General features: G+C 45.7%; 7 protein-coding genes and 1 pseudogene across 9 annotated transcripts; 5 read left to right on the top strand and 3 right to left on the bottom strand.

The window, feature by feature from the left end:
- Positions 1-299: 299 nt before the first annotated feature.
- ZG16 (zymogen granule protein 16) lies at positions 300-4,796 on the top strand. The gene is made up of 4 exons (XM_066631209.1): positions 300-346; positions 2,869-2,924; positions 3,038-3,176; positions 4,475-4,796. The coding sequence occupies exons 2-4, from the start codon at positions 2,870-2,872 to the stop codon at positions 4,794-4,796; spliced, it is 516 nt and encodes a 171-aa protein (XP_066487306.1). The 5' UTR covers positions 300-346; position 2,869.
- A 35,003-nt stretch (positions 4,797-39,799) lies between these two features.
- DOC2A (double C2 domain alpha) lies at positions 39,800-54,717 on the top strand. The gene is made up of 10 exons (XM_066628884.1): positions 39,800-40,031; positions 44,338-44,417; positions 47,020-47,094; positions 49,551-49,660; positions 49,770-49,896; positions 52,142-52,201; positions 53,253-53,410; positions 53,922-54,003; positions 54,118-54,214; positions 54,578-54,717. The coding sequence occupies exons 1-10, from the start codon at positions 39,800-39,802 to the stop codon at positions 54,715-54,717; spliced, it is 1,161 nt and encodes a 386-aa protein (XP_066484981.1).
- A 3,261-nt stretch (positions 54,718-57,978) lies between these two features.
- INO80E (INO80 complex subunit E) lies at positions 57,979-69,036 on the bottom strand. The gene is made up of 7 exons (XM_066628215.1): positions 68,900-69,036; positions 67,043-67,113; positions 66,370-66,422; positions 64,439-64,514; positions 62,745-62,862; positions 60,066-60,194; positions 57,979-58,322 (listed from the first exon to the last, which is right to left on the bottom strand). The coding sequence occupies exons 1-7, from the start codon at positions 68,987-68,989 to the stop codon at positions 58,119-58,121; spliced, it is 741 nt and encodes a 246-aa protein (XP_066484312.1). The 5' UTR covers positions 68,990-69,036; the 3' UTR covers positions 57,979-58,118.
- Positions 69,037-69,631: 595 nt separating this feature from the next.
- HIRIP3 (HIRA interacting protein 3) lies at positions 69,632-84,590 on the top strand. Its single transcript, XM_066628672.1, has 7 exons — positions 69,632-69,725; positions 70,923-71,043; positions 71,203-71,359; positions 76,887-78,358; positions 79,836-80,007; positions 82,749-82,847; positions 83,813-84,590. The coding sequence occupies exons 1-7, from the start codon at positions 69,649-69,651 to the stop codon at positions 83,956-83,958; spliced, it is 2,244 nt and encodes a 747-aa protein (XP_066484769.1). The 5' UTR covers positions 69,632-69,648; the 3' UTR covers positions 83,959-84,590.
- An 893-nt stretch (positions 84,591-85,483) lies between these two features.
- LOC136654580 (5S ribosomal RNA) lies at positions 85,484-85,600 on the top strand (annotated as a pseudogene).
- A 178-nt stretch (positions 85,601-85,778) lies between these two features.
- Positions 85,779-94,165, bottom strand: LOC136651541 (dual specificity protein phosphatase 14-like). 3 transcript variants are annotated; one of them, XM_066628044.1, is made up of 2 exons: positions 93,902-94,165; positions 85,779-89,112 (listed from the first exon to the last, which is right to left on the bottom strand). In XM_066628044.1, the coding sequence occupies exon 2, from the start codon at positions 89,105-89,107 to the stop codon at positions 88,466-88,468; it is 642 nt and encodes a 213-aa protein (XP_066484141.1). In that variant the 5' UTR covers positions 89,108-89,112; positions 93,902-94,165; the 3' UTR covers positions 85,779-88,465. The 3 variants fall into 3 exon arrangements, with proteins under 3 accessions (XP_066484141.1, XP_066484143.1, XP_066484142.1); XM_066628046.1 differs by lacking the exon at positions 93,902-94,165 and adding an exon at positions 92,588-92,834; XM_066628045.1 differs by lacking the exon at positions 93,902-94,165 and adding an exon at positions 89,512-89,601.
- Positions 94,166-102,890: 8,725 nt separating this feature from the next.
- On the bottom strand, positions 102,891-126,964 carry SEZ6L2 (seizure related 6 homolog like 2). Its single transcript, XM_066627747.1, has 18 exons — positions 126,892-126,964; positions 122,718-122,945; positions 121,880-122,197; positions 121,618-121,751; positions 120,642-120,834; positions 119,061-119,246; positions 117,418-117,589; positions 116,820-116,983; positions 114,660-114,854; positions 111,957-112,095; positions 110,300-110,496; positions 107,690-107,884; positions 106,582-106,773; positions 105,180-105,371; positions 105,017-105,055; positions 104,775-104,892; positions 103,651-103,753; positions 102,891-102,920 (listed from the first exon to the last, which is right to left on the bottom strand). Exons 1-18 carry the CDS (start codon positions 126,962-126,964, stop codon positions 102,891-102,893), a joined length of 2,868 nt encoding a protein of 955 aa, XP_066483844.1.
- Positions 126,965-135,169: 8,205 nt separating this feature from the next.
- Positions 135,170-138,899, top strand: ASPHD1 (aspartate beta-hydroxylase domain containing 1). The gene is made up of 3 exons (XM_066629069.1): positions 135,170-135,926; positions 137,268-137,381; positions 138,790-138,899. Exons 1-3 carry the CDS (start codon positions 135,170-135,172, stop codon positions 138,897-138,899), a joined length of 981 nt encoding a protein of 326 aa, XP_066485166.1.
- Positions 138,900-142,067: the final 3,168 nt, after the last annotated feature.

Here is a 142,067-nt window from a genome sequence, read left to right as displayed (position 1 = left end):
TGCAGATAAAATCACTTGAATTTATCATGACTTGGATGCCACAATGATGTCCCCTTGGTGCCTGTTAGTCCAGTGTTGTGGGATTCTTTTCAGTTTGTACAGCCAGATGATATGGACAGATTCCTTTGGATTGTGGGGCCATCTGCCTGCCTACTTGATCCTTGCCCAGCTTGGCTTATCAGATCTGCACATGAGGGGCTAGAAGGGGAGGGTGTCTAATTCTTGATAGAGGAGGTGCTGCTGCTTGGTTTGAAGTGGGCAGTAGTTCAACCCCTACTGAATAAGTCCTCTCTGGACATTACTGTGTTGGATTACTATGGACCAGCCTCTAACCTCCTATTTCTGGGTAAGATGATCAAGCAGGTTTCAACTCCAGAAGGATGAAGCGAATTAATCTGGCTGGACTTTTGGATGGTCACTTTGGTCCAAAAGCCTTGGTCACCTTGGTGGATGACTTGTGCTGGGGACTGGACAGGGGGAGTGTACCTCTGTTGGTCCTGCTGGACCTCTCAGTGGCTTTTGACACTATTGACCATGGTTGTCCTTCTGGGTCGATTGGCCAAGCTGGGGGTTGGGGGCAACATGCTGCAGTGGTTCTACTCCTAATTGGCAGATAGGGCCCAGATGGTGGTACTGGGGCATGCTTGTTCTATACTCTTACGGTGTGGGCTGCCACAGTGTTCCATCATGTGTTCCCGTCCCCATCCCCCCCCCTATTTAACATCTATGTGATACTGCTGGGACAGGTCAACCAGGGATTCGGAGTGGGGTGCCATCAGTATGCTGATGACACCCAACTCTATCTCTCCACCAGATTCCAAAGTGGCTGTTGAGGCCCTGGAGTGCAACCTGGAGGTGGTTGGATAGGGACTAACAAACTGAGATTAAATCCGAACAAGATAGAGGTTCTCCTAGTTCAGAAATCCAAAATGCAGGTGCTTGAGTATCGTCCTGCGCTGAACCCCAACCCAAAACAGGCCCCCGCAGCAGGTGGCTGCCATGGACTGGCCATGCTTTGTTTGGATAGCTTCCAGGAAGACGCCAATTAAGAGTTTTATAACATATTAATGGTGTTTGCCCAGCAGGCGGGTTCCCAAGATAAGAGGGCACCATTTCATCTCATGGACAGTATAAAATGTGAGACTATCTTTCAAGAGATTTTGCAAAACAGGCACAGAACCTGCCAGGACTGCAGGTAAGTCTAAGATGAGATGATTGGTTCTTTCACAAGGATAGCAAAGAAAGATGGAACGTTTCATCCTCCCAAATGGGGGCAGGACTGTCCCTGTCCAAAGGGGTATCTGTGGGCCTCTCAGCAGCTTTGGGATGCCCTGTATTCTAGGAGTATGAGATTCTGTTTCTGCAGGATTCTGGGGTGTCTCTTAAAGTGTGTGTGGAGCTGGACGTCTGAAATATGGAGCCACAGGCCTAAAGAGGGCTGAGTTCCTTCTTCAGAATTCTAGAGGGAACTCTGAAGAATTGGGGGGCACCTGAAGAATTGGGCAGACAACTTGTCTGCTTTCCAACTACAACCTTGGCCCCTCCCTCTTCCAGAAGTTATTCTATGACCCTGGATTCTGGACACTGAACAAGCCCAGTTTCCAAAATAGCTCCAAGGAATAAGAACATAAGAACATAAGAACAGCCCCACTGGATCAGGCCATAGGCCCATCTAGTCCAGCTTCCTGTATCTCACAGCGGCCCACCAAATGCCCCAGGGAGCACACCAGATAACAAGAGACCTCATCCTGGTGCCCTCCCCTGCATCTGGCATTCTGACATAACCCATTTCTAAAATCAGGAGGTTGCGCATACACATCATGGCTTGTACCCCATAATGGATTTTTCCTCCAGAAACTTGTCCAATCCCCTTTTAAAGGCGTCTAGGCTAGACGCCAGCACCACATCCTGTGGCAAGGAGTTCCACAGACCGACCACATGCTGAGTAAAGAAATATTTTCTTTTGTCTGTCCTAACCCGCCCAACACTCAATTTTAGTGGATGTCCCCTGGTTCTGGTATTATGTGAGAATAGAATCATTAGATTTGAGCAAGGGCACCCCAAGTCTGAACCTCAGTCCAGAAAGTGTTCTCAAAGCTGTGGAACTTGTTTTCAGATGTGGAACTTGAGATGAGGAGGGTGTGTCTGAGAATATGTAGAGAATATACTCTGGCATAAATAAATCAACCCCGTACACCAGAACTTCTGAACCAGAGTGTTGCAATTCTTAATGTTTAGAATGAGAGGTGAAGGGGTTCAATTCTGCTCTGAATTCCAGTTCTGCATATGCCCAAAACTTATCCGTTTTTACATCCCATATTGAACTATGGCCTACAAAAGAGGTTCTGATGCTAAGCCTCAGTGAAAACGGATTCAGGTTATGCTCTGATCTGATTTCCAAGTAGAACTTCAATTTTCAACAAATGGATAAACCCCATGAGGGTCCTAAAAAAATCAGAACTGTCTTAAAAATCAGAACAGCTGATGCTAAAGTAAGTATCCCAGGAAAGTGGCTCTGCCAGGCAAGTCTTGGCCTTCTTCATTTGAATCATTGTATCATTTTAGCCCTTGGTAACGTAGCCCAGCACTGCAGGTAGTCAGTGTGACATAGCGGACAGATTATTGGACTTTGAACCTGACAGTCTGGGTTCAAATCCTCCTTCAGACACAAAGCTCAGTGAGATGCCTTGGGCCCGTCACCATCTCTCACCTTACCCTGAGCTGAGCTGCTGTGAAGAAGAAGATGGCAGGTGGGAGTGGAACTGTGTGCGCTACCTTGTGCTCCTTGGCAGGAAGGAAAGAAACATTTTGAAATTAAAAGTACAATCAAAACTAATGAGACCTTTTTCTACCAAACTCTCTTTCTAGGATGTTTTGCCTCACTCTCCTCGCTTTACTCTGCTGCTGCATCGCAACCAATGCAGGTAACTGACAGCAGTGGGTGGCTCTCCCACAGGAAGCGTGTGGTGGGGGAGTGCAGGTGGAGCTTGCTCTGCCACAGCTCCTCATCTTTTATCCCCTCCGAATCTTACCCCAGGGGCCATTCAGCCACGCTCTTCTTCCTATTCCGGCGAGTATGGTGGAGGTGGAGGAAAACGCTTCTCACAGTCTGGAAACCAGCTGGAAGGGCCCATAACTGCTATTAGGATTCGGATCAATCGGTGGTACATTGTGGGGTAAGTTCATGAAGGCTCCAGGGCAAAGACTGCAATTTGGGGCTGGGCACCTGCTAGTCATAAAAAGAAATAATCGATCGGCCGACAGATTGAATGCAAAATAAAGTGCGCCTTTTCTTGTGGTGAGCAGAAAATTTAGGACAGCATCCCAAACACCAGACCTGGCCTACGTATACAGCAGGAATAAGAGGAGGGAAGCACTGCCATTCCCTGAAAGTAGAATGCTAGCACTGCTGGGGAAAATGTTCTAGCCCAACTCACTCCTCGCAGGGCTAGTTTTCTACTTGCAGGAAATTTTTTAATGCAAGGAAACAGTCATAGTATATTCTGCTAGCAGTCTAGTGCATTCTTCCACCTTATTCTATTGCATTTTCCTTCAGAGGAGTGTGTGTGTGTACACATGCAGTTAAGGGTGGGGTGGGATATTGTAGTATGCAAGTACAGCTGCCAACTGAGCCAATGCTAGTTCTGTGGCAGAATCAGAGCAGATTCCAGAGACCAACAAGTTCAGAACTTCCCTGTGCAATTTGCTACAAGTGTATCCTAGCCGCGTCCCGTTGTAGGATACTCCTAAAAACTGATTCAGTGGTGAGACTTCAAAGCATGCAGTCTTCATTTGATGGCTGATGGGGGACTTTGCATGGGGGTTGCAATTTTCCCACCACCACACTTTTTAAGAGGGCAAGTGAAAATATGCATTCTTTTCCAGCACCGTATCACTGTTTATATAATCTTATATTCTCCTCCAGGTAGCTTAATCAGTAGAAATATGATTGTTGTGTAAGATTGTGGTTGTGTGACTGTCACTGACACCTATTACATGGTTACATTGTGAGGGACACAGCTCTCGCCCTGCCCTGCTCTCTCCCAGGTGCCATGTTGTGCCACTTCTTCCATTTTCTTTCTCCCTCCCATCTTTTGTTGAATTAATTATTTGGAGGCTGCCTACTCCCACATTAATGCCAGATGAGATGAAATCGTCAAAGTTCTTTACCTGGAACATTTTCACTCAAGTGGCTCATGCCACATGGCACAGCCAACAGTCCAAAAATGTGGACTGCACATGGGAAATGAGCATTTGTGGTGCAAAAAAAGGTCCCCCCAAAAGGTTAGAATGGACAATTAACTGATAATATCTAGGTATGCTACTAAGATTGAAGGCTGTACAGTCCTCAGTCTGACGTAAACCTAGGCACATTTAAACTCATCCATTTCAATGGTATGCACTGAATCATGGCCTATAGGGACAAATGGTGGAAGAGAACTGTGGCATACCCTAACTAATCCTTTTTTTCCAGGCTCCAGGTCCGTTACGGGAAGGAGTGGAGCAACTATGTGGGAGGCTCAAGTGGAGACCTGGAGGAAATTTTCCTGTTCCCGGGCGAGTCCATCATCCAAGTCTCTGGAAAGTACAAGCGCTACGTCAAAAGACTTGTCTTTGTCACCGACAAGGGACGCTACTTCGCTTATGGGGAGGACAAAGGCACCAGCTTCAGCGCAGCTCCGCTCTACCCAAACACCGTCCTGCGATTCTTTAGTGGGAGCTCCGGTTCTGTCATCGATGCCATTGGTTTCCACTGGGACAGTTACCCCAGCAATTGCCCCAGCTGTGGAAAGTGAGGGGACAGAACAACACAGACAAGCTGTTTGATGGGATGGGGAGGAAGGCAACTCAGGCTGGTTTTCACTCAGTTTATGGGCTAAAATTTGTTCTTAATCAGTTCAGTCAACCAAGATATGCCTTAACCCTGCCCCATTTTTTCACAGCTTCCCTCCTGACAAATTTTTCAGTTTCTACTCCTGCTTGCCATGAGTGTTAACACTGTTGAGCAATAAAAAGCAAACTTGAAAGAAGTGTCTATTCACTGACAACCTTTCATAAAGACAGTCATACCAGTGCTCCAGGTCTGGGACTTGGGTGCCATGATGATAACTCTTACAACCCGCTGTTTAACATACCTCCTTGGGGCATGCTTGGAGCTGAACAGGCCTGCCAGAGGAGCTGGTTTAGTGGTTAAAAGCATGAGTTATGAGCTGGAACCCAGGTGCATGTCTTTCTTCAGCCATGAACTCATTGTGTGGTCATCGACGAGCTGCTGTCTCTCAGCCTCAGTCTGACCCCTCTGCAATATGGTAAGAGCATTTGCCAACCTTAGAGGGCTGTTGTTAGAACTTTTCTCTTCTTTTTTTATGTGTTGTGTTTATTGGAAAGGCAGATATAGGAGCTTCCTTACTGTAGCTCCCTGCGAATGTGTCAGGACTGCATATGCTTTTTAGAATTCTTTCTCCTTTTTATAAGACCCATGAAAGGGTTGTGCAGTCTGAAAGTTAACCTTCACTTGCAATGCACAGATTCAGGCTGTAGATGGAGACATTTGGCCACAAGAAGCCAACTGCATTGCAGGGAGTCAACATCAACCCAATTCTTCTGAGACAAAGGGCCCAATCCTATCCACTTTCCAGCACTAATGCAGCCATGCCACTGCAGCCTATAGTGGAGGGGCAGTCATGGAGGCCTCATCAAGGTAAGGGAACATTTGATCCTTTACCTGCACTGTGACTCCATCAGTGCTGGAAAGTTGGATAGGTTTGGGCCCAGAATTGGGTGGGAGTAGAAATTCCTGGCTAATCTAAAAGGGGGTAACAGAATGGAAGCAGAACAAGGAGGACTAGGAGCTCTGATTTTTGGATTCTCTCCAAGGGAATGGTAGCTTACTGAGTATAAAACAGGAGGCAAAGATACAGAACTGCTGGGTTGTCTGGAGATTTCTGCAGAATCTCCAATAAAAAAGATTTCTTTGGAGTGAGCTGAGAGGCAGGTCTTTAGGGCTTCTAGGAGGAGAGTGAGGTCCAGTGGGTGGAAGGGAGGGACTGGAAGCCAACAGTCCTGGCATTTTAGTGAAGACTACAGTCCCTGCAACAGTAATACTAAAACCGAAGGAGGCAGAGTTTTATGACGCAAATCCATTTTTAATTACGGCAAGGTGCCTCTCACGAGAACACAGAATATTACAACTGTTTCATTTAGTGTGCGGGTCAGAACCCTACCCCTTATCATAAATCTCTGTAATCGCTCAGTAATAAGCAATTGACACACAAAGTGCAGAAAAACGACACACTGGGGTGGAGCATGTTAACCAGCAGGGCTGCGTATTTGTCACTTTTCCAACTGAGTAATTTGGCTCAGGGAAGGGGGGGAGACTCAGAGCGCAGAAAGAATGGTTATACCCACACCAAAATCAGGTATTAAGCATGAAAACTCAGTTTAACACTTTATTCATTTTAAATATTTGAATTTCTTTTTTCTGTTCAATCAAACTATTAAGACAGCTAACAGCATTTCATAAAACAATTATTCAGTAAGCTGCCAATAAAAGGGAAAACGGAGATTAAAAACAGGGAAAGTATTGCAATTAAAAATTCAGCACAAAATAACCATAAAAACAACAGAAAATATAGCAGGTGGCTGAAAAAACAGGTGGAAAAAATAACGTCTTACTACAGTGGCACAGCTAAGACATCTGCTAACCAGAGTCAAAGAAGATTTTGTAGCCTGCCCCCTACAATGAAATCAAATTTAATTTATTAAGGGCGCAATCCTATCCTGCACTGGAACAGGCAAGCCAGGAGGCTTGCGCTGAATCCAGTGCAGCATAGTGGCTTAGCCAGAAGTGGCTTAGGCAGAGGCAAAGGGAAACTTTTCCCCTTACCCCTGGGTAAGGGCTGCTAGCCCCTATGGGTCTCCTCGGACTTGCGCCACCTCTGGAGGTGGCGCAAGTCCGAGGAATGCAGAGCAGCTTGAAGACGCTTCATTCTCCCCGGGAACGGGGGTCGGGATCCGGCAGTTATGCCGGATCCCAGCCCCGCCTCCTGCTGCCTGCCCACCCCCAGGGCCGCCCACCACTCCCCCTCCACCCACCCAGGAATGCCTCCCTCCCCATCTCCCCTACACCTACCTTTTCCTCTTGCATTGGCCCAGCTGGGCCGATGCAAGACTCGGCAGGGAAGCCGCCATGTGTCTCCCTCCATGTGTCTGCACATCTGGATGCGCCGACGCAGCTTCCTTGTAAGGAGGCGCAAATGTGTCTTATGGCACGTTTGCAACGCTCCCGGGCATTGCATTGGCCCAAGGCGCAGTTTGGATTGCACCCTAAGTAAATAAATAAATAAAAGTTTTCTGGTTAATTGGCATACCTTTTGATAGAATTCAGATATTCCAACATAATTTGTTTCATTGTATTCAGCATTAAATTACCTTTCCAGTGATATATACCATGATGGTATAATTTGTAAATACCAAGGTTTTCACTAGAGGGTAGAGCCTCCGTTAGCCCGAAGATAACATCAGAAGGTCGCCAGTTCGAGGACACCGGCAGCTCCCTGAACGGCTGAGAATGGCAAGACCTTGAAGCAGCTGACAAGCCCAGCTGAGTGATTCCACCTGCTCTTAGTGTGAGCAAGAAGCGTCTTGGCTGCCCTCCATGTGAGAGATGGAGCTGCTTGCCAGCCTGTGTGGAAGAACTAGAGGCCAGAAGTGAGACCAAACCAGGAAGTTCCATTCTGAAATGTTGTTGGTTCTTGAAAGAGAGAACCTCTATGATTGTAAAAATCCCCTTGAGGGATTTAGAAACGCCTGCCTATGTAAACCGCCTTGAATAAAGTCAGAGGAGTAATCCGATGACCAGAAAGGCGGTACATAAATACCAAGTTGTTATTATTGTTGTTGTTGTTGTTGTTGTTGCCCCCCCAACCAAAGCTTGTTGCCCAAGCTTGTTGTAGCTTGTTACTACCTCCTGCACCTACTTAGCTACACTACTGTTTTACTACCTGCTTAAAAACAAGCAGTGAAGGGGCCACTCAGGCCTCATGAAGACGGAGTTCCGTGGAGTAAGCCCCATCTTGCATCCACAACAACTGAGTCTCCAAAGAAGAGCAGGACCTTCGATGATGAGCAGGACCAGCCTTAAGGCAATGTGGCCTATGTTGTGACATTGGGCCCCACTCTCTGGGAGGGCCTGCAGTGGGGCGGCAGGCAGATCTCCCACTGCTGCAGCCAACATCTGGCAGCCTGGAAAGGCAGAGTGGCTTTGGGTGCAGCACCACAAGCGTCTGGCTTGCTGCAGCCTATGCTGTCTGGTGAGTGGGGGGCCCAGCATGAGTGCCCCGCATTAGGCCTGCTGGTCTTGAGGCCAGCCCTGACGATGAGCACAGTAAGTGAGTAGGTTCATGTGGGAGAGTTTGAGTTGCCGACCAGTTGCTTTCCCTAAGACTGTTCTGCATATTAATCAGTCCAGTGAAACCTAATTCATGTGAGGCCCAGCCTGTTGGGGTGCCCATTCTGGAAGCTCTTGCAGTTGTTTGCCGGCAAATAAGCACACATGGGACAGCAGATGCGATGTCCGCTGTCTCTGCCCCAATTATGTCACTGCCCACACAGTCTCTGCCAGTTCATGTCCAACATCCCAAGGTCACTTTGGAGCAGAAAGAATCCCACTGGAGGGCCAAAGTGTGTGTGTGCAGTGTGTGAAGGGAAGCTGGGCAGTTCTGTGGACCTGTGTTGTGTCACAGGTCAGGACAGCGCACAGACGGGACCTTCCAGGGCATGTGCCAGGGGCCGTGTTCGTGCCTGGCCAACTCCTGTCCCTTGAGGCAGTGATGATGGTCCGCTAATGCTGCTCCTTCTCAAGCCAGCACCCATCAGGATGCTTATTGAGTTACAGTGGGGAGCAGCAGACCTTTGCCCGGTGCCATTAACAATTTCTGACTGTCTGACATGCATCCCAAAAGCAGATGCATTCAAAGGACAGGAGGCCTGCATGCCACTGAGGGCCTGCACAGGACTTTAGCCAAAGAGCTGACATCACCACTGTCATAGGTCAATGGAAAGGTGTCAGAAGAGTAGACATTTCTCTTAACAACAGTGAATGTAACTGACTCCATTATGTTGTACTACCTCAGAGATGTCTTGGCTGGCCACTGTTGGAGACAGAATGCTCAGCAGCTAGATGTCTGGATTTATACAAAGCAGCTCTTAAGGATCCTTGTACATAGAGGTTTACTCTGATTTTAAAGAGCAACAATAATAATTTTGGCAGAACCCTTTATTTCTGCTAAAGCCCTCGTGCCCAACAGCAGCACAATTCTTGACACAAAAAGCTCTTACCAAACATCAGTGCTGCTGTTGAGAATGGGCAGATGAATATTTGCTTTGCGAGAAACAGATGGGGAAGGGGTTTTAGAGAAGCGCCACCTCTCAGCCAATATTTGGGGCAAGACAAGGGCACATTCAGCATCCCATGGGTTCTTTGTTTACAGCAGTAGTATCAGCTAGAGGTCAGGCAGAGAGCCAAAGGATGTGAGCGATATGGGGAGGGGGAAGGCAGCAGGAATTGCATTGCATTGTGGAACAATGCTGGTAGGGATAGATTTATTCCAACTCACCGGGCACAGGGGAATTGTATTTTTAAAAATCCAAACATGCCACTGTTAGCACTCTGACACCGGCAAAGATTTGGAGGAAAGATCAGGGACAGTTGGGAACCATGGAGCAGGTAGCAAGGGCCCACTGACCTGTCTGTACACCAGAGCCCTAGAGATACTCATTGATCATTTCTACAGTTCCTGCTGTACGTGAAACTAAAAGATGCAGAGCCTGCCTTCAGGCTCACAATTTGAGAGCAAAAAATAAGACACTTGCGGTCTGAGGCAAGACAAAAAAAAAAGACATTTTTTTCACAACACATCCCCTGCATTTAAAAAATCCACTTATGCTGATGAAGATGTTGAATCTGCTCCATCTCCAGGCAGAGGGGCAAGTCTCTTGGGCAGACAATCTCTGCTTGCCAAAACAAGCCTGCCATGCCTTCAAAGCATCCTTCTCTTTTTAAGGGGTACCTGGGACTGGGTCTCAGCTTTTCTCATTGGCTAGTTTGGGTGCAGGGCTGGCTGCAGACCCCCTGCTGCTTGAGGTGAAATGCTGCTCCTCTTTCCTGGTGATGTTCCAGTCTCTCATCCTCCCACTCCCTGGACTGGAAAAGAAGAGGGGGTGGAGTGTAAGAGGAAGTGTGAAGGAGAGGAGAGTGCTGGGCTAGAGCACCTCTGACACCACTAGCCTCTGCTCCAGCATTCCCTTTCCATTCCATTCCCTTCTTCCTGTTCTGATCCAGGGAGCGGGAGGAGGAGAAGCAGTAGTGGTGGTGGGTGGGTGGACAGAGGTGGATGCCCCCCATCAAACTGCTGATGTGATCACCTTATTCAAGATCAGGATGAGCCAGCCTTGTTCTGGGGAGGGAAAACAAACCCAACCTCTGAGTCTTCTCTTAAGTTGATCAGATGCCAGGACTCAGCCAATGGTGTGCCAGAACCAGTAGGACGACATTCCTTGCCCTTTGTTCTCACAAGGCCCAGATGTTAACCAGGAGGATGGTGTGAATGGACCTCTAGAGGTATCACCAGGCTCTCTGGCATGGGTAGGGAGACTTGGGGGTAACAAGTCCATAATGGAGGAACTGAACTATCCATGGCTGAACCAGGTCACTTTTAATCATAGGCTATGACTTCAATGAACGTTGAAGACTTCCCATTCGTCATATCTGCACTTAGAATGTGAGTGCCTTTGCGAGTCTTCCGTTCCAAACCATATGGATTTAGCCCTGGAGAACCCAGAGAAGGGACTGACCATCCCAGAAACACAACTTTGAGTCCAAGGTTATAGCAAGGGATAAACAAATACCTTGAGGTACTTAGTTTACTTTGCAGCTGGGTAATCATTGAATCGATAATCTTTTATATGCTCAGGCCATTAATCAGGCAGATGTACTGTGTCTCAGCTATTGCTCCGGATGTGACTAAAAGGGAGTGACAGTAAAATCATAAAACACTGTGCAAACTGAGAAGCATTCAGTTGGCAACTGCCAATGCTAACACTTCTATGGTAGGTCACAGGCCTTACCTATGGAAACAGGGGCATGGTCCTAAACATTGGGTAGGCCTAACCATGTCCTGAAGATGGCCCACTGTCTGCTGCCATCCCAAAAATGCAAGGTGAATCATTTTTGAGCATTAATTTTGAGTCAGCCTTAGCATTTTGGAAATTTGCTGTCTGTGAGTGGAAAAAAAAATGAACTGCAAATCTTACTGATGCAACCCTAATTTGTTTTAAGTTTCTAAGCCAAAACCCAAGGCCGAATCAATCAGATTTATCAATCGCATATTCCATTTCCTGTAGGCCAGCTTTCCAGGGGCTTACCAGAAAGTGATAAGGGATGGCACGTAGTATGAAGCTTTCTACAAATAATGAAGCAAAAATACAATTAAATTATTGTATTTGCATTTATACAGGACTATTAGTCTTTCTGCAAGACAACCCCCATATAGATTCAATTGTTACTTATTTAGACAGAGGGATATTTAGACACAGGGGTATTTTTTCCCAAATCAAGAGAAACAGGATATCTATCCCTTGATTTGGAAAAAATACCCCTCTGTCTAAATAAGTAACAATTGAACAGCAATTTAATTTTCCAGCACAGATAACTCATACATATCTAGCAGGATTTTTGCCTTCTCTTTTCCCAGAATCCAGCTGCACGTCAATATGATCTAGAGCAGGGGCAGAAACTTTTTAATTTTCTGGGCTCCAGGCAAATTGAAGAAAGGAGTGTGACCAACCTAGGAAGGGGTGGGTCAAAGCCTGAAAGAGGGCAGGGTTTTAACAATGTTTTGTACCTGTTGAGACAATTTAATAGTCCACATTACTACAATCTATGTGCAGATTGTGAAAGGATGCACACGTTCCTATGTAGAGAGGAAAAGAATATGGGAAAACTGACCAGAAACCAGTTGGCCTTCTCACTGTGGCCTAGACATTCATCTCTTTTCCTGGAGAATCTGCATAGTAGTCCGTCTTTAGGGAAAAAAGGAAAAAAGAGGTGAGCCTCCTACACCAGCAGAACAGAACTAAAGAGCCTTCAATCAATGACGTTTCTCTGCTATCAGCCTTTTTATTGATCTTACCTCTTTCTCACTCTGGACGCTTCTGGCCAAATCTGAACCAGAAACCTCTGGCAAGAATTTGCCATCAGTTATCTATTGTCTGACTTGTAGGTTGGGAAAAGACAAAGACCATTGCATTAACAGGAGAACATTCTTTCAGTCAGTGGCGTAGCTAGAGGGGGTGCAAAGTACTAAGTTTTGCAAGGAGCTTCACCGCGGGAGCAATATGGAGATGTACGTTCTCATTGCCCAGAATGGTTTAGTGCTTTGCCCACTAGCTATGCTGCTGCTGCTTCCAGTCTATGCTTTTGGCACCTGGTTAATCTGCCATCTTTCTAAACTTGACAACTAGTGTTAGGGGAAGAAAATGAAGGGACTGTAGCCCCAGAGCACAGACAGAGTGCAAACTAAAAAGTTACAGAGAACAGGAAGGATTTTTTTCCCAGCCTTCCTGTGAGATTAAATCTATTTTGTCATAAACATGGCACACTCCAGCAAATTATTGCAAAGGATAGTACTGTGGCCTAGTCGGACATTCCACTCAGGACTGCTGCTTGTTCCCACTTACAGCCTCAGCCTAGAAGCAATTCGGCTCCCTTGTTGGAATAGGTAGCTCGTAGTAATAATGCTCTTAGGCTGCAGGGGTGATGTTGGGATCTAGCCATCCCTCAATAGAGGTAGTTTGCATTTTGGAATCCTGTTTAAACCTCTGCAAGCCAAGACATGACCTGATCACAAACTATGAACAGTTGACATGGTTCAAGAATAAAAACTGGTAATTGGTATTCTAATTGGTAAAATTCCACCTTTTACTCTTGTCATTTGTTCTTTATTTATACAGCTGGGGGGGGGTCTTCACTTCGGGGCTAAAGAGTGAGCCTGGGGGACCCAGCCCCTCTGTTTACTATGTTTAATAAGCCCTGTGTAAGCAAATGCTGTGGCAGCATTTAACTTCAGTTTGCTGGGCTTTATGGGTAAGAATCACAGAGTTGGAACTGGAACCTACAAGATCACTGAATCCAAGGCAGGCTGTCCACAGCTACAGCATCCCTGATAGATAGCTTTCCAGTCTCTGATTAAAGGCCTCCAACAAAGTCCAAAAACAACAACAACAATAAAAACAAAAGAAAATATTGCTTTACCCAGCGTGTGCTTAGTCTGTGGAACTCCTTGCCACAGGATATGGTGATGGCCTTGTGGTCTAGATGCCTTTAAAAGGGGACTGGACAAATTTCTAGAAAAAAAGTCAATCACAGGTTACAAGCCATGATAGGTATATGCACCCTCCTGGTTTTAGAAATAGGCTACCTCAGAATGCCAGGTGCAAGGGAGCAGAGAAAGGATGCAAGTGTCATGTTATCTTGTGCAGGGCCTCTGAAACGAATTTTATCAGGGGGTACAAAGTTTCTTTTGGGCCCTTTTGCAAAGGGGGAGAGATGAAACAGGGCGGGGCAGGGTGGTGACGGGTGAGCAGAATGGGAAGGAGGGGCGAAGCAAGGGTTGGGGAGGGTAGACACAGCTGGAAATGTCTTTGCAGCCCAGGTCTAGCCACCCATGTGGCATCAGTAGTGTTCCCAGCATCCCCGGTCATGGTAGTGTCCCCAGCATCCCGTATGGGCAACAAGTCTGATGGGTAAATGTCAGATCCCAGGAAGATCCCAGATGCCAGATCCCAGATCCCCTCCATTGGTTCCTGGGCCCCCCTTTTAACCCTGGGCCTGGTTACAAATTACCCCCTTTACCCCACTCACCTAGGCCCTGATCTTGTGTGATCCCTGAGGCATCTGGTGGGCCACTGAGAGATACAGGAAGCTGGACTATAGGCAAGCCTTTGGGCTGATCCAGCAGGGCTCTTCTTCTGTTCTTAAGTCTACCTTGGAAGGAGGAAAGGAGTTGGGGTACATGAAAACTATTCTCTTGGCAGGTGCAGCCTGTCAGGCAACAGTGTTTGAAGAGCATGAAGAAGCTTTACCAGCTGTAATGTCCTCATCTTTATTGTTCTTGATAAGAAGTAAGAGTGCCATCTTCTGGGCCACCTAAGAAAGCCACAAAGAAAGTGGCTGGTTATCCTGCCACTCATGGGAATCTCAAGGCCGGAGGAAAGAGAGGTAGACTGGGCCCATCATTTTGTGATCCCTGCCACCACTCCCAGTAATTTCCACACATGAACTGGAGCAATACTTATGGCAACGACAGGTCAAACGTGCAGGAGGTCTTCCTCTTTCTGGACAGCACCTCACACAGGTCTCTCACAAAGCCCGTACCTACATCAACCAGCCAATTATTGTGACCTCCATGGAGTGCATCTTCTTGATCAACCCCAGAGCCATAACTCAGTGCTTGCCCCGTGCATAAGAGGAACATCTTGCTGTTCATTAGAATCACAAGGATTGGCTTTCACTGGGTTGGGTCCAAGTTGGAAGGTTACTGTGGACATGTATCAGATTAGTTCCACTAGCCACTGGAACTTCACAGCCATCTATTCTCCAACAATAAACCAATCAACCAAAGAAAAAACCACAATGATCTTTACTCTAAATTAGTATTCTAAGGGTCCAATCCTATCCCCCTCCCCCCAGCACCGGCAGTGCACTCACACCGCCAGCGCTGGGTGCTGTAAGGCATAAGGCACTTATGTAAGTGCATAAGGCACTTTCCCACCAGTGGGGGACACTCAGCTCTGGTGGAGAGGCCACGCTAGTTGGCATTGAACCTCAGCACTGGGATGACATGAGACTGGAGCACTGGGTGGGGAGTATCCCCACTGACCAGTGGGGGAAGGGGTAGGTGGGAGTTGGGCAGAACTGGGTGGAAGGAGGGCAGGCTGGTGGGTTGATTGGGCCTGGGGAGGGGGGTGGCAGAAGATGCTGCCGAATCCTATTCCCCCTCCCAAGCCAAGCTGCCTGATACGGGCCTCCTTGGTTTTGCACCCGCAGATCCAAGGAGACCCATTGGTGCCAGCGAGGCTCTACCCAGGTTAATGGAACAAATTTGTCTCTGACTCTGGAATAGGACATTTTATTGGCTTCCTTCTCCATCCATCCCCCAATGTGCCTACACGATCCTGAAGGATGAAATAGGAACACAGCTCCCCCCTCTTGCAAAAGCCATGCTAAAAGCTACAGAATTAAGGACAGAGAAAGCGACGAAATTAAAAATGCAATCATGGTTACAAAGAGCAAAGAATCACAAAAGAATCCTCAAGGTTAAGTGAGCACGTAAGAGCAAGAGAATCTGAAAAGGGGCGAACAAGCTAGAAAGCTCATCTGCTGCTGCGTCATCCTCTGAAACCAAAACCGAGCATGGATTTTGCTGTCAGGTCCCTAAAAGATATTAATGAAAAAAATGTGTTTAAAAGCAAAAAGGGAGAGCAGAGTGTGAGGGTGAGAGTTAGATTCTTCTCTGCAATCACTGGATGTGTAGCAAAGGAGCTCAAGGATGGGGGGCAGGGGGAATTAGTGGCAGCCCTGGTGATATTCAGGAAACCTAATCTTGACTTGCTTTCAGTCTATAATTTCGAAGATTCTGAATTCCGGGATTTGGGCCATGTCCTAAGCTCAAGGCAACTTTGTTTGCAACAGAAAACCTGCCTCCTAGGAACCCTCTGGTGTGTACAATGTGACCAGGGCATATTCCAAAACAAAGGCAATTGCCCTGAACTGGGCCAGTTTTCTTGCTACAGGTTGACAAGAACCCAAGTGAATCCAGGAAGGAGAAAGGGATCAGAATCCAGCCCCAACACTGGAGCAGGTCTTGAATTTCCCACAATTATTTTCTGACCCATTGTACACCACAAAATAAATAAACGGGCACCTGTGGGTTGCACCCATTTTAAAACACACACAATTCCTGTTTGGATTCCTGGAATGAAAAAGAGAGCTGTAATTTTTTGTCTGGAGTTGGTGACTTCTCTGATTCAGTCCTTATACAGATGAAAGGGGGAGCAGGACAAAGACAGCATCAGAGAATGCCCATCTGCTGAAATCAGAGAGAGAAACACAGCATTTGCAGGTAAGATTATCTGGCCTCAGTTCAAGCTTTTTAAGAAAGAAACAAAGAGTGACATTAAGAGCTTAAGAATTGCAGGCTCCATTGGGCCCAAAAGGCACAGCAAGAGGAACATCAAGAAGGCGATGATCTTCTCCTGTATTTTAACCCCAGCAACTGGTACGTACCAGTACACTGTGCAAAATTAACTTATGGAATTCATTGCCGCATGATATGTGGACCACCACGGGCTTAGATGACTTTAAAAGGGAATAAGCCAAATCCATGGAGGACAATTCTACAGCCAGTAGTCACGAATGACAGCTGTACAGAACCTGTGCAGAGGCAGTTATAGGACAAGCAACAGGGGAGGTCTGTTGCCTTCAGGCTGTGCGCGTGGGACTTCCCAGGAGCATCCACTTGACCCTCTCTGAGCCCAAGCTATGTATGCCTACTCAGAACCAAGTCCCATTATAGTCAATTGGGCTTACTCCCAGTTAAGTGTGGATAGGACTGTAATGTCAAGGAATCAAGATGCTGAACTAAATGGACCTGTGGTGTCTAGAAGATGGAGCAGTGTGTGCTTTGGCCTTTTTCTTTATAGACTACAATTCTGCATGCGAGGAATCCAATTTGCACACCAAGAAATGCTCTCAGCATATAAAACGGAGTATATATATTTTCATGTATTTGACCTTTTTGCATAATTTATTCTGACAGCGGGAGGTGCAAAGAGCTGTTCATTTATTCCTTTTCCTCCAAGGAGCTTCAGGTGGTGAACATGCTGAAACAGGGCACTCCGCTCATGCTCAAGGACACTACCTGCTTTATTAAGCTTCACACAAACAAGCCCTGCTGAGTCTTTGTTGCTGGAAATCCTGTTGTGTCACTCTCTCTCTCTCTCTGGGATTTTGAATTGTTTTTAAATCAATTTGCTTCAACTTATTATTTTTTAAAATGTTTAATAGTTGTAAGCTGCCTTGGGCACTGCCCTCTAGAAAGGGGAAAATGAGTTTAAAATATTTTAAAATAAATGAATCCTATCACACCTACTAGGAAGTAAGCCCCACTGAAGACAGTGGGACTTACTCCTGCGTAAACATGCATAGAATTGCAGGCTTACCTCAGGCTTTGCCACATATTTTGAAACCTGTCCCTTTCCTGAGAAACTTGCTTTGAAAATTAGAAAATGAAGGTAGAGTCTTTAAGGATTTCTGAATGTGGGATTTTTTCGGTCACGTCTCAGAATGTTACTCCACAGCCCTGCCTCTCTCCAGTGATAACTGCAAAAGGACCAGCAGAGGTATCTGTTTCTTCTCCCTCCTACTCTTTGCCAGCAGTTGTTGCCCTTCGCCATCTGCTACCAATGAAAACACTGATGTCTGCGCATCCCTGGCTGTGTTATATTTTGCATTTCGTGACATCATGCAGAAACCGATCTCCTCTGCTCCCTCCCACACCACGTTGCCACGGGGCACACAACTAGCTGAGAGTTATCAGCTGTGTGCTGCCCCTGCCAAACACATGTCCTTTGCTACCCTCTAAAGAAGCCTGTCAGGGACAAGGGAAGGCCCTAAAGCAGCAGTGACCCTCCAGCTTCAACCCCAGCCCTAAGAGGTGGGACTCATGGGTGCAGCTTGGCCTTCTGTGCATGCTGGCTTGGAAGCAAGCCCCACCCACTGTGTCAAATGGCCTTTACACTTGGGTAAGCATGCACAGGATTGCAGCGCCAGTAAGCCTGACCTTCCCCTCTTGTGTGTGTATTTTAATACTGTCTTTTTCTACCTTTTTGGTGTATCTTTCTCCACTTTAAGAAAAGTCTTAGAACCACCATGGCGCAACTGGTGGGTTCCACCTTAGACCAGGCCTCACTTGAGGATCCCAATCCATCAGTAGAAGACCTGCACTCTAAAGAAAGGGAATCTTAGTATCTCTCCGCCCCCCCTCCCCAGGAAAGCCACTTGTGGGCAGAGCCATTGGAGCAGACAGAAGTTGGCAGGGAAAGGGTTAATGCAGGGTGACCAGATATCATAACAGCAAAAGAGGGCAAAAAACCCCAAAATGTAGGACTTCTGAGAATAATGTAGGACATGACAAAATAAAAGCTAAAGATACTCATTAATTGATTGTATTAATGCGCCTAATGAGGCAATTTAACATCCCACCAAGGAGATTGTGCATCTGCCCATCTCTAGCCCATGGAAGACAGTAAGATAACTCCATGGACAAGGTGTAGTATCTGACCCTCTAAAATCAAACAGGGAAGATTCCCAAAATAAAGGGTCACTGTGTAACGCTTCGTATTACAGGTTGTTCCTTAACTTCAGCTATGAAATGCTACGTGAAAAGGAAAGAAGGGAGTACCGCAGACCTTATGCAGAGTGCATTTCCTCATCACCACGTAAGCAAAACCCGCTTGGCGCCATACATACATGCATGGGGTTAGAAGTGGGGTACAGCACAAGCTTTCTCTCTTTCCCACCTGCCTACTTCATAATCCTCTTACCCTCCCCAACTCCGAAAAAAACACACTCCCCCTCCAAACCGTTTCTCTCCCAGAATCCCCCAGGGACTCTAGTTGCTGGCCTTCTGCTTCGCAACAGCATAAAACACATTGCTCTGCAGCCTTTGGTTGCTTAGAAGCTTTCATCGTTGTTTGTGCGCATGCAGAATCCTTTATTCTGCCAATATCTGCTCTGCCAAAAATCCTCCCTTGCCCCTGGATATCTCGACTACTATATTTATACAAGCACCCCTTGGACGAGATCAATATGGTGTTGTTGGTAGGCAGAAGGGTGGGGGTGGGAGGGACATGGACACACACACACACACACACACACACACACACACTTTATGTCCAGGCTTACTATGATAAAGGGGGATTAGACAAATGTAAGAACTTGGGTAGTTCTATTGATGGCTATTAGTCATGATAGCTCAATAGAACTTCCATGTTCAAGACCATAAGCCATTGGATAGTATTTGCCGGGGAACGACTGCTGGGAAGGATTGTTGCCTTCCTGCCCTGGCTGCGGACTTCTGGGAAGCAGGAAGCAGGATGCTGGTCCTTTAGTCAGACTCAGCAGGGGCCTTCCTGGGTCCTTATATCCACACAATTGTCTCCAGTGGTTGCTTAGTGCTGACTGATGGCAGGAACTGGTTCTAGACAAGCCGGCATTGTTGTGGAGTTCACTCATTTGCCCAGTGGTGCTTGGCATTAAATTACTGCTGGCAGGTTCAGCAATACTATTGTTCCCCTGCAGGCAGGACCTAGGAAGCTACTTTATATTATTGATCCAACTAACTGAGTATTGTCTGCCCTGACAGTCATCAGATTCTCCAGGATTCCAGGCAGTGATAATAAGAAAAGCCCTGCAGGATCAGGCCAAAGGCCCATCTGCTTCCCTCAGGGGCCCCCTCTCCAGCCGCCTCTGGGAGTCCCATAAGCAGGATTGAAAGGCAGGCTTTTCTCCCAGCTTTACTCCTGTGCAACTGGCAATCAGAGGCATACTGCTGTTGAACCTGGAAGTATTATAGAACATAACGATCCTGACTAGTAGCCATTGATAGATTGCTGGCTCTCCTTGAATTTGTTCAGTGCTCTGGTAAAGCCATCCAAGTTAGTGGCTTTCACCTCATCTTGTGGCAATGAATACCATAGCCTAATCACTGTGTGATGAAGTACCTCCTTTTGCCTGTCTAAGGGTGCAATCCTAACCCCTTAAGTCAGTGCTTTCCAGCACTGGTATAGTGGTACCAATGGGATATGTGCTGCATCCTGCAGTTGGGTGTCACACACAGAGGCCTCCTCAAAGTAAGGGAATGTTTGTTCCCTTACCTTGGAGCTTCATTGCCCTTATGTCAGTGCTTATGTCAGGGGTTAGGATTGCACCCTAAATCTCCTGTCAATCAGTTTAATTGGGTGACATTTGCTTCTAGGGCATGCTTAAGAACATAAGAACAGCCCCACTGGATCAGGCCATAGGCCCATCTAGTCCAGCTTCCTGTATCTCACAGCGGCCCACCAAATGCCCCAGGGAGCACACCAGATAACAAGAGACCTCATCCTGGTGCCCTCCCTTGCATTGGCATTCTGACAAAACCCATTTCTAAAATCAGGAGGTTGCGCATACACATCATGGCTTGTACCCCGTAATGGATTTTTCCTCCGGAAACTTGTCCAATCCCCTTTTAAAGGCGGCCAGGCCAGTCGCCATCACCACATCCTGTGGCAAAGAGTTCCACAGACCAACCACACGCTGAGTAAAGAAATATTTTCTTTTGTCTGTTCTAACTCTCCCAACACTCAATTTTAGTGGATGTGCACACAGAGGAAATCTGTTATGCATTCAGGGGCCAAGTGCAGGGGCTTGTGGCCTCCATAGCAAAAATAATTTTAGTACTTCTCCATAGTAAAAATATTTTTACCTACCTCTCTGTAGACTGTGTGGCCATCAGTACATCTCCTTGGACCTACACTATCTCTATCCATCCATATCTGCAAAGGCAAACTGGTTACACTGCAGCAATCCTGGGACGAGGCTGCCCAGGCATCACAGTTGCAGAGAAAGTCCAAAAAGGGCTTGAACACCAGGAGGGCTCAGCAATAGCCTTAGCTGGTTCCGGGGAGAGAAACAAGGCAAGGGAGTCAAGGCTGCCTTCCTAGAGGATGGGTGCTTTGAAAGATGGCTGAGCTGGCACTGGAGCAGCAGTTTGTGGTAGTGCTCAGGGCAGCGACTTTCAATCAGTGTGCTGCAGCACATTGGTGTAATGCAAAAGGCCTGCAGGTGTGCTGCAGGAGCTAGGAGCACAGTGGTTGAAAATAACTGAAAACTCTTTCGGGTTCTTTGACTCTGTTTGTAAGGCAACTGACTGTAGTAACAAATTGCCCCACTTCTTCCACCAGCTCTGTCTCCCTTGTCTGTCCCTCGTCCTCCACTGGCTCTTCTGGCAGAACAAGAGGGACAGATAATTCATTGTTACAGACAGTTGCCCTAGAAAACAGAACTGCAGAGCCGGGAAGAGTCTCCCGGAAGCTGGAAGTGACATCACAAGCGGCAAAGACCATAGAGGTCAGTGTGCCATGAGAAGAAAAACATTGAACATCATCATAAAGAGAAGGGATGCAAAAGAGAAGGAAAGAGATTGGCCTGATACCTGTCTTCAATGCCAGCTGGCACAGTGGTTCTTGGATAGTGAGGAAAGGGGGGGTGGGTGCTTGATTCTGCACCAGCAAGTCATGACCAGCAGTAACAGCAGCAAGATTAGGAAAAGACAAATGATGATGATACAGGGGTTTGGAACCTGATTTTTATATCCAAAATTCCCAAAGAGAAGTGTAGAGACTGTTGTGGGGTGAGTTCCTGAAGGAGCTTTCTTTTGTTGCTTGATGGCCTATCAGTAGCTCTGAACAGATGTCTCTGTTGTGTGCTCTGCCACAAATGCAGCAGTGGTCTTCTTGATAGCTCTAGAAGCCCAGACCCGCATTTAGCAGGTAACTCCTGCTTGGAGTTGGTGAGGAAAGCTGAGGCTGGAGGTGCTTGTTTTGCGTCGCTGATGACTGTTTTACTCCAAGTCAGGGAGCTCTGAGAATGTGGCTTGTTTAGAGGTTCAAATGTGCTGACCAAAGCAAGCTGTGGAGGTAATTGAATTTTCCAAACAAGAAAGAAAGGCAAAGCTTCTCCTAAGCCAGCAAGCAGAGGCCTGAATATGAATTTATCCAGTCTGTGTGAGGGTAATTGAAGTCACCCATTGCTGCAACGCTTTCTCCTTTGGATGTCTCCCTGATTTCTTTCTCCAGGCCAAACACCCTCAGCAGAGGGTTGATCAGAGGGTTGGAGTGCTCCAGGCTTGAGGCTAACTGAAACAACAACCCTGAGCAGCAGGTTGGGGGAGGCAGTGCACTGATGGAGGGGTGCCCCATAACCTGCACTCACCTGTCATCTTCCACAGGCTACCACCTGTCCAACTGCTCCATCCTCTTCTCATATGCTCAGAGGACTTGCGGGGGGGGGGGGATACCACCCTTCCTTTGCCAGTTCTGCCACCATGATCCGTTTTTCCAAGTGCTTGGGAAAAGGGGCCATTTCCTTTCCTCCCACGCTGTTTCTTGTACAGTAGCAGAGTAGGGAGGAATAGGATCCTCCCAGCCCAGCACTTTTCAAGAAGCTATTGAAGAGATGGAGGAGGAGGAAGCACTGAGTGTTGGCTGATATGAGGTGTGCGGATTGATGTGTGAGGAGATGGAGGAACAGCAGATCAGTCACTGTTTGGGGCTGGATCAGCCTGGGCTGCCCCTGAGTAGGGCAACAGCATGTACTAACTCACCCCCAGTACTAACTGCTTATTTGGGCTTGTTGTTTTCACCCACAATGATTCTGGTGACATTAGAAACTGAATCTGGGGCCTTCTGCTTGCAGTGCATCTGCTGCACCGCTGAGCTGCAGTCCCATCACCGCTGAAAAGGGGATGGTGCTAAGAGCTCTTGCGTGCAGTATAACTCCAGTCAAAGGCACCATCAGGGCTGGCCCAAGTCTACCTGAGGTGGCATACCAAATGCTGCCCCCCCCGTTATCTGACGTTGTGCCAACCACTGCTCTTCCCACTCTCTAGTGTTCTAGCTCAGCGCTCTCCTCATCTCCACATTTTCTCTTCCTCTCCGTTCCCCTCTTCCTTTTCCATTCCAGGAAGTGGAAGGAGAAGAAGGAGCAATGGAGGCAAGTAGGAGGACAGAGCTGGGTGTCCCCCAGGGCCAGCTTCAGGTCAGTTTGACAAATCTGGGACCCACTTCTAAGGGGCCCTATGCTAGGTCAGCAGATAATGGCATTTGCCTGAGTCTGACCGATCATTCCAGGCAGCACCACTCCAAGCTGGTGGAAGAAACACTGCCGGGACTGACTAAACACTTGCAAAGCACAAGTGTCTTATCCAGCCCCAGAGCCAGGACCAATATGGCTGAATTGGGCCCTGTGCCTGGAGGGGAATCTGCAGTTGCAGTTGGTACCTCACTCCATGGCTTACACTCTGGTATGGTATCTTCCATGCCGAGGCGTTGTGAGAGGAGCACAGCAAATGGAGCATTGCTGCTGGACAGTCCTCCTACCCACCTCTAGGCCTTATTGGTTTGAAATCAGCCCCCCCCCCCCGAAAGAAGTTGGCAGTGACATCATCACATCACTGCCACCTACTTCCGAGTGCTGCCTGTGCTTCAGGTGGGATGCCATCGGCCCCAGGCTCACAGCTGCTGCTTATTCTGCTGGGTAGTGGTCCCCCGCAAAAAAGTGTTTTGCATTGGGTCCCACAGCTCTTATGGCCCACCCTGGGCACCTCCCCCCCAATTTGCTGCCTGAGGTAACTGCCTCAGGGCCCAATCCTATTCAATTTTTCAGCACCAGTGCAGCCACAACGCAACCCCAAGGTAAGGGAACAAATGTTCCCATACCTTAAGGAGGCCTCTGTGACTGCCTCCTCACCACAGGATGCAGGGCAAGCCCCATTGGCATGGCTGCACCAGTACTGGAAAATTGGATAGGATTGGGCCCCCAGTTGGCCTAATAGGTGGGCCAGCCCCAAGCATCCTCCAAACTCAAGACAAGAGATTAAGGATGTAGCCATCACCCTTTTCCCCTCTTGAGGGGTCAAAACAAAGAACAACAATAGCTTAAAGTGCAGTTCCATAACTGGGCGTTCTATAATTACATATATATTCACTATTTTCAATGCAAATATTTTACATAAAGAAATATACAGCTGCATACAGCACTCTTAAAAGGAGGCTCCTGACTACACACAGTCCCACACACACAACACAGCCACTTTGTCACAAAATAAGATGGTCCCATGAGTTAAGATGCCTCATAAGTCCTCTGTCTTATTCTCAATGTGTGGGAGATTGTTGTGGCTAATAATGAGAATACAGCACTCTGCAGGTGCCCAGAGGCTCACTCACCTTTATTATTGGATTACATACTCTCAGGCTGAGTTCTGGCACTGAAAGCAAGTTCTAGGGATAAGCCATGGATTGAAGTTTTGGGAAACAATAATTCAGGCCGAAATGAATTGAATGGCCTAGAACAGGGGTGTCCAAAGTTTTTGGCAGGAGGGCCACATCAGCTCTCTGACACTGTGTCGGGGGCCGGGGGAAAAAAGGAATTAATTTACATTTAAAATTTGAATAGATTTGCATAAGTTTACATAAATGAATATATTAAAGATGAACTTATATGAATGAATGAAGGTCTTGCAATAGCTCAAGGCCTATAAAAGGCCTTGCACAAAGCAAGGCCAGCCTTTCCTTCACTGCCACTGCTGCATCACTGATGTGTAAGAGCAAGCAGTGGAGGGAGCTCTCATCTCACAGCTCACATGAGAGATCAAACAATCGCCCTCACACTGAGAGAAGTTGCGTTGGACCAGTGCGGGCTTCAACAAATCTCCAGAGGGCCAGAGGCTCATTGCAGACTGGGGACTCCCTGAGGGCCGCATTGAGAGGCCTTGAGGGCCGCAAGTGGCCCCCGGGCCGGGGTTTGGGCACCCCTGGCCTAGAACAAGCCACTTTTCTGACCTCAATTTTCATGTCTGTAAAATGGCAACTTTCCTCAAAGGACTGTTTTAACTACTGATCAATATCACACTGCGCATTTAAGAAGTGCTATAAAATGATAAAAACCTCACAGTGAAATTCCATTCTTACTTAAATCCAAGCACATCATCTTATTACCACATGCGTACTGATTCCTTGGTTCTCCGGGGAGGAAAGTCATACTCACGCATAAAGAAATAATTAAAATATTCACAGGCACACTATGAAATCATCCCCACACAAAGAAGCACATCAAATAATGCTCATCACCACATACACAATGATGCAACAAAGATGCTGCCATCAATGTTCACACACCCTAAAGCAGAAACTGTCACCAAGCATAGACCCCCACACAGACACGCGCCCCGCAGACCACAAGAAATTACATTGTACCTAAAATGCTAATGACTCACACAAACACATCTAGAAATGGTCGTCAAAGGTGCAGGCAATACTAATTGCATTCAGATACATTCACATCTTTAAACAAAAAGGAGTACAAAGGTGGAATGCGCACAGAGGGATAAACCACCGGATAAAAAGAAAGGCATTATATAGCACGTGCAGCACTCACCACACATAATAAATCATCACACATATACATAAATGCTCCCGGATGCAGGCATATTAAAAAACTGTCATCACACATAAAAAACACACAGAAAGGGGAAACAATATTTACGCTGAGAAATAATGCGTTCAAAAAGCGCATAGGCGCTCTGAAATAACCAGCCACAAACTTCATACACACTCAAGTAAGTATCCTCACAAAAATATATAAACAAGAATGCAGTTGGGGGGGCTCATGTGGAGATTAGATAGATAGATAGATAGATAGATAGATAGATAGATAGATAGATAGATAGATAGATAGATAGATAGATAGATAGATAGATAGATAGATAGATAGATAGATAGATAGAGCAAAAACAAGATTGGCTGAATGAATGTGGGAGTGTGAAGGCCGCGGGGGAGACACAGACAGAGCTGACTTATAATTAAAGTCAGAGAATAAAAGGCATCTCAGGTAGAGACTGCAGCAGGCAGACAAAGAATTGGTAAAGGTTAGAGACGGAGGTGTCTGCAGCTTGGCGCTGACTGAGGGATTCCTGTACAAAGCATCACCTCCACCCCCAGCTGCGGCTATCTTGCAGCACCAGGTGGGGGCATCTCCGTGGTCATACGGACCTGTGGCTGGCTGCCCTTCGGCCCCAGGTGAAGATTAATATATGTAGATGTGGCTGCATATGCTCCCTGTATATACAGCCTACCCCAAACCCAGAAATATCACATTCTGGAGTAGTAATTCCTCACATAAACACACCCCAGCAGCAGGCAAGGGATCCATCCCCGTCCAGAAAATGCCCATGAAAGTTCCCTAGGGAAGCCACAGTCACCTGTAACAACAAAGGAATCATGAGGCCCCTTGAAGGCTCATAGATGTATTACTGATTTGTTGTATTTGGAGATACATTAGGTGCATAATGTTCCATGGAGCTGGTGAGCAAACTCTCTTTTGCCAGGCAAACTGGTGGTTTAACAGTGGCGCAAGCTTTCAGATCTCACAACACTCCTCATCAGTCAAAATGAGTATTTTGAGTGCAGATGGCAGAATAAGGTCCTACTTGTCCATTTTGTGTTTTACACACACCTCCTGTAAAGAAGTGGAGGGTTTTAAGAACATAAGAAGAGCCCTGCTGCATCAGGCCAGAGACCCATCTAGTCCAGCTTCCTGTATCTCACAGTGGCCCACCAAATGCCCCAGGGAGCACACAAGCCAACAGACACAACCTGCGTCCTGGTGCCCTCCCCTGCATCTGGCAATCAGAGGCAGCCTGCCTCTAAAACCAAGAGCTTGGACATACCTACTATGACTTGTGACCCGTAATGAACTATTCCTCCAGAAATTTGTCCAATCCCCTCTTAAAGGCATCCAGGCAAGATGCCATCACTACTTCCTGTGGCAAAGAGTTCCACTAAAGTGGAGGGTTTTATCAGCAGACTGGTAATTGTTATAACAAAGGGGTTTGGGAAGCTGGGGTTTAGGCAAGTAGTCATTGACTGAAGAACAGATTGAGAAAGGAAAGGAAACAAAAGGTGAGAAAGAGTTGGGAGAGGGAAAGAAAGACTAATTGGACCAGTGTGAAGCCAGAAAACAAGACTATGGATTTAAAGGTTAGAGAATCTCCTGAGCTCCCAATAAAATCCCCCCACTGCCTGTCAAATGGCCATCCCCGTTGGGATGTAATTAAGAAGCAGGGCCCAGCTGGCGAGGTGAGACAAAAATGACGGACGTCACTCCAAAGAGTAAGGCCTCCAGTGGAAAAGGATGAAGAGAACCGGCTAGGGAAAAAGGAGGAAAAAAGGAAGACAGCATCTGAGAATATTGGGGAAGGTCACTCTCATTCTGGGAGGACCCTGGTGCCCGTCCAGAAAAAGCTGGCATAGGGCAGGGAGTGGCAGGCGGGGACAAAGGGAAATGCATCAGCCCTGGAGGAGGAGAGAGAGTTAACAAGCACCTCATTAGCACAGTGTGATTTGCTGTCTCACCATGGAATCTGCCACTTAATTAGGTCTCTGCTGGGACACAGTCAAGCACATGCGTCACTCATTGTGCCCTGGTCTTAGCCTTACGACAGGACTCCTGGGTTCCGAGGGAGGAGTACAGGGTCTAATGGGACACAGCCAGAAAGGGACAGGAGTACAATTCCTGAGCTCCCCGGGGAAAATATGAGGCTAGTGATTAGAAATAGAGGGCACCAGGAGTCAGGCGTATGTTTGGCAAGCGTTGAGGGCCTGATGGGCAGAGTGAGGGAGGGGTCACCTAAGAGACCTGATTTCTTTTTCAGCCATCACATAGCCACAGGATCAGCCTCAGTCACTCCCATCTGGAAAATGGGTCTCTCTCATGCTCTAAGAATGAATTCTGTGAACTTCGGAACCTGATCTGAAAAGAAGCCTTGAGAACAGGGGTCGGCAACCTACAGCCCACAGGCAGGATTCAGTCCCACTACTGGCCCATGTGGAACTCCACTTGGGAAGCAGCTTGTCCAGTGCACAGCTGCTGCTTTTGCCTTGCTTGTAGACACCTTCCAACTATGTTTCCATGTATCTGCTGAACTGACATCCGGAACTGACCAGACATAAACTTGCCTAAGCTGCTTTCATACTTGGTGTGTTTCCTAGACAACATTTAGCCTTTTTTTTTTCTTCTTTCTTCTTTCCTGGATCCACCTTCAGACACTCTCTCCCAAATGTTTTAGCACAGTCTCTAGATCAGGGATACTTAGCCAGGGTATCCATACCGCTTGGCCGTATGGTGGGGGTATGGGGCTCAATCACTGAACAATTAAAAAAAACACCATTGTTGTTTGATTAGATTAACCATCATCATTATGAACACAGATTGAGGTGTTCTCTTCCTAGCTACCCATATGTGATGTAAAACCAAGTGATTGACATCTTTTGAAGTCATACTGGTACTGGACCAGTATTGGATGATGATGATTTTGACAGGCTGGCAAAGGGGGTATGAGGACATATTGGAAAATCCATTGGGGGTCTGTAATCGTACAATGGTTAAGAACCTCTTTTCTAGATTCTCTCTGGACACAATCCTCAATTTCATCCCAAACCAGCTTCTGACTGCTTCTCAGATCTCATTTCAGTTGTGTTCCTGCCTTCCCCCAAAGACCTTTCCAGACCTTTCCCCAACTCTGGCTGTCTCTTGCAGCTTGTCTACATTCCTGTCTCTTGCAGCTTATGTGGCTTCCCCCGATAATAGATGCAAAACAATGCCAAGGATTTATTTTCTAAACTGCAAGAGGATAAAACGTCCAGACTTGGCAATGGAAATCTTCCCTTATGTTGTCCTGTCATAAAAGCAGCTCAGTTGCCTTATAAATCAAACCTTGACTCTGAAGCTGTCTGTTCCAAAGAAGGTGGCGTATGAGCAACAAGACCAGATTAAGGATGAGGGAGAGTTATGTAGTAAACCCCAATCTAGGAGCCCTCCTAAATCTTTTCTTCTGCCAACATTCACACTCTTTGGTTGGACCAATCAAATGCACACACACACACACACACACACACACAAACGAGAGGGGAGTTTCATACATTCCAACTATTACCTGACACTAATAAATTACAGTCTTTGCCCATATTTTGGCCTCAGGAGAGAACACCCTTTTAAAAATGTTGTTACCCTGGCTTGCTGGAATGACTCTGTTTCAGAGTTCAGATCCCTAGAAGTTATATCTTTTTTTTAGGGGGGGGGGGGTGAGGAGAAATAGGTTCACCTTGTATCTGTTGCACACGTCTACAAATATACGCACATGAATGTGAAGATGCTTTGAAATTTAGCATCTGCCATTTCACACTGCAGGTGCTGAGGGATATTTTGACCTGCTGATAGCATGTACTACAGTACATCTGACCATTATACTTTTCTAATAGGTCTTTAACCAAAAGAATAAACCCCAACTTGGAGGACAGTCTCTTGTGGAGTCAATGGATGCAACACGCAGAAGTGCACATAAAGCCAGGAGAGGTCTAAGACATTCTGCCGCCTAAAGCTGGGCACCAAATGCCACTCTTTTCATCTCACCCCAGGCCACTGCCTCCTTACCTGGCATGCATTAGTGTGCATGCTGGACCTGGCCAGCAGGCAAAGGAGTCACTGCTGCTGCTTCTCTTCCTCCTACCATAGCGAATTTGAAAAGGAGGAGTGAGAAGCAACAGAAGAGGAAGTGTAGGAGAGGAGAGTGCTGGGCTAGAAAGTCTCTTCTTTCCTTCCATAGCAATGGTGGCAGCACTGTGCAAAAGGAAAGCCCTGCTGGATCAGGCCAAAGTGGTGAAATACTCCACCCAACACAGTCCCCTTCACATGGGCCCTGCCCACCCTGATAATTCACCACCTGAGGTGGCCACCTCCAGTTTCCTCATAATGAGGTTAATTCCGGCTGCAGTGCAGAGTGTGTGTGTGTGTGTGTGTGTGTGTGTGTGTGTCTGTGGGGGGGGGGGTGTCAGGAAGAGCTTGAGCAGTGATCTTTGGTGTGAGAGCAGGGGTGTTTTTAAGCACTTCCCTAGTTTCAGTTGTGAAATGTTGGAGGGTACACGGGTCCTCCCCTGTCTGCTCGTAAGGACAGCCAGGCTACAGGGGGACCTGTCAGAATGAGAAGGGTCCTGCACAAGGAGTGGGATAGCCTGAGAGATGGCGCACAGCAACCGCAAGTCAGGACTGGCAGACTCTGGCTAAGCAGACCACTGGGACTGGCTCCAAACAAGGCAGCTCCTTCAACTGTACATGTTCCTTCAGCTGGGAATGCAGCCATCAAGCACCCAGTGGCGAGACGCAGTGCGCTGCAGAGAGGCGTGTGGAGCTTGGACATGAGAGACAAGAGGGAGCCAGGTTCCCTCCTGCTTTGCTGGGAAGCTCATTGGGGCAGCACGTCACAGTGCCTGAGGGCCACATCACCTGCCCCCCCCCCACCTCAGACACAGACATGAAGGAATTAATGGGAACACTGTGTGTAGCTTCTCAGGTGGAATCATTTGGCAGTTTCTCTGGCAAGCGAGCAGGCGCTGCACAGCTTCATTGGCTAAAGCTCCACAGTGCTTGTACAGAGAGCTGTGATCCTGGCACACAGGAACCTTAGCATCGCTAGTATTCCAGCTCAAAAAGCAAGAATCCTGGAGACAGGGGGGACAGTAAGGCCACCCAAGACAATCTCTTGCTGCAGAACAGGGGCACTCCTGATCCCATTTACAAATCAATCCGCAGAAGAAAGAAGCATTCCCCAAGATTGATTATTGATTACATGTTTATCCTGCCCTTCCTCCAATGAGCTCAGGATTCCCCCCCCTTTTCTTTTTACAACAACCTTCTGAGGTAGGTTGGACTAAGAGACAGTGACCAGCCCCTTAGTAAGAACATAAGAACATAAGAACAGCCCCACTTGATCAGGCCATAGGCCCATCTAGTCCAGCTTCCTGTATCTCACAGCAGCCCACCAAATGCCCCAGGGAGCACACCAGATAACAAGAGACCTCATCCTGGTGCCCTCCCTTGCATCTGGCATTCTGACATAACCCATTTCTAAAATCAGGAGGTTGCGCATACACATCATGGCTTGTACCCTGTAATGGATTTTTCCTCCAGAAACTTGTCCAATCCCCTTTTAAGCTTTGTGGGGAGCCAAACCCAGGTCTCTGGTTATAGTCTGAGACACAGCCAGACACCATGCTGGCAGGGCTGGTCCAAGACCTCCTGGCTCCTGAGGCAGTGTGCCAAATGCTGCCCCTATACCTGGTGATGTGCCAGCATCTACTTCACTGACACTCCAGCCCACTGCTCATTTCTCCTCCACACTTCCACTCTGTCCCCCTCTTCCTTTTCCATTCCAGGAAGTGGGAGGAGGAAGATCAGTGGAGGCCTGGGTGGATAGAGGTGGGAGCTCCCCACCAATCCATTGCCTGCGGCAAAAACTTCAGTTGGCCTAAGGAATGAGCCAGCCCTGCACACTGAATCTCAAATACGGAATCAAAGTGTTAGGAATAAGAATCCTAAGCAAGGACCTTCAGGATATAGGGCACATTCAGCTGGCTTCAATTGCTGGAGGTGCAGCTGTGATCAGAGTTGGGGGATTTAGGAAGAGGTGTTGGCAGAGACTAAACTTCAAGCTCTTCCCTTTGTTCAGTTCCCTCCACGCCTCCAGAGACAGGTGTCAGCACCCAGATCCTCAAACCAAAATATCACACGCAAACACACACACAAGCTTCTGTACAAGATGCTCCCCACCAACACCGACACCACCCTGTCTCCTCCCCCCCAGACAAAAAGCCCTGGAGGCGGGTGAGAAAAGGGTTCCAGGAATAGCAGCTGAAGACTGAAACGTGCCAAGCAAAATCTGGACAGGCTGTGCTAGGATTATCAGGGGCCTCAGAGGGAGGGGGGCAGGGTGGAGGAATCAGCAATTTTGAGAGGTACGCACACGCCCCACTCCTTCCTTCCAAATGCCAGGTATGTCAAGTACAATGACTGGGACAGGAACAAAATGTCAGCCGCCACTTGGGCTGCAACTGCATTCTAATCAGGCAGTCAATTAATAAGAAAAAAGAGAGATGTGACAAAACTATTATAAATCCTTTCCCCTCCCAACCCAGACTCACAGAAGGGCATCTGGGGCTATGCTTCAGAGGATGAGGGGGAGGAAGTTGGGGTCTAGGACGAGAGGCAAAACTGGTTCATCCCATCCCCCTGCTGTTATCTGCTTAATTAAACTCTGTCTTTCCCAGCCCTCACCCCCTCTTGCTTCAGAACTTGACAGATAGCGGAGAAAATTAATGGCTGGAAAGGGAATTAAATTGATCCTTCTTCTCTCTGCGGCTCAGAGAAAAATAAACCCACAGAGGCCAGGCCCCAGTGCCTGCGATGTTAATTCCACCGCCTCTGCCACCCAAAAAAAGTCCAGGAATAAGATCCAGTGCCCCCTAGAGGGGGAAGACCCCCATGTCCTAGATTCAAATGGCACTTTCACAAATTAATTATTATTATTATTAATATTATTATTATTAACAACAGTATTTATATACCGCTTTTCAACTAAAAGTTCACAAAGCGGTTTACAGAGAAAAATGCAAAAAACCAAATGGCTCCCTGTCCCAAAAGGGCTCACAATCTAAAAACATGATGTACACACTTTTTCTGCCTGTTTGTATGCTTGTGTGAATGGGGTTAATAGGGAGTGCTGGGCAGATGGCACAGTATAGTGACGAAAAAAATAATAATGGCTCCAAAAATGTGGAAACAAGGAGGCCCAAGCTATGGGGCAGGGCCTCCAGGCAACCGCTTAGTTTTTACTGATTAAATCCATGGAGTGGATCACTGAAATTGATTGATTAAAGTGCAGGATCAGTTCAACCTACATACATTTACGTAACACAGCGTCTCGCTGAAAGAACTTCCCAAAGGAAGGTGGCAGCTTTTCAATATGACTTCATATTTAAAAAAAGAAAAAAGAAAACACACGATCACTCACTCTTGGGAAGAGAAAGTCATCTCTATTGTTTTTGACAGGTTTGCAAAGGCAGTTACTATTCTGACCTTCTTTGAAATATGTATCAAATGGGTGAGTTACAAGATAACAAAAACTGACACTTCTATATTCTCCCAATCAGCCAGGGGGGTTCACCTGTGATTTTTTAAACAGTGACAAAATCAACTGATATGTGTAGCTGTTGCTCACAATGTCAGCAATGCTGAACACCTGTCATACGTATTGATGTGGCTGTGATCCACAGATAATGATAATAATAATAATAATAATTTATATACCACCTTTCTTGGTCTTTATTCAAGACTTTATTCAAGGCGGTTTACATAGGCAGGCTTATTTAAATCCCCGTAGGGATTTTTACAAATGAAAGAAGGTTCTTTCTTTCAAGAACCACAACATTCGGGTGTTTCATTCTAATCTGGCTTCACATTCTGGCCTCCATCCTCCCACGCTCAGAGCAGATGGAATAGCTCGGCTTCAGCTTGTCAGCTGCTTCAAAGTCGCACGGTGCCGGTGGCCTCGAACTGGCGAACTTGTGGATGTTATCTTCAGGCAAATGGAGGCTCTACCCTCTAGACCAGACCTCCTGCCCAGATCTTTCTCTGCCTGCTCTTCACTGCCCAAGCCAAACTACAGGCCAAAGCGCCGCTTTACAACCGTTCACTTAACGACAGGCCGCATATATGACGGTGGTCAAAGCACAATAAACATGCTCTTAATGAAGCAATATGTCTCCCATGGCCATCAGCAAAGTGTCTGTTTCACAACGGAGAGGCTTTTAATGCAAAGAAGAGGCAGTCTATCTCCAGTAGCCTGTGCAGTCAGCTAGTGTCTGGCAGGGAGTGTCTGTTTACACAACAAAGGCAATAGATTGAACTGAATGTTCACTTAATGACCTAATCGCATAACAATGGGGATTGGAGAACATATTTCCATTGTTAAGTGACACACACCTGTACTGTAGTTGCTAAAGCACAAGTAAAGGATTTTGTTTATTCTTCAAAATTAGTTCATTTGGTGAACAGGTATGCTTATGACTGTTGCTTCAGTTGATTAATATTCCCAGTCAATTGATAAAAGGCCACATAGCCCTATCCTGAACAATGAGGTCCAGAATTGTTTTACTTCAGGCACCTCTGTCCCTCTCAGAAAACCCAGGAATTTAAGTTCCCTATTGTCCTATATTCCACTGCTCTAAACCAGGGGTGCCCAAACCCCGGCCCGGAGGCCACTTGCGACCCTTGAGGCCTCTCAATGCGGCCCTCAGCGAGCCCCTAGTCTCCAGTGAGCCTCTGGCCCTCCGGAGATTTGTTGAAGTCTGCACTGGCCCAACATAACTTCTCTCAGCGTGAGGGCGACTGTTTGATCTCTCTTGTGAGCTGTGGGATGAGAGCTCCCTCCACTGCTTGCTCTTTCACATCTGTGATGCAGCAGCAGCAGCAAAGGAAAGGCCAGCCTTGCTTTGTGCAAGGCCTTTTATAGGCATTGAGCTATTGCAAGACCTTCATTCATTCATATAAGTTCATCTTTAATATATTCATTTATGTAAATTTATTCAAATTTTAAATGTAAATTAATTCTTTTTTCCCCCCCGGTCCCCCCGACACAGTGTCAGAGAGCTGATGTGGCCCTCCTGACAAAAACTTTGGACACCCCTGCTCTAAACCTATCAGATCCAGGAATTATGATTCACCCTCCCCCCATCTCATGTGTGTGGAAAAGGCATCATGCACAACACTGTAGTGTGGTGGCTAAGAGACTAACAGCCCAATCCTATTGTTGGGCAGTGCCAACAATTGTTGGCACTGGGTGTCGTAAAAGTGCTGTAAAGTGCTTTCCAACACCCAATGAGTAAGCAGTGTTGGTGGGAAGGCCTGCGCATCCTGCCCAATGGCCACCAGGGCAGGTAGGTGATGCGCCAGGTGGTGGAAGAGCGGGGGAGAGTGGTAGGGGGCATTCCAGAGGCGGGGAAGGATGGTTCAGAGAAAGGGTGCAGTTCGGGACGGGGATAGGCCGCAGAGCAGGACTCTGCTGCATCCTAACCCCTGGCCCAGCCCTGCTGGTGTTACACAGGGCTGCTCATTTCTGCAACTAGTAAATGGCTGGTGCAGATCCAAGTAGCCCCACTGCACAATCAGTGCTGCACAAAGTAAGGGAACAAATGTTCCCTTACCCCGAGACCTCCCGTCTGCTCAAATCCAATGCTGGATACAGTATGGGTCTAGCAGCCCCACTGCACAAGCATTAGATAGGATTGGGCCGCCTGTTGCAAATCAGGACATCCCTGGTTCAAATCTCTGCCATAAACTCCCTATGTAGACTTGGGCAAGCTGTTCCCTCTTGACCTCAGCTGCAACATGGGGATGGTGATAATCATACCTTACAGGGTTGTTGTAAAGATAAAAAGAAGACAATTAAGGTAAGATCACTAAAAAATCACTATATGACTATTGTGTTCCACGTATTCCAGAGTTGACATCAAAGACTAGTTTGGGGGCCAAAACTCTTGGGAGCCATCATTTGTATTAAGCCTCACTTACCCAGGAACTTAAGAGTCCCCAGCTCCCAGCTCCCCTGCCTGGTCCAAACCTAGGTTTATCTGTTTGACTAACACTTAAAATGTCATTCAACAGCATATGCAGCATCACAAATATTTCCTGGTCTGGAGTGGGTCCAGGACAGGGTTGCCATAGTAACTGGGAGGGGGGAAGAGCGAAAAACTTCAATCCCCCAAACTCAAGGAATAGAATCTCGCCTCGAAGCATCAGATGTGTCAGCAGTCCTTGGGGCCATGCTCTGAACCTCAATACCGAGCCAGAAGTTGACTCAGTCCCTCTTTTTCCAAAAATTAAGCAATGAGTTTTCATCCATTTGCTTCCCTCCAAACCTCTTTGTCCATTTCCATTCAAATGCTCCTCTGCACATGTTCTAAATCTCCTCACATCCACCAAACATACTTGTTTTTCTGCGCCGCTCCCCATCCAGCCCTTATTGGGGTTTAATTTGCTGCTTCATCCAATTTGCACACCATTGCAATTCCCCTCCTGTTTTCCCATTCACGTACACTCACTCATTCCGTTCACTCCCATTTCATCTGCCACTACATCAGACCTCTTTTCCTATCTATAGTTCATTCCTCCTCCTCCCTGTGCAACTCATTGTATTTGTAGCTGTCTATTTTGGTCTATCTTTCCCCCCCCCCTGTGTATTTTCACAGTTTTGCAGTTCAAAAGCCATCATCACCCATCCAGAGCCCAAGAGATTGGGCAGTTTCTTCAAACTTTAAAACCTGTCATTTGTCACTCTGCTGTCCTTATTCCTTCCTCTTGCACTAGGTACAGGGAGAGATCAAGATGAAGCTGTACATTCCATCCAACCCTTTGCAATCTAATTAAGAACTGCAGATCAGATTTCTCATGCCCCTCACTACACATTCTATCTATCCTCAATCTTCGTTATCAACTGCAGCATCAAATCACTTCTGTGTATATTTGCATACCCACACACACTCACATGCATTAAATTCCCTTCTTTACTGTCTATCTATTCTAATCTATGTGATACATATCAGATCTCTGCACCCTCCACCTCCTTTTTGCCTTTCTCTATTGTCTCCACCTCCCAGCCTGCAAACCCCCCCTCCTTTCCTGCTCTCTCTCTCTCTCTCTCTCTCTCTCTCTCTCTCTCTCTCTCTCTGCCTCTCCAAGTCTGTGGGATCCCCCAATCGACTGTCTCTCATTCCCCTCCCCATCATTACCTGTTGACAGGAACAGCACTCAGGTAGGATGGGGCAGGGGGTTGGGGTCCCAGGGGTATCAGCAGGAGGGGGATAGTGGTGGAGGCAGCACTTTTGGGAGCTTGGGAATATATGAAGACAGCTCTGGGGAGCAAGTTTGTGGGTGAGAGAGAACAAAAATGTGAAGCCAGTTTTTGGCAGAGTTTCTGAAGAAGAGGGGCTGTTGGAGGAGTTGCTGGGCAGGTATCTTTCAGGGGAAAGGCTGGAGCAATGTGGGGGGATGATGGTTGAGGAGGGTGGGACAGATAGTTTTGGAGACAGAATGTGGGGCTAATAGGAGCAAATCCAAGCTAATAAAAGTAGAATAGAGCAATTCAGTCCTGCTGCTTGGAACGAGAGGGGCTAAATGATGGGGGTGTGTGTGTGTGTGATGGGATCAATTACTGGAAGGTGGATTGTCCAGAGGGAGAAGTCTGGTGGGGTGGGGGGAGCTAGCAGGTGTTAGGAGATTTCCTACATGTATTCACATGGAGGAGTATAAACTGGGTAGGGGGCAACATCTAGAATCAAGGGGGTTATTCTGGGGGATGAAATCAGTTGAGGATTGACTGACTAAAGTAACATTTTTTTTTTAAAGCCTTCACATAGACTTATAAAATTTTAAAAAGTCAACTCATTCTAGGAAATTCATTATATTATTATCTGTTAATAATCTAATAGTAATTCATTAAAAATAGTCCTCTCCGGAACATTGGGCACTAAAGATACCAATCAAAATGCCATTATGCTCCCGGCAATGAAATTCCTTATTCAGTTATAATTGTCTCCTTCCAAAAAGCCAGTGCAGTCAATGATTTTGCTACATGTTCTGCCTGCATGTGGAGTTGGAAATCTTGCTGCTTGGCCCATCTACGTTCCATTAGAACAGGAAATCAATTTGTTAATGCTTCATTTAATGTTGTTTCGCTACTAATAACTAACACATTTTTTAATTTAAGTTAGTCAGTGCATTAAGCATCTGCCAATGAGCTTAATTCCAAAAAAAAAAAAAACCTGTCAGCTTTTGCCCATTGTGCTGTTGTTCACAACTTTTGCCCAGTAACAAATTGATGGAAAGCACAATTTTAAAAATTGACACAATGTGTCTGGATGATAGACAGATTCCCTGGGCAACTTGTACAGATGCAACGGAAAGCTCTTCCTTGAGATTTTCCACAAAAAGAAAATCAGGAAAAATCCACCTTAAAAATAAAACTATTTCACTTTAATTTGTTTCAGTGACAAAAGTTTCCTTATTGTGTATAGGGAAGCAGGCAGAAAATGGCTACCAGTGCAAACCTTTGTGGGTTTCCTCAACACCTGTAATGTATGAAGATGTGTCTGTATACATGCACTGGACTAAAAGCTGCAGCCAACTGTGGCTCTACATCACAGCTATGAAGTGTTGGAGAATCTTCCCTGTGAGGAAAGGCTAAAACATTTGGGTCAATTTAAAAAATATATTACTAAAAGGAGGTGCATGGTGTAGGGGTTTATAAGAGGTTTATAAAAAGATGAATGGAGAAAGTGAACAAAGATGTAAATTCTGAAGTTAGAATCATCTTCTGATGGGCAGGAGATTCTGGACAGTCCTTGGCACAACATGTAATTAATGTAAGGAACTGGCTGCCACAAGGTGTGGTGATGGCCACTGTCTCAGCTTTAAACTTGAACAAAAAGATGAGACCCTAGAGACACACAGAGAATGATTTATCCACCCAACATGTTTCAAGAACAGGACCATTCCTCGGGGGCGACTGATTTAGTTCTGAGATGATGTGGAAGACAGCTCTGGGTATCCTTTGAAAGAATTAAGTCAGTTCCCCCTGAGGAAGAATCAGAAGACTTAAAAGGCGTTGGGTTAATAAATCATTCTCTGTGCACCTCTGAGTTTTCGTCTCGTCATTCCTTTAAAAGTGGATTGGACAAATTTATGGAGGATCAGTCTGTCAATTGCTATTACCACGATGTCTAAATGAAACCTCCAGACTCAGTGGCACTATACCATTAAAGAAGCAGGGGGACGTCCAATGTCTTTATGGGCTTTCTGAAAGCATCTGTTTGCTCACTGTGGGAATCACATGCCAGACTAAATGGGCGTTTGTTCTGATTCTTAGGTTCTCACACCTCTACTGCATAGCCTGTGGCCAGCTGCAGAGGGTGGTAAAGGGCCCAAAGGCCCCAGGTCAGCCAAAGAATCCACATCCTCGACATTTATGAGCCCCCACTGATGATGCTGTGCTGAAAGGCTTCCAAAAGCATAGAGCTACCACCAGTGTACTTCTGCCTTGACTGTGTGTGCATGTGTGAAGGAGAGACTTCTCTCCTTCACACATAGATAAATAGTAAACAAGTGGAAAATTTGCATACCACAGATATGAACATGTGACATTACATTATACTGAGCCAGACCATCGATGCCAGTATCATCTATTCTGATTGGCTGTGGCTTGCCAGTATCCCAGGTAAACATCTTTCCTGGCTTTGTCACCTAAGACTCTTTAACCAGAGATACCAGGAATTGAACCTGGAACCTTTGGTATGCAAATTGCATGCTCTACCACAGAGCTATGAGCCTCCACAAAGCATGAACATGATGTGTGATCTCTCAGGCATGCTTCTTGGCCTTTGGATACTGACTGTGATGACATATCATGGCAGCCATCTTCTGTGCGCATGTCTCTGAATCCAAACAGATAACATCAGAGTGGCCAATACTCTTATAACTCCTATAAACTGGGTTATCTAAATTGACCACCACCTCATAACTTATACTACCAAGCTATTTCTAGTTCAAGGTAGTTGTGCTCAAGTGGAGAATATTTTCTGCTAAGTAAAGATGAATTTTTCTGCCAATACAGTGATAATATTCTTCACAAAATCTGAAATCTGGACATGATTTTCTGCCAAGAAAATAATGAAATTTTCAACTAGGTTTCTTATTTTTCCTCCCACCAGAAATAGCTATATATACTCAATATATTCCACTTTAACATGTCGCATATTCTGCCAAAGAAGAAATTTCTTCTAGAAATTAGGAAAAATTCAGGCCAAAAGCAAGCTGAGATTTCTATTTGCTTTAATTAAAGGAAGGGAATTGCCAATCTTGTAGTTCAGATTTTTCAACCAAAGCCATCAAAATCAACCTACAATTGGGCAAAAACATGAATCACAATAAATGTCTCTTTCTTTTTCCACAGTGCAAATTTACATCCCTACACGTCCAATGACAGTCCGCCGTGGAGAGCGTGCTCCAGTCCCTATCCGGGAGCACATGGCCATTGATGTGTCTCCAGGGCCAATCCGACCCATTGCCCAGATCTCTGCTTACTTTCCACATCCTGGGCTGGAGGAAGCACTGACCACTCGGGATAAAATGAGGAGTCAGGGGGCAACCAATGTGCCCCCTGGAAGTGGAGAAGGGGAATCAACGGATGGCTATGATTCTGATGAGAACAGTGAGTGTGATCTCTGCCACCCCACATCCCACACAGTGAAGGGAACCCCAGCATTCTGGATCAAGCAATCTGTTCTACAAACAGAGAGCTCACTGGCCCACAACCCACATTTCAGGCATACATATTACACATGCAAAATCTCTCTCACTGATCACCATTTCACATGCAGATTTTCATGTACACATTTTTACACATTTGTGGGATGTTTTCACACATACACCTATAGACAGATGCACAAAGTACACACAATCTTACCTTCACACTCTTATGTACTCTCTCTCTCTCTCTCTCTCTCTCTCTCTCTCTCTCTCTCACACACACACACTAAAACACACTCTCAAACATTCTTCATTTCTCACACACACATAAAGCACATTGCTGTCACATGTTTATCATGCAATGGCTCAAATCAGAAAGCCTGGTCCCCTCCCAGAGGCTTACATATGTACACATATTTACTTACACATATATTCACACTCCCTTGAGAACTTTCTGTCACATGCTTGTGCATATAGTTCTTTGTTTAGCTATTCTCTGATATATGGGCACACAGAACCCAATCCTGTCCAACTTTCCAGTGCTGATGCAGCCATGCCAATGGGACATACACTGCATCCTGCATTGTGTGGGGCAGGGGCAACCACTGAAACCTCCTCAAGGACATTTGTTCCCTTATCTTGGGGTTGCATTGGTGCTGGAAAGTTGAACAGCATTGGGCCCTCCCTTGTTACAGGCAGGTTTCCCATCCTCTCTCACAAACAGACATTTATACATGCTTTAAATATACACTCTCACTCAGAGACATTCAGTCGTGTGGAGACTTTTACAGACTGTCATGACACACAAAGTTCACACAATTGCATTGGCTTACATCAGGGGTGCCCAAACCCCAGCCCGGGGGCCACTTGAGGCCCTCAGGGGCCCCCAATCCGGCCCGCGGGGTGCCCCCAGTCTCCAATGAGCCTCTGGCCCTCCAGAGACTTGCTGGAGCCCATGCTGGCTGACACAACTGCTCTCAGTGTGAGGATGACTGTTCAACCTCTCACCTGAGCTGTGGGACTAGGGCTCCCTAGGGCTCCCTCGACTAGGGCTCCCTCGACTACTTGCTATTTCACTTCTGTGATGCAGCAGTGGCAGCAAACAAAAGGCCGGCCTTGCTTTGTGCAAGGCCTTTTATAGGCCTCGAGCTACTGCAAGACCTTCATTCATTCATATGTTGCATCTCTAATATATTCATTTATGTAAATTTATTCAAATTTTAAATGTAATTTAATTCTTTTTTTCCCGGCCCCCGACACAGTGTCAGAAAGATTATGTGGCCCTCCTGCCAAAATGTTTGGACACCCCTGGCTTACATGAAAGCAAGCTCTCGTTTTCTGCCCTACTCACAGACACAGAGACACACATGCATGCAGAGAGAGAGAGAGAGAGAGAGAGAGAGAGAGAGAGAGAGATTTTCTTTCCCTCCTTCACTCTGTACACACACCAGACCGCACACAAATTGCACACCAAGGCAGCATTCTTAAGTATACTTACTTGGAAGTAACTCCCACTTAATGGGGCTTCTTCAGAGTTGTTTCAGTCATAGTTTCTTTGTTACCTTTATTCACGGGGATACCCAAGCCCTCTCTTGCCACTTTTCTCACACACAGACATTCTCTCTCTCCTATGCGCATAGAGAGCACATGCACACACACCCCAACCGTTTCTCCCACACAATTCTTCTTATGTGCTGGTTCACACTCAAAGGTTTCGAACACAGAACCTTGTTTTGTGAAATGCTGCCAGTGACCCCTGTGCCACAACTCACAGTACAGCAGTCTTTTTTCTAACACTGCCACCCACCTACAGTGCTGTCAATATCTAGGGGATGCGCATGTACATGCAGATAGCAAGCCGCCCACATTGGCACAGACAAAACACAACTGGGGCTTCACAACCCTTGCACAAGCCCGTACTCATCAGAGCGAAGTCTTGACATACATCTGGCAAACCTGCAACAGACCAAAACTGAATCAGTGACAACAGACTCAGGCCAATCTAACCAACTGCCCTGGGTTTCCACACACAAGAATTGCATATGCTGTACACTTTACTGGCAACCACATTCACACTTTATGCACAAATGCAGAGTTACACTCACCGAAACACCAGCCACCACCAAGAAACACACTGGTACTGAGAACATAAGATTTCCCTCACATATGGAACCAATTCACACAGAGAGAGAGACAGAGAGAGACAGAATGGAGAGGCAGAATGGAACTTACACTTCTGGGGACAAACTCACGCATTCAAATGCTCACTCAGCCACCTCCCCTAACAAAAACAAACCCACACAAACTCACAGCCTCACTCACACAACAGCTTGTCACAAAAGACACAAATCCATATGCTCTCCTACATACACTTGCTCACACACAAACTCATAGATGCACAGAGACCCACAGAAGAATAGATGAATGGATGGGGAGAGGAAAGAAAGAATGAGGCAGAGGGAGAAAGACAGAGAGAATCAGAGGTGTGGATTGATGGATGGATGAGCAGCTAGAGACAGATGGTGCAGGTGGACAGGTGAATGGGGATAGAAAGATAGTAATTTAGAAACCAATTTGTGTATCCAGCTGGACAGAAGCATAGACAGATCAAGCAAGAGTAGGTGGACCAAGAGAGAATACCCTTACACATGGTCTTTCAACCTATAAACTGAACACATGGAGAGGGAGGAGGACTGCACCACCACTCACCCCCCAATCTCTATGCATTGACTGTGCCTTTGTGCACAGAGCACATGCAACCCTGCACATATGCAGACTCTCTCCATATGACCCTGTTTCTCCAAATTGCATGGAGGAAGCCCAGGTGTGTAAAAGTTGCATGAACGCAAATTCTGTGCCCACAGTTCTGCTGAACAAGTGAAGGGCCAGAGTAGGGGCAGTGGTGCAGTTTTCCTCCCTATCCCAATGTTCAGCTGTTAAGCATTTATGGTGGCACCAATGGGAGTTTCCCTTCTAAGACAAATAGCAGGTACAGCATAGGCTCTCCCCCCCCCATTCAGATCAAGGTGGGGGCAAAGTACTGGTGTTTCCCTCCTCTCACACCACAGTTCCAACCTGGCTGCTATTTAGTTAGAGCACGTGCTTGATGTTTAATTTGACCATTATAGATAGATGTGCACAGCAGTGCATGTAAACAGACTTTCCAGGACTGATGCCATACCAGGGCCCTGTCTTAGAATGTATGAAGTAGTAAGAAAGGTCAGGTTTGTAGGCTGCAGACAGAATTAGCTGTAGGGCCTCTTAAACCAACCATGCCCTGAGACAGGCATAAGTTACAAGTTAATGTAGATAGGGATCGGGAGAATTGATCTCTGGTGGTGTCACCCTTTTAGAATACCTGAAACCGGCTGGTTCTCCAGCAATAGAGATACAGTGCTTTGTGAGTTCTGCCATTCTGCACAGATATGGAAGGGGGAACCCCTCAGAACTGTGGGTTGCATACCAATTTCAGCATTCATCTGAGTACTTCAGCTTTTATCAAACCTCATCAAGTTTCTAGTCCTTATGACCATAAAGATAGAAGCAGAAGCGTATAGGTGATGCCTGAAAAAGGGCTGAATTAGACATTATGTTAAGCCTGTTATTAGAGCTGACAAAATTCTTTTTTAATCAGTAAATAGCAGCCATTTGGGAAGGGATAAATGATCCAGATTGGGACCATAACATGGGAACAGGGAGACTTTCACCCTGTGTCCCCACCATGGTCCTGATCCATAGCCTCCCCCCTCCCCCGCAGAGCTGTTATGGTATTTGCTCCAGGAGGAAAACACTCAAACTAGAAATCAGATTAATAAGATTATTCAATAAAATTTCCAGGGGTCAGTATTCAGGTTGCAGATGCATTGTTCAGCCCTGCTCCATGACAAAGCAGAAGCACAATACATTATGCAACATAAACATCTACAAGCAGATTTGTCTCATTTGCAAAGGTTTATGTCTGCCACAAAATCAAATGTTACTGGTGCCAAATTTGAGCTAATCCTGGGAGAGGAGGGGTCAGAATTTTGATTGGTCTTTTGTGAAGCTCAGAGTACATAGCCCTTGCTTTACACCAAATTATGTACAAATACATGTTGGGCAAGAAATATATACAGGAATGGGGGGGTACAGACAGGTATGTAGGCAGTGGATGGAACTCAGTCTGCAGGCTGATTGTGAGTATTGTTAGGAAGAGAGAAGGGCATATGGTTGTAATTGAATGATTGATTCCTTTCTTCATTCTGCTTGACACCTGGCCCTTTTCCTAGCGGCACTTGGGACCCTTGAATTTGACGTTCTTTATGATCCGGAGAGCTGCACCCTTGACTGCACCATCCTACGAGCCAAGGTAATTATCCCCCTCGTTCCTGAAAAGCTCCTTATACACACGTCAGCGCTCTCTTGCTGTCCCAGCACAGTTGAGGCCTTTTGATCCAGACCTGCTGCCTTTCTGCAGCATATGTGTGGCTTCCACAATAAAGGGACATGCTTTAATAGAAGAGACCACACAGGGATAGAAAATCTCATTATGGAACGAGCACTGCTCATTTCGGGCTGGTTCTTTCTCTGCCTTCTGCATTCAGCTGATCGTTTCCTCCTGGCCCTTTCTTCGCCAAATCCCCGGAAGACAGCTAGCCTCACTCCAAAGACCCACCTGCACACTAAACCCAAAGCCTTCAGCAGGCGATGTTTGCGCAACCCCTACCCTTGCAAACACACCAACATACACAAACCCCGTCTTCCTTCCCAGCTGGTGGGCTTGCGGCATCTTCAAGCACCTCGGCTACATGCCAGGCAACTGGGTATCTGCAGGCATCTGGGGTTGCCATGGTAACAGAGGAGGGAGAGGGGAGCAAAGGAAACAATGCGGCAGTTCAGAACCACAGTAAAAGTAATGCCAGCCCTCAGTCACCATTATCCACAGTGCCACCGCATCCCATCACCTTGTACTCCCTCATCTGACTCTGAAAGGGGCCATTTCTTTCTGTTTTCTCTCTGCTTTCCCAGGCCCAGGGGAGGGGGGGGGCTTGCAAACTGTTTAGAGTGTGTTTACATTGGCTTTAGTTTTCTTTTTATGGATGGCGGTGCCACTTCTCTCACAGCAATTTTTCAATAAAGCCAATTTAGCAGGATGCTTTGGCAGCGGTTTGGCGCATCTTAAGAGAGCCGCCTTTAAAGGCTGGCACAGAGTTCCAAGAGTCGGGATAATTTAGCCTCGAGTGATATAACACCATGTTCCCATTAACAAAGGCAAGCAGGTACCCTCTGGAAAGGGTGTTCAAGGAGGCTAGACTCTCCAAACCCCATATTTTACTGATGCTATTTTTCCAAGGAGCTCAAGGCAACGTACATGGTCCCCTACTTTATCCTGCTTCCACTCTGTGAAGTAGATAAGATCAGAGAGGCAGTGACTGGCCAAGATTACCCAGTAAGCTTTGTGGCTGACTAGCAACTTGAATCTCGCAACCCAATCCTATAGGTTGAAGCCGCCAGCAGAACTTGTGTTCTGTCGGTGGTAGCAGTGGCTGAAAAGGAGCCGTAAAGCACCTTTCCTCTGTGTGCTGAGTAGCCTTCCTACATGCGTCACCGGAGCACCAGCCTCCAGCTGAGGAAAATAAACTGGTGGGGGAAGTAGGAGGAGTGGGGGAGGGTAGAATGCGGGCAGGGGAGGAATGGGGCAGGGAGGCTGCAGGAGGGATGAATCTAGTGGCAATGGGACATGCCAGATCTATGACCTCTGACAGCCGCCTCTCTGCCCCTTTCTCTCCTTGGCCTTGTGCTAGCGAAATTGCAAGCGGAGATCTGAGGAGACCCATTGTGGGAGGCTTACACATGGGTAAGTGGATTTATATCCCCTTTCCCACTGAAGCCTCCTGATCCACACCTCTCCCTGCTGGATACAGCGCACCTGTTTTTGCTGTGGGTGCACCAGCAAGGGTGGGGAGGATGGGACTGGGCTGTTAGTCCCTCCATTTAAGCCCAGCACTAACTACTACACCACACTGGCTTTTCCCATCACATGGTTCTCTATTTAAGTACGTTTCTTACAAGGGAATGTGTGGAATATAGTTATACAGAGAAAGTTTTCTTACACTGCCACCTACCTTGGGTCTCAAAGTTAATTTCCAGAGCAGGGGTGTCCAAACATTTTGGCAGGAGGGACACATCATATCTCTGACACTGTACTGGGGGCCGGGAAAAAAGAATTAATTTACATTTAAAATTTGAATAAATTTACATAAATGAATATATTAGAGATGAACTTATATGAATGAATGACGGTCTTGCAGTAGCTCAAGGCATTGCACAAAGCAAGGCTGGCCTTTCCTTTGCTGCCAATGCTGCATCACAGAGGTGAATCAGCAAGTAGTGGAGGGAGCCCTCATCCCACAGTTCACACAAGAGGTTGAACAGTCGCCCTCAAACTGAGAGGCGTTGCGTCAGGCCAGCATGGGCTCCAGGAAATCTCCGGAGGGCCAGATACTCATTGGAGACTGGGGGCTCCCTGGGGGCCGGATTGGAAGGCCCCGAGGGCCGCAGGTGGCCACCGAGCCGGGGTTTGGGCACCCCTGTTCCAGAGTAATGGCCACACTCGTTTCTGCAAGGTGTATGGGGAAAATGCTCAAGGTGATTTGCATGTTACATAAGGCCAATCTGGGAGACAATTCCATGTTGAAATTGGTTTGAGATTTGAATGTTGATTGGAATGTAGCTCACATGCCACGAAAAAGCTGCGCACAAAATCATGTCGTGTGCACATGGGTTTTGAGCTAATGCCTCTTTCTCTGGGGGAATTTTATAGCACATGAAGCGGCCTTGAGACAGAAGCACCAAAGTGCCGAGCACATGGCAGAGAGTGTGTGGACTATGACTGAAATTTTAATGAGCAAAAGGAAAGCCACTTCATTTGGAGGGAAGAGAAACCGATCTCTCTGTCTTTCTGTTCTCAGGGACTGAAGCCGATGGATTTTAATGGCCTGGCTGACCCCTATGTCAAATTGCACCTCTTGCCAGGTGCCTGCAAGGTAAATAACTTTGTCTCCCCTTTGTTGAGTCTCAGTTCCCGGGCCTAGCATAATCCAATAAACAGATACACAGGTCTGAACAAGTCACCCTCAGGAAGGCTAGACACATGACCAGGTTGGACAAAATCTAGTTCCCTCTCGATAAAACAGGAGCAGGGCAGTGTTTCTCAAACTGGGAACAAGGGGAGTTTCCCTATGGGAGGATGGGACATCAGCAAAGATATGAAGTGGTATGAAGCTGGAGTGATTTTGTGTGTCTAGTTCAGCCATTTTCAACCTTGGTGCCATGGCACATGGGTGTGCTGCAGATGGTCTGCACCTGGTCTGCAGGTGTGCCGTGGGAATTTGGGGAGGGTCATTTGTTAGTGTGGCAATTGTGGGGACGTGAGCCCCCTACCAGCAGCATGGTGTGCCTTGTCAAAGGTCAAAAAACTAATGGTGTGCTTTGACCATTTTAGTGCCTTGTCACAATGTGCCATGAGATGAAAAAGATTGAAAATCGCTGGTCTAGCTGGAAACAAGTTGCCCCAGTAGGATTGCCAAAAGGGAGGAATGGGACCATCATGTCCTGGTTGTGAGGTCAAATCAGATGTGACATGGGAAATCTGTGATCACATCTCCTAAATTCCATCCTGTCTCCAAGGAGCAGAGGATACAATGTGTGGTTCTCCCTGCCCCCTCTTCTTCACAACAACCCTAAGTAGTAAGACTGACTGATAGTAGTAGTAGTAGTAGTAGTAGTAGTAACTTTATTGTCATTGTGCTACAGCACAACGAAATTTATGCACCTTTGAGATATAAGCATATACAACAATTCCAACAATCACACTCTACACACTCACCCACACATTCTATACAACATGCATCATAATATAAAAACAGTATAACAGACCATAATGCCCAGGAGCATGGTAACAGCTATATCACCTGATATCGACTGATAGCTACTGACCCAAGACCGTTTAGTTATCCTCACGACTGAGGAAAGATTGGAACCTGAGTCTGCTCAAGCCTAGTCCAACACTCTCAGCCCTATATCACACTGGTTCTCTATTAGTAGAAACAGTTACAGTATAGTACTATGTTAAAGCAGCAGAGGGAAAGTGGGACTCTGATCTTGGCTGGCCCAATGGGGTTTAACTCTTTCCCCATGACACTCACAGCATCTCAAAGCTGTGATTAGCCCTGCAAGGGAAAAATACAAGGCACGTTACAGGTACCTGGGAAATTTTTTTACCCTGTAACGCTAACAACAGCTTCAGAATTGTGAGAGACATTTATACTGGGAAACAATGCAGGAGAGTTATACATTCTCTTCTCTCTGTGCCAGTGCACTGATAAAAACTAGAGCACTTTTGTGGCTGCTTTAACATTTTAAAAAATATAAGGAGATCTGATTGTGGATTTCCCTCTTTTTGTCTGAGTTGGTCCTTAGGTTGGAAATAAAATAGCACATGGTGAGTGGGTGCGTAGGAGACAACGGGAGGGATAAGAGCTCAGTGGTATAAGAATAAAGTGGCAAAGATGGGGTACCAGCCTGGCCAGTGTGTCTTCTCCATGTGCCCTACTCGTTAACTGAGGCTGTGTTTCAGGTGCCTTTGCTTTTGGGGAGCAGCAGTCATCTACCAAGAACAGGGCCTTTTTGGTGGTGGCAATCACCTAATAATGCCCTTCCCATAGAAGCTAGGTGATCTCTTACACTGTACGCCTTCAAGCACAAGGCAAAAACCTGGCTCTTCCAGAAGGCCTTTGATGCTGGTTGAGTTTTGATTCTGCTTTTTTCCTGCTTTTTTGCTTTATGTCTAATGTTGAGTTGTTGTTTTGACAGTTTGCTACTATTTTTAGTGCTGTATTTTGTTAATTGTAAATTGTGCTGTCATATTTATATGCGTTCGTTTTAAATGTGACAAAAACAGGATCCAAGCCTTTAAATCAAAGTACCCAAAGATTGACAGTTGGTTCCGGACAATGCGTAAGGAATTGTCCTGAACACATGGAATTCACTTCTATGAAATAAATGCTAGCAGATGTTGGAATATTATTATTGATGATGAGGAGGGTGATGATGGTGATGGTGATGATGCAACCTCACTCTTCATGGCAATTTACAAAGTCCAAAAGAACAGCTCTGCCCCAAGGGCCTTGCAATTTATAATGCAACACAAGGAAGACAACATGAGAAAGAGAAGGAAATAGAGGCAGGTCTAAGCAGAGGAAGAACGTGCATTTATTTATTTAGGTTTACTTACAGTAGAAAATGGAGACTGGGGGCTATGTGAAAGCCTTCATGGAAAAATTAGTGTTTAAAAGTTATTAGTGTTTGTACTGGAGAAAGCCAGTTCAAATACACCCATATTCCACATCAGAGTTGGCCTATAGCTCAAATCCATGTCCTTGCTGGGATATAGTGGTGTTCCATTTCATTTCTCTTCACCCCCATGCCTTTTCCCCTTCAGGCAAACAAACTGAAAACACGAACCCAACACAACACCCTCAATCCTGTGTGGAATGAGGCCTTGACGTACAATGGGATAACAGCTGAGGATATGGCCCGGAAAACTCTGAGGTAAGATGCAATTCACCCCACCTGGAATGCCAACCCACAGCCCACCTGTTTCACTTCCATGTTCCCTTTACTACAGCGCTCCTCCATCCTTCCTCTTTTTGTCTCCCAGAATCTCTGTCTGTGACGAGGACAAACTGACTCACAACGAGTTCATTGGAGAGACCCGAGTTCCCCTGAGACGCCTCCGACCTGGCCTGAAAAGACACTTCAACCTGTGCTTGGAAAAGCAACAACCAGTAAGAGTCAAGCCTAAGGGGCTGTACGCCCATAAACCCAGTGTCAGGCAGCATCTGTCTGTGGGTTTCTCTTACTCATTTTCATGGATCTGCAACCAAAGACACAAATCCCAACTCACCGGTCCCTCTAGCTGCTTGGCTCTGCAGTTGCCTTGGATTTCTTGTCCTACTCCCTAGCAGCACACAGCCTCCCACAGGTTCTGTGGCAGGACCCCTGTAGAAGGGTTTCCCATACAGTTCAATTGTCCCTGTTGACCAGGGTGGGACAGTATCTTTTTCTGGTCTCTGCTAAATCATCGCCTGTATTTTGTCCTTGCCTTCACCGTGTTCAAAGTTTGTTTCCATGAATCATTAAAGTTGCCATTCTTTAGGCTTCAGCCCCCACCCAGGGCCCTTAGAACTTAAGGGCCCAATCCTATCCAACTTTCCAGTGCTAATGCAACCATGCCAACAGGGTGTGCGCTGCATCCTGCAATGGGGAAGCAGTCAGGGAGGCCTCCTCAATATAAGGAAATGTTTGTTCCCTTACTTTGGGGGCTGCATTCCAACTGCACTGGAATGTCACTGGAAAATTGGATAAGGCCCTGAGTGGAAAATGAATGCACCAATACATAACATTAATACTTCCGATAATGCTGCTTGCTTTAGTGCTGTTTCACTGTAGTGCTGTTTGTCTTAGGTTGATCGACAACAACCTAAGCAGTGTATTTTGGAGTATCAGTGCTAGTTTCTTGCCTTGTCTCCTATAGTGCTGTTTCAGACAGTACTCAGCTTATACAAATCAGACCCCTGCATTGTTGGAGGTATTACTGTGATTGCATATTTCCCACTTCCCCCAGGCAGTAAGAAAAAGCAGAGACGGTGTGGCCAGACCTCTGATTTCCTCGGGAGGAAAATGCACTGGAGACCTGGCATTTTTGTAATATTTGCTTTATTTGCAAACATGTAAGTAGAGGATAAATGAAGGCAAGCAACTTGTATATAGGGGGCTGATCCACTATCCCACATCAGACCTCCAGAATCACTCCTTCACCCATGCCACCCTCAGCAATCTCTTTGCTTGTGACACTGCTGTCCCTGTTTGTTCCAAACTCTACACCCTGCTGTTGCTTCAGTTACACTAACCCAACACCTCCACACCCCCTCCCATTTGAATGAGGCCTGTAACTTTCCCTAAGCTCTGATTGCTTTGCCATCCAAAGCAGTTGCTAACTATCTTCTAATCATTAACTCCCACTAAGGAAACATCGTCTAACCGTTCTGGGCCTTGAAAAAGCAATCTACCTGGCCAAAGAATGGCAGCCATCTGGAACAACCATGTTGTATCTTTGACCAAAAGAATAAACATCCTCTTGGGTTTTTAAATCAGTGGAGGGTAGACCTATTGTCCCAGAGTAAATTAATACAATATGTAGAAGATGGAGCAGTGTTTTCAGTTATCTGTCATGCTGGGGATGGGGTCACTTAGGCAGTGAACTTTGTCAGGAAAACAGTGGTATTACAAAAGCGTCCCTAGTTTCATCTGCAAAATGTGGGAGAATAGAGATTTCCCCTCCCAGCCCAGTGAATCTTCTGCTTTCCTCATCAGCATTCCTTCTAGTCAGTTTGAATGATTATGAACATTCGCTAACATAGCAACTATATTTAATGGCCAGCATGGGGAATGGGGAAGCTTGTAGCCAATAACCAAGTTTTAGCTTATTTTCTGTACATAATTTATATACTCAATTCCACTTTGCTAAAGAGTGTGTGAGATGTCTAGAAGATAATTCTCTGAAGATTTGGAGGGCCGGGGTGGGGAGAGGATAAACCCGAATTTTCATTGGTTAAGGGAACCAGCCTTCTAGGCCCTGCAGCTACTTGCCTCTCTCAACATCTAACATCTTGCACAATACGCTAAGGAAAGAAGTGGGTAATTACATACAGGCAATATAAATGTGTGGCTACTTTATAGAATTTATTCAGTGCAGAATGACTGAGTTTATCTGACAAGGTTTTTCCATGTGTCCAATATGCCAAACCCAGGCTGTATTAGAATTCCATTGGCTGTGGAATTCCATTTCCCTATACCATGTGCCCTTTTGTCCTTCCAAGTATCAAAGGAGAATTCTCTTTCCCCCCACCCCTAATTGTCTTTTGCCTCTCTCATATGCATACCCCATTTCTTGACTCCTCCTAAGTTGCTAATAGTTTATCTTCATATAGATGAGGAAATATTTTGCTAAATTCTTGCTTTCCTCAACAGCTGGCATCTCCCTCCTCCATGACAGCAGCTCTGCGTGGAATTTCTTGCTACCTGAGAGAGGCAAGAGTTTTTTTTATTTTAACTTCTTACTCCTCACTAAACAACCAGTTATTTCTCTCACATCCCAAGGGAAGGACTTGAGAGTTGACCTGAATGTTCCAAGAAAAACAGGATGAAGTATATCCACTGAAGCATAAAGTAGACTAATATGAACCATTATATACCAGTAAGGCCCAAATCTTAACCCACTTTCCAGCACTGGCACAGCTGAGCTAATGGGACGTGTGCTGCATCCTGCAGTTGGAGGGCACTCATGGAGGTCTCCTCAAAGTAAGGGAATGTTTGTTTCCTTACCTATGAGCTGAATTGTCCTTATGTCAGTGCTGGAAAGTGGGTTACGATTGCACCCTCAGAACCAGAAAAACCCAATTAATTGCAGTATTACCCACTAAGTACCAGTTTAGACCCCATATAAACCCATTCTCTCTGTGAGAATTATTTCTTGGGTATAAATTTGGTTTAATTTCAATAAAGGTCCAGGACATCTTTCCCCAAATGTTACTAGTATGACAGACACTCAATGTCTTTGATTCCAGAGCTGATGTGGGGTAGTGGTTAGAGTACTGGACTAGGAATGGGAAGAGCTGAGCCAGATCTCTATAGCCATGAAAAAGCTCATTAAAAGATTTGGGCCCCAAAGTTGGGGGAAGAACTTTATACAGAGGAAGGACAAGCTAGAAAGGAAACTAATATTTTTAGCTTCACATTTTACAGGTTTATGCTTTAGCATCAGAAAAAGGTTCTAGGGGTAAAATTGATGGAACATAAAGTTGATGTACGGCCCAGCAGTATGTAAGAGCAAGGAACAGTCAAAGAAAACAGCAACATTAAGAGGTGTGGCAGGGTGGTGGAAAGCAAGAGGTGACAGAGGTGTCACTGGAACCTGTCAGGTCTTGAGATAGAGGGGACTCAGGAGCTCAATAATCTGATGAGGAAAAAGAGACAATGTTGTACCTAACAGTCACATGGCATTGGTTTGTTTTGGAAGTCTGTAGTGAGGGCATTTCGCACAAAAATCACTTAACAGTCTTGCCTTTCTCCTGCTATATAGCTAGAACCTCCGACTGGCTGGGCCCTGGAGGAAAGAGGACGCATCTTGATTGCCCTCATGTACATCTCTGAACGGCACGGATTGCTGGTGTCTATTCTCCGCTGTGCTCACTTAGCTGCTATGGATGTGTGCGGCTACTCAGACCCCTACGTAAAAACGTGAGGAATGTACACACAGGGGGAGGAAACAGGTGCTAGGAGAGCTCTGCTATTGGTTAAGGTTTCGCTGAAGTACAAAACTAAAAAAGAATGTACCATCTTAAAAGAGGCTGTCCCTCCTCTTCAAGCAAGGAGCGGGAACACCAGATGAGACGGCTGTACCCCTTAAGCACGTCATCTAAAAACAAAGTATCCTTTTATGTTTTGCTGTTGTTAAATGTGCAAATTTATGTAGATTCAAATTGATGATATAATGAACTAAAATTCATGACTCCAGTGAGACTCATCTGTGGCAGCCCTACAAATTAGGCAAAGTTACATATTTTCTGTATATTTTTAGCACTGAGCTTATGATGTCTTATTGAGTTTCATGGTGTATTTTAGTACAGTACTTCTCTGTAGAACATTAAGGGTTGTTAACTGCCCTGCGCGTGTTTTTGAGGAGGAGACAAGAAGGAAGGAAGATGATAGATGATCTGTCTAGACAAACTCATTCTCTGTTTCTTGGCAGGTACCTGAAGCCAGATGTAGAGAAGAAATCAAAGCATAAAACCACAGTGAAGAAGAAGACACTGAACCCAGAATATAATGAGGTGAATGAAGGAGGACAAGTGAAGTAACTGGGTTTTCTGGGAGGCAAGGCCAGGGCAGGACGAGGTGCCAAAATTCCCAGGTTCTAACTTTAGCTCTTCCGTGCCCCACTACAGGACTTTTTCTACGAGATTGAACAATCAGATCTTGGTCAAAAATCCCTGGAGATAACAGTTTGGGATTACGACATTGGGAAATCTAACGACTTCATTGGTGAGAAGCTGCAGGGGAGAAGGCTGTGGGGTTACCATGGTGTGGCTGAGGGGCCAAGAAGAGGTACCAGGCCTATCTACACTAAAATTGAAAATAGGTTTACTAGTCACTTTATCTCCAAGGGAACCTGGAACTTAGTTCTGTGAGGGGTCTCCCAAGTCCACAACAGACTGCAGTTCCCAAGGTAGTTTGGAAGAAGCCAGGATACACAAACTGGTCTAAAACTGTTATAAGTGTAGATGAGTTCACTATTTTACAGAAAGGACAACTCATGTGGGGCAACTGTGCTTCAGGGAAGGAGAGGGAAACTTAGTAGCAGGCATTGCTTGAAAACTAGAAGAACTTATTCACTCTTCTTTGCAGGTGGGGTGACCCTGGGTCTGGGGGCCCCTGGTGAATGCCGGCAACACTGGCTCTCATGCCTTCAGACCCCTGACCGTCGCCTTGAGCACTGGCACACGCTCACCAACGAGCTCCCAGAATCCTCCACTTTTGGCCCCTGAAGCACCATCTGGATCGTCTATAGAACTGCATCCTTCCGCCCTGCCTGCCTGCCAAAAAGGGAGGGGCACAGCACAAGAGGCCCCTCCTTTGCACGAGGACGTTTGCACGTTTTCAGAGTTACTTGTTGTTGGTGTCCATTTATATTATGCTCTAGGGAAGGGCTTAAATGGAGGCCGTCCCCTCTTCTGGGTGGTGTGTTGCGGGAATGTGGGGGAGTGAGCAGCACAGGAGAGCCAAGAAAGAACAGGAGGAGCCCAATAAACAGAACTGTGCTTGCCACTTGCACAAGAAAAAAAAAATCACTGAAGTATCACAAAACATTTACTTGTCCTTCAACTCCCTAAACTCCCAGAACATGTCTTTCCATGCAGATGAAAATCCTCAGACGTCACTACTTGCGCCTTTTGGCTTGGCTTTTTAAAGGACAAGCTATTTACGGGCAGTAAATTTAGATGTAAATCTAAATTTAGGTCAGAAATTTAGAGTATATATTTTTTTAAAAAGACAAAAACATTTTTAAAGACTTAAAAAACCCACCTACCCTTATATAATTATTTTCTACAGTGCAGAATGGCTCTTTTCCCTTTTTCCACAGTAACCCTTGGCCTTGCTCACATTCACAGTACCATCCTAGGCAGTTTCCTCAGAAGTCACTCCTGCTGAACTCAAGGGGGCTTAATTTCCCCTCAGGTAAGCGTGCATAGAATTGCAGCCTAAGTACACAATTTGTACACAAACCATTTGAAAAAGGCTGTGTGGTCTTTCTCCTTCCTGCATGGATTAAAGGGGCACACATTTCTTCTTTCCAATTTCCTGCTAAGAAGCATCTGAAGATGGGTAAATCTGAAGAGAAAAGAAGCCCTCCACACTTTCTTTCCTGCCAATTTTTGATAGGCCAGGGGAAGCCCAATCCTATGCATTCCGATGCCTGGAGGAACAGTGGCACCAAAATTGTTATCAATGTATCATGCAGGTGCGGGTAAGCAGCCAGAGGTCTCCTTGGAGGAAGGGGACTTTCAGTCCCTTCACCCGAAAAAGCCCCCAGCCCCGCAATGGGGCTTTCTCAAGTCTGCACCAGCTATTTTGCCAGCAGAAACTTGAGAACCTCTGTGTTGGGTTTTCAGCCCAACATAGAGGATAGGATGCAGCAGAGGAGGCCCCTGCTGGTCCTACCCCCTCCTGCCCCGGACTCTCCCCCCAGATTGCCCTTCCCTCACTCTGGAATGCCTTCCCCTACCCTGAAAGGCCGAACCATCACCCAGCGGTCTTCCTCTGGCAGCCACATGGGATCCTCCTCCCAGCACTGGGCCTAGTGTCGGCACTCCTTCCTCCCACTGTGCCATAAGTATGATTTATGACATGTTTATGGCACCTAGCACCACGCTGGGCCTCAGTGACGGCAATATGGGCAGTTAGGATTGGGCCCTAAGTTACACCCCAGCCCCACCATGTTTTTAAAATGGAGCCACAGGAAAATGTGCCATGAATAAGCTGTCCCTGTTTTTGCTTCAGATTCTGTCAGGAAACAATATCTAGCTTTTATCAGTTAGAAGCAGATGCTTCTGGAGATAAGGAGCCAATTCACATTTTTCACAGCTGACAAGTTTGAAATCTGCAATTATTCTGTTAAACAATGCAACGTCCAAAGGGAAAATGTGTCTACGCTTGCACAAGAACAGGCAGTGGATGTGAGTTGTGGTGCTTTGATCTGCCAGGACTACCCTCCAGAGTACATCCCTCACATATTTACAGACCAGGGCCAGCCCTACTCGTAGACAGAGTGAAAGGTCCAATGCAGGCAGATCTGGAAGTATCATTAGAGAACAGCAAATTGCATGTGGGCTGCAATCCTAAACATACTTTTCAGTAAACCTGCTCATGACTGGAATCATCTTGCTCAAATATCAAAATATCTTGGGCTTTTTTTAAATTATTACAAGTTTTTCACACACACATCAGTGGGGATTCTGTTCCTGGATGCTGAAAACTACGGATAATTAAATCCATGGTTCAAGGCACCTTAACCCACATAAGGTGAACGGAGCTATGCTAGGCTCACCTCCGGAGGCTGATCTGAGGGGCGGGGAGGAAAACAGGAACTGATATTTAAAGGCCTTATAAGGCCTTTGGAGGGCTGGGGAAACCATCCCTCAGCCCAGCCCTCAGATCAGCCTCTGGAGGCAACCAGAGCACAGCTCCAGTCACCTTTGGAGGCTTCAGGCTGAGCCATGTCTGGCTCAGTGTTTGTTGGGAGACTCAAGTTGAGCCAAATCCACGGATAGAAAATCCGTGGATAAGAAGGTCCAACATGTATTATTTTGCAATACATTCATATACATCTTTCTGCCACAGGAAATTCTACACCTTGTGTAATTATTTCTGTCTTCCATTCTCATAAGGTGTCTGACATACACATCTCTCCACATGTAGTTTACCAAGACACACACAGTATACAAGTGGCAAACTAATATGTTGTGTAAAATGTGAGTTAGCTCTTCAAAAGAGGCGTGGTCTTCCATCTATTGTTAAAAGCAATTTTTTGCAGTCAGGTCAAATTTGAAATTTGTTTTCTTTAAAGGCAATTGGTAAATGAATTGCCAATCGGTCAGATATTGACGCACCAATATTCTCCTCCCGCACCCCATTTCTGAAGATTACCCCTCCCCATTTTTATGATTTCTGGATGGTTTCTCATAGACATCCCACCACCACATAAAATATCTGTAGCAAAAAAATTAAATACAATGCAGAGAGTAGCAACATTTGGGCCCCTATTAGAAACCATCTAGACCAATAAATATTAAGATTCTGGGGATGACTCCATTTTATATAAAAGAATCCCCGTGTGGTTTTTGAAGGATAAACTTCTCCACAGAATTTCTTGTAAGCAGAGTCACTTCAAATGGTTACAAGTTCAGTGGGGAAAAAAACCCTCTTTCCTACCTATTATGAAGATCTAACTGTTCCACCCCCAGGAGATTTCAAGGACTTTTTCGATTTTCCTGTCTTTTAAGGATTTTTTTTCCCCTGAAGTAAAAAGATTCAAGCTGCCTTCTAAAGGGGCTTTTTCTTTTTTCTCCACATGGATTTTTCTTTCTAAACAATGATTTGTAAAAGAGGGAATCTGACAGGAACAAGTCAAGAAACCTCTGACCTCGTTATGGGGCAATTCTTCTATGTAAGGGCTCATGGGGTTTAGGAGAAGAGGGAAGCTTGGGAGTGGGGTTTCGGAAAGGGGGTATAGAAATGGCAACGTGGAATTTTTTTATACAAAAAAATCCATTTATTGACTGATTTGCATGTTTTTTGGAGTCTGTAAACAAAAATAAAATTGGGGGCACAACCCCCCCCCACGCATACTGATGAAAGGCCTGTGTCCTTTGAACAGGGTGTAACGCCGTCACTCGGGAATGTCGATGACCAATTCATCGTCGCCATCCAGGGGATCTTCGCCACTTCCCTCCCCGGTGTCACTGAACATCTGATGGGGGACTGTGCTGAGTATGGTGGGCGGTGGCAGCTTGGGGGCACCACGGGGTGAAGGAAAGGGCAATCCCACTACTACAGATGAACAGTCAGAGTGGGAGGTGGGGGGCAGTGGGAGCTGCAGTGGGGAAGAGGAAAAAAAGAAGACATAAATGGTGGACAGGGCACCAAGCTGTATCAAGCCTCCTCCTCTTCCTCCTGCCTTCATTCTCCCTTCCCACCTGTAAAGAAACAACTGCTTGCTTCATTACTAGCCTCCCCCACCCCTCTATAGAAATATCACCAGTTTTGAATATTCACTTGTGAGATTCTTTCCCTCCCCACTTGAGTGGTACTATATCTGTTTTGCCTCACCCAAATCTATAATATAGCGAATTCTCTTCTGCAACTTCCTAGAGTTACAGCAGAAAAACCAGCACATACCAAGAGATGTCAGAATGAAAAGGAGAATCTTCCAGTAATTTAAGGGGTGGGTCTGCCACATTGTACAGAGCACTCAGCCCCATTCAAGAGTTGCCCATCCTTTCGTCTTGCCCCATGCAAGACAAAGCTTTTCAAAGCTTTGTGCGTGCCCCATCTCTTCTTTATCTCTTACTGATACAATGGCACTCTGTTTATAGGATGTGTGTATTTCACTGGAACAGCACCAGAATTGTTTCATTTGATGAGAAAAGGCAGGGTTCTCCAATAACATTCCTAAAACTACAACTCCCAGGGTTCCTTGGGGTGGAGCTACAATAGCATAGCACAGCAATTATCAACAGGTGTGCCATGGCACATTGGTATGCCGCAAAAGGTCCACAGGTGTGCCATGGGTGTTTGGAGCACAGCAGTTGAAAGCCACTGAAAAACTTCTGGGTTCTGCAGTTCTGTTTCTAGAGCAACTGTCTATACTAGTAACGAATTATCTGTCCCTCTTCCTTCGCCAGCTGAGGAAGAAGGATTGACAATTCGTTACTACAGATAGTTGCCCTAGAAACAGAGTCGCAGAACCCAGAAAAGTCTCCCAGAAGCTGGAAGTGACATCAGAAGAGGCAAATACCATGGAGGTCAGTGTGTCAGAAGAAGAAAACCATTGAAAATCATTGCCAGGGAGAGTTTGTGCCGGGGGGGGCAGGAGGGTAGTGACATGATCTGCTGGATCGTACCACTTTGGAGGGGCGCAGGGACTTGCTGACACCAGGGTCTGCAGCAGCCTCCCAGGGGTGCAGGGAGCCCCTGCGCCAGCCTCCGCATGGCTGCCCATGCTGCCGAGTCAGTAAAAACCTTGATCGTAATCACTTCTGGTTTCACAAATGCAAAACTGGAAGTGGTCACGATCATGAATTTGAGGGTCTTCACAGCGTGGGGAGCCCTGCGGAGGCTGGTGCAGAGGCTCCCCACACCCCTGGGAGGCTGCTGCAGGCTCTTGTAAGTGACAGCAAGCCCCTGTGCCCCTCCAAAGCAGTGCAATCCAGTGGATCGCGCTGCTGCCTTCCCCTCTCCGTGCCCCTTAAGGGGGCAGAAGCCAAGGCTCTCTAGTTGGGGCATCATGACACCCCAGCTTGAGAACCGCTGGTATAGTGGGTAGAAATAATATTTGTAGCATAGACACTCCCTTGGACACACAGCCCTGCTGTGTTCAACTAAATGAGATATATTTTTAGGACATAAGCATCACCACTAATTTAGTATATATATTTATATTACAGTACAAATATTACATATTTGACCAATTCAACTGTACTCCCACATTTCATTCCGTTTTGTAGATTCATATTTCAGCAACCCTACAGGCCTCAGCTCACTATCCTCTTCCAACATGCAGAAACTCCAGCAATCAACTGAGTCACTCCCCCCTCCATCCCCATCCTGATAGTACCTTGAGCTTGCGGGGCCTTGGGGGCCGCCGGGCAGAGCGAGTAGCGTTGGTGTCAGGTTGGGGTGCCCCAGGTTCAGGCCCCAGTGCCAAGTAGTCAGAGGGAAAGGGAGCATAAGGGGGTGAGGCCAGCTGGGTGGGAAAGGGATGGTAGGAGGGAAAAGATGAAATAAGAAATCAAACTATGAATGATGGGCATATGAGTCTTGAATTAAAATTTTAAAAGCACACACATATACATTCTAGATCTGTTCCTGTAATCGTGAGCAGAGATTCAAATACCATCTACAGTCAAAAACATAAGAAGATCCCTGCTGGATTAGACCAAACATCCATCTAGCCCTGTTCCTCTACACTGGCAGGCCTGGTCCATCCATGGGGTCAACTGAAATAGTTGCCTCAAGTAACAGATTGAAAGGGGGACACCCACCTCAATCCTTCCATTCACCTCCACTGCTGCTGCTCCTCCCACTCCCTGGCTTAGAAAAGGAACAGACGGGAAGAGAAAGTCAGGCACTCTCTAGCCCACCACTCCCCTCTCATTCACACTTCCTCTTCTGCTGGGTCCCCAATTTCCTTTTCCAATCTAGGGAGTGAGGGGAGCAGAGGCCGGAATGTCACCAGGTAAGGGGTGGCATTTGGCATGGAAAATCTTGAGTCAGCCTTGCACACTGGCAAACCAGATGTTTCCAGGATGTCCCCAAGCAGGGCATGAAGGCAGCAGCCCTCTCCTGTCATTTGCTCCCCCAGCAACTGGTTTTCAGAGCTATGCTGCCTCCGAACATGAAGGTTTCGTAAAGCCATAACTAACAGCCACTGACAGACTTCTCCTCCTCCACGAATGTGTCTAATCCATCTACGCTGAAGGCAATAAGTACAACGCAAGTGGCAGCATATTCCCGAGTTCATTACAGGCTGTGCGAATAAGTGCTTTCTTTTGTCCTTTCTGAATACACTGCCAATCAATTTTACTCGATGATCCCAAATTCAATCATTATGGAAGAGAGAGAAAAAGATTCTTTCTATCCACTTTCTCCACAACATGAACAGTTTTATAAACTTCTATTGTATCTCCTCTTAGTCATCTTATTTTCTAAACCAGAGGTTCTCCAACTTTGAGGGAGCTTTACCCCCTCAGTAAGTTCTTGCAGGGGAGGGGCTAGGGCAGTGACTCAATCCCCAGGATCCTGTCACTAAGGGGGGGGGCGAGGGGGGTGCTTTGCACTTACTTCAAGAGGGCAGGGCTGCAGCAGGGTGCAGAAGGTGCGGGGAGCCTTGCACAGCACTCCCCGAGGCTTGGAACGTTTGCTAAAAGCGGGCGCAAAGCAACTCCTGCAAAACAGAAGTGCTTTGCGCCCACTTTCAGTGAAGGTTCCAAGCCTCGGGGAGTGCTGTGCAGGGCTGTGCAGGGCTCCCCACACCTCCTGCAGCCTGCTGCAGCCCTGCCCTCTTGAAGTAAGTGCAAAGCACCCCCCTCGCACCCCCCATAGCGACGCGATCCTGGGGATCTCGTCACTGCCTCCTCCCCTTCCTCCATCCCTTAAAGGGATGGGGGAAGCGTTACACAAACTGGTGGGTCTGTTCTAAACTAAAGCGCTCCAAATGCTTTGTAGCCTTTTCTTGCAGGGAAGGAATTCCGACACCTTGATCATGGGAAGTTGCCTTCTACTGAGTCAGATCCTTGGTGCATCTTCCTCAGTACCGGCTACACTGACTGCCAGCTGCTCTCCAGGGTTTCAAGCAGGGGTCTTTCCCAGTGCTACCTGAAGTTGCCAAGGGTTAGAACATTTTGCATGCAAAGAAGGTTGCCTGGGAGTGGGGTCCAAAGGCCAGGCCTAATGGCTCCCGAGTCTTCTCTTCTTTGAGGAGGCCAATTGTGCACACGTGCATGCACTCATACAAAACCAGACCTATTTACACAAACATACAGATCAGACCACATTGCTCCACATGTGTGAACACTTATACAAACACAGGCAACACACAAGCATTCATTCAGCCATTTAAAAAGAAGCACAGCCGAATCATCCCTTGCATTTTCCCAACACATCACACCAACTCTGGCCAAGACAGACAGAAGCCCTATTTTATGTCTACACAAACCACAACAAAGGGCTGTGATAGAAAATAATGAGGCGAAATGGAGGTGATCTGGTAAGGAGGCTCAAGGAGAGAGAATGGAGGACAGCCCAGGGCATCCAGTGGCAGCTCTGCCCTTGAAATCAGGACAGCCAATTTGGATAAGGACGTACTTTGGATAAGACATACTTATGCACAGAGCAGACATGGCAGCAAGACCCAACTACATTTATTGGCCTACCTGTGTCGGTTTTGGTTTCGCTTTTTTTTTTCCTCTTATCAAAACTGGCGGCTCTAACTAAGACACAAGGATGACTGTTTGAAGGCTGTAAAAGACCCTTACCCATAGCTGGCTATGGAGAGTTTAGGGTGGAGAATCTGCACTGCCATTTTGATTCTGGGCACCACTGCCTCATAATTATGGCGGTCATGTTAAAGTTGTGGTTAGCTCAGTGAATGTCTGGCAAAGCCTTTTCTGATATTGGAAGTAACTCTCAAAAATCCCTTTCTAGTATGTAGCATGTGAAGGCACTGACCACAAGGTTCAATCTGGGCGAACGATTCTACCAGCCTTCTTACACACACAAGAAGGGAATTACTCACAGAGGTCAAGTAGGGGGATGGTGTCCCTGAAGCTGGGAGCCCAAATCCAGAAGTTGGCTGGAGGGAAAGGCCTGAAGACGAAGGAGATGAGGCACCACCAAGCTGGGGACTTCTTTTTCTGTGGACAAAGAGATTTGTGGAGAAACATTTGACATGAATGCACACCACAAAGCTGTCTAAACCACCGGGCACAAGCTGTTTTAAAGCTTTTCCCACAGCACCACAAGAATCATGTTGGATATGCCCTATAATGTAGGATAAGTAAAGTAGATAATCATGGCTTTTGGAACAGATCATCATGTTATTAATATTATTAATAAATATTTCTGTATTTTTCAACAAAAAAGTATTTCAACAAAAAAGTAGTTCACAAAGCGGTTCACAAAGCAAAACAAATCAATAAATGGCTCCGTGTCCTCCACTCTGATATTAAATACAGGAGCTCCCCAAGGCTGTGTGCTGAGCCCCTTCCTCTAATCCCTGTATACACATGATTGTACCCCATCACACGTTTCCAATGAAACTATAAAATTTGCAGACGATACTACAGTGGTGGGGCTTGTTAGCGGGAATGATGAGTCTGCTTATAGGAAGGAGGTACAGGAGTTGTTATTGTGGTGCAAAGAAAATAATCTCTCACTTAACATCAAAAAAACTAAAGAACTTATAATTGACTTTCAGAAAAAGAGGGATGAACACACACCATTATACATAAATGTTGAGGAGGTGGAGAGGGTTGCTAGTTTCAAATTCCTAGGTATTTACATCACAGAGGACTTCTCATGGACTATTAACACCAGCATGTTGATAAAAAAGGCACAAAAGCGGTTATATTTTCTGAGGAAGCTTGGGAGGTTAAATTTGTCACAGCAGCTGCTTGTGTCTTACTATCGTTGCGCCATTGAGAGTGCCCTAACCTATGATGTCTTGGTGTGGTACGGAAATTGCTCTGCAGGGGACAAAAAAAGCTCTGCAGAGAATTATTAAGATCGCGCAGCACATCATCAGCCTTCATCTACCAGCTTTGGAGAACATCTATACATCTTGCTGTCTGAAGAAGTCACAGAGTATTCTGAGAGACCCCTTCCATCCAGCTCATCATTGCCTTCGGGTAGACGATACAGATTAGAGCACGCACCACACCACTCCTGAACAGTTTTTATCCCACAGCCATAATTATGTTGAATAAGGCGATATAGTTGTTACCATGCTCCTGGGCATTATGGTCTGTTATACTGTTTTTATATTATGATGCATGTTGTATAGAATGTGTGGGTGAGTGTGTAGAGTGTGATTGTTGGAATTGCAGTATATATTTATGGTATCTCAAAGGTGCATAAATTTTGTTGTGGTGTAGTACAATGACAATAAAGTTACTACTACTACTACTACTACTACTACTACAAAGGACTACTACCAGAGCAACAGCCACTAGAAAAGACGCCATGTTGGGGTGAATGGCTCATATCAGAAAAGGTCATACTACTAAGCCATATAGGTACAGAAAAGGTCCTACTTGCCTTGTAATCAAGAGGTCATTTTGAAAGCAAGCTGAAATCTGGCCAATCAAAAAGGCTCGATCCACTAAGCGAAGTCAACCAAATGGAATGAAGCCCTTCGCCTGTAGTCAGTGGCAGCCATCTGGGACACTGGCACTTACCTATCTTCTTGGAGCCTGAGCCTCATGCACTTACCTCTTTAGGGATTGTGGCTCTGCCCCTTTGGGCATCTCTCCATCACTGTTGTCAGATGAGGCTGTTGCCTCTGAGTCTGAAACAGGAAATCATAATTAGTCCGTGCAGCATCCCACCCATCTGCCAAGGGGCTCAGGGGACATGATAAAAATGGGTGTTCCTCCTCCTCACAATATCCCTGTGAAGTAGGTTAGGATGAGAAATATTGACTAACGCTATCTCGAAGCATCAAGATTGAGCAGGAATTTGAAAAGTCTCCCTGAGGCTGTGCATCTCTACTACACTGATTCCCCAACTCTCAAGCCCCTCAATCTGATCCTTTGCTGCATTTGGTGTTTGTACTGAAAGCTTACAAAGAGGGCATGCAGTCCTTCAAAATGGCTTTAACTATCAGGAATTCTACCAGCATTCCAAATGAAGTATAAATTGCCCTGACATAATTGTTCATGTGTGTGTCAAATCCAATGCTAAACAACAATGAAGCCATGGTTGCATGAGCTTGGCAACATATGGTTCCCCCCCTTTCACTTGCAAAAGAAGGACACTTGCTGCTTCCTTAACCTGATGCAAAACAAATATTGTAATGATGTTGTAATATTTGAAGCCAGCAAACAGCACCTTCTTCTAACCACAGTTTGACAATAAGTCAGGACATACTATATTGGCGGCCTGAAGAAACAATTGCCATCAAGGTTGAAAACACCTCCCAGTCTTGTCCCCAGGAGACGACAGCTTGCTCTACAGCAGAATGAAGTGAAAGAACAGACAGCACCCCATATCACATTTCTGAATGCTAAAATTCTCCTGCAAACAGAAAACCAGCAGCTGGTTAAGAGCTAGACTAGGCTCTTTCTAATGTGCTAGTTTTCTATCTGCAGGGAGATTTTAAACACAGAGAAGTGTTCAGAAATTTGATTTTCCACTGTGGTCTTAAGTGGTACTTTCTACCATCTCAGGAGTTTGCCACTCCATTTCCATCTCATCTCCTTCTGATGTATGTGTAGATCCAGCTAATTTTTACTCATCACAGGCCACCAGACACAGAAATATCTTCAAGACAGCTCACATCAGTCTGCACATTAATAGCACAATCCTACACATATCTCCTCAGAAGCGTCCCATTGTTTTCAATAGGGCTTACTCCCACAAAAGTGTGTATAGGATTGCAGCCTAAATAACATAAAACCAGAAATTCCTAGCATCCCTTTCTCCATCTTCCTGTAATTTGGGTAAGTACTGTTCAAAAGGCACAAGCCCCAAAGCAGCATAGTCATGGCCCAATCCTATCCAATTATCCAGTGCCAATGCAGCCATGCCAACGGGACATGAGTTGCAACCTGTGGTGGAGGGGCAGAGGCCACCTCTGAACATTTGTTCCCTTACCTTGAACATTAAGAACATTTGTTCCCTTACCTTGGGACTCCATTGTGGCTGCCCTGGTGCTGGAAAGTTGGAAAGGACTGAGTCCTCAGTTCCCTAGAGATGCTGCTCCTTTGCACAGGGAAAGATAATGGTCTAAATTTTGTTCAGGGAATTGCATTGATATTTGCACTGGTGCTTGCTATGCCTTGCCTTGGGTCAGCCATGATCTTTCCACAAAACCTACCTCGTAGGGTTGTTGTGAGGATATAAAGGGAAGGGAAAGAAGCACATACGCCGCTCCGAGGGTGAGACAGAAATATAATAAGTAAAAGTCTTGGATGGCCACTCCAACTAAAAAGATGACCTGGGGATGTTGGTCTGGTTCTATCCTTGTTTGACGGATGTTCATTTGATGGCTTTATTCCTGTCTGAATCTGTGCTGTTCTGGCCAACAGCTACAACTGTCACACTTTCATTTCATGGTACATCTCCATATACAAGACTGTGGGGGGGGGGGAGTAATCCCCCACACATCTCCCCAGACACACCACATTTGATTCCCAGATTACCTGACGATTCTTCATCCACATTCTCATATTGCAGCAGGCGATCAAGTAGAAAACTGAGGAGAGAAAAGGGGTAGAAGCAGAGGGAGACGACAACCACTCCAATTCAGGGCTTAATTTCTAAGGAGAGAACGTTTGTGGCCTCAAGCCTGCGTGGCAGTTGGGCCATCTACACCGGAAGCCCAGTATACTAATCCTAAATGTGCCTGCAAGGCTACAATTACTCAGTGGCCAAGGAAAAGCACTCTGCACAAACTCTGAGGCATCTTTCTTGATAGATCCTTTGTAGAGCCTAGGAATCTGCCCTGGTATCAAAAACAGACTCTGAGTTGAGCACTGCAAAGCTCCAGCACAAGTTAAGCTATACTGCTCCCTCATTATAGAGTTGCCACCATTTCTATAGTAGGGCTCTGGCATCATAACAGCAGCATTTCAGGTAGAAATTTAACAGGTGCAGTATTCTCTAGCATAAGACGCAACAGTTCACTAAAAGTCTCACTGATTTTCTTCCTATCATGCATCTGTTAAGAATACGGCAACCCTGCCAGGAAAGACGGCAATCCTATCCCGATATCTCAGTTCTCCCAGCTCAAGACCTACAAATAATTCCAGGAGCCTCCCTCCAGCCCCCCGCCCCCACTTCACACCCCAACCTTTTCCCATCTAACCACTTCACCTTTTATCCCGTGAAACTTTCAAGAGTTTTCTTTGTGCTTTTCTCAGCTCTTCTTGGAAACATTCTTGTTCCTAAGAAGTGACAAAAGAGACTTTGTAAGAGCCAAAGAGCCATCCCACAAGGCCACTGGGTTCCAGGCCGGCCATACTCCTAGGCAGAATGAGGCAGCTGCCTCAGGCAACAGAATTTGGGTGGCATTACAGGGCATAATATTGTCTGTTCATTAACTGATTATTATTTCTTTAACCGTGAGGCAGAGAAGGAGGGTGTCATCTTTGCTTCAGGTGGCAAAATGTTTTTGAGCCAGTCCTGTCCCCCTCTCCCAATAAGAATTTATATAGTGGGAGTGATCACACATGTTGTCTTTTTGTACTCCTTCGAACAACCTTGCAAGGTGGTCAGTATCATAATCATCCCAATGCTATAGGAAGAACTAGGAGAGAGAGAATGGCTTGCCTATCTAGCAAATAGGTAGAATTTGAATTGGGGATCTCCTAATTCACAGCCCAGAGAGCTGCTATAATGCACAATGGCTCCTTACTCTCCATTTTCTGACCAGAACTTTAACATGCATCTCCCAACTGGCTTGATTTAAAAAAAGCTGAAAAGCTACATATATTTTTTAAGACAGCCAGTTCAGATGAAGGCAGTGGCACTTCAACCTTGCCTTAATGCCCCTGGCAACACCAGTCTGTCTAGTTTTTGAGCAATTTCAACCAGAATTTTAAAATCAGTCCCATTGCTCATGTGTAGCCGATTTTTATAAAACATTTGGGCTGCAGTCCTATCCACACCTACCTGGGAATAAGTCCCATTAACTATAATAAGACTTCTGAGTAGGCATGCATAGGATTGGGCTCTCAGGCAGCAATCCCATGCTCACTTACTAGGGAGTAAGCCCCAGGACTGCATCGTAAGAACATAAGAGGAGCCCTGCTGGATCAGGCCCAGGGCCCATCTTGTCCAGCTTCCTATATCTCACAGTGGCCCACCAGATGCCTCATGGAGGACACAAGATACTTGCATCTTGCTTCCACTCCCTGCCTCTGGCATTGTATTTACCCTCATACCTCCCAGTGAAGACACCAGCCTGCACTTGGGTTCAACTTGGGCCACTTTATTAAACACAAGTTTTAACACATGAATCCTATGGAACACAACATCCCCCCCTCGCCAGTCTGGGGTAGGTGAAAAAACTGCCATCCACGGCCAATTCAGATGACAGAAAAAAAATTTCCACCTGGGCCTCATGATGAGCAACCAGATAATCTCAGACGGTACATACCCATCATGGCTTGTAACTTGTGATGAACTTTTTCTCCAGAAATTTGTCCGGCCCCCCTTTTTAAAGGTATTCTGGCCAGGCACCATCACCACATCCTGTGGCAAGGAGTTCCACAGACTAACCACATGCTGGGTAAAGAAATATTTTGTCTGCCCTAACTCTCCCGACACTCAGTTTTTGTGGCTGTTCCCTGGTTCTGGTGTTGTATGAGAGAGAAAGAGACTCCCACTGACCACTGAGGCCAGATGACATCACCACATCCTGTGGCAAGGAGTTCCACATGTTAACCACATGCTGGGTAAAGAAATATCTCCTTTGGTCTGTCCAAACTCTCCTGACACTCAATTTTAGTGGCTGTCCTCTGGTGCTGGTGTTGCATGAGAGGGAAAGAGTGGAAAGGGAAGCAAGGCACACTCCCACCCCTCTTTCCTTCCAGAGCTCCCCCTACCTCTCCCCCCAGGGCATGATGCCCCCCCCAAGGGCTCCCTCCTCCCCAGGTGTCCTCCCCCCAGGGCAGCCCAGCCCAGCCCAGCCCTCCTGGCTCCCCAAACCTCCCCACCCCCTCCCCTTACATAGATCAGGAACTTGAGCCTCCTCTTCAGGGCCCTGTAGCGCCTCTTGTAGCCCCCTCCACTGGGATCAGGCTCCCCTGCCCCGTTCATGCCCAGCTCAGGGAGCAACTTAGGCAAGCAGCCACCAGGACTACAGCCACCAGCATGCCTCGCGAAGGAGGGAGGCTGGGGGCACGAGAACTACGACTCCCAGCATGCCTCGGCAGAGGACGGGCATTTAACCCATTTCTGCCCGGCCCACATTTGGTCCCTGTTGCATTTATGCAACGTTGGGCAGACATGGCTTAAGTCGCTTTGGGGGTCGTTAAGGTCTGTGCACAGGTACTCAGAGGGAAGTCCATTGTTTTCAATGGGGCTTACTCCCAGGAAAGCGGGGATAGCATTTCAGCCTTAAAAGAAGGAAAGAGCAATTGAAAGACCGCCTGATTCAATTAATGCCATTATTTTCAGACCATTTGCACTGGGGGGGGGGGACTTTGGGACACCCACAGAAACAACTCCTAGTTTATCCTGAAGCACCAATAAAACTACCAAGCACTTCTCCGAGGAAGAAGAAAAAGGCTCCCTTTAGGACCCGGAGGGAAGGCGGACTGCCTCTCCCACTGGTGGCTCCCAACCGCTAAAGGACTTCATCTCCCATCACGCAGGGCGTGGCAACGTGACGGGCACTTTTGGACTACATTTCCCATAAGGCCTTTCACTGAGGTGGACTATGTTGGCCTGAAGGAGCCAGTTGGCGGGAAGAAAGGATGGCTGAGACTGTTGGAGGGGAGCAGGATATGCAGGACTTTGTCAGGGGCCTCTTCCAGGGCAGTCCTGATCTCAGGTGTGATGGGAGGGAGGTGTGATGGCTGGGCAGGGCAGGGCAGGGCAGGGCAGGGCAGGGGCTGGTGACTCCTTGGCTCCCCCTGCTAGCTGGGGGGGAGGAAGTGCTGTGGGCCAGGACTCCTGGGTCCCCTGCACCATCACTTCAGATCTATTTCAGATCAATACTTAGGATCAATAGATCTTTTGCAGCCCACAATACTTGCAGTTGGGGTGTGGGTGGGACAGGAATGGTAGCCTGCTCTGGCTTCTGTGCTGGAGAAAAGCCACACCACCAGCCACTCACACCAGGAATTGCAGTGGGGGGCCTTTTGGGTGTGACGTCCCAGGCAGGGTTTAACCCTGGCACCTGGGCTTCCTGCTCTTAGAAATTAAGTGCAGCACTGCCTTTCTAGGTGGGTAACAGGAGGTTGATGGGCAGTAATGCTGGGCTTACTTCAACCCCCACTTATGGTCACAATCGGTGGCGTAGCTAAGAGGGGGTGCAGGGTAGCAATTGCACTGAGCTGCAGGCTGCGACAGTCTGACCACCCACCCACCCACGCAATTCCCTTGCGATCGCTGTTTGCTGGGAAAACTGGCACTCTTTGCAAGGGGGCAGTGGGGATTGCAGTCTCCGGCCGCTTGCTCCCCTTGCTTGGGGGAGACCAGGCGTGCTGGGGTGGGAGGAGACAGCGGAACAAGGGGAGTGAGTGGCTAGCGATTCCAGTCGATGCTCACAGTCCTGGGGGGAGGCAAGCAAGAGGGGAGTGGGTCAGGGAGGCCACTTTTTTATTTTTTTCAATTTAAAAAAAAATGCAAGTGTGACACCTGGAAGTGACATCACTTCCAGGTGTGACATGGGGGGGCATCATTTTTAACTTTGCCCCAGGCTCTAGCATGGCTAGCTACATCACTGGTCACAGTGCAGCACCTGTGTCTTGGCTTATGTACTCACCTTGGCATTTACGATTGAGGGCCCAATCCTATCCAACTGTCCAGCACCAATGCAGCTGCAATGCAGTCCCGAAGTAAGGGAACAAAATTCCCTTACCTTGAGGAGGTGTCCCTGACTGTCTCTTCAGCATAGGATGCAGTGCGCACCTATTGTCATGGCTGCAGCGGTGCTGGAAAGTTGGATAGGATTGGGCCATTAGTGGTATAACCATTCAGTAAGGGACAAAGAGCTAACCGATCTCCCAATCGCTTTCTCTTGCAGTATTCTCACCCATGCCATTGTCCGGAAGAAATATCTTGCCCATGTTGGGCAGGAGACTCTAACCAAAGAGGAAAAGGAAAAACTGAAACAGCTGGTGGAGAAAGAACTCGTCCAGATGCAGGTTCATAGAAGTCCAAGTGGGGATCTTTTCCTTGCGGAGCAAACTGGAAACCTCTGGGAGGAGAGCTTGGGCCCCTTGTTCCATCTGAGAGCGGGAAATAAATCTGAACTGTTACAGTGGAGAAACCTTCATTATTATTTTTTTTTTACTGTATCACAGGTTGATGATCCTCCCAGCAGTAAAGAGTTATTGACTGAATTACAAACTCCTATCAGATCTGGGGGCCAAAAGAGACACCTCTGCACTTCTGATACCTCTGGCGATGAGGCCAAAAGCAGCCAGGAGCAGAAGAAGCAACGGACTGGGAAGGAGCATGGTAAGCGGTGCAGCTGTAGATTGGCACACATTGTTGAAATGTTCTCTGAGGTTGTTTTCCCTCTGGCATGGAGGAAATATCTTGTCATAAGGCTGGCTTCCAATTTTATCTCCAAATAGTGGAGAAACTTTCCTGAAAGATGGCCTCCCCCCCACCAACACCACCACAACCGGTGTCCTGTTGCCATTACCAGTCTTCCCTTGCAATGTATAGCTCAGAGGGAGTGTTTAGTGCACTGACAGAAGTCCTCGCTCTGTGTTGGAGCATCTGCTTTGTATGCAGAAAGACATGGTTAAATCACTGGCATCTTTGACTAAGGATAGGAGGGCTGTGTCTGCTTGCTTGGCACAGAATGTAGGGAGTTGATCATACTGAGCTAGATGGATCAGTGGATTGAGGACTCAATTTTTTAAAAATGTGGAATTCCAAGAAAATTTGAATACCGTCACCTATATAAATTACAAAGGCATTACTGTAGAGCAGTGGTTCCCAACCTTTAGGAGCCCGTGGACCACTGAGACGAAAATTGGAACTGGTGAGGACCACATGCAACCAGGACCTCCAAGAGGAATTTTATCAGGGGTACAATGTTTCTTTTGGGCCCCTTCCCAAAGAGGAAGGGGAGGGTGTGAAACAGAGTTAGGGAGGGTGGCAACAGGGGTGGGAAGAGGGAAAAACAGGGCAGGGGGAGGGTTGAACAGCAGGAAGAGTCTTTGGAGCCCTGATCTACTGTGCTTCCCAATGTGGAGCCCAGGTCTACCTGCGCACACAGTGTAGGTAGCTAGATACAATAATACAGAAAACCAACTATACTCCTAAATCTCTATAAAAAATTTTAAATATAGAAAATCATTGCAGATGGTTAGATCATCATATTTAGGCTCACCCTAGAATAGAAAGTGTCCTGTGTGAATCAAAGGGCACAATCCTAACCCGCTTTCCAGCACTGACATAAGAGCAATGCAGCTCCAAGGTAAGGGAACAAACATTCCTCCATGAATGCCACCCAACTGCAGGATGCAGCACACAACCCATATGCCAGTGCTGGAAAGTTGGTTAGGATTTGGGCCAAAATGTACTTATTATTTTATTTATTTTTCACATTTTTTTATACCGCCCTTCCTCCAAAGAGCTCAGGGCAATGTACACAGCTGCTCCCCTCCTTTTGTCCTCACAACAACCCTGTGAGGTAGGTGAGGCTGAAAGAAAGTGACTGGCCCAAGGTCACCCAGGAAGCTTCATGGTTGAGAGGGAATTTGAACCTGGATCTTCCAGGTCTAAGTCCACCTCCCAAACCACTTCTGCAGTAGCTGTCCTTGAGTGTATCAAGGACAGTTGTGTCCTTGATACACTCCTCCGTAGTAAGCAGATCCACAGGCCAGTTTTCTCCCAAATTTGACACTGCTAAGGAGTGACATTTATGCCTTCCTTGGCCCAGCACATACACTTGTGGCAGCCACAGCCACCATGCACCCAGCATCTCACATGGGCAGGAAGCCCTGGTGAGATTGAAAAATAAGATTCCAGGGAATTTCTGGCATCTACTTTTTGATCCTGGACACAGGTACAATTTATCCTCTATACCCCCTCTCATCGGCCCTGCGTGCAACCCCCAGCCCTTCACACAAAAAAATACAATTAAATTTGTAATAATGAGAGATTTATTAGATGTATTATTTATAGTGAAGATTTGTGGGTTGCTGCTTTTGTTGCTGACAGTGGACAGTTCTTTCTTCGCCCTCTCTGGTGGTCCATGGGGAAGCACACTGGAAGTGATCAAAGGCAATCTTTTTTTTTTTCCTGAGGCTTTGCAGACCACTTCTCAGGGTCTCACGGACCACAGGTTGGGAACCAGTGCTGTAGAGTGATCAGGATGTTGGGATGGGGACACCAAAGTTCACCCTTAGTGATGAAGTCACAAGGTCAACTTGGGCTGAAAGAGTGTGACTACCTGAGAGGTTTGTTATGAAGATAAAATGGATCAGAGGAGAAACATGAGCTGCTTGGAGAAAGGAAGGGATATCAGTTTAATAAATAAAATTCATTCTAGGATGCCACACTTGGTTCCTGTGTGACTTTGGTGAGTTTTATTCTCCTATGAGGCCATTCTGCATTATGTGATGAAGTGTATCTGTCTGTCCTGAATGGACAGCAACTCATTTTCATTGGATGACCTTGCTTTCTAATTTATTACAAAAGAGAGGATGATTTGTACTCAAAGATTGCAGATAGATTGTCTTTCAGAACAAAACTCACGTTGCGTTGCTTCTGAGAATAGCTCAGGCAACTGAGATAAACAGCAGTCAGCTGAAATCAGTGTCTTTTTAAAGTCAGGTTGCCTCTGATGTGTTTCAAATTCCCACATTTGGTGAAATACACATTTAAAATAACATCCACACTCTTTTCTCTCCCCATCTTAAAAAAAAAAAGTTGTATTGCTGGGGCATTGGTTTAGAGAAGGGTAATGATCCATGCAAGGGATTGTGTAGATTGGATCTGTATACTTTAGGATTTATAATCATGTTCTTACTTTGCCAATTAAATAATAATAATGTTTGCCAACAAGGAAAAATGACCTTTTCTTTTAAGAATAATCAATACCTTTTCTAAAATCCTTTTAATAAAGAGTTATCTGTCTTTAATAAAAATTGCCCCTGTACTTTGGGAGCCTCATAAAAAAATCTAACTGAAAGTCTATGATCAGTATATGTAATTTATATATTTTATATGAAATTTTATTTAATTCATTGATGATTAAAAGCCAGGAAAAATAATAATTTTAACATCTTTAATTCATGGAAACGCTAACCTTAAATCAGTGGCTCCCAACCTGTGGTCCAGGGACCACAAGTGGTCCGTGAGACCCTGAGAAGTGGTCCCCAAGGTCTCAGGAAAAAGAGTGATCACCTTTGATCACTTCCAGTGTCTCACCAAGTGAGTGCTTCCTCATGGACCACTGAAGTGTCAGCTGCGTCTGCAGGTAGTCCATTCTCTGCCCTCTCTGGTGGTCCAATGCTTGCTAAAGTGTCAGCTGCAGGAGGGTCCATTCTTCATCCTTTCTGATAGTTTGTAGAGGAACACTCACTCCACGAGATGCTTATCCATGGACCACCAGAGAGGGCAGAGAATGAACCCCCTGCAGCTGGCATTTCAGTGTCTCGCTGAGCACTCCCCCATGGGCTACCAAGTTGAATTGTATTTTTTTTGAGTGGTGGGGATGGAAGGGGTTGCACGTGATCCATGACAATTCCAATGTTTGCCTCAGTGGTCCACAGGCGCCTAAAGGTTGCGAACCACTACCTTAAATAGATTATTGAGTAAAAACCGATCTAGACTCACAAGAAGTACAGTCCTTTCTAGGGGTTGTGTCACCATAATTCATGGTTAATTTTGTAAGTTACTTCCAGTGGGTTCCCAGAAAGGAGTAGTGGTAGTAATTGTTGTCATTAATTAAAAATAATAAATGTTCCCCTTTATGAAAAGATCCCTGCTCATGGAAAGTTGGTATGCCTGGGAGAATTTGCCTTGTCTTCTTCCTGAGGTACTATTCTCCATGCAGGCCATGTTTGTTGTCACACTTGCTGTTCTCCCACCTGCATTTTACAGTGCCATGCAGATGCTGCAGCTGGCACCAACTCGTGGCTGATCCATGACTCTGGCAACCAGAGATAGTAGAACTCTCTCCCAAGAGGCGCCAATGCCCACATTACTGAGTTCATTACTTAAACCTACCTTATTTGCCTAAGCTCTTTGTAAGAGATGTTCTCTGGTTTTCTGGTGGTATTTTATGGTTTACTTTTTTTTCTCTTGTTATTTATTTATGGTTAATGTTGATCTTATGGTGGGAATGCATTTTCTTTAACTGAGTAGAAATTTATTTTGTATTGTGTTCATATTTCATTGGCTGCCTTGAATGCCTCGCTGTCAAGAGAGGAAAGACAGGATATAAATATTTTAAATAAATATTAGAATGAATAAGTGTATATTTATTTTATTCTCATAAAATGTTTCTATACTGGTTTTTTCAATAAAGCATCTACAAATCAATTCAAGACAATAGCAAAACCAACAATAAAACACTTTCTGAAAAAGATAGATGAAGATGTTTTGAAATATCATCATGTAAAATGACAGGAACCTGGCAGTAAAACAGTGTTAAAAGCAATAACCACTAAAAAACCACTACCATGCAGAATGAAAACACTTTACATTTCTGAACCATCGAAGAGCTGGTGCCAGGTGAACTACCTGCCTGGCAAGGGTCTTCCTTAACTTGGGCATCACCTTCCTTGCCTTCAAGGACAGGGGTGCCTAGAGGAGTACCCTGACACAGAACTGGTCATAGGCAGGTTCAAAAGGGAAGGGCAACCCTTCGAATAAAAAAAGAATATACAGAAGAGAGAATCAGCCAATGTATTTAATTTAAGATATTTATATCCTGCTTTTCACCTCCCAGGAGAGAGGCACTCATGGTTGTTAACAACATATAGAAAACAAATCATAACACAACCCAGCAAAGAATGATAAACAGTGCCAACCAAATCCTGCCTCTCCCCAAAAAAAGTACCAGAACAATATCATTAATAAAAAATATTAGAGCAGCATATCCGTTAGACAAAAAAACTCAAGTCCCAAAAGCTAAATGAAGGAAAGAAGTCTTCAGCCTTTCCGAGAACAGTGTCAAATCCTCACTTCCTGGGTCACAACATTGCACAAACTGGGTGCCACTACACTACCGCTTTCATGTGTCACCATTGGTTGATCTGAAGAGACAGGTGATTCCATACAGTGGGGAGGAGGCAATCCTTCAGATATTCTGGTTCCAAGCTGGTTAGATCTTTTAAAAGTAAAAATCAGTGTATGGCAAAACAACCAGATATGGGCTGGCCAATTCAGCTGATGAAACAGAGGTCTGATGCACTCACCATGCCTCAAAGTACTCAGCATACAAGCAGCAACACTTGGCACTAGATGAAGTTTCCCCATGGTCTTCAAAGGCAGTCCCACATAGAATGCTGTACAGTAATCCAAACATGATACATCCAGTTCATGGATAACCAAGTCTGATCCAGAAAAGGACACGGTTGGTGCTCCAGCCAAAGCTGACAAAAGTACCCAGGGCCACAGTCAACACCTGGGCAACCAGGCAAAAAGGTGTGCCCAGGGGCACTGCCAAACTGTGAACCTCTTCCTTCAAAGGGAGTGCAACCCCTCTAGAACAGACTGACAGTATGTCACCTGGATTGCAGGTCTTGTAATCAATAGCGCCCCTGTCTTGTTTGTGCACTTGATTGAAACGGAAATGAAGTCCAGTCTTCACAGTGCTGTTCTGTGTTGCAGGGCAGTACTGTGGAGGCTACGTGCATTTCTTGATTCCAGCAGCCATTATGATGGTACTCTGGTTACCTGAGAACAACTGTTGTTTGCCACAGGTAACCAGATGAGTGTTGAGTTACAGAGCTGGTAAACCAACACCTGCCCCATCCCAGGAGGTGTCATCTTTTTCTCTTTTTGTTTTATCTTGCAGAAGTTAGCTCAGATGAACAAGATTCTGGAATTGATTCCAAGAAAATGCCAGTCTATCGTCGTCCAAGGCCTGCAGGGAAATTTCCAGGTGCCCATGACCAAGGAGACTCTGGAGACTCTGAAGATCACAGTGATGGCTCTCGGAGCAGCAGACAAAGTGCAAAGAAGAAAAGCAGAGAGGCAGGGGGAAGAAAAGCAACCCAGGAGCATCAGAGTAGGAGACAGAGGGGTAGATCAGAGAGTGAGTCCGAGGATATCAAAGAAGGGCAAGGGAGTGATCTTGAAGAAGAGGGCCAAAGAACAGAGTCTGATGTAGAACCAGAGCTAAAAGACTGTAAGCTTCAGAAAAAGAGAGCATTCAGTAAACAACAGAAGTGGACTGGCAGGCTAGGCAAAAGAAGGAACAGCAAAATGAATGAGGAGAGGAGAAGAAAGGAGAGTGAGTCAGAAGAAGAAAATGAGAGACTTCAGGTGGGGAAAATGCATGCAAAGAGAACTGTTGATTGGCGTGATGAAGAAGAGAAGGAAGAGGATGGCAGTCAGAAGGCTGAAATCAGGACTAGAGAAAGAACTCGGAAGGTTCAAGAGGAGAGTGAGAGCTGGGAAGAATTGGAAGATGACTTGGAGGAGGAGAACAGGTTGAGGAGAAAGGTAACCAGCAATAAACAGGGAAGGAAAAGCGTAAAAGTAGAGGAATTGGAGAGCAATTCAGATAACCCTGAAGACAGCCGGATGAGGAAGAAAGTGCCCAAAGCCGAAACAAGGAGAGCAGGTGAAGGGAAGCAGGGCCATAGGTTGGAGAGTAATTCAGAGGATGAAGAGGAGCCTGAGAGGCAGATTGGAAAAGGAGGAATGGCAAAGACACAGAGGAAGAATGTGAGTAGGAAGGAACTGGAGGGAGAGCAGGGCGACTGTAAGAAACACTGTAATCCTGAAAAGCAGCAAGGGAGGCATAAGCCCAAGAGAAGCGTGAGCAGCAGTGATGAAACAGAAGGGGACACTGACGAGAGCAAGGGCTTGCGCCACAAAAAGGAGGGAATTGTGACATTCAGCAGTGAGGGAGATGAATCACAGAGTGAGGCAGGCGAGGAGAGAAAGGGTGAAAGCAAGACCCATCAGGCCCCTGTAAGTAGTAACGAATCTGGGTCCGAAAAAAGTGAAGTTGGAGATCGACGAAAGAAAAGAATGATAAGACAGCGGAGCAAAGATGTGTCTGGGAGTGAAGGTGAGAAGTCAAAAAGTAAAGGAAGAACAAAATCCTGGAAAGAGAGCGTCAGTGAAATGGAATCGGAGGTAGATTCTGGGAGTGAATTGGAGGGAAAGAAGAAACACAAAGGTCAGCAGAAGAAAGGAACGCCAAAGCCCCGAAGGAGAAGGAATAGCAAGGAAGCGTCGGAGAATGAATCGGATGAGGAGAAGGGAGGCTCCAGCTCAGAAGAGAACTCCCATTCTAAACAGCGGCATCGAGGAAAGGTAAGGTGGAGTGAGCTGGTGGAAGTCTTAAATATCTGGTTTGCACTCATTCACAGCACTCATCCCAAGTCAAGTTTTGTATGTTTACTCAGATCTTCCATATTTCTGAAAAATAATGATCTAGCATAAATTCAGCCTGCCCAACTAGCCTGACGTTTGTTACGTGCCTCTCTAATGCCACCTCTTTTGTTTCCTTTAAATTCTTCCTCAAAAGCCACCTTATTCCATGAAGCCTTTGGCCTAATTGCCAGACTACACCGTAACTAAGCCTAAGTAAGTGTGGATGACAAAAATAGTGTCTTCCTCTGCATTCACCTCCCTCCTTCTATTGCCTGGTTTCTTCACCTGATTCCTGTGTTCAGGAATGGCTGGGAGTGCTTGTGAGAATTGGAGTATTCTAAGAATGTGTGTGTGTGTTTGCCAGTCTAACTGCATGATTCCGACTGAACTGCTATGAAGGAACCTAATTAGAGCTGGTTCAACATGGATCATGTGAAATACATAGCATATTTCTGAAGCTACTTGGTCTTTGTTTCTCTCCCAATCCATCTCATAGGCAAAACGCACACGGAGCAAAGCTGGTCAGCTGTAGGGCTGACCACAGAGCACTAATCTTCCCCATCAGTGAAGAAGGAGATGTGGGAAGGGAAGTCTGCAATTGGCAGGCTCGGCTGCTGCATAAGTATTTCCAAGGCTTCTTCAGGCACACCCAACACATGGGAGTGTTTCAAGGCTACATGAAAATGCTAGACAAACAGCCAGTGTGATGTAGCAGAGGTTGTTATGGTGGCTGAGTTGCTGATGTTTTTGTCACCTGATAAAGAATGCTGTGGGGGAGGTGGGTGTGTGTGTGAGAGAGAGAAACTAAAAATTGCTATTTGAAAACATGACATCCTTTTAATGGGCATCTGAGTTGCATACTGTGGTGGACAGTTCTCTAACTGGGGATTAGGGGTCCCAGCCCACCCTTACTGCTGACAGTAAGGGTGACAATGCCCTTACTGCTTGGGTGATAGACCAGTTTGGTCAAGGTTTGGCCTCTGCCATACCATTTCATGTGGTCCACCTATTCAAAGTACCACTGGAAGTAACTAGGGAAGACATCATCACCAGTTACTTCTGAGTTGGAAGGCCAGATGCGACACCAGGAAGAGGCTCAGGGTGGATGGGAGAGCTTTTTTTGAATGCAGAAAAGCATGCTTTGGAGCTTGGCCCAGTGAGCTGAGCCTCCTGCCGCTGTTGCATCATGTTTCTGGTCTTGTTACTGGGCAGCAGAGGTCCAGGATCCTGCGAGTACCACCAGACATCTCCTCAATAACCACGGCTGGTGCCTGTACCACTGGTTGAGAAACACTGTGATAGAACATGTAGGCACCTGATGTATGTCACCTTGAGTTCCATGATGGAAGCAAAACAGGATATGATTATAATCAAGTCATCATAAAAAACCTTCATCTCTTCCCCACCACTGCTGCAGGACAGAGAGCATTCTGGGAAGAACGAGGATCACCCCTCAATTCAACGGTTAAAGCGCTATATCCGGGAGTGTGGGGTGCACAGGAATTACAAGAAACTGCTTGCAGGTTGCCGTTCCCGCAGAGCTCAATTGGAGGCATTAAAAAAGGAGCTGGAAAACATTGGCCTGAAGGGTATGTTTATGGTGACAGAATTGTGGAGAAACTGGGATGAGGTGGGTGGTGATTTCTTTCAGGGAACCTGAGAGATAGAGACAGGGACAGAAAACTAAGCAGTACTACTTAAATCTGGTTCTCCCTCCAAAATCCAAGGTTCTGTGTCAATATTCTGACTCCAAATGATAAGAATTCCTCAGCCAACCTGTAAAAACTCTGCACTCAGCCAATTTTCAAGTTTGCATTATTTGTCTGCTGGTGCTAATCATGGGGAGGACTAAAGGCATCTACTACATGCCGAGATCTGTTACCTACTAGAAACTCTGCTCAGTTCTCGCCCCCAATTCAGAGATTTCACTGGGTGTTGATTGACGGCCCAATCCTGAACAGTGTGCGCCGGCTTACCGCCGGTGTGCACTGTTGTAAATGTGCTATCAGGCACATTTGCAGGCCCTAGCACCGGGCGAGTACTGGTGGTAGCACTGGCGTCGCTGGGAGGTGTGGGGGTGCGGGCCGCACCGGGTGACATGCCAGGGGGTGACGCACCCTGGGGAGTGACGTGCTAACTTCACGGCTTTTAGAGCTACCATGTCGTGCCATACATCGTTGGATGTGGAATGTCCAGCAGAGTGCAATGCAAAAAACAGAATTGAAATAGCTCCTTTGTTCAAAAGTTATGGCCAAAAAACCAGAAAGAAAAAATGCATGGAGCCCTATGGAAAGTGAAAGTGAGCTGTATCGTGCATTTACTCGTGAGTAGGCGTACTTGCCATAGTCCATCGGAAAGGGCAGGCTGAGAGGAATCCAATGGCACCACAATGGTCCAGATCCAATGAATGCAGCCCCCAAAAACACGAGAAGGAGGTCCCTGCCTCCCTCCCAGCTGCGTCTATTGAACCGGAAACGAAGCCACATGGCTGTGTTTACTCGTGAGGCAAACTTGCCTTACTGCAGGCAAGGACTGAGAGGACTCAGGGCAGGCTGAGAGGACTCCAAGGTCGTCAGAATGGTCCTGATCCAATGAATGCAGCCCCCAAAACACAAAAGGGAGAAGGAGGTCCCTCCCTCCCAGCCCTATGGAAAGCGAAGCAGCCTTACAGTTGTGTTTACTTGCGAGTAGGCAAACAAACCTTGGCTGGTGGTCAGGCCAGGCAAAAGGGAATGTGAGGACACCAGAATGGTCCTGATCCAATGGAACTGAAGCTCAACATATGTTCCAGAAGGCAGCCTCTCTCCCCCACTAAAAAGGACAAAAAAAGAGGCTTGAATGGTAAGGGGAAAGTTTTTATTTTGCACTTGCAAAGCCAGGTGGGTCTTTATCTTGATATGCTTGAAATAGAAGAACTTTAAACTGTGCACTGGGTGGGCTGGAAATCTCACTGATTCTTTGGGGGGGGGTTGTTATTGTAGGCAGACTACAGAGTAAGCTGCTATGGGACTTAATTCAGAGTAGACATGCATAGGCTTGGACTCACAGGCTACAATCCTACCCACACTTTCCTGAGAGTAAGCCCCATTGACCACAATAGGACTCACTTCAGAGTAGATTCACTTGGTGGAACAGGACTGGCTTCCCCTTTTTTAATTATTTCTTTTAATTTAATTATAATTACTTATTTTAATTTGCTTGATGATGTCTCTTCTGGCCATGACATCACTTCCAATGGGTCCTGGACAGATTGTCATTCTAAAAAGTGTGTCCCAGTGCTAAAAGTTTGAGAACTGCTGCAATAAGGTGTTAGTAAGTTGACACGGGGTGTGTGTGTGTGTGAGTGTGTGTGTGTGTGAGAGAGAGAGAGAGACTCTACAAGTTTTCAAAATCACTAAAACCAGAGTTTGGAGGAATAATACCATCATGTTATATATCAATCAATGCGTAATTTCATGCAGAATGCAGTGAAACAAGCCACATTGAAATATCTGTGTTCTAACAAAAGGTACAGCCAAAAAACCAGTGGGGGCGGGGCGATGGCACATCACCACGCCCATCACCTGGGGCGTTGCCCCGCCCACTGCATGGGGTGATGTGCAGGCCTCCCGCACCGGGTGATGCGAATCCTAGTGATGCCACTGGGTGGTAGTCCAGCGCTGGCCAGCACTGGGCTACTGCCAGGCGGCCACTGAAGCTCTGCTGCTTGGCAGTCACATGGACCACCAAGCAGTGGAGAGGTAAGTGGAAGCTTGAGGGGAGGCAGGGAGGAGGCGTTCCGGGGACGAGAGGGAAGCAGGACTGCTGGAGCAAAGCTCCACCAGATCCAGAGCCTCTCTGTTGGGTTCGCTGCCCTACACGGAGGCTCTTGATTCACCGCCGAACTTTGGGTTGGCGGTGAATCAAGTAGCCCCATTGTGGGGCTGCTCACTTTACCCAGGGAAAGGGGACGAAAGTCCCCTTCTCCCAAGGAGCCGCTGGGGCTGCCTGGAGCACACAGGATGCATCGGCAGCCATTTTTGGCGCTGCTGCAGCCCCGCACCCCAGACAGCTCAGGATTGGGCTGTGAGTTTTCTGCAGACTGAAGGGTAATGTATGCTTGCTTTAAAAAATAAAAAATTTGAAAATCCAGAAATCCATTGGGGGGCAACTTTTCTCCTCATCGCTTCTGCATGCCAGGAAGGAGCTGCCCCTGTTGCATTTCTGCCTGTCATGCAGTTGTTAAAGGCACTGGGTGGCAACCAATTTCAGACTGTAGCCATCTCTGTGTCTCTGGAGAGCACTTGTCCCAGCCTCACTTCCAGCCTGCATTTTCCCTCTCTTTCTCCAGGGACCCCATCTCTAGCCAAGTGCAGAGCTCTGAAGCAGAAGCGTGAAGAAGCAGCTGAGGTGGCTTCCCTTGATCTCAGCAACATTATCACCACAGAAGGTAGAGGCATTGTGGGAAGAGCCAGAGGTGGCTAATGGTGTAAGACAGTGGTTCTCAAACTGGTGGGTCGCGACCCACCAGTTCATGTAACGCTTCCCCTGTCCCTTTAAGGGGCGGGGAAGGGGAGGGAGGCAGCAGCGCAATCCCCATGATCACACCGCTAAGGGGGGGCAAGGGGAGGTACTTGTGACTTACTTGGCATGGTGTAGGGCTGCATCAAGCTGCAGGAGGTGCGGGGAGCCCTCCGCAGCCCTCCGCAGCCCTCTGCAGTGCTCCCCGAGACTTGGAACCTGCAGTAGAAACAGGCGCAAAGCACCTCCTGCAAAACAGAAGTGCTTTGCGCCCGCTTCTATTGCAGGTTCCAAGCTTCAAGGAGCACTGAGGAGGCTGCACAGGGCTCCCCGCACCTCCTGCAGCCTGATGCAGCCCTACACCATGCCAAGTAAGTCACAAGCACCCCCTCACCCCCCCCCCGTAGCGGCGCTATCCTGGGGATCGCGTTGCTGCCCTAGCCCCTCCCCCGCAAGAACTTACTGAATAAAGCTCCCTCAAAGTTTGAGAAACCCTGGTGTAAGAGGTCACAAAGTGGGGGAACCTGCAAATGTTTAGAAGCGAACTTCTAGCTATGTTGGTTATCCTTCCTCATCATCTCGTACAGAAACATGGGCCATGCCACAGAGATTAACCATAAGAAGGATAGTTGTCATTTGGGAGTATGTGATCCTGGTGGGCAGGGACAGAATGACGTAAATAGAATTGGGGGGGACAGGAAGGGTGTGGGTATGGCTTAGAATAAGCAAGTGATACCAAGAGTGGGTTTGCTTTGAAGGCATGTGACAACTTCTGGGGAGGGCTAAATCAAGTAGGCTTGGCTTGGAAAGGCCTGCAAGTTTCCGTGAGAGACCCATCATTGTAAAACTTTTATTCAAGCAGTGCTCTTCTTTCTGCCCCTTACCTTTCTGCAGGTCGTCCAAGGCGCCGCAATGTCTGGAGTCTCTACAGCAAGCCCCAGGAGTCGCCCAGTTCCTCAGAGGAGTCACCCATTTGCCGCCCTGTCACAGACTGGTCCCGCCTTCGAGGGGTCATCAGTTCGGATGGGGAAAGCAACTGAGTTTGGGGATGGAAGCAAGCGAAGCATTCCCTTAGTTTTCAGAGGAAACTTAGGTTGGACTTGGAGATGAGAAATCTCATGGCCTACAGGGGGCTGCAGCAGCACATAGTCTTAAAAAGCTAATAACCCTTTTGTATTTATTGTTTCACTTATCATGGACCTGAGGTGGCCATAAATGCCTTGCTTCAGGCAAAGTTTTGTCCCCCTACTAGCCAGAGGTGAATACCTTTAGTCAGCTCCTTCAGATTTAACAAGTACATAGCTATGAAATGTCTGCCTGGATTAAAAGCTCCATGGAGCGAAATAAATGTTCATGCTGCTGGTTTGGAGGGGCATTTGTGTATAAATGCAACCTTTCTTGCCAAGAGTGAACATTCCTGAACAAGAGGGAGTGTGAACGAGAGGCACATGTTAAATGTTCATTTCAGTTTCTGCAACAATCACTCTTCCTTTCCATCTTTTGCCACATCCTGAAAGTGAGTGCATCTGGTTCTGAAATGGGCTCACTGAAGTGGAAAATGATGGCTATACCTTTGTTATTTGGCACTCCGTTGTAAATGTTGTGTGTTTGGCAATTTTATGCCTTAAAAGACAAATGTTTTATTTGTTTAATAAAATATCTTTGAATTTTAGTATGAGCCCTTTCTCGTAGCATCCTCGCCCCTGCTCAGAACTTATCTTCATAGTCACATCTTATACTTTGTAATCAAGTGACAGGCATGAGTTCTGGAAATCTCATTTCCTGTTTGATCGTAAAATGGTAAGTTTCTAGTTCTCATGGAGCAGCAGTTCCATAGTGTAGGGAGCAGAACTGCTGTGGTCTGTGTGGCTACAGCCATGATGATCCTGTGGAAGAGGAGAGTATATATGAACACAATGGCATAGGTCTTCCATCCATTTAGTACCAACCACATGTGGAAAAGGCTTCCATTCCTTTCTTTAATGGCCTCTGATTGTCCTCCTCAGCCCAAACCTCTCTCTTCTGCCAAAAGAAAATTCCTTTATAATTGCTGCAAGAACTCAAAGCCAGGAGTCCCAATACAGTAGGTGGAATGAGCATATTAAAGGAGGGGGAGCTGCATAATTTGAGTGTAACACTGAGATTTATTGGCACAGTAACAAGCTTTCTTTCAGTGTCTGGTTAGTATAATAAGCTGCCTTACAGCCCAATCCCGCTGATGCAGCAGGGCTGCCAGGCCCATCCAGGGCTGCAAATGAACAGGCAGGAGATCTCAGGAAAAGGCAATATTTGTTCCTGTGCCGCTTGTAGTGCCTCAGTGTGCTCAATGGGGCTACTTGGAGTGCTGGCGCAAAACTGAGTGGCTCTATAACACTGGCAGACTCAGGAAGGGAGTTTATGACATGCAGTGCTTACAGATTGGGCTGCTAGTGTCATTTAATCCAGTATTTACTCCTCTGAGTTGCTGAAAAGTCCCATTGGAAAACTGCTACAAGGTGCCTCTCAGTCCTGCTAACCGAGAACCCCTTTAGCAAAAGACCAGAGTAACAACTGATCAAGATCAAGAGCAGCAACTGTTACCCTGCACATGCCCGATCTCGTCTGATCTCAGAAGCTAAGCAGGGTCAGGCCTGGTTAGTACCTGGATGGGAGACTGCCTGGGAATACCAGGTGCTGTAGGCTTATACCATAGTCTTTCGAGACTGAAGGTTGCCAACCAGAGGAACAGTACCTGATGCCACCCATCCTTCATATTTCTGCCTTTCCACCAAAACACACAGTTATGAAACGTTAAAATCAGTAGTCATTAATACTGCAGGAAACAGCTTGTTCAAATCTGTTTTTATTAAGATTTTTTTGTCATTGAACTGAAGCCATAAGAAATCCTTACTTTAATATAGTTTTCTTTTAATCCTCTAGTATCTACAAAGTATACAGAACTGCAGAGGCTTTAGAGTTTTATTTATACATTACTCAAAAGGAAGACCAGCATATACTCTGACCACTATAACAAGTGTCTCCTCCCCTCCCCTTAACAATAGTGAAATTCTACTCCTGAGCCCAAGCCAGCTATATATTGGGAGGAGGTATTCTGTGTGTCTGTATGAACCTTCAATTAACCAATGCTACATTGATTTGTGCCTACTTTGCGTAAGCCACCCATTAAGGGGCCAGCAATTTTGTGAGACTTAAAAGCTCTTCTCTAACATGTGGGATTCCGTGCCTTTAAGCTTCAGTAATGACTGTGCAGGGTGTAAGTAGGCATTTCTTCTGTTTCCAGACATCATTTTAAACCCCACATCCTTCCTCCAACTACACTGCAAACCTGTAAAAGACTCTCATGACTACAAAACAAAAATGTATGTGTGTTTGTATTATAGAAAATATCTATGTAATTGTCTTGCACTCAAAAGTATCCTTAAGTTACCAGTCCCTACTCATCCCTAAATTATACTTCTGGTTGTGTATATTTTTTACTAATAGAGGGACATCTGTGGAGGGTTTTATCAAAAACCTTACTTTTCAGCTGCTGTGGGTACCCTCCTTTCCTTAAGCAAACTTTCCCTGTGTCAAATTACTAGCAGCTGGAATTCTGGAGCCAATCTATAAGAGGCTCATAAAAGGCTTTCTATGAAAAAAATCCTTTTTAACCCTGTCAGAAAATTAAACTCCCTGTAATAGTAGGAAACAAGTATTGGGGGGACAGGGGTACTGGATGGTGCAAGGCCCACTTTTTCAAAGATTAACACCATCTATGACAATTGCCAATTTTGTTTCAAGCAGATGTATTCGGCACTTCCGTTTCTGTGTGTATGGTAATGGGGTGGAGAGATAGTATGGGAGAAATTCTGAAATTCCTAAGTTTTGTAGGGGCAGAGCTTGACCAGTCATGGCTTAGTTATCTATCCTTCTAGAAGGCTCAGTGCTTCTAATGGTGTAGAGTTTATGTGAGACAGGGCATTCAAAATCCCATACACAATTCAAACTAATTTTGAAGGATTACCAAGAAATAACTCTTCTTGCAGGGATAACATTGGCCCAACAATTCCTTTGGCTGTGCTCACTCAGCTTCTAGAACTTCCTAGTCAGGCCTGACTGATGCACAGAACTCTGACAGGCAAATGCTCTGAAAAGTCACTGAAGCCTGAAACCTTTCCAAACATGGTAAGTGCTTTGTTTTGGAAAGTGAAGAACTGTTATGAAACCACAAACGCCTGCTCTTGTAGTTATAGGAACATGCATTAAATGTTTAGAATTCAAGAAACTGCTAAACAGAATGGCCATTAAAAAATAATTTAAAAGTCTTTCAACAACCCTTTTAAAGCACTCTGAAACCTGCACCTTAAAAGCTAATTTATGTAGTAATACAGGGTCTCTACTTTTCCAAACCCATCCTCCCCCCCAATCGGATTTCTTAGTGCCAAACTATAAAACTAATTCCAGGCTGTGTAGGTACCAAACTGCTCATGTCATTTTGAAATACTAAACACACAATGCCTTTTAAGTGAAAATTTGCCTTTCTAAAAACACCTTTTATTCCCTTCTTTGCAATGACAAAAATGTTATCTTTGGAAGATTTGCTCTCTTGTGAGTAAAGTGTTAGAAAACTATCTGCCCTTTTTAAACACACTCACACACCACCAAAACCCCTTCAGAATTTTCTTGGTTCCTGAGGAGGGAGATGAGATGAACGAGATCTTGATACTGAATTATATTCCCACAGTCAATAGTCCTTATCCTTTCCAGTTAAAATCTGCCCTCCCTGGTAGCATTTGCCTTCCACAGCTTTGAGTGAGCCCTGTAGCAAGGTAATTTTTTTTAAAACTCTCCCTCCATGAGTGAATTTAGATTTTCCTCTCTTCCTGTGTATTAAAAACACCCACAGATACAACTGTGGCCAGCTCAGTGATACTTCAGTATAGTGGGTCTCTCCCCTTTTTCTGGAGTTGAAGGCTTTCATCTGTTATTGGAAGGTCAGACCTCTTGGAGGCCTTTCCACTCATTTTGTCCCCTCACTGGTGGCGCAGACCTTGAACATTGTGCCTTTGAAGCAATATTAGCATTAATTTATGTCCCTGAGGGGGGAAGTGTACTGTTTTGTGTATTACATTTTAAAAATCCCAAGTGAGCTCAGGCCCTCTTGCTGGAAAGCAGTTATGATGCTTTATCTCCAAAAGATTAAATTTTTCCCTCCTCACTAAGGGAGGGGGAAATTATTAAGACTGGAGTCCCTGCTATAGACAGAATTCCTGCCTCCAATGCTTTGTTCTTAACCATCTTCTCACAACAAACCAGAGAGAAGTTCTTAGTGATGTTTGTCACAGTGGAACAAAACATCCAAGTTTACCATATTGGAAGGTCCAAGCAACTCAAGTCATTTCATGATCTAATCATATTGCAAGGTCTTACAAAAGACTACTGTAACAATTTCTTACAAGGTCCACCATGTTGGAAGATCTTACTAAGGTCCTACCTTGGTGGAACATTTTGATCATAAATCCAACCAGCCCACCACCCAACCACATTTCCCCCCAAAGTCCCCAGTGTCTATCTTAAGTTCCACAAGGGGACCAGCCCGCGGGTCTCCTTTTCATAGACATCTGGGACCAACCCAATGGGTGAGGGCACCATCTTGACGGTGTTCTTGCCAAACAGCTTGCGTTCATACTCAATGAGTTGCCTCCAGAAGCCCACATTGGGCCTTACAACAGGCCGCCTGCTTTTCACCCATTCATGGGCATCCAAGAGGCTCAATCGGTGGTATTTCATTAAGTAAGCAATACAGAGGGAAGCTGACCGGCTTACACCTGCTACACAATGGACAAGGGTTCTTCCATTCTTCTTTCCTGTCTGGTGTATCCTGTCAGCCACGGAGTCAAAGTACAAGGACAGTGGAGCATGGGGGAGATCAGGCACAGGCACCTTGACGTAGTCTATATCTGGCCAGTTGGCATTAGGGATTTCCATGGTGGCATTCACAACACAAGTCACTGCCCTGGAGTAGACCATATGTCTATTAGATGCTGCGTTGCCAGAGCAGAGGTAGAGGCAGGGGGAGATCTGAGCAATGCCTCCCAAGACGGACAAAGCATTCCCAGCAGTTGGGGCTGGTTTGGCTACTGAAGGGGGCGGAGAACGGCGGAAGAAGCCGTGGTTCCGGAAATTCATGGTGGATGGTTCAGCGTACATAACAGCTGTGGGGAAAGGAGAGAGGCAAAAGTCTTAAGAATCTATATACTCAAAGAGTTAAGGAAACCAATCCCTTTCCCAAAATTTTCTCACTTAAGCAGCTACCCAACCAGAGCTGGCACAATTCAAAGATCATATCCCAATTCCAATCCCTGAAAGAGGTTGAAAAGTCAAGTCCTCTCCAAAGATATAGTATGAATTAGGGGTGAAATGGATTTTGCAGCAGAAGGGATGGAAAAGCTTATTCAGGGAAGTACAATATTAGGAAACAGGAAAATGGAGGCAGATGGAAGAGTAAGGTGACAGACAAGTGAACAAGTCAGTAAAGGTGTGAAAGATGGAGGCAAGGGGATTCACCCAACGTTCAAGTTCTGTACAAAGCCAAACATCTCCCAATAGCCTACCTCAGTCATTCCCTTGGAGCCCCCTAGCAGCTGCTCTCGGCTGCCCCCACTATCCCGCGAGGACCCCTGCTCCAAGGGCTAGATGTGGAGGGGGGGAGGGAGGGAAGACGCTAGAAACTGTGATGCTGCAGGAATGATGCGCAGAAGGGGGATGATGGAGAAGATGGGAAAATGGAGGAAGAGGGGGAGGAAATGGACAGCCTCTTAAAGGGGCAGTGGACACTTTAGTAGCCCTTGGACTCTCTCCACCTCGCCCATGCCAATGCCTTTTCCTAAATTTGCAGTCCTCACTCTACCCCACCCCTTGTCATAACAGACACAAGCTCAAAATGGAATAGGAGAAAGGTTTCAGGGCTGAACTGTGACTCATATTTTGTGATTATTGGTGCATAGGGAGAGAGGTGGTTTTGCATCAGAGGTTCCCCCGCCCCTTCCTCTATATGAGCAGAGTGGGGGGTTGGGAAGAATCCATATTTGTATTCATGTTTCCTATAGATTTTTGCTCTCCTTTCCCTTCCAAACACTGCAGCCTCTCATTCGGCCAACTATCACACCTCTACAAAACACACCCAACACTACCAAGATCCAAATACGCTGCTCATACTAAATACCTGTGTACTGTGTTTCTAACTGGGATGTGCTAGCATCAGAGGGTGCTGCAAATATGCAACTGACATCATTAATATAATTAGAATGCTTGGGGATATGAGTGGCCTTAGATTTATTCACTCGCCCTGTAGGGATTGCACTGGGCCCTTGGTGACGGGCTCACCACGATATACACATTCTGGAGAGTTATGCAGAGGCTCTCAAGGGTATTGTTACTTAGGGATTTATTTCCCTTAATAATGGGACTAATTGTAGAGCTCCAATATACCACCTTTTGCAATTATAATTTGTAACTCGAGTTTACTGTAAACACACACACATACGCACACCCCAACTTCTCATTTTATCTCATTTCTTTACCCAAGTGACAGCTCAAACAACCCTTCTTGGAGGCACTTTTTAAGAAAGCAGAGGCAGTGCTGGCCAAAAGCAACCATTCTTTGAAATTGGGTGGGGACTTGTAAGCCAGGGAGGTCACAGATTCAAAACCACTAAGCACTCAGGGCTAGGTCTCTGGTTTGAAGGTATATGACACAGCAACTTTGGAAGATAAGTAGGTCTGGATCTGGCTAGGAATTAGATGCAAGACTATTTGGGAACCCCCATGTATGCTGCTGCCCTCAGTTCCTTAGGGCAGGGGTGCTCAATAGGTGGATCGTGATCTACCGGTAGATTGCGAAGCAAAATGAGTAGATCGTGGAGTGCCGACCCCCCCCCTTCAGGTGCCTCTCGGAGGAAATGTCGGGAGTAAGGCCCATTGTACTAAATGGAGCTTACTCCCAGGTAAGTGTGGCTAGGATTGCAGCCTCACAGCCTAATCCTAGGCATGTCTACTCAGGAGTAAGTCCTGTTATACTCAGTGGGGCTCAAGGTACACCAACATACATTGTACACATTAATGTTATATGTTATGATGGCGCAAACATTGTAAAAAAAAAACTCTGGTAGATCTCTGGGCCTTGCTGGGTTTCAAAGTAGCTCTCGAGCCAAAAAAGTGTGAGCACCCCTGCCTTAGGGGAAAGAAGGTAGGATACAAAATACGGTCAGTTACCCCCTTAACATGCATTTCAATCAAAAAAGTTCAGTTCTGAAAAGACATTTCTCCACATATGTTTACATGTGGGGTAATAATTCTTATGCGTGTTAGGTAAATTTTCTGGATTAGTTAAATCAAAATAATAGGGGGTAATTTGAGTATATACACTTCCAAATTATAACTGCTTCCAAAAAGCACCCACTTCTAAATCAAGTTTTCCCCTAAGCAACCCCACCCCTGACTGCTCAGTTTCAATCGTAATATCTTCTTGCAAAAGGAATTAATCAAGTCCAGTCTGACTCTCTAGGAAACCCACACCCCTAACTACAGCTTCTGCCAACTCTCTTTTCATCCTTCATGCTCCCCTCAAACTCTCACACTTTCAAGCTGCTTTGGCAGCAGATGTGCCCTTTATATGTTCCATTACATCCTTTTACAAACCTCAAATTATACAAGCATCCAAACACACTCTCGGTGTCTGTCACCTGTCCTATAGACATACATCACTGGACCCCACAACTTCAGCATCCACAAAAGAGGCATAATTCCCATGCATTTATCTAAGCCTTGTGTTTAATTCTTTCACAGCAAACTTGGACATCCCAAAATTTAAAAGCTCAGTTTCATTCATTCTGTCAAATATTAGCCCTCAGTGCAACTCCATTTTCCAGGTTTAAGTCTTGAAAACATAGCCAAATAGAGGCCCCTACACTCCTTCCTTGAACCCCAATTTTCTGCAATTATTCCTTTTCCATAAAATCCCACATCTCTCCAGAAACTTTTCATATTTTCTATCACATGCATAAATTACATTTCATATCTCATGTCATTTTTTAAACTCCCTCTCTAAATCACCTGCAAAGCATTACACCTGAAATTCTCCTTGCCTCAAAAATCTCAAGATGTCACCATTCTCTAGTACAGTTATAATAAAATAATGGTAATTAACTGGCAGATTGGCCTCCCACTCATTTGCATGTGTGTATGAGGGGTGGACAACTCTGAGACATGTCAGCCTCTAAAGATAGAGAATAAGGGTGTGGTAGTTACTGTTGGCTAACTGCTTCTGAATACAAGGAGTGATCTTGCATAGCTATTTTATATAGCCTAAATCCGACTTCAGCAAATCTGATTACACATTCTTCTCTTCTCAGCACCCCTGGTTATTCATCACAGCTTAAACAACTCAGTGGAAACAAAATTGCCACCTACAATTAACACATCAGATGCCCCTGAACCTTAAACTCCAAACACATTTCCCAGCGATTCAAACCACACTTCTGCAAGTGTGTCCTCTGCATCCCATTCCCCAGGCCCCACCTCAGAAGCCATAACCCATACAAGACAGGAACTGCAATGCCAAAAATCAACTCTTCCTCCTACTGCACAGAACTCCAAACTTTACCAAATAAAAAATAAAAAATAAATTACCAGTCAGTATCTTGCTGTTTTTCAAGGGAGACTCTCTCTCTCGGCCCACCTAAATGCCTTTGAGGAAGCAGGTGATGGGGTGGGGAAGAGCCTGGATGCCTCCCTTTCGGATGTGATGCTGTTACTCCCAGTCTTCCAAAGAAACCTCTCTCTATATAGTCTAACGTTATAGATGCACATAGAAATAGACTCTTCTGTCTTTGCCCTGCTTCTCCTTTCCTTCTTCCTCCTGGGTGGGGATCTGGAGTTTCCTTCTCTGGCTCCCCCCAGCGATGCCTATATACCACCCCTGCCAGCCCCCTCCCCTGCTGGACCACTCGAGCGTTGGAGGTAACAAAGGGTTGCCATGGCGACGGGATGCGGGGGCGGATGCTGGCGTCAGAGCCAGTGACACAAGCCAGGCTCGCGAAGGAGGAGGAGGAGGAGGGGTGACGGCGGGGGTGGGGCTGATAAACCACGGATTCCCCCCTCCCCGCCTCCGCTTCCGGGGCTGGTTCTCCCGTCCTCCCCCACTGCAAGCCCCACCCTGGCGCTGTGGGGGATGCTGTAAGAGTCAGTCCATCTTAATCCCAATGTAAAGTGGCCTATTTTAGGGGGGGGGGGATGTGATCCCCGTTATATTCTGCGCATGGAGGACACAAGAAGAGCAAAAGGAAGACAGGAAGGATGCTCTTCTCCCATTAGTGCAATGATTGCATGCGGGAGAAAGCAGAGCATCAGCATCATGAACTGGGGACTCCTCTTGGGGGTCACTGTTCTGGGGAAATAATAATAATAATATAACCTATAAATGGAAGCTCACACCACTGCTGTGTGTGTCTTTCTGCCCCCTCCTGACTTATATGCGTCACAATCTCACCCCACCGTCCTCACTCCACCCTCTTGCAGCTGGGCGAGGAAAACTGCGAGGAGCGCTCGTGAGTCACCACAAACGTGCCAGGGTGAATGGGTGCCCATCTCCGGAAGGCTAACTAGGATGAAGCCCCCCCCCCGAAAAGGAGCCGGATCGGAGCTTCTGATGGGGTGGGGGGAAGAAAAGGCGCCTGGTCCTGTGTTGTAACAAGCATCACCTTTCCAACACGTGACAATCAGTGTTTTTAAAAATGTAATTAAACTCTCTTTGGAAGTTCAGGCTCTGGGGAGCTAAAGTGCTATAATTAAGCCAACAGTTATCCCGCCCTGAATCAATCAATTAACTTTCCCCTGGAGGGATGAGATGGCTTTTTAAGCTATGCAGGCTAAATAGAACCTCCTTGCTTAGTGGCAGTCTACCTCTGAATGGCAGGGGAGAGGGGTAGGCTGCTGCCTTCATACCTTGTTTGCGGACTTCCAGGAGGCATGTTGCTGACTACTGCTAGAAACAAGATGGACTCTGCGGCTCTTGTGTTCAGCTGGGTTTCGCTTTATAAACTCCGCCTCCTCTAGACACACACTATAGTTAAAGCAAATCCTTTTATCTCTGCACAATCATGAGTAAATAGATGGCTACTTCCACCACAGAAGCAGCTGCATTTAGCAACTTGTGGTTCCAAATCACATCTCCAATTTTGGATAGGAATTCCATGTACAGCTGATGCAATAATGTCCCATCTGCTGTTCTGCGTTATGTGGCCAAGAGCCTGAAGCATTTTTTTGCTAACCTTCAGTTTTCGAATGTAGTGGGCTCAAGAAAAGATGCTCCTATGGAAATGGTTGTGCGCTTATATCTTGCTTATTACGGTAAGCGTGACTCAGCTTACCGCCTTCCCGACGCGGAAGCTTTACCGTATTTGCAGACTTCTTCGGCTTTCACTTTTAACATGATACTGTACAGATTACTACCGTAATTGCTGGGTTGAAGTGTGCCTCTTTGCAGCTAACATAAAAGATGCTGCCATGGCAAAGAATTCAAAATATTGCCAGATGCAGTAGGGTAAACAGATTCCCTGGAGATATGAAAACACTACCATAATTACTAGTACAGTATAAATAAAATCCTGTGCAAGGGATACATCAGCATGGTTATACTTGGTAGAAGCAATAGGTCAGGGGTGTCAAACATAAGGCCTGGGGGCCGGATGTGTTCCCCCAGAAGTTCTTTATCAGGCCCTTTGGCTCTCCCAGCACCAATATTAGCTGGTCTCAGCTGCTGAGCTATGCTGAGATGTCACTGCTAAAAGGGTCATCATCCGCATAATAATTGGACCATATCTTGAAAATATGGTCAAGATTTGCAGTTTCTCTTCTGTCATTTGCAGCAGAGTGAGAAAGAAGTGCTTATTTCTGGTCATGACCACCTTAATGACATCACCTCCTGCTTAATTATGTCACTTCTGGCCCTCAGCAGGCATCATGAATGCTATTCAGCCCACTGTATGAAATAAGTTTGACATCCCTGCAATAGGTCATCTGGGAAAAGCCAGGAAAGGCTAGGATTTTTAATGAAATAAATGGCAAAAGTAAAAGTGCAGACTCACCAAAGTGTAATTATAAGGTCATACTAAGCGGAAAGGCCCAGATTCAACACACCTCAGTCATGAAGCTCATTTGACCAGTCACTATCTTTCAGCCTGACCTACCTCACAGGGTTGTTGGTAGGGCCAGCCCATCCACAACTAAAGCCAGCTGACGCAGTCACCTCAAGGAATAGTTTGGTGGGGTACACCCAACATGGCCTGCCTACTCCCCTCTGCAGCTCTCCCTCCTCCCCCTTCCCTGGATTAGAAAAGGAACAGGGAGACAGTAATAAATATCTAGTGGACAAACTGATGTCAGTTTTATTATTATTATTATTATTATTATTATTATTATTAACAACCCCTGCTAATTGGGTAAGAGGCACTTTTTCAAGTGGGTGCTCCTTTTTTTAGCAGGGGGAGAGTAACTGGCCCACCTCACCCCAGCACTGTCTGTTCTAGTGGCTGTCTGCTGGTATTCCTTGGCATCTTTTTAGATTGTGAGCCCTTTTGGGACAGGGAGCCATTTAGTTATTTGATTTTTCTCTGTAAAACGCTTTGTGAACGTTCAGTTGAAAAGCAGTATATAAATACTGTTAATTAATTAATTATAATTATAATTATTATTATTATTAACAGTATTTATATACCGCTTTTCAACTAAAGTTCACAAAGCAGTTTACAGAGAAAAATCAAATAAGTTTATATGAATACCTGCCACTTATATGATCATAACTTACATGATTAACTGCCATGCACTTCACAATGTTTTTTAAAGACACCCCATCCCACTGCCATCTTTGAGTTTTGTGTCAGTACAATTATAACACATTTGGGGGCAATTCTATAAAGATAGAAAGTATATACTGTACTGTAAACTGCATGAGTGTGTCATCTGCTATATAAGGGCATGTGAATTATACTGTACAAACTGTATTCTAGCAGTATACCCCAAAAGATATGAATTAGCTGAATGCTGAACCCCTGGCATAACAGTTTCTGTTGCCATACATGGGCATTCCACCAGAACATGCCAAAGGCACAGTATAAAAGCTCTGCTCCACCGGATCCAAGGCATTCATGTGGGGCTCGGCCTTTACTTAAAGTGAGTAGCCCCACTGCTGGGCTGCTGCCCTTACCCAGAAGGGGACAAAAGTCCCCTTCTCCTGAGGCACCGCCCACAGCAGGCTGAGGTGCACAGGATGCAGTAGCATCCGGCACCACTGCAGCTGCGCACCCCGGGCAGCTCAGGATTGGGCTGCCCAGCTGCAGTCAGCCAAAGGTCCCATTACCCAGTGCACTCATGCTGTTATTTTGCATAGCTCAGAATTCAAACATTCCAGCTCAGAAGTCAAAGCAGAACACAGACTTGGAACCTTCTCCAACCACACAGCCCTCCCCCTTTCCAGCATCCCATCTTCCCACCAATTTAAAGTAAAGCACCATGTCTCTCTCCCACAGGGCCACTCTCTCCCACTCCTTGCCACAGGATGTGGTGAAGGCGTCTAGCCTGGACGCCTTTAAAAGGGGATTGGACAAGTTTCTGGAGGAAAAATCCATTACGGGGTACAAGCCATGATGTGTATGCACAACCTCCTGATTTTAGAAATGGGTTATGTCAGAATGCCAGATGCAAGGGAGGGCACCAGGATGAGGTCTCTTGTGATCTGGTGTGCTCCCTGGGGCATTTGGTGGGCCGCTGTGAGATACAGGAAGCTGGACTAGATGGGCCTATGGCCTGATCCAGTGGGGCTGTTCGTATGTTCTTACGTACAGGGAGTCCATCCTCCCCCTGTCTTTTCAGATGTTACATGAGCTAGATGTCACACGACCCACCTGAAATTGGCTTGCGACCCACCTAGTGGGTCCTGACCACAGTCTGAGAAACACTGACTTAGGCTTAGAGTGATAGATTTTGTTCTCTCCTCTACCTATATCCTCACAATGGCCTTGTGTAGGCTGAGAGTGACTAATCCAATAGGAATGCAAAGGGAAGGGAAGCCCTGTTTGCATCTGCATCCAGTCTCCCTACTCCAGAGCTCAACTTCTAAATAGCAAATGCAGCCCTGGAATATTTTTCAGTGTCGGCATTCAGTGTGGAGCATATTTAGCAATTAAAATTTTTTTTTTAAATTTCTTATTATGTAAACTTGCTTTGTGAACTACTCTTGTTGAAAAGCAGTATATAAATATTCTTAATAATAAGATAATTCTTCTGGGTGCAGAAGGCATGCTTTTTCATGCTAAATTATAACAGCCCTTTCCCACATGAGCTTTCAGCTTTAAGGGTGCAATTGCTGGGCTGATCTGCCCTACTTTATTTAGAAACAGAAATATCACAACTTCTGGATACCATTGTTTGCCCATGATAAAGGATTGAGGGCCCAATCCTATCCAATTTTCTAGTGCCGATGCAGCCACGCCAATGGGGCGTGCACTGCATCTTGTGGTGGGGCAGCACTCACAGAGGCTTCCTTAAAGTATGGGACATTTGTTCCCTTACCTTGAGGCTGCATTGAGACTGTACTGGTGCTGGAATATTGGATAGGATTGGGCCCTAAAGCTGCCAACTTCCCTCTCCCACAGGATACATGTGTTTTTAACAGCAACCTGACAAACAGAAATTGCCAAGTGCCACTTTTTGCTTGCATAGACCTAAAATGTATGCTCATGTTGCTCTGGTGTACCTAGTTGCAAAAAGACTGAGGGCCACCAGTACAGCAGGAATGCAGCCCCAGGGTAAAGGAATAAGTGTTCCCATACCTTGAGGAGGCCTCCCCACCATAGGATGCAGCGCACACCCCATTGACACAGCTACACCAGCATTGGAAAATTGGATAGGATTTGGCCCTAATCAGGCGTTCCTGAGTTCAGATCCCCCCTCTGCCACAAACTCACTAGGTGGGCTTAGTCAAGTCCCCTCCCTCTCAGCTTTAGCTACAATATGGGGATAATAATGCAGTACATACAGTATTCATTTTACAGGGTGACTGTAATTTGTAAGGACAACACTGAGATTATAGAACTTTGCACACCGAAAGGCACTATAGAAATGACAGCATTGTATTTCTGAATAGCTGCCTATCAGGAAAGCTGGATAAAAACCCCTGAGCTCTTCACAAAGTGATAAACCTCACCATTGTTGCCATTGCTCCTTATTTTAAATGCTTTCATATATATAGTACAGCATACGCTTTGGAAATTGCTGCATTAAATGTAAGCACTAACACAGTACTGTACGGAGTCCAGAAAAAAATCTGATGATCAAACAAGGTCACATTTACTCTGATATGTACATTAAGCTGTACAGTATTATTTATATATATACTCTCTGCAAGATATTATTACACTGAAAGCAATCCTTTTCCCTTTAGGGAAGTACAATCAGGGGTGGTGGAGGTGGGGAATAGACCTTTAGATAATCCTATGACAAAGATTGTCAAACTTTGTGACTGTGCTCCCACCAAAATAATATATACTGTATTTTGAGTGTGGTTTTTGGCAGGGCTCCTGCACATTTAACTGCAACCCAACAAACAACAATTTAGCGTGGGAAGCTTTTCCTTGAATGGAGATGAAGTGTTGGTAAAAGCATATACTACTAAATGTCTGCTGTGCAGGCCTTTCTTAAAAGCAGAGACTTCTCAAAAAAAAACATGGCTCATTCTAAAGGCATCAGTGGTATATACCTGTGTGAACAATTTGGTAACAGGCTTATAAACAATCAAGGTTTGGCAAACTGTTGACAGCTAGCTTTCAGTGACCAAGGAAAGAGAGGAAGATAGTCACAAGACCTGAGTGGTGAATACCTATTTTTTTCTAACTGGAGATGGTGCTTCAGAGGGCACTTTTGCAGGAGTCCAACAGAAAGAAGCAGTGTAGCAAGAGGTTATAGGAGTGGCAGTAGGATATATCCAATTTTGGGTTGCAAAGGTCTGATGTGAGCCCTGGAGCTGCTTGATCAGTAGCTTGATCTACTACACAAATCATCAACTGACCATTTCCAAGTGATGAAAATCTTCGCCTGCAGATGTCAGCACGAGGCTTTGTTGAAGAGAGAGGAGAAGGCCAGATCTGTTTTCTTCCTGTTTGTTTTGCAACCCTACACAATGCAATTTCTAGGGGAAGGTGCAAAAGGGAAAGAAGAGAGCACTAAACCCACTGTGCTATGTGTCCTTCTCAACTGTCTCTTCAGTAACCTTTCCAGTTGATCATTGTAACCATTCATTTTGGAAAGAGTTGGGACTTGAGTCTTATTTCCTTGCTTGTCCTTTTTTTCTATCTGCATGCCATTGTTTTTAGTTGTAAGCGGCTTGGGAGCCCTTTGGCAGAAAGGGACTGCAAATAGAAGACTTGTTAACTTTAGAAGTGGGATGTTACTCTACTAAGGCTGCAATCCTAACCACACTTTCCTGAGACTAAGCCCCGTTGGAACAAAATGGGACTCACTTCTGAGTAGACCTGGTTAGGATTGTACCCAAAGCCTGAGCAATGCAGCTGCAGCAAAGGCTTCTGTGCCAAAACAAGGCTGCTTCCACGCTCCTTATCCTATCCTGCCATTGAGTGCCACAAGCAGCAGAAGGTGGGATTATGACTGTGGTTCCACACAATGCAGAATACTGCACTCTTTTGCCTGAGAACATACTACAGTGCAGGTGCCACTGTTCCCTGCTGCCCTTCCTTTTTCTAATTGTAAGGCTACACACAAAAGCACACATGCAAACCTTGTTTACCTCTGCACATTTGTTTCCAAGTCTCATACTACTCAGACACAAACGTCCTCTTGCAGCAAAGACACAGACCCCACGGCTTTTACAAATGGTGCGTTTTATTTATTGCTCCAAAATAAAAGCAAATGAGGAAGAAAAAAAGACCAAAGGTTTGAAAAACAGGGGCGGGGGAGGGGAAGCAAGGATGCACAGGAAAGTGTTCCTCACAAGATCCCATCTTTCGGGGGGGGGGGGGTTGCCACTCAGACTCTTCCCCAGCATGAATGGAACTAGCAAGAGGGCAGGGTTGTCTGTGGAGGGGGGGGGAATGGGGGGATTTAATCATTTTTTTTTTGCCCATTTCTAAATGGAGGAGATCAGCCATTGATAGGGGGAAATCTGGGAAACCAGAACGCGATAATACAAGAAATGAGAAAAGAACAGATAGGGAGGGACTGTTGCAATATTCAGCCTCATATTGGAGGTAGGTGAGTGAATGTGGTTCTAAACAGCAACCCCCCAGCCACACACACCCACACATCTTGAGGGCCTTTTAGATTTCTTTTCTCCCCAAAGTGGGTGACTGAGCAATTCTAGCAGGGTCATCGTCCCATACGCTTGTGGAGTCTCTTCAAGGGATGCAGTCTCTTTAAGTGCTTTATTTCTAAAAGGCAGTTTTCACTTATTTGGCACTATGGATCCTGTCTTTTTAAATTTTTTTTTTCTATCAAGACTTAAAGGAAAGAGCTGCATAAAGAGCCATCCTCCCCAAGGCATCCTTAAGAGGATGCAGCTAAAAATGAATGAAGTCCTGCTCTCGTACAATAAACTCATACAATAAACACATTTTATGTTGTATTTAAAAGAGCAGAAGCCTTTCTGTATTGAATCCATGATCATTCTCCTAATAAGTGCACATTTAATTCTCCTGGTTCAGGGATATGGTGAAGATATCCCATTCAAAAGAAAATCACCCTTTGAACAGATTGTTTCAATTTTCTAAATATACATCTGTGTTTTATCATTCAAGGGAAATGAGAAAGAATAGAGTTACAAAGACCTAAGTTATTTTTCTGTAAGCATACTGGGTGTGGAAATTTACATTTTTTTCCTCTTAAGGGGCTGAAAACTAAAAGAAGAATCATAATAAATAATGGCACCAGTCCTCTTAAAAAAAATGTGTGGAATTATCCATAACTCTCAGTGATTTAGGATTCTTGAAAAAGACATAAAAAGTTATGACCTGCCTGCATTTTAAGAAGACAGCTGCATCACTTTAATTGTTAAAAAGTCATGCTTAATAACAAAATGGCTTCGCCCATTTCTTCATTTAATGGGGCAAATTTGGGATTAAGTTTCATTTTGCATTTGAATTTTTAAAAGTAGTACTGGATTTTTAAAAAAGTAAATCAAGATTTTAAAGAATCAAATATTTCAGAGCCAGACAGTTGGGAAACTATTTAAGGGCCCAAGCTACTAGGAAGGTCCCCTACACAAGCGCCACTAAAATGAGAAAAAATGATACAAAAGTAGGTCAGTGGGACACAAGCAGCAAAACTCAAGTGGATTGTGCCCTAAATTCCTAGGGGCCCAACAACTAACTAGGTATTTAGATTTTCCCAGCTCTCTTTAATTAAAAGGATAATAAGGATCCTATCCTTATTAATAAGGATAATAACTAATTATTATAATATTATAATAATTATAATAACTAATAAAAGAATAAAACTTATTCTAGGGTGTTCAGGTGTGCATTTTATTTTTACTTAGAGGCACAGCCTACCTTTTGATGCCCAAGGCATGAAATCTACGGGTAAAAATGGCACAATAAGCTACGTAAATACCTGGCAGTCTGCTGCCAGAAGAAGGCTACCTCATACTGCTTAAGACGAGGGCCAGGCCTGCTTAAAAAAATTCTCTAGCAAGCGGCAAATGTCTTAGACCCTAAGTTATAAAGGATCTTTTTAATGTTTTCTTGCTTTTGGAGTGAGTGGGAGGAGAAAGAAAAAGGTGCAGTTAGGAAACCCTTAGGAGGCAGTGCCATTCTGTAAGGCTTGCAAATCCTATGTCTGCTCACATTCAGCAGAGTAAGCCCATTCAACAGAGTGGGACTTCTGAGTAAACACACATAGGACTGTGCTGTAAAGCTATTATTATAGTGCCTTGTTTTTGCAAGATCTTTCAAGGACCCCCCTCCCCCATATTATACCTGATGGTTTTGTATAGGAGGAATTGGCACCTGTTATCTATAGGCCACTGTGTTACCACTGTCTTTCTAGTAGGTCAACATGTTCAGTATGTAGGACCTGTGTATAAAAACCAGGTTATCTATGGGATGGCCAGATGAAATTCAAATGTTCTGTAGCCCTGCCCCATCTCATCTCAAAACACAAACTGTTGGCTATATCGGAGGACCCAATTTGTTATTCCAAATTCCTTGGAAACTTTCGGAAAGTTGCTTCCACTAGAAATTTGCTTCCATGTAGAAGGTATGGGCTTAAGCTACAAATCTGTAGTAGCAACTACCGGTTTTTGCTGTCTTGTACCAATTTATTTTCTTTGTAAGGGCCTGTTTTGCTATTCACCCAATGGTCAAATGCAGCTTCTTTATGGCAAGTTATCCTGCAAGCCATATGTGCTGGTTTCAAGTGATGTTCGTATACAACTTTTTTTTTTTTAACAAAGGTTGGTTTTTACTGGCAGCACCTATAACTGATAAGGGGGGAAAGCAAGAGAAAAGGGGGTGAGGCACAAAGCCTCCTTCCTCAGCTGCTGAAGAAAGAAGAAACTATAGGAAGAGGAGTGGGTCAATAAATAAAAAAAATAAACAAAACAGATAAAGCAGAAAAAGTGTTGTGTGCGCATGTGTGTTTTTGTGTGTGGAACGCGTTTGGCACATTGAAGAGGGTACAGTATTTACAAGGGGTGGGGGAGTGGACAGCGTCCAAAGCTGGGAGAGTGGATAGTGAGGCAGCAAAAGGGGGAGGAGGGGATAAAGCCAAATCTGTGGGGTAGAGAGGAGAACCCCCTCCCCTCCCTTTCCCCTAAGCCCCCCCAAAACCACCTTCCACCATTCCCTCCAAGACAGGAATCGTTCTCATTCGCTGCTCCTCAAACCCACTCGGGTTTGGGGGAAGAACACAGATCCTCAGACAGCTTCTAGATGGAAACTTCATATTCTCTAGTGTCCTGCGGGTGAAGGGAAAGTGGGGAGAGGAAGAGGGAAGAAACAAAATTACCAGGGGCCAACATGTTACCTTGCCAACATTTATTTGGCACTTTATTGTCTCCCACCCCCACCCCAACACCAAGGGACTTTAGCTGCTAGAGGGCTATTGCATTGATCCATCCTAATAGCAGACTCAAGTGACTGAGCATTTGTCCAACTGGAAGCAAAATGGGGCTACCCAAAATGAGATAATTGTTTCAAAATGTATGGGGATGCCCTACATATACCAGATACAATGGGGAACATTGGGGAACATAAGGAGCACTCGCCTATACCTTTAACCATTGCATAGAAGAGGGAATTTTGGCAGGTGCAGCTTTTTAAATCCTTCCATATTGATCTACTCCTGTCAAAATTCCCTCTTCTATACAATGGTTAGGCAGAGGCACTCTGTCCCTCTTTGTCTCTGGAAACCCCATATATACAGAAGTATGCATATTTGCCTCCACTTATGCTCTATTTGTAAATAAAGCAAATATTGCAAAAATGCCTTAAGTCTCCAGCACTCACTGATCCAAAAGCAGATAGTACTGCTCTTGGAATTTCTCACTGCTTGGGGAAGTAGGACACACACCAAAAAGTGATTCAAATCCCTCTGATTTTCTTTTTGAAGCTGAACCTCACAGAAATAACAACCATATTGAACTGGGCTGAGGGAGTATCAACTGGCCAGAGCAGCGTGCCACTCACCCCAGCCTCATACAGAGGGTTGTTAAAGTCAGACTCCACGGTGATGGGGCTATAGCTGTGGGAACTGGAGAAAGAAAAACCAAAGAGGGACTTCCCCTGGAACCTGTAGGTGGAAAAAAGGGAAGGAGACAGATAGCTAGAGGTGGATTTAAATATGTGAACAAGTCAAACAGGGTTGGAAAACTGACAGCTCTTTTAGATTTTGACTCTCCTTTTTGTTTTTGTTTCTTTAAATGCCATTAATACGGTAACTACTAATGTCTTCATTCCAGATTTTAGATTTATTTATTCTTCATTTTAGATTTAGATCCCAGCCCATCTCAAAGGCAATCAACAGATTTATCAGCTGTCCAACCAGCCACCACAGCTATGCCTTTAACATTATTATTGCCAGTCAGGCATTGTTTAGGTCTCTTCCTCTATCAATCCTCCAGCCTTCTCAGTTCATCAAACAAGGCCCTGTTTTAGGTACCACTCATTTGTGCCAGATAAATATCTGCCACTATAAGAAGGGCCTTGTTTGTTGTGGCTCTGAGGGTGAGGAACAACTTGCTTTTTTGTCCTGCCTTTGGAATTTCCTCTTTAAAAAAATCCCTCTAAAGGTTAATGTATAGTTTTGGTGATCTTGTTCTTATTATTGTGGTTCCCCAACAGTTGCCATAAGCCACTTTCCCAATACTCATTTAAAGTGGCACATAACATTTAAATAAATTCAAAGTACTGAAGGTCTTTCCATATAAAATGTTCCACATCTAGCTCACTATGGGAGCCTGTTTTCCATGCTGGGGCATAATCCTGAAAAAAGTCCTGAAGAAATCAAGAAAAAGAAGGTCTCTCTGAGCATACACAGAATGCATTTTCTTAATCGCTGAATAACTCACTTGACTTTATACTTTGCATTGCAAATGTGGGAAAGTCTTCAAGTTAGACCTGAAGGTTCCAGGTGGGCATAAGTCTATTTAAAAACTTACCATGGGCCTCTTCATCCACAAAGCAGCTTAACCTGCAACACCACAACCTACACCCAATTATCATCTCTTGTGCCATTCAACAAGGCAGTTGCCTACAAAGACCCCTGAGGGTCTACCCCTCCACCCTCCAGAGTTGATTGAGCATGTACTCACTTAGTGTAATAGACATAGATGCCTCCAATCAGGAGGATGACAAGGATGATGGGGAGGAAGATCGCCAGAGCGATGTTGCCGCCTTCCATCTGGTGGGAAGGGTCCGTTGTTTGGGTCACTGCAAAGGGAAACCATTTAGAGCAGGAATATGTGAGTGATGTCATGTCTATGAAGCACAGGTGCCTCCTCCCTCCCCAAAAGCTTCCCAAGCTCTCCATCCCACTCCTATCTGCCATCCTCACCTTCTAGTTTCTGGCCATTCAGTAACTCCTCATAGGCCACTGGTGGGGGGAAAGAGATAAGGGCATGTTTAGAGAATGATCGAGTGGCAAGCACAGCAGAGGAGGGGATGAGATGGGGGCGGGTGGACTGCTAGTGGTGATGGCAAGGACAGGGATGCTGTACCTTTACACAGAGGTGGTTGGCTGGTCCACTGGGATGGATGCCCTGGTATGCAGGTGATCGTCACTTCACCAATCAACTCAAAGCCTTCATAGCAGAAGAAGCGCAAGGATTCTCCTGCCTGGTAGTGATGCTTGTAAAGTGTCTGGTACCCATTCTCTGGGACACCAGGGTTCAGGCAGGGTTCATATTTCACTGCAAAAGAGATACGTGGCTTCTCAGTTTCAACTCTGAATGTCACCTTCTCAATGTGTGTATAAGATCATACAAAGCTCCCTTCTACTTAGTCAGGTCCAGTTTGGCCAAGTGTGATGACAGCTCAGGCTCTCCAGGGCCTGAAGCAGGTTATCAATGCGCATAGCATTTTATCAGAGAACAAAAAGAGAGGGGTTGGGTTAGAACAGGCAAGCTGAAGCCTTTACTGAAATGGAGAAGAAATTAACAGAAAGGACAGATAGACACAGAATGTGCAGGATATATATTGTACTACATGTTCTGGTAGAGAACAAATAGAATAAATAAATGGACCAGCAGCACACTCATAAAGTCTTCCTCTTGGAAAATACTCAGAACGCCAACAGAAGTTGAACTGACAAGAGATTATTTACTCCTCTTTTCAATCAGTTACCAGCTGAACCAGGACCACAACACACCCCTGATTAAAGCCAGTAAGTTATAAAACCCTTTTCATTGAATTTTTAGACATCCTACAAGAATGCCAAGCATAATATGTCATGGGATGCAGAGACAATATCTCACAGGCACCCCTAATACCGATTAAGGGCACAATCCTAACCCACTTTCCAGCACTGACATAAGGGCAATGCAGCTCTGAGGTAAGGGAACAAACATTCCCTTATTTTGAGAAGATCTTCATAAGTGCCACCCAACTGCAGGATGCAGCACACGTCCCATTGGCACAGCTATGCCAGTGCTGGAAAGTGGGTTAGGATTTGGCCCTAAGTCAAGTTATAGTAATGAAAGCATCCAACCTCTATTTTCTGACTGGGAGTATCAAATAGGTAAATGTAATTTTTATGTTATAATATAAATCTAACGAATTCCTCTTCCCTACTCTTTTTCCTTTTGTATCTGATCTATTCAACTGAAAGCCTGCAGGCAGAGCTTGTGTCATTTTTAGATAATACTAATATTGTTTAGCTTAATATTTTTAGCAATATGCTAAGTGAGTTGGACCTGAGCAAGCAAACCATGCCACGTGCTTAGGGAAGGGGAAGTCAGTAAACAAAAATGACAGGATCAACCATCAACCCACCCAACTTGCAGGAAACTTCTTTCAGGATCTCGAATATTGGCAAACATTACTCTTGCTCTGAGCTGCTGCTGTTTTTGCAGCTCTGGGGTCCCCCACAAACATGGTGCCCCCACATTCCCTTTTACTCACGGACACACTTGGGCACTCGGTCGCTCCACTTGGGTGTGCCTGTGTCCCGGTTATAGCAGGTCAGTGTGTTGCTCCCTTCTACCACATAGCCTTCGTGGCAGAAATACTGGACATGGGAGCCGATGGAGAAGCGTCGGTCCGAGACACTGCGTTTGCCGTTGCTGATGTCCCCAGGATCAGCACAGTTCACAACTGGGGAACAGACAAACAGGGAAAGGAAGTCAGAAGAGATCAGGAAAGGTGCTCTGTGTATCTGGTTCTTGTTCCCTGTTCTGAGCCTCACAACATGGGAGCCGATGCTCTTCCCTGTATTATATGGAAACTGGGAGTGCTGCCTGACATTGCTCAAGCATCCCTCAGCTTTCATTCATAAGCAAAGCAAGTCTCAAATCCTAACTGTTGCAGACAAAAGCTACAGGCTGGGCAAGGCTACCCATGGCCAAGAGTTACTTGGCTCTTTGTTGACCTCCAAATTCTGCCCGCTGCAGTGTCCCAACTTGTTGCTTTCTATTCCCCATTGCTGTCCCGCCAACATATTATGCTGTCCTCCTTCTTTACTCTGCTACCATCCCAGTCCCTCCTGAAATATTCTAAATTCTGTTATCACCTCAAGTAATTTAGAGAAAGTGGGTCCAAGATAGGTAAACAAGCTGATATACCATCCATTAATGGCTCCTAGGACTAACTGTCCAGCATTGGACAAAGGCAGATTGTATCAGTAATACATCAGGAAAAAAAGCATCGTTCTTTGTGGAAAGGTCCTTATTTGAATTAGGAAAGGTTGCAAGAAGCATGTGGAAAATATGACCATCACTGATACATATTTTTCCCAGTACTGTATTGTTGCAGACATAATTAACAGTAAATACTGGGTTGAGATTCTGCTCAACTGATGATAGATGTAAGTAGCATCTGATGGTTATTCAATGCATGCATCATAATTTAACAGGCATATCAGTATTTTCTATACCTTTGAAATACTGTATATAAAAATTCTAAACTGAAATGCATTATAAAATGCATTATAAAAAAGAATCCTGAACTCTAGTTCTGAAACGGACTTTCCAAAAAGATCAATTGCATTGGTTTTAGAAGTGGGAAGACTTACTCTTTTGGCAAGTAGGGGGGCTGTTGCTCCATGACAGGTCCCATTGGCAGGTGAGGATGTCAGATCCCACTATGTCATAGCCCGGTTCGCATTGGTAAGTCACCACCGTCCCTCGGATGACGGCAGCGTGAGAAGCTGTGCGCCAGCCGAACTCCACCTCAGGCAGCTCGGGGCAAGTGTCATTCCGTGGAACCTCTATCATAGTAGAAAAGAAGGAGTAAGGGACAGCCTTCCCTCATGCCTTTTCCCCTATACTATGGTTTTCTTACTCCCTCTTCCATTAAATGTAGAAATTCTCCAGGCTGATCTACTCAAGCAGTTTATCCTGGGATAGTAACCCCTGAACTCACTTTAGCTCTGATTCTAAACTCACCGAAAGGGTGAATCAAAGACAGCAAGGAACTGAAAGTCCCAGGATAAGAGATCATCTAAATAACACTAGGTTCGTCTTTCTGCTGTGTGCAGTTTATGGTACCATAGAGAAACACCGTGCTGTATAAATGAACAAAACCAGAAAGCAAAGGGATGTTGCTGAAACACTCTAGATTAGAATTCCTTAATCACCCAGATCAGGGGTGTAAAACATAAGGCTAGGCTCATGGAAGCTCCTTATCTGGCCTCGGGGGGCGCAGCATGTAATAGTTGTAATAGGAGCTGAAAGATGCCTTCCTTTGTTTTCTTATCTTCCTTGTGCCTGCTGGAGCCTGCAGAAGGGAAACCAGGCAACTGTGCATAGAAATGATAGAAATGATGCTTCTTCCGGCCAGGCTGTGGTGACTGAGGGAGGTAGCATTTCAGAGTGAACTGCTGGTTGAGGGAAGATTGGAGGATATGGATAGTGTGGTCATTATAGTTATATCAGACTGGCCATGGCCCACTTTAAGTGACAGTGGTTATGTACTGTGCAGGTCATTAACTGCACAATGAGGAAAAAAACTGGAGGGAGTACTGCTCAGCAGAAGTGGTGCTACGAAAAGGGCAGCTCGCGTGATAACTGGCTCTCCCATATTTTGGAAATATGATCAAGATTTACATATTTTCTCTCCTATCATTTGCAGCTAAAGAGTTCCTGGGTGAGAATGAAGTACTTATTTTTGGTCATCACCTGCTTAATGGTGTCACTTCCTGCTTAATGATGTAACTTTCAGCCCTTAGCAGGCACCACAGATGCTAATTTTGACCCTCTGGATGAATTCCCTGTCATAGATTCTAACACAGATTCACAAGGATTCTATCTCAGGGTAAGAACTCTGCAATAGTAATATTGGGATAAACTCTGAATCTGCTTTGTGTACATAAGCCATCACTACATCTTGAGTCTATAAAGGACCCCTACGCACTCCAGGCTAAAATGGCAACAGAACCGGTTTGAGCTGTGAGATACCCTATTTCTGTAATCCAGCCATTCTCCATGGGAGCCGTCTGGCCCCCTGGGGAGACCTAGCACATTTGAAGGGGGCCACAGACTGAAAACTGTGAGAAGGGAATAGATGTCCATCTGTTTGTGTTGTATCCTTGCTTGACTGGGGCCTCTGGAATCTGAAAAGAGATCCGAAGGGGCCATAGCCAAAAAAAAAAAGATTGAGAATGGCTGCTCTAATCCATCACTGGTCAAACTTAAAGCTGGATGAAGACAGACCCTCTTGCCTACATGTTCTTTTCCTTTCCTCGCAGTGTGTTCATTTGTTCCTCCTTTCCATCTGAGTGAAAACATAAGAAGCACCCTGCTGAATCAGACCCAGGTCAGCAGAGGCAAAAATCCTGCCTCTCACAGTAGTAAATTATATGCTGCCAGGATGCCCATGATCCAGTCATGAAGGCAATAGCCTCCCCTGTGCCCCCCACTGCTTCTCCTCAGCACTGGTCTTCAGTGGCATATTGCCTCAATTGGGTGCCCCATATAGTCATCACTGCCAATAGTCATTGATAGGCCTATTCTCCATGAAGTTGTCTAATTCCCTTTTCAAGCCACCTGGTATTCCCTATGTCTTGTGGTAGCAAATTCCACGATAAGATTCCCATCCTCTGTGATTTATTTAAATGATTTATATCTTGCCCTTCCCTCTGAATAAACGGAGCAGTCAAGGCAGCATCCAACATAGAGGAAAAGAAACACACAGTACAATGCTAAAATAGGAACAAAATATAAAGTACAATAATCATAAAAATCATGAAGAATAGTACAGTAAAACACACACACATTTACAACCATAAAACCCCAAAGCAACAAATTAAGAAGGAAAAGCCAAGCAGAAAAGTTTTTATCCCTCACCAGAAGGCTAACAAGGCAGGGCAATTCTTAATCCCATTGAGAGAGAGTTCCATAATAAAGGTGCCATCACAGAGAAAGCCCTGATCCTCACTGCTGTCAATCCAGCCTCCACCAGAGGTAGCACATGCAGCAACCCCTTCCCCTTGACTGACCAGAGGGGAATGAATTGATTAATTACATAATCCCATGGAATTCCTGCATGGCTTCTGTCCATTTAGCCTCATCCCACTTTTGATCTGACATGACATACTATCTTCCCAGCCTGGGTAAGCAAGATGTACGAGTTCATCAAATTCTCTCCCATTTCCCAGCCAACGTTCTAGATTTTTTTCTCATACCCTTGTATCGCACCAGGAATCCCTGGCTGAGGCCAAAGAGGGGGTCTCCAGGGTCCGACTGGAACTGGAGGGTGACAGCTGGACCTGAAGAGTAGAGGCTGAAGCGGGGATGGGGGCCCAAGTACTGCCCAAGGATTCGAGCTGTTAAATCCCCACCGTCAAAGATGGTCAACACGTCTGACTTGCGGATGTTGAGGCTGGAAGAGAGACACATAAATGGGGACTAGCATTAAAAAGGAAAGAAGGAGAGCGAAGGGGCAGGACACGCCCACATCTCCTGCTCTGACATTCATATCATCCAATGAATGGATGGGTACAAGGATGGATGAACCGATGGATGGATAGAAACAGCATAAGTCATAGACTTCCTCAAAATTGAAAAGAAAGTGGAATCCTTTCAGAGAAACCTGTTTTAGCACAGTGAACAGGAAGATGTTTTGTAATACCGAATATTTACATTCAATAAAAAGAATGTGAGTGTATTGTAGACATTTATGTGACACCCCTTTGGGCAGAAAATAGCAGAACCTTATCATAAAGACAGTTATTTTACTTTATGGAATAACTCTTTTATTATAGTTGCAAGCAAAGCATGAAAGCCACAACCATCCATTGCTCCCCTATCACTAGTGTGCAGTGATAGACTGTCTCTGAACATGAAGGTTCCATTGAGCTATTGTAGCTAATAGCTATCAGAAGCCCTACCCTTCTTGAATGACTTTAATCCCTTGTTAAACAAACTAAGCTAGTGGGTATCACCAGGCTTGGGCCTCCAGATTAGACTGGAGAAAGTTGGGGAGAGAAGAAAAAAGATGGGATTAAAATGTGACATGCAGAAATACTCCATCTTTGCTATATTTTAATCAAGCCATAATTATAATCCTATACATTTTATCCCTGCTAACTGGGTAAAGAGATACATTTTAAAGTCGTGTCTTCTTACATTTAGCAGGGGGAGAGCAACTGTCCCTCTTCCAGTGTGTGTTGCTGGTGTGTCTGCTGTATTTATTTTTTTTTAAGTATTAGCCCTTTGGGAACAGGGAACCATTTATCAATTTATTTCCATGTAAACCACTTTGTGAACTGCTCTGTTTAAAAGTGGTATATAAATATTCTTAATATAATTTATTTCAACTATAAGCTCCGTAGGACAATGACCTTGTCACTTCCATGTTTTATACAGCCTCTAGCAGACTGCTGGTCTCATACAGATTAACCAGCAGTTGCTGCATAATTAAAACATGCCCATTCACAGATACAATCAGGGCACAAGCCCATGGGTGTCTACTCTGAAGTAAGTCCACTGTAAGTCCTAGGAAACTATGCATAGGATTTCAGCCTCAATGATTTTGAGCGTCATCTCCCCATTCTCAAGTTTTAAACACTCCCTCTCCCCCCCCCCACCAATACAAGGAATTTGCCATTTAAGCATCACCTAAGTGACAAAAGATACTTCTTGGATGGGATGCCCCCAAACTTATATAAAGACCTTATATAAAGACCTTACCATATTTAATGGATGAGATGAGATACTTCAACAGTCAATTTAATGATGGATGGTGGTTTCAGAAGACCATGAGGACAAAGTGGGATGGTCAATGCCTGAGTCCCCAACAAAAGGGGTGGTGGTGATGGTAGTAGAAGCAGTGGTACCTACATCTCAATGTCCAATAGCACCCGCTTTTCCTCCTGCACCCGGATGCCCCAGACACAGTCCTGGCCTTTCCCATAGGACTGGGGCCAGTCAGGGGAAAGGACTACACCCGTTGGCTCAGAGAGTTCTCCCCCACACAGTGCTGGAGGGAAAAGAGAGAGTCAGGAGGAAGAGACTATGGATTGAACCAGAAGATGCTATTTCACTACAAACTTTTAACTGATTTTAAACTAGCTACTTTCCTTTTTCCTAAGGAATCAATTCACATGTATACTGGTTGAACAGTATGCATCCTTCCTAGAAACAGTGGTTCTAAGCAACAGTGAAGAAACAAATTGAGAGGAACACACTTGTTTTTTCTTCTCTGCACCATTGATCCTACACTGACCCTAGAATTCATGGCATCCATCAGTGGTTCTCTTGCCCTGCTGAAGCCACCTTACATCAGTACTGAGTCTCACAGTTTCTTGCCTGTTCTCTTCCTCAGTGCTTCACTTCTGCCTGTGTGGCTACATTAAAAGGCCGGTGGCTACAGTGGTTACAGTGTCAGGCTAGGAGCAGGGGGACCCGGGTTCAAATCTCCACTCAGCCATGAAGCTCACTGGTGGATCTTGAGCCAGGCACTGTCTCTCAGCCTTCAAAGAGTTCTTGTGAAGACAAAATGAGGATGAAAGGAGAACCATATACAATATTGGAGCATGGGCTAAAAATATATCAGAAAACATGTTCTAGAGACAATGACACCACCAGGTTTGAAGCAGTCCAACCATGTGCCCTGTTAAAATTACTTATTTACCCCATCTTACGCATGTTTTCTTGGAAGCAAATGCCCTTCATTGCAATGGGATTTACTGCCAAATAAACATGTTTTAGATAGGAGAAAAAGGAACTGGCTAAGCAAGTCTAGCTGGACAATATTCTATGACATAGAATCTATGTTGCCCCTGGGCAGGTGCAACAACCAACCAATGAATAAAAGGTTCTATTGAGAGATCCTTACAAAATTTTTCAAATTAGGGGTCAGGTCATCAGTGAAACTGAGGTGATTAGCTCAGGCAACAGATTGGCAGGGAGTGCCCACTTCTGTCTGCCCACTGTCTGTTGTCTTGTGTGCTCCCTGGGGCATTTGGTGGGCCACTGTGAGATACAGGAAGCTGGACTAGATGGACCTTTGGCCTGGTCGAGCAGGGCTCTTCTTATGTTCATGTCTGTTATGTTATGTTCTTTCTTACCTCCATTGCTGCTGTTTCTCCTCCTGCTCCTTGTACTGGAAAAGGAAAGAGGAGGACAGAGAGAAAGAGTGTAGAGAACAGGAGAGCGGTGGGCTAGAGTGCAAGTGCCACTCCAGCCCACCACTCTTTGCTCATCCACACTTCCATTCAGTTATGTTCTCCTGTTCCCTTTTCAACCCAGGGAGTAGGAGGAACAGGGGGTGACAGATCACCTGGTAAGGCAGGGCAGCATTTTGGCACAGCACTTCAGGAGCCAGGAGGTCTTGGGTTGGCCTAGTTCCTCATCCAAATTTCTCTCTGGATTTGGGAGTTCCAAATTATTTATTCATTTGAAATATTAATACCCCATATTTCAGCCAACACCCAAAGAAGCATACAACACACAACTATTGCAAAAAGCCCAGACATTACCTGGTTTTGATTGTGAAGTAACAGCAATGCTTTAGGAATCCACCGTTCTTCCACTTTGATTTCCACACTTTGCAGAGATAACTGCGTACACAATTTGCTACCACTTTGACTACATTCTGATCATTCTCATCCTTCCTCCCCCCCACACACATTGCACCTGTGCACACAATTTCTTACACAAAACAATAAAACACAGGAAAAAGGAGAAATCTTGACCCATTTGTTCACTTGTATGTGGCAGGTTTTTTTGTACTATGAAATTTATGTAACAATAACAAAAATCAAGGAATTGAAAGCTCTCATGCATGCAGTGATCCCAAAATGATTAAAAAAAAAAAAAAGCTCTCCATGTGGAAAACGGAATGAAATGCTTGGGTTGAGCAAACCCACAAGCAATAACAGAACTAGGGAAATATAGGGGGAGGTGTGGTCTGGAGGAAGACTATTGGAGCTAAACAGGCACAGACTGGGACAAGTCTGGAGGAGAGACCAGAAAAGTCACTGTTAAGCTGTCGTGACCCACGGTGACAGAGAAGAGTCGCTGTTGTGAGTGCAATGGTAGGAAAGCAAAAAGCTCAGAGTTTTCCTGCAGCTAAGAAGAAACTGGCTACACTACTGAAGGATAACAGCTGGAGTTTGAAGGGTTCTGTATACATAGAACAACACTGTAAAGACCCTTATTGGGTCTAGAAAAGCCTGACTATGTAAACTGCCTAGAGCAATATCCAAAGAGCATTTTGAGAAGGAAAGGCAGTATATAAATAAATATGCTTATCCCTAACTTCCTCCTGTAGTCCTCTGTGGCGGCTAAATCTGGACAGCAAAAGCAGATTCCAAGCCTGAGTCTGATTTTATAGGTGCAAAATATATATACTAACTTCTTCTTTTTACAAAATATACACACGAAGTTCTCTTTTTACAAAATATGTAGCATGGGAGAGGTCAGAGAAGCACTGGAGGTGGATGGACACTGGCACAGGTTGGAGAAAGGAAAAGGGAAAAGGAGGAAGAGGGTTAATCTAGCAGAAGGGCTACCTGGCCAAGAGTAGAGAGTGAGGATTACCTTTGCAGGTTGGCTCACTTTCATTCCAGCGGGGGTCTCTTGAATCAACACACTCAATAGCTGACGGCCCCTGTTCAAGCATGTATCCAGCACTGCAGGCAAATTCGACCACAGTCCCCACCCGATAGGATGGGTCTGATGTGCTGAAATTTCCATGTGCCAGGAATGGTTCGTAGCACCGGTCTTCATCAAAAGCTGTCAAGAAGAGGAGAGAGGGAGTCAGGAAAATGTCCCCAGGTGCCATCACAACATCCTATTGCTCCCACTGCAATATCACCGCTGGCCAATAGATGACAGCAGCAATTCATCCACTGTTCACTTGAAGAACTGGCTGGTTGGTCAAAACAGTCTGAAAGTCACATCCACCACTGCTTCTGGGTTCTTATTGCCTCTTCCTCAGTCCATTTCCTACTCTACATCCGTTTTGCCTCCCTGTCCATTACCTTCCCAGGCCACTTCCAAGTCTACAGCTATCCCCTTTATGACATGTTACTCCTGGCCACACTGACAACGTCCCTTTCCACCACTGAAGCTGGACTGCAAACTGCTCTGTTCCCTGAACAAACCAGGTAGTTGCATCAGCTCAATCTGTGTGAGAGGCTTTACCACTAGAAGCACAATACAACACAGGTAGCAGACTTATCATTCCCAAAGGACTGAACTCTCGACAGTACCACATTTTCAGCATCATACTAGAAACCTGCAGCCAATTAAGTAGCTGGTTAATTCAAATCCATATGTGAAGTACTCCACCTAGCTTTCCTTCAGATACTATCTCAGGTCCCAATCCTATCCAATTTTCCAGTGCTGGTGCAGCTGTGCCAATGGGCGTGCACTGCATCCTATTCCACATGCGCTGCCTCCGACGCATTCTCAGCATCACCTGGCAGGACAAAGTTCCAAACAACACAGTCCTGGAACATGCTGGAATCCCTAGCATGTATGCACTGCTGAAACAGAGACGCCTGCGTTGGCTCGGTCATGTTGTGAGACTGGATGATGGCCGGATCCCAAAGGATCTCCTCTATGGAGAACTCGTGCAAGGAAAGCGCCCTATAGGTAGACCACAGCTGTGATACAAGGTCATCTGCAAGAGGGATCTGAAGACCTTAGGAGTGGACCTCAACAAGTGGGAAACCCTGGCCTCTGAGCGGCCCGCTTGGAGGCAGGATGTGCAGCATGGCCTTTCCCAGTTTGAAGAGACACTTGGCCAACAGTCTGAGGCTAAGAGGCAAAGAAGGAAGGCCCATAGCAAGGGAGACAGACCACGGACAGACTGCACTTGCTCCCAGTGTGGAAGGGACTGTCACTCCCGAATTGGCCTTTTCAGCCACACTAGGCACTGTTCCAGAACCACCTTTCAGAGCGCGATACCATAGTCTTTCGAGACTGAAGGTTGCCAACAAGAGAAGAGGCATCCTATGGTGGGGAGACAGTCTTGGATTTGTTCCCTCACCTTGGGGCTGCATTACGGTTGTACAGGTGCTGAAAAGTTGGATAGGATTGGGCCCTCAGTCCACTGCCTATTATTCCCTCCACCTTCAGTCTCTTGGCCTGTGAGTCCTTGTCTTTTATCTATGACCCAACCACTTGCTAGTCTACAGTCTGCCTCTGTGTGATGTTTCACACAGTTAAACTGACAACGTTCCTTTCTTCACGGAAGCTGGATCACAAATTGCTCTGTTTCCTAAGCCACTGAACAACTATACCACCACACCAGCTCAGCCAAATCAGTGTCATAGGCTTTGCTGCCACGAACGCAATAGAACATAGATGATAATGTATCCAAGCCAAAGGCATGAAGCAAAAGTGCTTTTAATTAAAATGACTTTTAAATTCTAGGTTCCTGCTGAAATTAGCAAATTAACCCCTTCTCCAAAATGCTATGGTTACATAAATTTAGTTTATTCCCTGTATTTACAGGTCTGAATGTGTCCATCAAATGCTATATTTATTTCATTAACTTTTGGGAATGCCCACCAAAATCCAAGGTGGTATGTATACACAAATGCTACAGATGCTTTAAATGCTATTGGGTTTAAAATGGGTCACTCTAGAGTTACAAAGAATAAACAGCAAACAGAATATGCTGCCCAGAAGGGGAGGGGGAGGCAGAATACAGTGCTTGCCTGCCTTTGCCAGTTTTGAGGGTGTTCTTACCTTCATAGCGCAGGCTGAGGATGAGGGGTGTGGCGGGACCCTCACTAGTCAACTCCACAATGAGAGACTGGGCGTCACTGAGCAAGCCCCGTTCTGGGACATCGTCCATGTCAGAGTCATAGATGATTGGGGAAAAGGCGCTGCTCCCGCTACGGATCATCAGTCTGGGAAGAGAAAGGGAGAACTGGGTGACTGAGCCTGTTCACCCTCAAGACACACACCACACTGTGCCTTTCTACCTCAGCCGCTAACAGCTGTTTCAGTCTCACTTTTCCAGGGCTGTCCCACATCACTGCCTCCCAGTCCTTTCTTTTCCTGTTGCTATTGAGCAAATGTTTCACAAACCCCTCTTTCCCTCCCTTGACTGTCTCCTCCTGCTTACTCCCCTTCCCAGCTCCCAAGAGCCCTGAGTCTTACTTCGGCTTTCCTTGCTGTCTCCACCTCACGCATTCCTGCAACAGCCAGTCCTTCCTCTCTCCCGTGTGCCTCATTCTCAAAATGCAAATACTTCCTCTCTGCCACCTTTCCATCTTTTTGTTACTTCAACCCTGGCTCCTCATCCCCCCTCCTCACTTCATTTTGATACCCTGCTCCTCACTTGTCATTATCCTCATCTAGGGCCACTCTCTCAAAGTGCAGATGCAACCGCTGGCCTTCAGGAGCCTCCACCAACCAGCGACATGTCAGGTTCCGACCACGAGGTCCACCTGGTGCCTCAGGAGCCACAATACGTCCACGGGTGGCATTGTGAACTGTCCCTCCGCAGGAAGCTGGAAGAAATTAACAGTGGGTATTATTTATTCTCAATTGTTTGATATTGTCAAGCACATCTATGCATTTTATTTCATTTCATTTATTTAAAATATTTGTACCTTGCTCTTCAGTTGACAAGAAACCCAGAGGGGCTTACCTAAAATCTAAAGTATAGCAGACATATTATTGTGTTTAAAAAAATATTTTATCTTTTTAAAAAAAAATCATAGCACTGTTCATAATCAAAATGCTTTGCAGTCCTTGTTGTATTTGTCCTCACAACATTGTGAGGCAAGTAATATTCCCATTTTAGAGAGGGAAAACTGAAGTTTGACCAACGCTATACACCAAAACCCTCGCTGAGAAGAAACCCAAGCCCAGATCTCTCAGGCCACACAAAGCCCTGTCCTCCAAGCTCCAGGTGGCTTCACACAAGATTTTGCAACACTGATCTAGGCCATGCTGAGCAGTGGCTTTGAACAGTACTGGAGAATTTACAACTGCTTAATTACATCCAAATTGCAAGCTTGCTGGCAGGTTCATCATTCAGACTCCAACAGCGGCCAGCCAGATGGCCTTGGAAACTGTCAAGCCGGCAGATCATAGAGACAACATTCCTTTCTGTTTACCCAAACATCTAGTAATCAATTCCCCTGAGGGCTGGGGATAAGAATAGGCCCTCCGTTTGGCTGTACTTGTCATAAGAGGCGACTAAACAGCCACCGGGTAGATGGGACTCGTCAACCTGGGAAGGCAGCTCATCTGAGAGAAGGAAAACTCTGATCCCAAACCTCCACTGCCTTGTGGCTACATCCAGTTATGGAAAAGGCTTCAGTAGTCAACCTTGAGGCAAAATCTGGAGCCGGAGTCCCTGAGGCAGTTCATGGCTGAACACAGTCACGTTCTGGCAACTCCTGCGACGCCGCTGGAACCAAGCGTATTGGCCTCTGCCTTTCCATTGGACCATTTCAGCGACGTGGAGAGGGGGGGATTTGCTGCATGGGTAACAGTCTATCCTCCATATCTACTTTACCCAGGCTTCGCGCACTGGAGAGGACACTCTGTTCCAGAACCACTATTCAGAGCGTGATACCATAGTCTTCCGAGACTGAAGGATGCCAACAAGTAGTCAATAATTTAGCTTCCATTTTTATGGCTAATAGCCATTGCTAGATGAAATACTTTTCTTTGGCAACCAGTAGATTGAATGACCCCGTCCTAGTGCTTTAAAAAGGGGGAATTGTTCCTGTTTCTTTTCTCCCCATACCATTCACTATTTAAAACTTCTGTCACTGTGACTTCACAGCATTAAAAAAATGCCTTGAGGTTTGTCCCTCAAACAACAGGAGACCAAAGGACATTTCCCTTCCTGTGCAGTGTTTTAACTCGTCCTCCACTTGGCTAAAGCCCTTCAGTTGTTACTCTACAATACATCACTGAAGTTTTGCAAAGGCTATATAGCCCCGTTGCCTTTCTCACTTCACTCACCCACACAGGCAGGGCTGGTGCCACTCCATCGAGGGCGGCTGACGTTGAGGCAGATGAGAGTCTCTTCACCTCGCAGATGGAAGCCAGACTCACACTTAAAAGTGGCAGACCCACCTGGATGGAGGTCAGTCACCATGACGTCCCCATTCTCTGGTTGACTGGGGAAGCCGCAGCTGAGTAGAAAAGCTACAATCGGGGGGCATAAAGACAGAATTTTCATAATATTTTTTTCAAGGTGGCAGATGACAGATATTTGACTTTCAACATTTTACTTTTTGATACAATATTCTTCTTCTGAAGTAGTCTTGAAAAACTTTTGAAAACACAAAAAGTGACAAAAAAAATAATCTGGCTATGTTCCAGTCTTCTTGCTTTTGATCTTTTTGTAATTTTATGCCAAGCCCCTAAGAGATCCATAGCAATATACCTTGAACATGAGTGGGGGGGGGGGGGGAGAGCAGAATTCTGCAACATATTGTAATATGCACTAACAGAAACAAGAGTTATCATTACTAACAAGTTAAAAAAGAAACTCAAAACTCCAAAGCATGCTTGAAGCTTGGGGGTTAAAAGAACAACAACAACAGGATAACTTTAAGACAGCAGCTAAGAGGTAAGAAAGGCCAAGCATTCCATCTGTTAGTAGAAATGCTATAAAACTGTTTGTAGTGTAAAGGTTTGTAAGAAAAAGACCCCAAACGCTACATTATATTAATACCGTTTTAGACCCACCCAAAGTGGCACAAAACCTTTAGCAACAAGATTCATTAAAGCCATTTGTCAGGTTGGCTGGCAAGAAAAGCAAAAAAAGGGAAGCAGGAGAGCTAGGTTTGGTGAAATGACCTAAAAGGTCTGTATTTTATTTTTTAAAAATCTTACGATGGAGTTGGGAGTTAAAACTAGATAAAGGATTAAGTCCATAGGGGCCATTTCAAGGCCTGGCTCCCTCCCTTCCCCTGACCCCTTTTTGCGGTTCTTACCATCCAACCTGACAAAGAATTCTGATGAACTAAAAAGCTTGCTGCTAAAAATTTAGTGTAATTCTGGTTGGTCCTAATAAAGTTATGACCAGAGTGTGGCTTTGGGAGATGCTATGCAAGTCAGCCAAGGATGTGTAATGGGCAGGCTTAGATCCAAACCACAGATCCGGGTTTTATGACCAGCCATGATATAAAGAGAAGGCATTGCAACCATTGGATTGACTGGAGCCCGGCCAGGAGGACAGAAAAAAGCTCCTGGACAGAAAAAAGCGGCCACTCTGAGCAATCATGGACCTCAGGTACCTACAGAAATGGCCAGATAGGGGCCCATTTTCAATTTAGGTTCTCCATATTGTGACCCAGGTCACAGACCCTTCTCAACAGAGCCTGACCCCCAAGCAGACCCACCTGCCTTCTCTAAGAAATCTGTGGGCTTGTACCTTGGCCTGAAGAAGTTACTTTGGGCCACTACTGAAAAGAAAAAGCACCCTGATCCATTTTTCCTCCCTTACAATGTTAAAGGGATGCCTGCCATTCTTAAAGCGTTGAAAAATGGGTCCCTATCATATTTAAAGGGCCATGAGAAACATCCATTTCTTACCCTGATAGTGGAATTTGAAGATTCCTGGGGTTGTGGTATGGTAGCTCTGAAAGTGAATCAACACCTGATTGGTCGGGCTGCGGATCACTTGTCCCTCAACCATCAATGACTCATTGGCCAGGACAACAGGCTTCTCCCCTCCTAGACCCTCCACTGTCAGAGAATCCTCTTTGGACAGATTCAGACTCTGCACCTGATGGTGGAAGATAGACAGGGTCAGGCTAAGAATGAAACACATGAAGGGGGGGGAAGATACCCCCCAGCTCAAAAAGAACAAATTACTTAAGCGGACACATCTACTTTATCCCTCCTACATCAGCAGACATGAATATTGTTCTGAGAGGGGAGAGTTTAGTGCAAATGTTTTCTCTTAAGACATGGATATAAGGTTTGCCTGGAGGACAGATAGAAAAAAAAATGTTTTGAATGTCTAATGATAACTGGATCTCCCCCATCCATGTGCCTGTAGAGATACTCAAAGAACTCCAGAAGGTTAGTGAGGTGGGCCTTTCCTTTGCAGAAACCATTCTGATTCTCCTTCAGCAAGGCTCGTTCTTCTCTATGCTTCAATAAAATAAAAAAGTATGGAGCACTGAGAAGAACAAGCCTTGCTGAAAGAAAATCAGTATGGATTCTGTGAAAGTAAGACTTGCCTCCCTAACCATTTAGAGTTCTTTGAGAGTGTCAACAGTCGGGTGAGACTTACAAAATTTGCACCATCTGAGAAAATCATGTAGAAACATTTGAGCCTTCCTAGTTATAGTAATCAAGCAGATCTTTTTTTTGGGGGGGGGGGGGGAGGTGTCTGGTGAATAGACAATGAAACAATATTTATTTGGAGCACAAAAAGCAAGGATGACAGGAGAGACTATTGTGCTATCTGTTAAGCAAATATTTTCTTTTAAAGGGTTAAAGAAACAAACAGTCAACTTTCCCTAGCTTGAGTTTAACCAGTTGTCTCCACCATGCCACTTACCTGTACTTCTATCCCAAAGCCCATATAAACAGAGATAGTGTAGGTGCAATCTAGGCCCCCATAGAAAGTGGTGCCAGCGTAATCTGGAGATTCAATATAACCTTCCATGTCGGTAATGTTGTTGTTGCAAAGTACTTGAGAGAGAGGAACACAGACAATGAACATTATAGTCATTGTGCATGACATAAGGAACCCCTCTCCAAAGCAAACCTCATCAACCAATTCTGGGACTTTCCCACCCTGCCACACCCTTACTGCTTACCAGGTGTGTGCACTGTAGTGATGGTTGTTGTAGTGATAAGCGTGGTGGTGGTCTCCTCATCACCTTCGGGGATGAAGGCCGTTGTGGTGGCAGAGATGTGTTGGCTGGTGGATCCCGTCTCATCCGGGGGAGGCGGGAGGCGGGGGGGAGCAGCAGCTGTTGAAGCTGGGGGGGTTGTGAGAAGGAAGCCAGTGGGAGGTGCTGCAGTGGTCAAAGGGGAAGGGCCGGTGGCTGCAGCTTCAGAGGTCTCTGGGACCATCCCGCCATCCATATGTTGGGCAGGAGGATGGAATGGCGGCAGGGTGGAAGGGCTACCTCCTGGGGCAGTGTGGTGGTAGGGAGAAAGGTAAAGAAAAGGAGGAGATGAGAATCAGAATTGTAAAGAGGAAAACACTCCTATCACAGTATCCGTCCACCCATCTTGTACAAAAGCCTCTCCTCAAAATGTCTTCCATGGGGTGCTTTTCAAAAAGTTGAAAATCAGGACCTCCCCCCCACTTCCAGTCTTGCCTCTGCCATGAACTCATTAGGTGGACTTAGGTAAGTCACTCACCTTCTGCAATAAGGGAATCATAATATTTATCTTACCAACATCAAGATGATACCTGTGAAGTGTTTTGTGCACCCCAAAAGCATAGTATTATTTTATAACTCCTAGAAATATTGATACTAATAAATGATCAAACCTGTCTTCTAGTAGTCATCCGGTCCACCTCAGAGAGAGTCCTTCCCCCCTCTGCCACCCTGCTTTACCTCAGCAGCCCCTGCAGGAAGCACCAGCCCTCCTACGCTCTGCCACCCCACACATTCTCTCCCTGGATTCTTTTCTCTCTCTCACCAGGGATGGGCTCCTCCATCAACTCGTCCCCCAGAAACTCCTTCCTCAGCAGTGCCCCCTGCAGCAACTCAGAGAGGCCTTCAGGGTTGGGGGGCGAGGACCCCCTCACCTCAGCCGAGACCCCCAGCTCCTCCTCCTTGCGTCCACCCATGGCTTCTGACGAGAGGGCCTCCTGTTGAGGAGAGGGAGTAGCAGGGACAACATCGTCGCCTTCCCAGAGGGGCAGTCCTGTGGGAACAAAGGGTTATGGGATGCCTTTCAGCCTCAGTACACCCTGAGCTCCATGGGGGTTAGAGTAATAAGAGTTAAACAAAGCAACACGTTTTCTTCACCACCTGACATCTTTCCTTGCATCCCTCAGCACATAGCAGAATGACCCTCTCATGCCTGTGGCCCTGGTCTCCCCCCACCACCACCCCCACAATTTCATTCTGTGTATATACCCAGCTCTTCATCCCACAGAAAACTCGTGTTCTCCCGTCCTGACATGACATACTAAGGGACTGAGAATGAAAGAGTCTAGGCCTGGCCATGGGGCATTTGGTGGGCCACTGTGAGATACAGGAAGCTGAACTAGATGGGCCTTTGGCCTGACACAGCGGGGCTCTTTTTATGTTCTTATATATATGGCTGGGCAGTGCTTGTGTACTGGCGCTAGGTTTGCCCATTTGAGCCTGGTGAAATTTGCAGCATTAGGCCCCTTGGCAGGAAGAATGAAGTCCAACAACCAGTCTAGATTCAAATCATGCCTCAGACAGAAACTGTGGCCTAGAGAGGAGGTCTAGTGGAGCTTAAAATCACTAAATGGGACACTAAACAGTAGGCAAAGGAGGAAGGAGACTCAATTATCAATAATCTCTGATGTTATAAATGCGGCCACTTCCTGCTTGACTGTCAATGAGATGATTGTCCATCCCTGTAGTCTGGCCTCTGCTGGAGTAGAAAATACGTATCTGTAAAATTCACTGCTGCTTTGAGATTTTTTGCTCCATCACTTGGTTAAAGTTTAGTCATATAGTGCTGAAACTACAAGGGAGTTGAGGGGCCCTAGCCCCTTATCTTTTGCAATGCCCCCTTAGCTACTGTGTTTAGAAGAATACAGGATTTGGTATAAAACTGGGGGGGGTCAGGAGATGTGGCTTGGAGACATCCTTCAAGGGCCTTCCTTCCCCCCACAATTGGAGCTCAGGGCCACAGACTTTCTCACCTCAACTGGATATAAATCCCAGCCTTCAGGTTGACCTGGTAGCTATGTTTGATAATGGCATCTAAGAACTATAAATATTTTTTGCCCCGAAATCCTCTGCTCTGTAGGGTAGCACTGAAAAATGTAAAACACTTTGACCTATCCTACCCCTCCCCGGCATCAAGTTTTGCTTTCCTAACTGCTTTTCCAGATTAATTAATCTGGAAAAAAGCAGTACATGGTTGTTCTTTCCTACCAATCTTTAGCATAATTGATTCAATGGAGTTTACTCATAACATAAATGTGTTTAGGATTGCAACTTTAACTACTTTTTTGTTGACAGTTGTAATCAGGGGTTGTAAAAGGGAGGCAACAGGGTAGATTTCCCCCATTCACTCAGTGTACGTTCCCATGATCCTATGCTGATCAGTGTTTTCTGTTCAAGACTGAATTACCCTCCAGAGTTCTTACAATACTTAAAGCAGACCCAAATACCAATTTCATCCACTAATACCTATTTCACCCACTTAGTGGAAAGAAAAAACAAGCCCTTTTCTTTATCCATCCCAGCTTCATGAACATATAAGATTAGAGAGTATTAAAAACAAAGTAGCAAATTGGAGTTAAGCGATCTTGCAAAGAGAGTGGGTGGATAAAATGTGTTAGAACATGGTAACTAATCCATATTAAGTGACCTTGTCAGCAAACTTGGTACCCAGAGAGGGGGTAAGATGCCAGTGATTTCTGCTGTGTGATCCTAGACACACTGGGAACTAATGTGTGTTAAGTGATCTTGTGAATGCCTTCCTCCCTCCTCCCGTTTTACTGCAGAAGGCTGCGTCATTTAGCTCCATATTTTACACATTAAGCTTGGCCTTGGAGCCAGGAGAACAGAGAGGGGGTGGCTGGGCTGGAAAAGAGCCTGTGGCTAGGATGCAGGGTGCAGTTTGAAGGGTGTTGGCAGATGCTAAGAGGTAGCGCAGTGTTGGGATGGCAGGGGAGTCTGCAGATCAGGGACTGAAGGGCCTTGAATGATGAGCCTCACACATCACTCTTGCTGCCTTGATGTGACAAGTTCGGCAGTGACAGCCGTGGCCGCCGCAGGCGACTGCCAGCATGTGAGATCCTGGCAGCTGCTGGCAAGCCATTAATTGCTCTGAACTCGCTCCATTAAGAAGGCCAGCTGCCTGGCAGGCCTTTGGGCCCAGTTATTTCCCACCCCCACCCCACAGCAAAGTGGCAGACACCCCATGGAGTGGGAAGTCTTGCCTATCCTGTTTGCGGATGTGTCCATTCCCCCCACCACCACCTACTTCAGTGTCTGGTGTCAAAAATCAAAAGCAGCTGTCTCTGGAGTGGGGCAGAGGAGTTACAAAACAGCCAAAGAGAATCTTTGGTGAAAGACCATGTTAGTGCAGTCTTACAAGACCTCCTAGGTGTATGCATGCATTTTTTTCTTCCATTCCGTCCCCAAAATAAAAAATGTTCTGTTACACTTGCAGTTTCAGGCTGGGATAGGCACAGTTCACTGGAACTCAGGAAAACCTCTTGAACTGGCAAATGTGTTCCTACCAGATCAGTTGTTCCTGGATTGATGGAGGTGCTTCCTCGCAGTGAGTCCCAATCATCATGTAACCCTAGGCCTGGCCTCCTAACACCATCTTCAGCATTCTGCCCTACAGCATCCCTGCAACCCCATGTCTTGCCTCCTTGCCGCCATGATTCCTCACAGCCAGTCTTCTGCTGCCCCAACTCAGCACCCCAAATATGTCCAGCAACCCTGAGAGCCCCCCACCTTTAACACCAACTGCATTTGCAAAGCTGCACAAGTGATGAACCCCAGTTTAGAAATATGTCACCTATAAAGTTCTCGCTTTACAATTTTCCAAATAGCTCCATTAACTTAACCCTTAGTTCAACTGCATGGTACTATCTCCACCCCCAAATTGTACAATATTGCATAACCACCACAATCCTCAACTCCTATATTTGGGTACACCTTTGTCTGATCTTGCAAAGTACCCAATTTTATTCAGGAATGCCTACATGTCTGCTCCATTTCTACACTGCATGAAAAACTGTGTCTCCTTCAGCAATACTCCTAAATCTGTTTTCCTTTGCAGTGTTGCCTGCAACAGCCAACAGCCTCTCTCTCTCTCTCTCTCTCTCTCTCTCTCTGTATAATTACATATCTACATAATTAATATCTCTTTGCTCCCCAATTCATTGGCCTCCATGTTGCAAAATTCAGCTCAGCTGCTAACCATAGTCATGTCAGTAATCACTTCAGTAACCTCCCTTCCATCGAGGGTCAGCCCCAAATTTCTGCTTTACTTACAATGTGCTGCGACAACCTGACCCCCCCTTCCCTTCATCAATAATCTTGTTCCCTTATATTCCCCTTTGCAATGTTGCAGGGGGACATGCTCTACAAGCAAAGCCATAGGTAACCTTCAGCCTTCCCTAGACTATACTGTGCAATCTTTTATACAGATCATCATTCATGATCTGTAGCACCCCCAAATTAAGAACTCCTTGTTATCTCTGAAGCTTCATTACTACACACCCCAAAGAGGAGTAACCCCCTTTTTTGTCAGCAAGGTACAGACACCTCCTGTTCCTCCCCCCCCCCAGCTCTGGGCACCAAATTTTCCATCTCCTCTTATCCTTGGCTATCAGTTCTCACTCTGAGGTTTTACCCTCCCACTACCATCTCACTTCCAGAGCTGCATTAAATATGCCAAGGTCTTCAGGCAATGAAGAAAAATCTTTTAGGAATTCTTTTTAAAGATATATTTGAAAACACCATTCAACTGCTTGCAAGACCAGGCTCACTCAACATACCCACCTGCCATTTGCACCCTGGGGGGGGAGGGGGATGTATTTCAGTACAAAATACTGTCATTCTAAAGGCAAAATGCAACAAGCCCTTTCCCTTTTGGTACCCCCTCCCCCCACAAGCCCCTCTCCCCACAGCCTGCCTCTTACCTTGTAGAAGAGGCACGGAGCAAAGCAGCAGAAGGAACAGCATTCTGGATGCTGCTTTTTCTGAACAGCCCATTTTGGATTTCTTCAGACCTGCAGAATACCTAGTCTAGCTATTTCCTTCTCCTACCAGGCAAGGGAGCAGTGGAGTCAGGAGCCTGCTTTGCAAATGAAAATGCAGTAGATTCCCTTGCAATAGCTATTTCTCACCCCCCCCCTTTTTTTTGGAAAAAGATCTAGACTTTATGTTATGGAAATACGCACTTCTCGATTTCTGTAGACCAAAGTCCACAATTATTCTATAGGTCTGCAAACCTACAATGCTAAATACCTCTTTAAAAATCAGAGAGAGATGCTACAGATTTTTTTTCTTTATATATCATACTTTAAGAGGTGGTAGCAGGACATCTTATCATTTTAGATTCCATCCAGGCCCCTTTAGCAAAGGATCTCTCTCTGTCTCCCCTTATGGTTTTGCCAAAAGTATGGGGCAGCCACCTAACCTCACTTGGGCAGAGAAAATGCTGGGACAAGAGATGGATTTCTTTGCATATGAAAAGGCACTTGCTCTCTGGCTTCTTGGCAAGATGAATGGACTGGATGGTACTGCCCTTAGGCTGCCTAGAAACTCTTAAGCAAAACCTGTGAGCAAGCCACCTATATACACGCCTACCTGAAAAATCACCTATACATTCCTCACATTCAGGGACTGTAAATTTATTGCCACAGGCATGCTCCCCAACCTTGCCATAGCAATGCAGCCCTTATGTTGCCGAAAAAAGAAAAAAATTGATATGGATGCAGTGAACTGCCGTTTTAAAAAACATAAAACCCTGAATATCTATCCATTCTCTCTCTCTTGCTCTCTTTCTCTCTCTCTGTCTGTCCTTGACAATGAAACTCAGAGGATGGCAGTCTGTGCCTTTGCAAAAGGAACGCAGCTGCTAGCTACAGATTACTCTGGGTCCTAGGGTAGCCTTTTACAGAATGTAGAATATGGATTCCCCACCCCCACCCTAGTAGATGCCTATAGGTATATATGGCTTCCAAAAGCAATGAAGAAAAAAATAACTGACTTTTTTTTTGGAATTATAATGATGAGCAGGCAGAACAGCAATAGCTGACCTTTTTTTTTGTAAAATAATTACAGATTAGCAGTCCTCTCCAGATCAATAATAAAATGAAAGACTTTCTGTCTTTTCTTTTGAAAGTAATAAATGAATGTCCCTAGAAAATTGCAAAGGCAACACTATGCAGTGTTCAGTATCAATTTTTACAACTCCACGGGGGTGGAAATGTTTGGAAAAAAACAAAAAAAGTTAAATTTTGTTGCAAAAATATAGCCTAATATACAACTGAGGTAAATCCTTTAATAATAAAAAATAATACTTTAATACTAATAATACTGAAGTAAATTCTTTAACAAGATGCGACTGGGTAAGGGTTGAAAACCCAGCAGAGCCCTTACTTTAGACTGCAGTCCTATACATACTTACCTGGGAGTAAGTCCCATTGAATTAAATGGGGCTTACATCTGAGTAGACATGCATAGGATTGTGGTGTCAATTCATTTTTGCAAATAAGTGAAGCAGCGTAGCCCTGCCAGGAATTTGTGTAATTATTCTTGCAAATTCAAGGTAAGCATCCAGCAAAAGCAGTGGATTTTATTCTATTTTAGTAGTTGGCAACCTTAAGTCTTGAAAGACTATGGTATCGCGCTCTGAAAGGTGGTTCTGGAACAGCGTCTAGTGTGACTGAAAAGGCCGATTCGGGAGTGATTTATTCTATTTAGTCTACAAGTTTCTCTATGTTGTATGTTTTGGTATTCTAATTGCCTAACATTGTCTTCTGCAAACTACATGCCCCAGAATGCTTGCAAAAATAATCAGGGCTCTGAAATTCTATATTCTCTATCAATCTCAACTGAAAGATGTTGGTATAGATCAGGGGTCTCTAAACTTTTTGGTCGAAGGGCCGCATCAAACATCTGGCACAGTGTAGAGGGCCGGGAAAAAAAAATTAAATATCAAATTTAAATAAATACGAGTACATTAGAGATGGAACTTTACCCCTGCTAATTGGCAGGAGGTCTGGTCTAGAGGGTAGAGCCTCCATTTGCCTGAAAATAACATCCACAAGGTCGCCAGTTCGAGTCGACCTTGAAGCAGCTGACAAGCTGAAGCCGAGCTATTCCATCTGCTCTGAGCGTGGGAGGATGGAGGCCAGATCAGAACAAAACATCTGAATTGTTGTGGCTCTTGAAAGATAGACCCTTCTTTCAATTGTAAAAATCCCTATGGTGATTTAAATAAGCCTGCCTATGTAAACTGCCTTGAATAAAGTCTTGAATAGAGACCAAGAAAGGCGGTATATAAATACCTGTATTATTAATAATAATTATTATTATTATTAAGAGGCACTTTTTCAAGTGGGTGCTCCTTTTTTTAGCAGGGGGAGAGTAACTGGCCCACCTCACCCCAGCACTGTCTGTTCTAGTGGCTATCTGCTGGTAATCATTTGCATCTTTTTAGATTGTGAGCCCTTTTGGGACAGGGAGCCATTTAGTTATTTGATTTTTCTCTGTAAACCGCTTTGTGAACTTTTAGTTGAACACACTTAAACAGACCCCCATTCTCCCACCCCACAAGCACAACTCTGGTTGTGTTTGGTCAACTGGGTCAGAGGCTCTCAGGGAATCAGAGGATGGCTGCCGGCTGGATAGAGGCTTGCCACTGGCCATATCTGGGCCCCAGACCGGGGTTTGGAGACCCCTGGTATAGAGCAATGCTCCAGTTTTGTTATTTCCTCTCCTTGCAAAAGCCCAGATGTCTTTGAGTAAAATACAGTTCCAGTATTCCTCTCTGTCCTTTAGCAAGTTGCTCCTTCTGCTCCCTTCCATAATTAGCTGTAACTTTTTGGAAACATCTGTTCAGATATCTGTTTTTCCTGATAGCAATGACCTCCCCTCAAAATATAATGCACACAGAACATTCTTCCCATTACATGCCAAAGCAAAGAACTGCCCCCTTCCTCAGAGGATGCTCAAGATACTGAGCAGAAGAGAGGATTGAGGTGAAAAACTGTCAGATAATGAATGAAAGGAAGCTGTGGAGAGAAAGAGTGTGCATGGGTTATGGGGTATTGGGTGGCGTGACACAGGAAAGGGGTGGCTCTTAGGGGAGCAGTGGGTAGGGGGAATCTCTCTGCTGCTCCAACTTAATCTTCCCTCACAACCGTTGCTATGGAAGTTGCTATGAGAGGATGGTTGCTAAGGGTAGTCCTGTGGTTGCTAGGCAGTTGCTAAAAAAGGTACCAGAGACTTATAGAGAAGTTGCTAAGGGGAGTTCACAGGTAGGTTGCTATGACCAGGGATGGTGAATGCTAGGTGAGGTGTGTGAAATGGGATTTTATTACAGGGACTTGCAAAAGGTGTCCTGAAGAACCCTGGGGTGTGCTTGGAAGTTTATCAGGTATCTCAAAGAAAAATCAGTAACAGTGAAAAGCTTTTATGCAAGACAGCTTACTTAACACACTGTGCTCTCCTGCATGATCCTGCCAAGCTACTGAGATCTTCAATAGATGTCCTGCCCTCAGAAGCCTGGATTGTGGGTACACAGTAGGCCCAACCAGAGGCGTAGCTAGGTCATTTGACCCCTGAGGCCCATAAATTTTTGTCACCCCATACGACATAATTAATTAGTAATTATATTTATTTATTATTAATTAATTAATTTACATTTTTATATACCACCATTCCTCTAAGCAGCTCAGGGTGGTATACATGGTTCCTCCCCTTATTTTGTCCTCACAACAATCCTGTGAGGTAGGAGAGACTGAGAGATAGTAATAGTCATGACGTGAAATTAATAATAATAATGGCCAGAAAATAAGTGCAGTGAATATTTCCCCACAAGCAATGGATGAAATTCTGCATCAAATGGTATATAACATGATGGTATTATTCCTAAAAGCCACAATTTCCAGAATTTTGGTCACTAGGGTGTCATCGCCCCCCCCCCCCAGGATGTCTCATTGGCAGTAGATCTCAAATTTTTAACACTGGGACCCACTTTTTAGAATGTCAGTCTGTCCAGGCCCTATCAGAAGTGATGTCATGGCTGGAAGTGACATCATCAAGCAAAATAAAATAATTATAAATAATTAAAGAAAAACAGTTAAATGAGGGGAAACCAGCCCTGTTTCACCAAGTGAATTTTCTCTGTAGCCTGCCTGCAATAATACCCCCCCCACACACAAAAAAAATCAATGAGATTTTCAGCCCTCCCCAGTGCCCACCTTATCAGCTCAAGCCTCTGTTTTATTCTTGGGTGGGTGGGGTGCTGCCTTCTGAAGCAGTTGTTAAGCTCCACTTTCATAAGATCAGGACCATGCAGCTAGTCTTGCATTCCTCCTTGCCTAACTTGACCAGGAGCCAAGGCACTTTTGCTTACTCGCAAGTAAATGCTACCATGTGGCTTACTTTTGCTTTCCATAGGGCTCAATACATTTGTCTGCTTGGAGAGAGGGACTTCCTTCTTGGGTGTTTTTTGGGGGAAACTTTCATTGGATAGGAACCATTCTGGTGTTGTTGGATTCATCTCAGCCTGCCCTTTCCGATGGACTAAGGCACATTTGCCTACTTGCGAGTAAATGCGCGATATGGCTTGATTTCATTTGCCATAGGGCTCCATGCATTTTTTGTTTCCAGTTTTTTGGCTATAACTTTTGATGGAAATGAGATATTTCAATTTGGATTTTTGCATTGCATTCTTTTGGAAATTCCGCATCCAATGGTATATAGCATGATGGGATTACTCCTAACCTTCGCGATGTTAGCAATGTTGGTGCATTTGTGGTGTCACCCCCCAAGGGTGGTACCCGGGGCGTACTGCCCCTCTGCCCCCCGCTAGCTATGCCCCTGAGCCCAACTAATAAATGACCCTCACCCAAACACCAGCAGCACACTTGCAGAGCATTTGTGGCACACCAATGTGCTGTGGCACTGTGGTTGAAACTCCCCCCACCCTTTCAGCAGCAGGTAAGTGCTACTGGGATACATGCAGACACAGAAAGACAGCCAAAGGATGATTTACTGCACTGGAAGATGGGCTTTTCCCACAGATAAATCCCTGGACTAAAGTGAATGTGCGGTTGCAATAATTCCCACAGAATAATTGCACGTCTGGTGCAGAACCACCTTTCAGAGCGCGATACCATAGTCTTTCGAGACTGAAGGTTGCCAATACTATAGGTGCAGACCTAAGAGCAGTTATTTTAAAAAATAATCATGGAAGAAGGATTCTTCTAATAGAAGGATTTCTAGGGTACAGGTGACTATGAACTAGAAGCTGAGGTATTTTCTGAAGTATGGATTGAGGAGGTTGCTATGGAGAGTTTGATATCAGATACCTTAGATCAGGGGTGCCCAAACCCCGGCCCAGGGGCCACTTGCGGCCCTCAAGGCCTCTCAATGCGGCCCTCAGGGAGTCCCCAGTCTGCAATGAGCCTCTGGCCCTCTGGAGATTTGTTGAAGCCCGCACTGGTCCAACGCAACTTCTCTCAGTGTGAGGGCGACTGTTTGACCTCTCATGTGAGCTGTGAGATGAGAGCTCCCTCCACTGCTTGCTCTTACACATCAGTGATGCAGCAGTGGCAGTGAAGGAAAGGCTGGCTTTGCTTTGTGCAAGGCCTTTTATAGGCCTTGAGCTATTGCAAGACCTTCATTCATTCATATAAGTTCATCTTTAATATATTCATTTATGTAAACTTATGCAAATCTATTCAAATTTTAAATGTAAATTAATTCCTTTTTTCCCCCAGCCCCCGACACAGTGTCAGAGAGCTGATGTGGCCCTCCTGCTAAAAACTTTGGACACCCCTGCCTTAGATAAAGGGAGTCAGACTTACTGGGCCACCTAGCCTGGTATTGTCTTTGTTGCTGTCCATGGTTTCAGAGTGGAGTCTTTCCCAAGCCTACCCAGAGACACCAGAGATTGAACTGGGGACTGTCTACATGCAAAGCAAGCACTATCTCCCCATTTGTTTGGGGGAATGGCTTGGGCAAGGCTGGCCACTAAGGTGGGCATGTGTCAAGGCCCACAGTCATTGCCAGCCCAGCCTTGAGGTTAAGGAGAATGGATTGCAACACTGGAGGCCTGTGAGGGCTCCAAGAGGTGGTGCATATGGGGTGCGCTTCACTCCAAGTCTACCGCCCTCTCCCTCCCTCTCCCTCTAGACTGCTGCTGATGCAAGCCGCAATGATCTGCTTCCTGCTTGCTTGAACGAGATCATCTCATCTGACACCTTATCTTGCTCCCTATGCAGTTTCTTTAAGGGCAGAAATGCCGGCTCTGTTTACTGGGGCACTGCACACCGTCCCTTTAAAAAAAATGGAGATCTTGCCTTCTGGGTTTGACAAAAAGAAGCATAGATAGCAAGTAACTTTTTTCTTTTCTACAGCGCTACAGCAGAGGTGATAGCAGCAGCTTGGGGGTGGCAGTCCAGGTTGTGCTCCCCCTGCTCAGCCCCAGCAGGAGGCCTGCTACAGACTGCCACAACTCCTTCATTTTGCTGCCCCCTTCCCTGCTGTCACTGCCTGTTCACCTGCCCCCTCCCTGCATAGAAGCAGAGAAAGAGCAAAACACTCCCCTAAGCTTGCCCTTTCCCTCTGGGTAATGGTATAGGTCCCAGTCAGTCCTCTGGGCCCAGAGGAAGAGGGCAACTGAACAGACAGCAGTTGATAGGACCAAGCAGTAGCATGGCAAGTGTCTCTCTCAAGGGATATTTGCTAGCAGATACTCAATTTAGCTGGATACTTCCAAGAGGGAAGCAAAAGGAATTTGGGGGGACATTTTTGGAGTTAGTGGTTGATGCAATCGACTTGGAAAAGAGTTACTATGTGAATTGCTAAGGAAACCGTTCTGAGCGAGAGTTGATTTAAGGTGGTTGCTAGGGACCATTTTATCCCTGTAGATGATGATGTACATTCCTTGCAATGGATTTTTTTTGGAGTGGGGGTTCTAGATGAAGAAATTGCAAGCTGTAAAAATGCTGGGAGGGAGTTGATCAGACAATTGATGGAGACAGAGGTTTCAAGGCGACTGTTTGGGAGGAGCTGTTGCTAGATGCAGGGTTGCTAGGCATGTTGCTAAGGAAGGAGGTTGCTAGGGGACAGAAATCACCTCCTGGATTGATGGAGGAGTGATGAAGCTGATGGGCAAGCCATGCTGCAGCCTAAGTCAGAGGGGGAGCTTGTCTGAGGTGTGCCCCAGCTAGCATCAGTTCCTCTTGCTGCAACCCAGCAGCCAGCAAGATAAATTCTGCAGTTCATGTAGCCACTATTGAACTGAATGATAAATGGAATGGTAGGATCCTTGCTCAGTTCCTTGCTGACAAGATCCTTCTCTCAGTGCTGTAATGCACTGACTTCGGGGGTTGGGGCAGCGGTTTGTATAGGGATGCAGTAGCCATCTCAGGCGTGGGGGTGGCTATTTACGCAGTAAAACCTTGCCTGGCGCTGATACGAGGAAGGAGGTAGACGTCAAAGGAAGGGATGAATCCAGTGGTGGATGAAAGCGTGTACATGGGGAGGGGGCACCCTAATCTTTTCCGGATGTCTGATGGCATACGTGCATAACAAGGAATTGGGCAAACAGCAATAGAGGAGTTAGCAGAGGCGAGGAGTTAGCAGGGACCAGAAGAGAAATAAATGAGGTTGAGAGAGAATCTGCAGTGAACAGAGTGGTTACAAATACTGGTAGGATAGAAGACAGGCAGCAATATCAGAAGATGGAATGAAGGGGAAAGCAGGCAAATGAGCAGGTAGAGATAAACAAGGGGATTCGGGATGAGAAGGGAGGAAGGAATGGAAGTCTAGAGGAAAAGGGGTATCTTTTGGGTTGGAGAAAATTGGGGGAAGAGACTCCAGCACAGAAAAGTGATTAAGTGGAAGAAGGGGTGATAAAAATACAGGAATGGTGGTAGATGAAAGGAGTAGCATTGAGAGTGGATAGATAGGGGAAATGGGGAGAGGACAGAAGATACAGCAGTGGGGGATGTGGCAGGGAAATGACTGTGGAAAAGCTGAGGCAATGGGGCTTGAAGCCAGGCAGTAGAGATGTGTGAAGGAGCATAATTGGTGCAGTGGCTGAATGAAATGGGCCAGGCACAGAGCAACGGGTTAAGAGGGCACTAGAGGAATAGAGAAAGGCTAAGGCTACTGAGAATGAGAGGGCCACAGAGAATGGCAAGTGCTTATGGAATGTTCTGACCCTGCCTGAAGATGCCCTCCATCATGGCAGACTGGGGTCTCCATGGCCTTCTGTCGCCACTTCTCCCAGACACTTCCTCTTGGCGCCCCCGGCCAGAGCCCGCCATAGCAGTGCTGGGCTCCCTGGCCCTGCTGTTTATCTGGTATTGCTACCGTGTGGGGAGTGGACAGGCAGCTCCCACATCACATCCACAGGGTGTGCCAACGGAGGAGCGATGCCCTCGCCGGGCCCTCAGGGGCGACACCGTAAACCAGCGCCTCTATCGCAGCCTGCGTGATTATGCCAAGCGGTACTCGTGGTCTGGCATGAACCGACTGCACAAAGGCATCCGAGATCAGGCCCACTACCAGCTGGGTGACCGCCTTGCGATTCAGAAGCCCAGCACCTTCTACCTCCCTGACTTGCCTTCTGCCCCGTACTTCCCCCGTGAGTCCCAGCGCCACGACGTGGAGATCCTCGAACTTAGCTTCCCAGCTATCTTGCGGGAATTTGAGGGCATTGCATGGGATTTTGCACCTGGAGCCCCGATGCCACGGGGATGGATGGCCAACGCCAACTCTGGCTGGCACAGCTATTACCTCTACCGACAGGGGGAATGCATAGCACAGAACTGTCGCAGCTGCCCTTGGACATACCGAGCGCTCAGCGCACTACGCACCTTTGTCAATGCCAACCGCTTTGGAAACGCGTGCTTCAGCGTCCTGCAGCCTGGAACTGTGCTACCCGGGACCTATGGACCAACCAATACCAGGGTGCGGTGCCACTTAGGTGAGTGAATGCTGGCAGGACAGAGAGGTGGGGAGGATCACAGTCCTAGCCTGATGGGGACAGACTTGCATTACCAGGGTCTTCCTTCTGAGTGGGTACCCTTAATAGGGTTATTTGACTCTAGCCCCCCAATAAATAAATAAATAAATATCCCTGTTTACAATGAGCAGGGATAAGCACACTCCTTGACTGACTTTTACAGTTAGGACATTTAATTAATTGGCTGGATTGATGACAAGCTATTTTAATTGGCAATAGAGGTGCCCCCAATTAATGGATCAGTACATATTGTATATAATTTTTAATATATTTTAATATATTTAATATATTAATATATTAAATTTTAATATATTTAATATATTTTTTAATATAATACATGCACACTTAATGAAATAAAGCAATGCTGATATAATAATCAGCTCAGTCGTCAGTCCTAAACACATTTACATGGGAGTAAGCCCAAATGAACAGAATTTACTTCTGAGTAGGCAGGCATTGGATTGTGCTGTAAGATTTTTTAAATGGGCAACAGCGCTAGTCATTTCCTAACAAAGGAATCAGCCTTGTGGGGTCTGGATATTAGTGCTGGCCTTGAATCTAAGAATCTTGTGTTTAGCTCCCACCTTATCTACAGATGTACTTTGTGACTGTGGGCAAGTCATTGTCTCCCAGCCTCAGTTTCCTAGATCAAAAGATAGGAATAATCATGACCTACTTTGCAGGTTGGTTGGGAGGTGCTACACAATCCTATCCCCATTAGGAATTGTGTAGCACTCTGCAAATCACAAAGGAAGTAACTTTGATCAGTAGATTGGTTGGCTAAGTGAGGAATGGTTTATCAAACATCTTTTTGCCTCCTGCAATTCATGGTTATCATGCAGGCGCTTAAATCTTAACTACCTCAAGATTTTTAAAATCTTTTTTTAAAGCAAGTTCTCAGTTCTCAAAAACATCCAAAAACATGCAACATCTGCAAAAGGCTTCAGTGAGCAGATGTGAAAGTTCCTATGTCCTGTATGGCCACCTGCTTCTTCCTTCCTGGTTTTCATCATTTCACCTTACCCATAATCATCTATGGGACCTATCCACCATTTCATACCTATCCTTTATTTGAACACACCCACCCTCGCACCCCAATTTCTGCAAAAACAGAGGCTCATACCTATATTAAGTAATATATACTAATTCCTTTGTGAGATTTACGTTTCCTTTGTCAGTGAATTTGTAGGCTTTAAAAAAACACCTCTCTGTATGACTATTTGTCTGGTTTGGGGTGGTGCAAGACAGAAGCAGTGTATAAGGCACTTCCCTCTAAAATCCATCTCTTTGTTCCATTTCTAGGGCTGAAGGTGCCTCCTGGCTGTGAGCTGGTTGTGGGTGGTGAGCCACAGTGCTGGTCTGAAGGATACTGCCTCCTAGTAGATGACTCCTTCCTACACACCACAGCCCACAATGGTAAGACAAAAAAGGCTGCAGGCCAAGGGCAGAGCTCTCAAATTAGGCTATAAAAGATTTGCATTCAAATTCTTCTTTTAACATACATACATATATTTGTATTGAGAAAGAGAGCGAACATGCAAGCAAGAAGTGGTATTGGGCATGTTGCATTTCCTCAGCCCCAGTCCTCCAGTCTAGTAATATGGTAAAAACATTCAACCCTTGGCAACCTTGACAACAGGGGTGGGGAAAGGTAACCAACCTCTATGCTGCGCACACATGCAACTTCTTCTCAGACTCTGTTTTCTCTTTAGAAGAACTCAAGGCAACTCAAAATGAAGATCAGTAACAATGAGCATGAACTGTCCAAAAGAGAAAACCAAGAACAAATACAAAAAAAATTGATGCAGAACATCATCAAAACAAAAATGGCAGCAAAAAATCAATAGAAAAGGGGGAGAGCTATATTCCAGCAGCATCCAACAAGGCAATCAGCCCAGTCAAACACCCTTCTAAAAAGTCAGGTCTTTGCTAGCATCTAAAGGATCACCATCTTCCATAGGTGGCCTTTTGTATGTTTCTTTCAACATGTGAAGTCCTGTTTCAGCTACATGTTCCACCACTGACTGAAATTCAGCAGAGTCTACTAGGAACAGGGCCTTTTCTGTAGTGGCACTGATTTTGTGGAATGCCCTCTGTAAAACTCCCTCACTCTATACCTTCAGGTGCACTGTCAAGAACTGGATTGTTTTAAAAGACTTTCGACTCTGGCTGATTTGAATTTCTGTTGGACTGACCTGTTACAGCTGTTAATTCTTCATTATTCTAACAGATTATAGCTGCTGCTGGTATTATTTTAGCAGCTGTGGCTTTTTCGGTCAGGTTTGTTTTGATGTTTCATCATTGCTTATCTCTAATGTACTTTAAGAGAGATGAGATATACATTTTTAAAAAGCAAATAAAGCACCTACTGTTGGGGCCCAGACACAACTCTCTAGAAAGGGCATTCCACAGAGTTGGTGCCAGTACTGGGAAGGCCTTGCACCTCATGGATGCCCATCATATTTTTGCTGGTGAGGACGCATGGATCAGAATTTCAGATACTAAACATGGCACAGTGATGGGACAGAGAAATACAGGCTATCTAGGTCCTAACCACTTAGGGCTTTCACAGTGCAAGTATTGCCCTCTGATGACTAGATGAGAGAATGAGCAATGTACACAGCTGACATAACACTGCCCTGTTTAACCCATGGTTATGTCTGGTCACCTGTGGTCAATTCCTACTCACCATAGACAACCAAGCAAATGTTAGAATACAAGGGTGACCCAGCTCACTAACACAGGGTATCCTGAGATGATTAGAGAGCACCTTGTCTAATTTGACAGCTACCTAAAAATATTTTTCTGACAATGTTTGTTGCAGGTTGCCCCACAGATGGTCCACGGGTGATTTTTATCGTTGACCTTTGGCACCCCAACGTGGCAGGCCCCGAGCGGCAGGCCCTAGACTATATCTTTGCCGCAGGTCGATAGATGCCTGGCCAGGATCAGGTACTGTAGCCAAGAAAACCCCTGCAATGCCATCTCTGTCTACTGGCGTTTGCTGCTTCTCACAATCAACAAGGCCTCGCGTGTATGGTATGAATGTTCTTATGTTCACCTTTGCACAGACTGAGCTGAGACAGGGAATGGACTTCACACACACATACACCCTTGCTTTTGAGATGCTGCATCTGATTTGAGATCAACCAATGGGTGCATCACAGAATGGGCCTTGGATTGTGTCCTTTCCCTCCAGGTGACACTGTAACATTATCAGAAACTTGATCTACAGATCTTTGTGACATAATATATCTGGTTTACTCTTCTTCCATTCTGTTTGTGGTACATGAAACTTGATGTTTCCTCTGGCCCTTTGTTTTCTCTTTTGGGTCTTACCTTTTCAGTGCTGTTTGGATGTGGAGGCTGCTGTCCACAGAGCAAGACTAGAAGACCTCTGAGGTCCATTGAAGTTCTATAGTCCTGTGATTTTAGTAGCATGGACTTCTATATTTAAGGGGGGGGGGTGAGGGAAAGAGAAACAAGCTGAGATAAGCGCTCTGTTAATTCACACCCTGCATCTATATTGTAAAGTTTGGGTGGCGGGATTTAATCCTAAAAACCTCTACTAACCTGCACTCCAATAAAATCATTAGAGCCCCTACTTCTTTGTCTCGTCTCTTTTGTATTCAGAATCTCTCCAGATCCTCATTAACATGATACTTGATGTATGGCTGAAGAGCCATAGGCTCTGAAACAAAACAACCATCCAAATGTCAACTCAGTATTTGGATTGGTAACATTTTGGCTGTCATCCAATTGAGACATTGCAACACAAACATCTTGACAAAATCTGGCTGAAAAGAAATGCTTCTAATTGGACTGAAGAGGTCAGTAGCTTCAGGAAACAATATGGTACTGGAGGTCTCCCTGTGAGTTATTAAAGTAATTGAGACGACTTCACAATGTATGGGAGGGCAGGGAGTAGGGAGAATCCCAACCATATGGCTGAACTACCATCCCAAATGGCACGTACAAAAGCAGACAAGAACCTTCTGTCCGCACTTCGCATACACGCATGTTTGCAGCCTTCATCTTGCTGGTTGCAGCTGGGAACAAGCTTTGAATGCCGGCAGCCCACACACACACTGTGAGTCACTTGCTTCTGTGCATCTTCCCTATTCTCTTCAGATTTAAATGCCAGCTTCTATTTTATATGTTTGAGAAAAACTTTCCATGTGTCCATCATAGGTTATAAATACAGTTTTGTGGGTTTTTGTTTTTAGAGGCAAGCAAAGCAGCATCCATCTTTTTATCCTTTCTCAAGTTTCTTAGTTATCGAAGTTGAACAGACTGAGCTGCTTTTCGGTTGTTTTTACCCCAGTCGTGGTGTTTCAGCACCCACCAGAAACCACAAAGGCAAAAATTTGTTTCCCAGGACATCTCAAAATAGGATGACAAAAGTCTGACTGTCTTTTTTCTCAATGGGATAATTTAAAAAAGGATTGAGAATAAAATGGCCAATACATGCATCCCCCAGTAGTTGCAGATCGGGTTCTCTGTGGCCCTCCCATCACATTCCTGTGAAATGATGTGTCTTGCTTGAACACTATAAGCAGAAGGCTTATAGCAAGGCAAGCAGCCTAGAAGAAAGAGCCAACAGGAAGCAGGACTTGGACATTTGCCCTTAGTCTCCTTTCTAGAGTGCAAACTGCTTGTCTTGTGATGAACTTTCTGTTTACAGTGTTTGTTCAAGCAAGACACGATATCACTTCGCACAAATGTAATGAAGCTATACAAAGGTAATGGGGTGCAGGGAACCATGGAGCTAGGGTTCCCTTTTATCCACTTTCCTGTATCTTGAGGGTGGCAGGATGCCCGTATTATAATACCATTGTACAAACTGATAGTAAGGCCACATCTGTAGTATTGCATTAAGTCCTGATCACCACATATCTAAAAGGATATAATGCAACTGGAAAAGGTACAGAAGAGAGAATGATTGCTGGGTTGGGGCACCTTCCTTATCAGAAAAGGCAACAGTATTTGGAGCTCTTCAGTCTAGAAAAAGGGCACTTGATAGGGATGTGATTTGAGACACATAAAATTATGCACGGCCTGCATAAAGTGAGTAGAGCAGTGCTTTTCAAATTTTTTAGAGGCCCTAGAGCAGTGGTACTCAAAGTGGTGGGTTGTGACCCACCATTGGAAGTAAAAAAAGGGCCATTCCTCCTTAAGGGCAGGGGCCCAGGAATGGGTGCCCTGGTGGCACTGCAGTGATCACAGTGCCATGGGGACACAGGAGCTTGTCTTTCTACCTGGGGAGGGGGGTCTGCAGGCCTCGAGAGAGGTGAAAACCAGAAGTGCACTCCAACCTGCCGATTGGAAGGATAAGACACTTTGGGAAGATCCACAGAGGGGATTGTGGGCCTCCCAGATCCGCTCTGAAGCCCACAGACCTCCTGCATAGGGAGACAAGCCCCTGGGTCTCCGCAGTGTGCAATCGCTATGGCACCATTGGGGCAAAACCCCCCTCCCAGTCCCCACCCCTGCCAAAGCTTGATTCTTGAACTCCTGGAAAGTTTGAGAACCACCCTATCTGATTTATAAATGCCAAGGGGTGTGGCTACAATAGTGATTGGTTATCAGCGTGCTTCCCAGTAGCAGCCTGTTTAACCCTTGATGCACATAGCCTTATCTGTCCCATCAGTTTTGCAAACCACCAAAAATTGGGTCATGACCCACTGGTGGGTTCTGGACACACATTTTGAGAGCCACTGGAACAGAGGGATGTTCTTTTCCCTCTCACGCAACACTAGAAACCAGGGGACATCAACTAAAATGGAGTGTTGGGAGAGTTAGAGCACACAGAAGAAAATATTTCTTTACCTGTTGTGTAACCTTTGGAACTCTTTGCCACAGGGTGTGGCAATAGCATCTGACCTAGATGTCTTTAAAAGGGAATTTGACAGATTTATGGATGAAAAATTGCAGGTTACAAGCCCTGAGAAGTAGGCTCTCTCCGATTGTCAGATGCAAGGAAGTGGCAACAGGGCAGAGCTATCTTGTTTGCTCCCCTGAGGCATTTTGTGGGCCACTGTGAGATACAGGAAGCTAGACCAGATGAACCTTTGGTATGTCCGAGCAGGGCTCTTCTTATGT

This window comes from Tiliqua scincoides, chromosome 5, assembly GCF_035046505.1.
Source record: "Tiliqua scincoides isolate rTilSci1 chromosome 5, rTilSci1.hap2, whole genome shotgun sequence".
Taxonomy (NCBI): Eukaryota; Metazoa; Chordata; class Lepidosauria; order Squamata; family Scincidae; genus Tiliqua; species Tiliqua scincoides.
The sequence above is the reverse complement of the archived record's forward strand: the minus strand, read 5'-3'. Positions and strand labels throughout refer to the sequence as shown.

Bases quoted from the DNA above. Each gene is read 5' to 3' on its own strand.
- ZG16 (XM_066631209.1), top strand. From the start codon at position 2,870: ATGTTTTGCCTCACTCTCCTCGCTTTACTCTGCTGCTGCATCGCAACC. The intron at 2,925-3,037 runs GTAACTGACAGC...ATCTTACCCCAG, and splicing joins CTGCATCGCAACCAATGCAG to GGGCCATTCAGCCACGCTCT. The intron at 3,177-4,474 runs GTAAGTTCATGA...CTTTTTTTCCAG, and splicing joins AATCGGTGGTACATTGTGGG to GCTCCAGGTCCGTTACGGGA.
- LOC136651541 (XM_066628044.1), bottom strand. From the start codon at position 89,107: ATGTACGCTGAACCATCCACCATGAATTTCCGGAACCACGGCTTCTTC.
- SEZ6L2 (XM_066627747.1), bottom strand. From the start codon at position 126,964: ATGGGCTGTTCAGAAAAAGCAGCATCCAGAATGCTGTTCCTTCTGCTG. The intron at 121,752-121,879 runs GTAAGCAGTAAG...CTCTCTCTCAAG, and splicing joins CACTACAGTGCACACACCTG to TACTTTGCAACAACAACATT. The intron at 106,774-107,689 runs GTAAGTCTTCCC...TCTGTTCCCCAG, and splicing joins CCCCCCTACTTGCCAAAAGA to TTGTGAACTGTGCTGATCCT.
- HIRIP3 (XM_066628672.1), top strand. From the start codon at position 69,649: ATGGCTGAGACTGTTGGAGGGGAGCAGGATATGCAGGACTTTGTCAGG. The intron at 71,044-71,202 runs GTTCATAGAAGT...ACTGTATCACAG, and splicing joins AAGAACTCGTCCAGATGCAG to GTTGATGATCCTCCCAGCAG. The intron at 80,008-82,748 runs GTATGTTTATGG...CTCTTTCTCCAG, and splicing joins GGAAAACATTGGCCTGAAGG to GGACCCCATCTCTAGCCAAG.
- DOC2A (XM_066628884.1), top strand. From the start codon at position 39,800: ATGACAGTCCGCCGTGGAGAGCGTGCTCCAGTCCCTATCCGGGAGCAC. The intron at 44,418-47,019 runs GTAATTATCCCC...TTCTGTTCTCAG, and splicing joins GCACCATCCTACGAGCCAAG to GGACTGAAGCCGATGGATTT. The intron at 49,897-52,141 runs GTAAGAGTCAAG...TTTCCTCAACAG, and splicing joins GCTTGGAAAAGCAACAACCA to CTGGCATCTCCCTCCTCCAT.
- ASPHD1 (XM_066629069.1), top strand. From the start codon at position 135,170: ATGCCCTCCATCATGGCAGACTGGGGTCTCCATGGCCTTCTGTCGCCA. The intron at 135,927-137,267 runs GTGAGTGAATGC...TTCCATTTCTAG, and splicing joins CAGGGTGCGGTGCCACTTAG to GGCTGAAGGTGCCTCCTGGC. The intron at 137,382-138,789 runs GTAAGACAAAAA...TGTTTGTTGCAG, and splicing joins ACACACCACAGCCCACAATG to GTTGCCCCACAGATGGTCCA.
- INO80E (XM_066628215.1), bottom strand. From the start codon at position 68,989: ATGAACGGGGCAGGGGAGCCTGATCCCAGTGGAGGGGGCTACAAGAGG. The intron at 64,515-66,369 runs GTAATCTGGGAA...TTCCTGTTTCAG, and splicing joins TGTGGATGAAGAATCGTCAG to ACTCAGAGGCAACAGCCTCA. The intron at 58,323-60,065 runs GTACTATCAGGA...TCCCCACTGCAG, and splicing joins CAAGGCCCCGCAAGCTCAAG to CTCCCACTGCCCCCCACCTC.